At 39.3% G+C, this 126,310-nt stretch overlaps 2 protein-coding genes across 11 annotated transcripts; one reads left to right on the top strand and one right to left on the bottom strand.

Moving 5' to 3' along the window:
* Positions 1 to 47,148: 47,148 nt before the first annotated feature.
* On the bottom strand, positions 47,149 to 94,900 carry CCDC25 (coiled-coil domain containing 25). 9 transcript variants are annotated; one of them, XM_049865718.1, is made up of 10 exons: positions 94,740 to 94,782; positions 85,501 to 85,548; positions 82,803 to 82,842; positions 74,241 to 74,292; positions 72,024 to 72,078; positions 66,243 to 66,318; positions 61,934 to 62,037; positions 61,490 to 61,692; positions 55,848 to 55,893; positions 47,149 to 48,441 (listed from the first exon to the last, which is right to left on the bottom strand). In XM_049865718.1, the coding sequence occupies exons 3-10, from the start codon at positions 82,822 to 82,824 to the stop codon at positions 48,412 to 48,414; spliced, it is 588 nt and encodes a 195-aa protein (XP_049721675.1). In that variant the 5' UTR covers positions 82,825 to 82,842; positions 85,501 to 85,548; positions 94,740 to 94,782; the 3' UTR covers positions 47,149 to 48,411. The 9 variants fall into 9 exon arrangements, with proteins under 9 accessions (XP_049721675.1, XP_049721674.1, XP_049721677.1 ...); XM_049865717.1 differs by lacking the exon at positions 72,024 to 72,078 and having other exon boundaries at positions 94,740 to 94,895; XM_049865720.1 differs by lacking the exon at positions 85,501 to 85,548 and having other exon boundaries at positions 94,740 to 94,893.
* Positions 94,901 to 97,127: 2,227 nt separating this feature from the next.
* Positions 97,128 to 122,810, top strand: ESCO2 (establishment of sister chromatid cohesion N-acetyltransferase 2). 2 transcript variants are annotated; one of them, XM_049865689.1, is made up of 11 exons: positions 97,128 to 97,167; positions 98,074 to 98,142; positions 98,900 to 99,740; positions 101,221 to 101,314; positions 104,099 to 104,156; positions 107,161 to 107,281; positions 108,555 to 108,686; positions 110,170 to 110,259; positions 110,963 to 111,106; positions 119,500 to 119,675; positions 122,214 to 122,810. In XM_049865689.1, the coding sequence occupies exons 2-11, from the start codon at positions 98,090 to 98,092 to the stop codon at positions 122,344 to 122,346; spliced, it is 1,842 nt and encodes a 613-aa protein (XP_049721646.1). In that variant the 5' UTR covers positions 97,128 to 97,167; positions 98,074 to 98,089; the 3' UTR covers positions 122,347 to 122,810. The 2 variants fall into 2 exon arrangements, with proteins under 2 accessions (XP_049721646.1, XP_049721647.1); XM_049865690.1 differs by having other exon boundaries at positions 97,165 to 97,215.
* Positions 122,811 to 126,310: the final 3,500 nt, after the last annotated feature.

Raw genomic sequence — 126,310 nt, 5'->3', positions numbered from 1 at the left:
TGTACCTATGGCCTCATGGGGAGTTCCCTATGCTCAGTTGACTGAGGAAGAGAAAACTCGTGCCTGTTTTACAGATTGTTTGCATGATATGCAGGTACCACTCGAAAGTGGACAGTGGCAGCACTACAGGCCCTTGCCTGGACCTCCCTGAAAGGCAGCGGTGCAAGGAGATCCTCTCAAGGGCAGAACTTTGAGCAGTGTACCTGATTATTCACACTGCTTGAAAGGAGAAATGGCCAGATGTCTGATTGTATACTGATACCTGAGCTCTGGTCAATGATTTGGCTGGATGGTTAGGGACTTGGAAGGAACATGATTGGAAAACTGGTGACAAGGAGGTGTGCAGAAGAAGTACGTGGATAGATCTCTCTGAATAGGCCAAAGAAGTGAAGATATGTGTGTCTCATGTGACTACTCATCGAAGGGTGACCTCAGCACAGTAGGATTTTAACAATCAAATGGATAAGATGACGCATTCTGTCGAAACTAGTCATCATCTTTCCCCAGCCACTCCTATCGTTGTCTATGGGCTCATGAACAAAATGGCCATGGTGGCAGGGGTGGATGTTATGTATGGGCTCAGCAACATGGACTTCCACTCACTAAGGCCAACTTGGCTACAGCCACTGCTGAGTGCCCCATCTGCCAGTATCAGAGACTAACACTGAGTCTCTGATATGGCACCATTCCTCAAAGTAATCAGCCAGCAACCTGGTGACAGGTTGATTACATTGGACTACTTCCAGCATGGAAAGGGCAGTGTTTTGTTCTTACTGGCATAGACACTGACTCTGGATATGTATTTGCCTTCCCTGCACACAATGCTTCTGCCAAAACTACCAACCAAGGACTTACAGAATGCTTTATTCATCATCATGACATCCCACACAGCATCACCTCTGATCAAGGGACTCACTTCACAGCAAAAGAAGTGCATCAATGGGACCGTGCTCATGGAATTCATTGGTCTTACCATGTTTCCCATCATCCTGAAGCAGCTAACTTGATAGAAGGATGTAATGGCCTTCTAAAGACACAATTATGGCATCAGCTCAGTGACAATAGTTGCAGGGATGGGGCAATCTTCTCCAGGAGGCTGAATATGCTCTAAACCAGCATCCAATATATGGTACTGTTTCTCCTATAGCCAGAATTCAGGGGTCCAGGAATCAAGGGGGTGGAAATGGCAGTGGCACCACTATTACCCCTAGTGACCTACTTGAAAAATGTTTGCTTCCTGTGTCCGTGACCCTATGCTCTGCAAGTCTAGAGGTCTTAGCTCCAAAGGGATGAATGCTCCCACCAGGAGATGCAGCACTGATTGCATTGAACTGGAAGTTAAAAATGCCACCTTGCCCCTTTGGGCTCCTCATGCCTTTAGATCAACAGACAAAGAAAGGAGTTACTGTACTGGCTGGTGTGATTGATCCTGATTACCAAGAGGAAATCAGATTGGCATTACATAATGGAGATAAAGAACAGTATGTCTGGAATACAGGAGATCCCCCTTAGGGCGTCTTGTAGTATTACCATGCCCTGTGATTAAAGTCAGTGGAAAACTATAGCAACCCAATTCCAACATGACTACTAATGGCCCAGACCCTTCAGGAATTAAGGTTTGGGTCATACCACCAGGCAAAGAACCACGACCAGCTGAGGTGCTTCCTGAAGGTAAAAGGAATAAGTAATGGGTAGTGGAAGAAGGTAGTTCTAAATACCAGCTACGACCACATGACCATTTGCAGAAACAAGGACTGTACTTGCTATGAATATTTCTTCTTTGTGTGTATGCATCAAATATTTTTGTTTTCTTCACTTATAAAATATAAGATGTAAACAGGGCTAGTGCATTTTCAGTTGTATGCATGTTAATTATATCATGTTAGGTGCAAGTATGATTTTATAATTGTTTTTATTTAGAGATTGTGTATGGTTTAAGGAGATTGGCACAGGTGCCAAGTGAACAAGGGGTAGACTGTGATGGTTAACGCTGTGTGTCAACTTGGCTGGACCATGATTCTCAGTGGTTTGGCAGTTATGATGTAGCTTGACAGCTATATAATAATGTAATCACCTCCATGATGAGATCCGCTATGAGCAGCCAATCAGCTGAAAGGGTGTTTCCTTGGGGGTATGGCCTACATCCAATATATGTGAGCTTTCTAGCAAACCTAACTGGCTTTTGCTCACTCTGGATCCTGCAGCTGGCTCCTGTTCATTTGACCTCCAGTTCTTGGGACTTAAGCACCTTACCTACAGATCTTGGGATCTGTCAGCCTCTGCAGCCTGTGAGCCAGTGGCCTTCTGTCTGACCTGCTGATCCTGGGTTCACCAGCCCCTGCAGCTAAGTGAGTTAGGAGATGCCTGCAGCCTGATCCACCGACTTAGGACTCTCCAGCTTCTACAACCACGTGAGCCATTTCCTTGATATAAATATCTCTCTCTCTATATATAAGTACATACATATATATATAAATACATGCTTCTCTAGAGAACACAGCCTAAGATAGATAGATAGATTAGATAGATAGATAGACAGACAGATCGATAGATCAATAGATAGATAGATCAAGTTGAGCACATATAGATATGTATTCATCAGGCTCAAGAAATAAGAAATGAGATAAAACAGGAAAGAAACAAAAAGCATATTTAAAAAGAAGAAAGGAATAAGCAGATAGTTGAGTAAACTGACAGCCAAGAAGGAGAAAAGTGAGAGAGTAAGAAGTAAATTTCCTGAAACTTACCTCCATGAACTTTGATAAGCACAGGCTATTTATGACCTAATTTGTGAACCTGATGCATCCAAGATAACAGGGGACATGGAAGAAGAATAGAAGCTGGCCACAGAAAGATATGTGTGCCTATTTATGACCTGCTGGGAAGTGACACTGAGTCAAAGGAATTAAACACATCTGTGTGTCATCTCAGGTACCAGCAGGGCCAAATCACCAGAGGGCAGAAATGTACCTGGAAAAGAGGATACAGAAAAAGGAAAGAATGTAAGGGGTTGGAAAATGTGGTAGAGTTAGGTAAGGTAATCTGTCTTCATCCCAGAGTAGTTCAAGCATACCCTAAGTGGTCTTCTCGTCTCCAGCCTCAACACCTTACCATATGATACAGACTGAAGTGATTTTGAGACTTTCCTATCAGAAATCCACGAAGTGACTTCCACTTCTGATTATAATGGAGTAACTGGTACTGATTAGCCATCTCACCATAAAAAAAAAAAACCAAACCCGTTGCTGTCAAGTCAATTTCCACTTACAGTGACCCTATACGACAGAGTAGAACTGCCCCATAGAGTTTCCAGGGAGCACCTGGTGGATTACAACTGCTGACTTTTTGGTTAGTGGCTGTAGCACTTAACCACTATGCCACCAGGGTTTCCATCTCACCATAAACAACGATAAAACTGGAAAAAATATATGACACAACTGTTTTAAGACACTGGACATCAGGCAGTACAAGAATACAGTCCCTGAGAGAAAGAAAACTCACAAAGTGAACCCAATGGTCATCCTGGGTATAATTTCCTAATTGCAGTGCAGTTGGCCAAAGTCCAATATATGCACAGCAGTCCTACTGAGCTGAGGCATTAGACTTCAGAGTTTAGAGCAGCTGAAGCAACTGAAATTTGCATGGCATGGTATTTCAGAAGTGAGAATTGTGCAGACAAGGACCTCAAAAGTTTTTTTTAGGTCACCCATGAGGGAGAGGTACGCAGGGAAAAGGCCTAAAAGTTGTGTTTGGGTAATCCATGAGGCCTTGAATGAAGGGACTGGGCTGCACATGCATAGGACAAGACTACAGAAGATTACACAGAGCTGATGAGGGGTTGAGAATAGAACAAAGATATAAGAGGTAAAGATCCATTGCCATCGAGTCAATTCTGACCCATAGCGACCCTAGAGGACATGGTAGAACATAGGGTTTCCATGGAGCAGCTGATGGATTTGAACTGCCGACCTTTTGGTTACTAGCCATATTACTTAACCACTGCACCACCAGGGCTCAGAAGTAAAGAAGCGCTGGAGATATTGGAATTCCAGGCCAGCCAAAGTGAAGAGATATCATTAACACCTGTTACCACTTTGGGCATCAGGCTGAGACATCAGAAAAGCTCTGCTTTAGGAGTAAGGACTATGCCCCACTGTAAGGCCCATCATGAGCCCACATTAGAAAAAGAAGAAGCCTAAAACCAAGCACTGAAAAAAAAGTCTAAAAGGGAAATAGAGTTTGGAGGTTGAGTCCCACAAAGGTTATAAGCCAAAAAAAAAAAAAAAAACCCAGTGCCGTGGAGTTGATTCTAACTCATAGCGACCCTATAGGACAGAGTAGTACTGCCCCATAGAGTTTCCAAGGAGTGCCTGGTGGATTCAAACTGTCGACCCTTTTGTTAGCAGCTGTAGCACTTAACCACTATGCCACCAGGGTTTCCACAAAGGTTATAGGGACTGAAAGATTCTTTAGACTTTTCACTGACCTCACGTAAATAAGCACCAAATCAAGACAAGCTCAAGGAGGTAATTCGGTGATAGTAGTGTTTACTAGAATTCTTTTCAGAGGGAAGTAACAGATTCTAGAGTCTCTAAAATATATCATTGACAGTGCTCAGTAGAGAATAAAAAATCACTAGATGTACAAAAAAAAAACCCAAAAAGACAGAAAACTGATTGATTTATAGTCATGAAAAAAAATTGGCGTTAGAAACTGATGCAGAGGTGTCTCAAAGACTAAAAAAGACACACATGCACACACGCAAAAAAGATAATAAGCATGTTCAAAGAACTAAAGGAAAATATGGTCATAACAAGTGACAAAATGGAGAATCTCAGCAGAGAAATGAAAGTTATAAAAAAGAACAAATGGAAATTCCAAAACTGAAAATTATGATATTCATTGAATGGACTTAACAGCACACTGGATATGGAAAAAGAAAAATTTAGTAAACTTGAAGACAAAGCAATAGAAATTATCCAAACTGAAAAATAAAGAGAAGAATAGCAAAAGAAAAAGAAGAGACCTTCAGGGGCATATAGGGAACTCATGGTCTAACATACACGAAATTGAGACACAGAAGAAAAGGAGAGGATAGACACAAAGAAAACCACACCTTCACATGTACTAGTCAAACTTCCAAAAACTGGGGATAAAGAAAGAAACCTTGAAAGCAGCCAGAGAATAAAAAACTTATTACATACAGAGGAACAATGATATCAATGACAGCTGACTTTTCATCAGAAATAACGGAGACCTGTTTACAAGGAAGGGAAAGATTGGGGAGGGGAAATCATTAACTAGATAGTAGATAATTGTTAACTTTGGTGAAGGAAGAGACAGTGTACAATATAGGGGAAGTCAGCACAACTTGACCAAGGCAAAGTCATAGAAGCGTCATAAACACAACCAAACATCCTGAGGGACTAAGTTACTGGGGCTAAGGGCTGAGGACCATGGTCAAGTGGATCATCTATGTCAATTATCATAACAAAGTTCATGAAGCAAATGTTCTACATGCAACTTTGGTGAGCAGTGTCTGGGGTCTTAAAAGCTTGAGAGCAGCCTTCTGAGATACACATACTGGTCCCATCCTGTCCATAGCAAAGCAGAATGAAGAAAACCAAAGACATAAGGAAAAGGTTAACCCAAAGGACTACCACAAATACCACAGCCTCCGCCAGACTGAGCCCAGAAGAACTAGATGATACCCAGCTAATCACCACCAATTGTTCTGACAGGGATCACAATAGAGGGTCCCAAACACAGCAGGAGAAAAATGTAGAATAAAATTGAAATTCACACACACACACAACAGACTTACTGGTCTGACAGACTGGAAGAACCCCCGAGGCCGTGGCCCCAAGAAAACTTTTTAACTCAGGACTGAAGCTGTCCCAAAGTTCACCCTTCAGCCGAAGATTAGACAGTCTATAAAATGAATAATAACACACTGAGGAACATGCTTCTTAGTTCAATCATGTATATGAGACCAAATATACTTGTGTGTTTGTATACCTGCCCAAAAACAATGACGAGAAGGCAAGAAGGGACAGGAAAAATGGACCAATGGAAACAGGGAATTGGTGTGGGGAAGGGGAGAGTATTGACACATCACAGGAATTGCAACCAATGTCACAAAACAATTTGTGTATAAATAGTTGAATGAGAAACTAATTTGTTCTGTAAAGCTACACCTAAAGCACAATTTAAAAAAGTAAGAAAGAAATAATGGAGACCTGAAACAATAGAATGAAATCCTTGAAGTTCTAAAAAAAAAAAAAAAAATGCTGTCAACACAGAATTTTATATCTAGTGAAAATATCCTTCAAAAATGAGGGAAAAACAAAGACATTTGCAGAAGAATGAAAGCTCACAGGATTCTGATAGCCAACATATCTGCCAATATTTAGCATTTGCTAAAAGATATCCTTCATAGGGAAAGACAACACACAATACAGGAGAGGTCAGCACCACTGGACCAAACCTTAAAAGCAAAGAAGTTTTCCTGAATAAATTGAACACTTCAAAGGCCAGCATAGCAGGGGTGGGATTTGGAGACTATGGTCTCAGGGGACACCTAAGTCAACTGGCATAATAAAATCTATTAAGAAAACATTCTGCATCCCACTTTGGAGAGTGGCATCTGGGGTCTTAAATGCTAGCAAGCGGCTCTCTAAGATGCATCAATTGGCCTCAACCCACCTGGAGCAAAGGAGGATGAAGAACACCAAAGACACAAGGTAATTATGAGCCCAAGAGACAGAAAGAGCCACATAAACCAGAGACTACATCATTCTGAGTCCAGAAGAACTGGATGGTGCCTGGCTACAACCAATGACTGCCCTGTCAGGGAACACAGCAGAAAACCCCTCAGGGAGCAGGAGAGCAGTGGGATGCAGACCCCAAATTCTCATAAAAAGACCAGACTTAGTGGTCTGACTGAGACTAGAAAGACTCCAGTGGTCATGGTCCCAGATCTTCTGTTAGCCCAAGACAGGAAACATTCCCAAAGCCAACTCTCCAGACAGGGATTGGACTGGACAATGGGATAGAAAATGATACTGGTGAAGAATGAGCTTCTTGGATCAAGCAGACACATGAAACTAAGTTGGCATCTCCTGTCTGGAGGGGAGATGAGAGGGCAGAGGGGGTCAGAAGCTTGCCGAATAGACACGAAATAGAGAGTGGAGGGGAGGAGTGTGCTGTCTCATTAGGGGGAGAGCAATTAGGAGTATATAGCAAGGTGTATATAAATTTTTGTATGAGAGACTGACTTGATTTGTAAACTTTCACTTAAAGCACAATAAAATTTTTTCAAAAAAGATATTCTTCATGATAACAAGAAATCATATAAGATAAAAACTTGGATCTACAGGAAGGAATGAAGAGTATTCCTGGTAAATAAGTAAATAAGAGCATAACTGGTAAATAAGTAAATTTAGCAATGTCACAATATAGAAGGCCAATATCCAAAAATTTATTGCATTTCTATATTCTAGGGGCAAAAAGGGAAAATTAAATTCAAAAAAATTTTCCAGCAATATTATAAAAACAGAATACTTAGTAATACATTTAATAAGCATGTGAAAGGCCTCTATATTGAAAACTACAAAATGCTGCTAAGAGAAATTTTGAAAGATCTGTATAAATGGAGATAGACATCATGTTCATGTATAAGAAGACTCAATGTTATTAAAATGTCCTTTTGCACTATATTCCTCCATAAAAAAAAATTTTTTTTCATACATCCTACAAAATATCAATCAAAATTCCAATAGATTTTTTGGTAGAAATTTACACACTTATTCTAAAGATGCATGTGAAAATTCAAAGAACTGAGAAAAGTCAAAGTAATTTTGAAGGAGAGCTAAATTGGAGGGCTTACTCTACTTGATTTCAAGACTTACTCTAAAGCTACAGTAATGAAGACAGTGTGATATTAGCGTAAGGATAGAAATACAGATCAAAGGAACTAAATAGAGAAACCAGAGATAGGCGCACATATATGCTATCAATTGATTTTCCTCAAAGGTTCCAAAAGCCATATGTTTTTTTTTTCCCCTCAATATGGTAAATATTAATCTTGACTTCAGCTCACATCATACACAAAAATTTATTTGATATGGACCACAGACCTAAAGGTAAAAACTAAAGCTATAAACTTCTAGAAGGAAACATAAGAGATAATTTTCAAGATCTTGTGATAGGCAAAGATTTTTTAGTACATGAAAGTCATGAACCATAATTAATAAATTTGAGTTCATAAAAATTAAGACCTAGGGTCGCTATGAGTCGGAATCGACTTGATGGCACTGGGTTTGGTTTTTTTGGTTTGGTGCCACCATGGAATGAGGACCAAAATGTATTATAGTGGATCTTATATCCTTTAGTATCTCCCTAAGTTGAACACACACACCCTTCACACACACACACACACACACACACACACACACACACACACACACACACACACACACACACAAACACACGGGGACTGGTGTGAGACTCACCCTAGGCTAACTGAAGCCTCTTCCTGGGATCTGAAATTGGACTGAGGCTCTAGCACAGTCTTGTTGCTTTTGAACTCTGAGGACTTAAAAATTCGGAACTTGTTGGTGGCCATATTCTTTCAATGAACTTGAGGAACTCAAAAGCCTCTTTTCTGTTAGACAGAAAAATAAAGCTGATCATGAAGAGAAGAAAGACAAGAGATAGAGGCCTCACTGCATTCAATGCCCAAGTTCCAGCTTTTCTTCAGGACAAATTGTATTCCTGCCTTTGGCTTACAAATACTGCATGTATTTGTAAATGCAGTTCTGAAAAGATCCACCCTAAACTATGAACAAGGGTTATCTCTGGGTTAGTATAAACGTGGAAAGGAGGGAATTGGGACTTTGATTTTTACTTCATATACTTTTGACTGTGAATTTTTTCCTAAGCTGCATGAACTACAGTACTTTTGTAACAAAAAAGGACCAGTGCAATTTCTCAAAATTCTAAACTAAAAAAAAGAAAAATTAAGATCTTTGTTCTTCAAAACATATTTTAACAAAATAAAAAGGAAATCCACAGACTAGAAAATATTTGCAAAACATATATCAGACAAAGGACTTGCGTTCAGAATACATTAAAAAAAACTCTTAAAACTCAATGAGAAAAAGACACATAACCCAATTTGATAATGGGTAAAAGATTTGAACAGCTGCTTTTCAAAAAATATATATGGATAGCATGTAAGCATATGCAAAAAACGTTTGATTTCATTAATGACCAGAGAAACCCAACTTAAATTACAATGAGACACCACTACAATGGCTAAATGTGGAGTAACTGGAACTCTCATACATTGAGGTGAGACTATAAAATGTTATAAGCACTTTGGAAAAGTTAGGCAATATCTTAGAAAGTTGAATGTATACTCTATGACCCAGCAATTCCACTTCTAGATATTTACCCAAGAGAAATAAAAACATGTATTCACACAAAGACTTGTATGTAATGTTCATAACAGCACAAAATGAGAACAACTCAAATGTTTACCAACAGGTGAATGGATATATAAATTGTGGTTTATCCATGCTCAGCAGTAAAAAAGGAAACAAACTACTGACACACACAGCTCAGGTGAATCTCAAAAACATTATGCTGTACAAGGGAAATCAGACACAAAAGAGTACAAACTGTGATTCCATGTATTTGAAGTTCTAGATTAAGTAAAACTAATCTATAGTTACAGAAACTAGATAAACGGTTCCTTGGGGTGGGAGTTCAGATGGGATTGACTGCAAAGAATAGGGTAGTTTCTGGGGTGATGTAAATACTCTGACTGGTGTAACAGTTACATGGATGTATTGTTGCTGTTAGCTGTCATCAAGTTGATGAAAATGTTGCTGGGTCCTGTGTCATCCTCACAATTGCCAACATGTCCATCATTGCAGCTATTGTGCCAATCCAGCTAAACAAGGGTCTCCCTCACCTTCACTGGACCTCTACTTTACCAAACATGTTCTCCTCTAGTGACTGATACCTCCTGATGACGTGTTCGAAGCAAGAGAGTAGGACAATGTTCTGCTACGATCCCTAGGTTTTCATTGGCTAATTTTTGGAAGTAGTTCACCAGACCTTTCTTCCTAGTCTGGAAGCTCTGCTGAAACCTGTTCACCATGTGTGACCTGCTGGTATTTGAAATACCAGTGGCTTAGCTTCCAGCATCATAGCAACATGCAAGCCACCTCAGTGTGACAAACTGACAAACGAGTATATTTGTTAAAGTTCATGGAACTGTACATTAAAGTGTGTACATCGTTCCACTCTTAGCCCCGCATTGTCCACAGGTGTCAACCGTGCAACATTTCCCAACTCTCTTACAAAGAGCCAGTTTTTGCCTCTACCAAGCTCTCATGCCTTTGTACATTCTCCGTTAAACCACTCATCACATATTATAGTTGCTATTTGTACATTTTTCATTGTTTCCGGATCATGAGCTGCTTGTGGGCTGGGGTAAGGTGACCAACCATCCAGGTTTGGCTACTACTGAGCGGTTTCCTGGGTATCCTGGAACTTGACACATTCAAGTGCTAGAACTGGGAGACTCACAGGCAAACAGGGATGATTGGCCCTCTTGTCTGGGACCTTGTCCTGCTCATCTTTGAAACCACTCTGAGGCTTAGCATCATATCAGGCACTTGGCGTATGTTAACATTTTCCGAAAGCCTAGAATATTTGGGTTAAGTAGGGATCTCAAGGCTTTTCTACTTTGGTGCCTTCATGCAAACTGAGGCCTGGAGAAAGAGGCCTGGAGAAGTAAGGACAAAAGCAGCACTCCTGTCAGTGGCAGATCCAGCCCAGAAGCCAGGCTTACTTGTGCCTTGCCCAGTGCTGTGGCCTCTCCATCAAGCTATTAGGTGTTCTGGGAGGCAGATAAACAGCTTACTTCAAGCCCTATTTAAGTTTTATGGAGTAGAGTATGTCTTCCAGGGACCCATCTCCAGGAAGCTCCCCTCCCAGCCTCCTGGCCTGCCATTTCCCGCTCCAGTGAAGTCATCTGACCCTGAGCGGCCCACAGTTTCCTTTCTCCTCACACCTCCCAAACTCGCTCCCCAATCCCAGTGCTGCCTGGAATTAGTGCTGACCTTTCAGGGAGCAGTTTGCTCTGAAAGTGTCTTTAGTAAACAATAACAGCCTTCAGGTTTTCCAGCAGCCCAGCTTGTTTTCCTTCTCAGGTCCCAGATAGAAAAATAACAGTGGGCAGGGCGGGTGGCGGGGGGAGCAAGCTACTGTGGGAGGTACCCAGCCTCCCTAGACCTTGGGCCTCAGTCCTTTCAGCCCTGTCCCTCAGGGATGCCTTTGTCAGAACTTGGTCCTCAGTGGGGAGAGGATGGGGGTGCTGAGGGAAGGCAGTGAATTTAAACAATGCCACTGTGTCTGGCAGCAGGGAGCTGGATGTTTGACCTGATTACGGCTCAGTGAGCTGAAAATAAGGAGGCAGCAAAGGCAGGCTTGAGAAACACTGTTTTCCATCCCCACCCAATCAGCTTTTCTTCCTGTGTCTCTGCCAAGGCCTTCTTCTTGGGTGGAAAAGGCTGTACCTTATCATTGCCCACTCTCTCTTCTAAGCCTGGACAAACGCTTGGACCTGCCTGTCCTCCCGCCCTCTTGTTTCTCATTCCCACCAACCAGCTCCCAAACAGAGAGTGTTTTTCACACTTGCAGCTCTTCCTCCTCAGGCTCTACCAGGGAGCAAAGCTGGGGCCTGGAGTCCAGCTGGCACCCACATGAAAGCCCTTCCTGTTGAGAACCCACATAGAACTGAAAGCTGCCCACAGCCACAGTGCTGGCCCAAGATCCCTGGGCACAGGGCCACGGAAACTTGGCCATGATGCTCTAGGGGAAAAAACTGCCCTGAGCCACAAAGGCCTAGCATAGCAGGATAGAAGCCTCCCATACCCACCGCAATGCTGGGTGCATCACGGGAGCAAGGAGGCATGCCTAGGAAGCACCTTAGAACAATATTCTGCAGCACCCGTGCCTGGCTGAGGATATTTGGAGCTTGGGAAATAGTGCTTGGGGCAGCACTTTGTGTTTGTTAGTGCAGGTGGAGGGAACACAGGAGCTCTGCAATTTCTAACATGTTGGCAGAAAGAGCGAAAGCTGAGAAGTCAAGGGTGAGGCCACTTGTCTCTGGTCCAAGAGGATGTGTGGGGGTGGGCAGATGGATGGAGAATCGAGGTCTGAGTCTTGGAATGGTGTCTAAAGCCAACAAACTTGGGTTTCCATGAGAAAAAATCTGGTCTCTCAACCTCCAGTGGGCATAGTTATCAGCTGGCACAGACATGTCTGGTCCTAGGTTGCACGCAGGTACAGCCTGGGAAACTGGGATCCAGATAGGAGGTCACATAGCTCACTTATGGTAGAGCTTCAACTGCAACCCAGGTCTCTTGACTTCCAAAGAATCCCCTAGCAGATTTTGAAGGATTCATTCTTTGAGAGAAATCTAGAAGAATGGACAACAAAATGGCAACAATGTGATTACAGGTATTTTGCATATATATATATATATATATATAAAACTTGTACTTCCTAACTTTTCTACAATGAACAAGGATCCTTAAACTTGGAACAAGGATTACTTGGTAAAAAACATAATTTAAAGGAAATAGTTTTAATTAAATGACACAGTACACATAACATGTTTAGGAAAAAGAAGGGCTGGCATCTAAAAATGGATAAATAAGTGTTAGCTATTATTAGCTTCGGTCTTTGGTGGTTCAGTGGTAGAATTCTCGCCTTCCATAAGGAAGACCGAGTTTGATTCTTAGCCAATGCACCTCATGTCAGTGGAGTCTTGCATGTTGCTATGATGCTGAACAAGTTTCAGCAGAACTTCTAAATCAAGATGGACTAGGAAGAAAGGCCTGGCAGCCTACTTCTGAAAATCAGTCAGCAAAAACCCTGTGGATCACAATAGTCTGATACTGAAGTTGATCATGGGGATGGCAGGACTAGCCAGTGTTCTGTTTTGCATGGGGTCACCATGAGTTGGGAGCTGACTCGAAGGCAGCTAACAACAACAACATTACTAGATTAAGGTGAGAAGGAGAAGGAAAGAGGAAGCAGAAGGTAAGGCAAAAGGTGAAAGAGGAAAATCAGGAAGGAACTGAAGCAAAAGGAAAAGGAGTGAAAGAGGAAAGGGAGAGGGAAGTATGGACATGAAAAGGTAATGTTCTCTTCACAGATTCCGGGCTCAGTGCTGATCCCTCAGAGAGTGAGACATTATGGACAGCAAAATAAATATTGGTCCATGTCGCCCCTCACTCCCTTCTTACCTACCTTAGGGTCAATACTAAAGACCTAGGCTGGACCAGGCCGACTCCTTTCAGAAGCATCATTCCTGTCTTGAAATGAGCGTTCTTCTTGTCTCTTTTCTGAAGGAGGAAGCATTGGCAATGGAGAAAGGGGAGCCTTTGCAGCCAACACTCCACAGGGTAATCAAATCATCCTTGGTTACATCATGTTTTCGAGTAGATGTTTGCTTCAAAAGCTGCAAAATAAAATTTCAGCCATGACTTCTCCCCAGAGGGCAGCATCCTGTGAACTTGGCCAAAATGAAAGTCACACCTCATCTCATTAAGGAAGGGAGCACTTAGCAAAAGCACCAAAAACCTACGTTCCTCACACTTCCACCCTTGTAGACACACTCTGCATCCTCCACAGGAATCTCTACATTCTGTGTTTCTTGGGTGCTAGGGGCAGAGAAAAATGAGTGCTCTGCCGAGGATTAAGAAGGGCAAGGGGAAGGGAAGGAGGGGCTGATCTAAAGAGCTTGCTATGAAAGGAGATGACCCCTACCTGCCTCCTTCTAAGGCTGGGGTCTTTTATTACGAGCACTTGGCTGTCAGAAACCCACTGCAGGACCTTGGCAGACCCCAACAGGATCAGATGGAGATAAATGCTGACAGTAAAACTCCCTTGAGAGCCCTGGGAATTTAATCCCCACTGGGCCAGAGAGGCCAACATCAACATCTCTGAGCCAGAGGGTAGGGACTAGGAAAGCAAAAGCAGCTTGAAAGATGAGGCACCCCCATCATCAAACAAGGGCTTCTAGACTTTGGAGCCAGAGAGACTTCAGTTCAAATCCTGAATCAGCCACTTCCTAGCTGTGTGATCTTAAATAATTTGCTTGACCTCTCCAAACCTCACTTTCTTCATCTGAGCATGGGAATCCAATCATTTATTCATAGATTCAGTTGTTCAACAAATGTTGTATTGGCAAAGAATATTGAATATACATTGCCAGAACAAACAAAACAGGCTTAAAAGAAATACGACAAGAATACTGCTTAGAAATAAGGGTGGCAAGACTTCAGTTTGCTTACTTTGGATACATCACCAGAAAAGACCAATCACTAGAAAGAACATCACGTTTGGTAAAGTAGAGGACCAGCAAAAACAAGAGGAAACCCTCAGCGAGATGGATTGACACAATAGCCACAACAATGGACTCAAACATACCAACAATCACGAAGATGGCACAGAACCAGCCAATGTTTTGCTCTGTTATACAAAAGGTCACTATGAGTTAGGGTCGACTTGATGATAACTAACAACAAAAACAACACTGTGTGCCAGTCACTGTGTTAGGGCCTAGTGATACAATAGTGATCCAACTAGTGTTCATGCTCTGAAGGGGCTTATAATTTAACAAGGGCAAGTAAACAGGCAATTCTAAGATAGTGTTAGAAGTGCTAACTTAGGGATATACACTGAGGAGTTTGGGAACATAAACTAGCCTTGGGGGCCAGGGAAGTCTGTTCAGAGACAGTAACATGTAAGCTAAGGTTTGTAGGAAAGGCAGTTCTCAAAAAAAAAAAAAGAAGAAGAAGGAAAAGAAAAAACAACAGAATATGCAAAGGCCTGGCAGTAAGAGAGAACATGGCCTAATAAAGGAACAGAAATAGCTCAGCATGACTGGAAATGGATCATTGCAATGGGAGGAAAGCATGGGTGGGGGGCGGCGGGAGGAGGGAAGAGGCTGAAAAGGTAAGTGGAAGCCCGACTATGAAGGCCTGTATGCCAGCCTTGGGAGTTTAAATTTTGTCTGAAGTCCACACTTAAATGGAAGTTCTTGGCAGTGGAATGAGATCATCAGATTTTTCTGCCTGCAGGGTACAGAAGTGGATGAAGGAGAGAAATACACAAGAAGATGAAGAGACTGTCAGAAGGAGGCTGTTGGAGTGAACCAGCTAAGAGGCACAAGGGGTCTTAATTGTGGAAGTGAAAGAGAATAGCAGGTAAATGTGAGAGGTAATTAGGAGGAAAAATTATGGAACACGGTGGTTGAATACATGTTGCAGGGGAAGAAGAAGCTTTGATGATGGGAGGAGTTGTTAACTATTTTAGCACTGAGGAAGAGAAATGTTCTAGAGAATGATGCCTATATTCATTCCACAGAACACTGGAGAGGCTCAGAACTTGAAGGCACCAGGTAGTGTAGAGGGTGGTGTAAGGCATGGAGGAAAATGAAGACACAGGTTGATAATCTGTCTACCTTCAGAATTCCAGCAGTCAGATATCTACTCTTTAGACAGGAAACAGGGTTTATTCTTAGGAGAAAGTGAACAGGAGAGGTTATGAACTTGGGGCTCCAGGCACCAGATAATGAGGGTAAGATTTAGCACCAAAAAGGAGGTATCAATTAAAAATGTTACTACAGAGCACTTGGACCTCTAGCCCCTTTATCTTGCCTGACCTGCTGATGGGCATTTTTCCCTCAGGTAGGAAAACAGAAGATTCTTTAGAGAAACTGAATAGCCCCCAATGAAAAAAAAACCTTTACATACTAAAATTTTGGGAAGTCTCTCAAAGAAAGAGCAAGCTCCCATTGCAATCACCCAAAAGTGGAGAAACACAGAGCTTCCAATCAACTTTTACAGGTTCTCATTATAAAATATGAACAGACAACCACTCTCATATGCTCACAAATATGAGAGGCCGTAAACCAAGAACAAGCTGCTATGAAAAGGGAACAATTGTATAATAAAAGAGAGCTTTTGGAAATTTATAGCTTAAAATAAAATATTCAATAGAGGGTTTAGAAGACAATATTAAGGAACTCTCCCAGAAAGTAGAAAAAGAAGTGAGAAATAAGAGAAAAAAGAAAATAAAATGAGAGGATCAACCCAAGAGTTTCAACAAGTGACTAACAGAAATTCTAGAAAGAGAGAGAGGAAAAAATAATGGAAAAGAAAATTAGGCACAAGGAATAAAATCATATTGGACTTCTCAAGAGCATCTTAAAATTATGACAGAAATAATTTTCAGTTTACAATTTTATACCAAGTCAATCTATCAGCCAATGTGACAGTAGAGGAGAGATATTTTCCAGACATGCAAAGATTCAAATCATTTACTTTCCAGACACATTGTCTTAGGAAAGTACATGAAACTACACACTAGCAAAAAAAAAAAAAAAAGTAAACCCAGAAAGAAAAAGTCATGGATCCCAGGAAATGGAGTTGCAATTCAGAGGAATGGTGAAGAGAAAAAAGAATTACGGGACACTCTTCAGCAGACCTAGAGAGTACACAGTCCAGATTGGAGAAGAATGGAAGGCGCTGAAAGTGAGAGCTCTAGGAAGAATATGCACTCAAGCACATGATACTGCAGACGATACAATGGCGCTTCTGGAAATAAGAATATAAAATTATGCAAGTGAAAAATAGGCAATTAATAATTAAAGGTAAAATGAAAAGCTATACAGGAAAGAAAATATGATCATAATTGTCTTAGGTTGGGGTCTCTAGAGAAGCATAAACAGTAAAGCATATAGATATGTATATACATGTTGTTGTTAGGTACCGTAAAGTTGATTCCAACTCATAGAAAGCCTATAGGACAGAGTAGAACTGCACCATAGGGTTTCCAAGGAGTGGCTGGTGGACTTGAACTGCCAATCTTTTGGTTAGCAGCCGTAACTCTTAACCACTATGGAACCAGGGCTCCTTATATATATATATATATAGAAATTTATATCAAGGGAGTGGCTCATGTGGTTGTAGAGGCTGGAACGTCCCAAGTCAGTGGATCAGGATAGAGGTTTCTTCTGATTCACATAGCTGCAGGGGCTGGTAAACCCAAGATCGGCAGGTCAGACAGCAGGGCTCTTGCTCACAGGCTGGAAAGATCAATAAATCCCAAGATCAGCGGGCAAGAGTGCAGGTAAGCTGCTAGCCCAAGCTCCAAGAACTGGAGGGCAGATGAACAGGAGTCATCTGAAGGAATCAGAGCAAGCAAAACCCCACAAGTCTTGCCAGAAAGTCCACTTACATTCCATGCAGGCCACGCCCTCAAGGAAACTCCCCTTGAACTGATCGGCTACTCACAGCAGATCTCATCAAGGAGGTGATCACATTATATCAAATCTTATCATGGAAGTGATCATATCATCATACAGCTGCCAGACTATATCATAACTGCTAAATCATTGAGAATCATGGCCCAGCCAAGTTGACACACAACCTTAACAATCACAATACTACTTGAGTCTGCCACAAACAATGTTTACAAAGTCTTAATAATGTAAAATGGAGCCATGGTGGCACAGTAGTTAAAGCTATCAACTGCTAACCGAAAGGTTGGTGGTTCGAAACCACCATCGACTCAGCAGGAGAAAGATGTGGTAGTCTGCTTCCGTGGAGATTTACACTCTTGGAAACTCTATGGAATCTCTACGAGTTGGAATGGATTAGAGGGCAGTGGGTTTTGCTTCTGTTTTTTAAATAATGTAAAAATCCTGATTACTTATTTAAATTTAAAAAACAGTGATTCACCTATATTGAGGGGATGGGGAGATGATAGGTGGGAGAGGTAATAAAGCTAATATCTCATAAACTGTTATAACAGAAAAGTCAACAAATGTTAAATGCTAAAACTGGCATATCAGGAAAAATAAAACCCAGCATAAGCATATTACTTTTGTATTATGGAGATAACTACCAAAAGAAATGGGTGAAAGTGGTTGTCTAAGTGGTAGATGACAGATAGGATTGGAATATGGGTAGAGGTAAGGCAGATGATCATTATTTTTCACTATAGACTTTTAAAAAAATCTATGTTCCTTTTATAAAATATTTAATTAAAAAAATAAATGTAAACAAAATAGAAAAAAAAAAAAGAAATGAGTTCCCATTCCTATATTCTCCCATCAGAGTAAGAAGAGGCACACAGCAGAGTAGCCCTTCAGTTTCAGACAGGAAAAGTGAGAAAGGCAAGTTGCTGAAAGTACATCTATTGCTTCTGGGCAGGGAGCACCGACAAAAACTTGGTAAAGTATCCAGCACAGAATAAGTTCTCAAGAAATAGTCTTCCTTCCTTCCTTCCTTCCTTCCTTCCTTCCTTCCTTCCTTCCTTCCTTCCTTCCTTCCTTCCTTCCTTCCTTCCTTCCTTCCTTCCTTCCTTCCTTCCTTCCTTCCTTCCTTCCTTCCTTCCTTCCTTCCTTCCTTCCTTCCTTCCTTCCTTCCTTCCTTCCTCCCTCCCTCCCTCCCTCCCTCCCTCCCTCCCTCCCTCCCTCCCTCCCTCCCTCCCTCCCTCCCTTCCTTCCTCCCACAAGCACTTCCCAGGTTTGTTTATTTAATTATATGAACACAGCCTTCAGAGAAAGGCAAAGGAATGGACAGGAATAGACTCCAAAATCCAATGTTGGAAGGAGATTTAGTGACCATCTATCTGATTGAGTGCATGGTTTCTAACCTGTGTGATTTTCAGAACACCTGAAGAGCTTTTATAAGAAAAGATTTCTGGGCCCCACTCAGGATCTGGGGTAATGGGCCCAGGGAGGAAGAATAAGTGACCAGACCAGGGAGAGGCAGGACTGCACCTGAGGCCCCGGCCTCCTGCCAACAGTGCAATGGCCTCTACACTCTCACTTGGCCTCCCATGCCACCCTTGTTCTCTTCTTAATGGATCCCATTGGTGCCTAAAGGCTCCAACCTGTACTTCTTTGAATAGTGTCATTGAGATCCAGTGCTGGGGAGAAGAATGATGTGGGGGAGGAAGGCACCTCCAAGTCCTGTGGGAACCAGCTCAAACTCACCTGCTGTTTTAATTACCTAGTGCTACTCTAACAGAATTACCACAAGTGGGTGGCCTTAAGGAACAGAGATTTATTTTCTTGTGGTTTAAGAGGCTGGAAGTCTAAGTTCAGGGCTCTCTCTCTCTCTCTGTCATCTCTGGGGGAAGATCCTTGTCTCAGCTTCTATAACCCTAGCATTCCTTGGTTCTTTGGCGATCTTCACGTGTGTGTCTGTCTTCCCTAGTTTGTGCTTGCTTATTTCTGTGTCTATGCTGCTCTTTATATTACTCAGAAGTGATTAGGTTTAAGACACACTGTCATGGATTGAATTGCATCCCCCCAAAATATCAGTCAACTTGGCTAGGTCATGATTCCCTTGTATGATTGTATGATTGTCTACCATTTTATCTTCTGATGTGAGTTCCCTAGTTATTGTAAATCCTATCACTATGATTTAATAAGATGGATTAAAAAAAAAAAAAAAAAACCAGTGCTGTCGACCGTATAGGACAGAGTAGAACTGCCCCATAGAGTTTCCAAGGAGCACCTGGCAGATTCAAACTGCCGACCCTTTGGTCAGCAGCCATAGCACTTAACCATTACGCCACCAGGGTTTCCATGATGGATTAGCGGCAGTTATATTGATGAGGTCTACGAGATTAGGTAGTGTCTTAAGCCAATCTCTTTTGAGATATAAAAGAGAGAAGTGAACAGAGAGATGGAGGACCTCACACCACCAAGAAAGCAGCACCAGGAGCAGAGCACGTCCTTTGGACCTGAGGTTCCTGTGCTGAGAGACTCCCAGACCAAGGGAAGACTGATGACAAGGACCTTCCCCCAAAGCCAACAGAGAGAGAAAGCCTTCGCTTGGAGCTGGCACCCTGAATCCAGCCTTCTAGCCTACTGGACTGTGAGAGAATAAACTTCTCTTTGTTAAAGTCATCCACTTGTGGTATTTCTGTTATAGCAGCACTAGATAACTAAGACAAACACCTTACACTGATATAGCCTCATTAACACACAAAGAAAATCCAATTCCCAAACAGGATTACAGCCACAGATATAGGGGTCAGGATTCCAATACATATTTGGGGGGAACACAATTCAATTCATAATACCTGCTGTCTTAGTTATCTACCTTTTTTATAACAAGTGGATGGCTTTAACAAAGAGAAATTTATTTCCTCACAGTAAAGTAGGCTAGAAGTCCAAATTCAGGGCCTCAGCTCCAGGGGAAGGCTTTCTCTGTCGGCCTTCTTGTCAATCTTCCCCTGGACTAGGAGCTTCTCCACACAGGGACCCCTGGTCCAAAGGATGTGCTGTGCTCCCAGCACTACTTTCTTGGTGGTATAAGGTCCCCCTGTCTCTCTGCTCACTTCTCTCTTTTATATCTCAAAAGAGATTGCCTCAAGACACAATTCAATCTTGTAGATTGACCCCTGCCCCACTAACACAACTGCAGCCCATTCTCCCTCATTAACATCATAGAGGCAGGATTTAGAACATATAGGAAAATCACACAATACTGGGAATCATGGACCAGCAGAACTGATACACACATTTTTGGGGGACATAATTCAATCCATGACACCTGCCCTCCCCCGAATTCCTCTAGAACCAAAGGGACAGTGGTGCTTCTTGGCCAGGTGAGCCGCTGCCTGGCTTCCCGAGATACCACCCCATGCTTAGAAGTGTGGGATGCTGGCATAGGGCTGGAGCAGGAAATTCCAGCTGTGTGATTTGCTTGGCCCAGCCCAGGGCTAATGTCTGGCTCCAGCAAGTATGATTCCTATATTTCATCACTTGGTCAGAGTCCACCACCATCCCTCCTGCCTTACCTCCCTCCAGATCTCTGTCCCTGTTTGATGGTCTGGTCCAGGCAGCTCTGCCCTAAGACACAGGTGTCAGTATTCCCAGGTCAGCAAATTTAGTGTTATTTAGTTGCAAAAAATCAGAGAATGCTCTTATGCCAGATTAATTTCCCCATATTCCTTTTTCCTATATTCTTATAGCTTGGATCCAAGGAATAATCCTCTCCAAGAGAAGGAATTGAAAATAAAAAACAATGTAGCCTCTCATTTGCTTATCATTTTATACATACAGGCTCTTTTGCATACATTATCTCTGATGTTTGACCCTTACAAACCACTCTTTAAGTTTATTATTGAAGCCTTGAAGTCCAAGACCCTACACTGTCCTCCTCATCGAATTCATCTCTTTTTCTGCCCCCTCATTGATGGGTAGCAGGAAAAGGAAGGTTTTCTGTCAAAGAAGATAGTATTAACACAAATTCTTGCTCTCCTCAGAGCTGGTGGGAGTCCAGGATACCAGAACTGGAATAATCTAGGCAGAAACAAATGGTCCACATTGGTTTTGGTGACAGTTAAAATATCTATTATGGAACATGAAAGCAGAGAACGACGAACCACCATAGACATATCACCCAGGTTAAAAAACAAAAAACTCATTTCACTCTTACTTTGACTGTATCATTCCCCACTCCACTCACCAGCCCTACAATCGGATTTTTTTTGAAGCAAATGTATATGATCAATATTCAGTCAGTTGAAATTTCCCCAAAATCTACATATCACTTTTGCTTGATGCCATTTATGTCCTTTTCAAATCTATAAGTTCCTACTTCTTTTTCCTTTTCCTTTGTAAGTATTATTTGTTAAAGAAACCAGGTTGTTTTCCCTGTAGAATTTCCCATATTCTGTATTATGCTGATTGCATTATTCTGTCCCACATATTTCCTGTAAACCGATAGCTTTATAGACTTTAGGTGTCATTTTGAGCCAGAATACTTCAGGTGATATTGTACCATCGGAGGGTACGTAATGTCTACTGGTTGCTCTTTTTGTGATGTTAGTGGGCATTGATGATCATTGTCTAGCTGTAGTAGCTCATAAGAAGTTTGCAAAAATGGTGATTCTAGTATTGCATCTTCACTTACTAGCTGAAATACTTCCAGAGAGAAACTTTTTCTCCCCAGATAATAATTATCTTGAGGTACCATTCCTAAAGGAAAGGCAGATTGACTTACTGATTCCTTTCCTAATTTTTTTCACAGTTTTCAGAATGAGTTGGTTCCTTACAATCATTCAAAGATGATCTATGCATTATCTGTATTATTTTTATTATTATTATGAGCTCATGAGTTTTCACAGTTTTGATATGTTTTGATCCATTGCACTTATTATTCTTATTTGTGCTCAAATAGCCCCATCTTTGGCCACCTAACGTTGGCTCCTGAATTATTCTGATGCATCCTCAGTAGTCTCTGATAATTTTCATTTATTTATATTCATATGGACTCATGAATTCCTATTTTATTCAATGAGTTACAATCCATTGCTATCGTTATTTAATTTGATGCTCAAATTGTCTCAGATATGGCCAATGGTGTCCCTTCAAATTAGTTTCTGCATCTTTCTGATTTGTCCTCATCATTCTTTGAGCACTTGTTTATTGTCTGGCACAAAAAGATGTTCCAAGCTTGTCTTGTACTTTTCCATTTCTGGAATCAGCCATTTCTCCAAGGAAGCCAGTTCCTTTTGTGCAGTATTGTATTTAGAAACCAAGATCAGGATGCTTGATGGGCTTATTGCTCTGTGGGGTGTCTGTGTTCTCAGGTCCATTCAATGGACAGAGCTAGGGAAGGTGTATATGTACACACATACACACAAACATACAGACACACGCACATCTATATTTATTTCTATGTCTCTATCTATTTATGGGACACCATTAATTCAATCTCAACACCACAGGTTCATTCTGTTTTCTCTCTTTCTGTATTTGTAATATTCTTCTCCAGTGATTAGAAATATGGCTCCCATTATCTTTAATATGTTTACTTATCTGACCAATCCCCCCTCAACCTCCCTTGTTGTTGTTAGATACCATCGAGTCAGTTCTGACTCGTAGCGACCCTAAGTTCAACAGAATGAAACACTGCCCAGCCCTTTGCCATCCTCACAATCATTGTTATGCTTGAGTCCATTGTTGTAGACACTATGTCAATCCATCTCATTGAGGATCTTCCTCTTTTTCACCGATCCTATACCAGCATGACGTCCTTTTCCAGGGATTGGGCCCTCCTGATAACATGTCCAAAGTACATGAGATGAAATCTCACCATCCTTGCTTCTAAGGAACATTCTGGCTGTACTTCTTATAAGACAGATTTGTTCATTCTTCTGGCAGCCCATAATATATTCAATATTCTTTGCCAACACCATAATTCAAAGGCATCAATTCTTCTTCAGTCTTCCTTTTTCACATACTTTTGCATGTATATTAAAACCAAAAACCAAACCCATTGCTGTTGATTCTGACTCAAAGCAACCTTATAGGACAGAGTAGAGCTGCCCCATAGAGTTTCCAAGGAGCAGCTGGTGGATTCGAACTGCCGACCTTTTGGTTAGCAGCTGAACTCTTAATCACACCACCAGGGTTTCCCATGTGTATGTTAGGCGATTGAAAATATCATGGCTTGGGTCAGGAGCACCTTCATCCTCAAGGTGACATCTTTGTTTTTCAACACTTTAAAGAGGTCTTTTGCAGCACATTTGCCCAATGCAATGCGTCATTTGATTTCTTAACTGCAGCTTCCACGGGTGTTGATTGTGGATCCAAGTAAAATGAAATCCTTGACAACTCCAATCTTTTCTCCTTTTACCATGATGTTACTTATTGGTCCAGTTGTGAGGGGTTTTGTTTTCTTTATGTTGAGGTATAATTCATACTGAAAACTGTAGTCTTTGATCTTCATTGGTAAGTGCTTCAAATCCCCTTCACTTTCAGCAAGCAGGGTTGTGTCATCTGCACATAACAGCTTGTTAATGAGTCATCCTTCAATCCTGATACTGTTTTCTTCTTCATACAGTTCAGATTCTAGGACTATTTGCTCAGCATGTGGATTGAATAAGTATGGTGAAAGGATACAACCCTGACGCACACATTTCCTGACTTTAAAATACAGGAACGATTTCCATTTCCTCTCCCGTGAGCATCCCCCTCCTCACACTTTGGAGGCTCTGATACCTTACACTGAGATGCTACCACTGACTCTCCATAAGGATACTCTCTTCATCCAACTTATGTTCTAACACCAAATACCAGGCTGCTCCTCCACATAGGTGCTCTCCTTACCTTGCCCAGGCTCTGACCCCCTGCATGGGGCAGCCCCCCTCACCCTGCTTGGACTCTAACACCCCATACCAAGCCTCTCTTCCACAGGGACATCCTCTGCACCCCACTTGGGTTCCCCTGACCCTGCAACCCCAGCATGAACACATACCTTACTCAGCCCCACCTAATGCCTTTCGGGCTGAGTTGTTCAAGAAGAGAGAGACAGGAAGAGAAAAGGGAAGAAGAAGAGGAAGAATAGCCACATTTCTTTTAAAAGAGAAAAAATACTCTTTGCATATATATAATATTTTAAGTGTACATGTAGGTGAGGTACACAATTTTACTTCTTTCACTTTATATTTTTACCTCTTTTCTCTTAAGCTGAAAATCTTGATTCCTAATGACATCAAGATAATTACTTATTTGCTTCACCTTACTATATGTTTAATAATTTCAGAATAACAAAACCAATTTTATTTCTAACAATATCTTCAGTGAAAACAGCTTAAGATCTTCTGAAGTTCTTTTTATCCTTCAGGTATATCCCACTAAGGATGTACAGTCAAATTACTGTGTTTTGAAGTCATTTAAAATAATTACTCTCAACATGATTAAGCCACCAACTCAAAAATGCAGTTAAATTCGTTAGTTTCCTTTTGCTTTTGATTTTTAGGTATGATTGGCAGGAGAAAGAGAGGGGTATGGTAAGAAATTTTGAAGCAAAGGACACTCTGAAGAAGGCTAATTCAGGGTGGATGTTGTGAAAGTCCCTGGAGGATAGAGTGGAGGAATTCAAGGAAATAGGAGAGAGACAATGAAAAGCCACCAAAACATACAGCCCTTTTGGAGAGGAAGTTGGCAAGATTTTGCAAGTTACTTATAGGCGTACCCTTTGACCCAGCAACTCCACTTTTAAGGATCTACCCCAAAGAGACACTGGCAAAAATATAAAAAATGTGTGTTCAAGGTTATTCAATGCAGCAGTACTTGTAATAGTAAAAGATTAGAGATAATGCAAATGTCCATCAAGATGTAGAGAGAAGTTGTGAGGACATGGGGCCATGAGGAGTCATGGTAAACCAAAGTTCGAAGCAGGAACTATGAGGAAGCAGAACTTATGAGAAAGAAAATACAGAGAGAATGGAGAAGAACCAGACCGTAAGCTCCATGAGGCCAGGAATCTGTCAGCTTTAGTCACTAAAGTATCTCGAATACCTAGAATGGTGCTTGGCACAAAATAGGTGCTAAATAAATATTTATTAATAAATTTGCTAGTTGGGAAAAAAAGAATGGAGCTGACAGAGTGACATCATGAGAAAGAAACCATGTAGGCTACAAAAAAAAAAAGGACAAAGAGAAAGATCAGTACATCATATGTTGAAGACTACATGATTCAACATGAGATCCAAAGATTTAAATCTTTGAGTTAAATATCTGAGGTGCATAAATGTTGCCTACTTCTCTGCTGACAAAGGGTCATGAATCCTCCTGAACAGGGACAGTGACAGGGCTACCAAGTCCTCTAAATAATCCTTGGTATTTTTTGTTGTTTTGCTTGTTTGTTGTTTGTTTTTGCAAATTCTATTCCCTGTCTTCTGGAATTGTCACAGTCAGAGTGTATTCTCAAACTTCTAGATTTTTTCTAATAGACAGGAAATGATACCTCTGTGCAATTTAAATTCATGTTTTTTTATGAGCATGTTGATCATCTTTTTATGTTTAATGGCCATTTGTTTTGTTTTCTGTCTCTTTGCTGTCATTCTTGACTTCCCAATTTCTGGGAGCTCTATATTGTCTTTGGGAACAAGATAAGCTTGCCTTGTTTACTTTATAACATAATTTGTTCTTTCAATGGTACAAAAGTAAATAGTAGCCAGACAAGATAAGATAAATAATAAGTAAAAGAGCTTCCCAGAAAATTCTGTTCTAGGGTTCTGCTTCACTCCCTCACATTCCCAAGATCAGCCCAAGCCTCTGGAAACAATAAGGAGTCTTGTTACATTCTTAGCAGCACCACCTGGTCAGAAATCACAATTATTCTCACCTAGTTCCTCAACCTATCCCCTGTACCCACTCGTCACTAAGTCCTGCTAATTTACCTCCCAATAACTAAATATGCCCTTTTCTCTAGCCTCACCTAAGCAATCGTAACAACATCTTACTGGTATCCCTGCCTCCAGTCTAGCCCTGGTCTGATCCATTCTCTACAGCACAGCTGAAATTTTCTAAAACATAAAATGCTCTTACAGTGGGGAAATGGTTCTAGCAATGACTCAAAATCAAGACGTCATAAAAGACCAATAAATTCAACCACATAAAAATTAAAAATTTCTGCATGGAAACAAGTTACGTGCAATGTCCAAAGGCAAATAGCAAACTGGGGGAAATATTTTCAATTTACATCACAGACAAAAAGCTTATTTCCCTAGTATAGAGTTCCTAGAAACCAAGAAGTCAAGAAAGACATGAACAGAGACAGAAATACAAGTGGCCTAAAAAAGATGATCAACTTTACTTACAGTAAGAGAAATGTCTCAAAGAAGGACAATTTGGCAAATTTATTATAATTACAATGTAATTCCCCCTTTGACCCAGTAATCTCTCTCCTGGAAATTTATCCTACAGATTTATCGACACATGTATACAAAGTTATTTATTTCAGCATTCCAACAGCTTGGAATCAATCCAAGTGTCTACCTGCATGGAAATGGTTATTTAAACTATGGTACATCTATAAAATGGAATACTGTTCAGATGTTTACAAAAAAGAAGCGGAAGCTGGTTATGCACTAATAGGAAAGTTCTCCAGGACATATTAGTAAAAATCAAAGTACAGAACAGTGTCTATGTATGCAGAACAACTGGTTGGTTATTCTCCAGACTGCTTCCTGTTTTTCTCCTGGGCACAGTTAAACAATAATTCTTGCCTGACTTGCAGTGGAGGTGGCTACGTGACTGAGTTCTGGCCAACAGAATGTATGTGAAAGTGATAAAATGTCACTTCTAGGCCTGGCTCATATAACTCTGCCATGTACCATCCTCCATTCTCTCTCTTCTCATATCTGTTGCTTGTGTGGAGTCCAGTAGAGGACTCCAAGGCCTTAGAGAATGGCAGAGCTACTAATTGAAAGGAACTGAATTTCTGAAAGTCTATGTGCTCTGCCAATCAACACTGAACTACTGAGAGCAAGAAATAAATCTTCCTCTTTTTTTTTTTTTTTCTGAGATTTGGGAGCTATTTGTTGTAGCAGGTAGCCTACTTTGATTATTACCTTATGTTACATTTTATGTAAGATGAAAAAAAACAAAAACAAACAAACTTGCCATCAAGTTGATTCCAACTCATGGTGACCCATGTGTTACAGAGTAGAACTGCTTCATAGAGTTTTCTTGGCTGTAATCTTTATGGAAGTAGATCACTGGGCCTTTCTCCCATGGTGCCACTGGTTGGGTTCAAACTGGCAACCTTTAGGTTAGTAGTCAAGCACAAACTGTTTGTGTCACCCAGGGACCTTTTTGATATAAGAAGAGGGGCATAGAGCATCTTCTTTCTTTCCACTTTTCTTTCTTTCTTTTCTTCCTAATACAGTGATTGGACAGCCCCAAATGGAGTGATAAAGGCAATCCAGAGGTGGCCAGCAATGATGAGCCACACAAAAACGTCATCAGAGCCAATGGGAGAGGAGGCCCAGTGGTAGTCTGCATGCATGAGATTGAAAAAAATAAATTCAGGATGATGGAAGCCAGGTTTGTCACTGACAGAGAATAGAGGCACAGATATGAAAGGGGGAAAGCAAGAATGAACTTTATAGTGTGGAGTGGATTTGAAATTGTAAATATAAGTATGAACTCATGGTTTAATACATAGATGATAAATAGATAGATATAGATGTGCATACGAGGGTAAGTCAAAATGTATTGCTACAAAACCATAGAAACCTTTATTAAGCAAAAATATCAAAATGTGAAGCTACTATTTCTCGACATATCCTCCATCTAGGTCTATATACTTCCGAAGGCAGTATTTCCATCTCTCTAACACTTCCCTAAAAAATACTGTGTTCTTCAATTTACAGCATGTCAAAATGGCAGTTTTGGCATCCTCAAGGGACAAAAATTGTGTGCTTTCTAAGAATTTTTCGAGTTTTGGGAACAAAAAGAAGTCTAAGGGGGAAGATCAGGGCTGTAGGGTGGATGGTAGGGTGGAGGGCGTAAGGTTTCTCAACAAAATTCTTGTAGACAGTCCTTGCTACCCTCGAAGAATAAGCAGGTAGGTGCACTGTTATGATGGAAAAAAATTCCTTGACACAACTTTCCAGGCCTTTTTCAATGCAGTTTTCAATTTTCTTAAAACTTCTTCATAATAAACCCCAGTGATTGTCCTGTTTCCTTTGAGAAAATCTACCAAGATTACCCCTTTGGACATCTAGGTCAATTGGCATAACAAAATGTATTAAGAAAACGGTCTGCATTCCACTTTGGTGAGAGGTGTCTGGGGTCTTAAACACTAGCAAGTGGCCATTTAAGATGCATAAATTGGTCCCAACCCACCTGGAGCAAAGGAGAATGAAGAATACCAAAGACACAAGGTAAATATGAGCCTAAGAGACAGAAAGAGCCACATAAACCAGAGACTCCATCAGCCTGAGACCCAGAGAACTGGATGGTGCCCGGCTACCACCAACGACTGTCCTGATAGGGAACACAACAGAGAATCCCTGGTGGAGCAGGAGAACAGTGGGATGCAGATCTCAAATTCTCGTAAAAAGATCAGGCTTAATGGTCTGAGGCCAGAGAGACCCTTATGGTCATGGTCCCTGGACCCTTTGGTAGCCCAAGATTGGTGCCATTCCCCAAGCCAACTCTACAGACAGTTTGGCCTGGACTATAAGACAGACAATGATGCTGGTGAGGAGCGAAGTTCGTGGCTCAGGTAGACACATGAGATTACGTGGGTGGCTCCTGTCTGGTGGCGAGATGAGAAGGAAGAGGGGAACAGGAGCTGGCTGCATGGACACAGGGCATACAGGGTGGAGAGGAGGAATGTGCTGTCTCATTAAGGAGAGAGCAGCTGGGAATGCATGGTGGGGTGTGTATGGCTTTTTGTATGAGAGGTTGACTTGATTTGTAAACTTTCACCTAAATACACCTAAAAAAAAAAGAGCACAATAAATAAATTAAAAAAAAAAATACCCCTTTGGAATCCCAAAAAACAGTCGCCACGACCTTCTGAGTGGTCTTCCCTCTCTTGGCTCAATTTTAAGGCCTTCCCGACATTCCTTAAAATGCTTGGTCCATCCAAAAGCTGTTGTTTTATGTGGAGCAACATTCCCATAAACTTGTTGCAAAGATTCAATGATTTGGGAAGATGTCCACTTGCGTTTTGTTAAAAATTTGATATTAGCCCTGACCTCAAAATTGTCTTTTTCCATGGCACAAAAAGCACCCTTGTTTTTGACCACAGCAAAGTCACAGAAGCTTCACAGGCACATCCAAATGGCCTTAGAGACCGAGCTACTGGGCTGATGGCTGGGGACCATGGTCTCCGGGGACATCTAGCTCAACTGGCATAACATAGTCTATCTATAAAGAAAATGTTCTACATCTGACTATGGTGAATAGCAACTGGGGTCTTAAAAGGCTGCAAATGGCCATCTTAGATACATCTATTGGTCCCGCCCAGCTGGAGCAAAGTGAAGGAGACCAAAGATAAGAAGAAAAGATTTGTCCAAAGGACTAATGGACCTCAACTATCAACACCTCTACCAGACTGAGCCCAGAACAACTACGGGGTATACAGTTGCAACCACCAACTGCTCTGCCAGGGATCACAATAGAGGCTCCTGGACAGAGTGGGAGAAACATGTAGAACAAAATGCCAATTCACACACACACACACACACACACACACACAAAATCAGGCTTGCTGGTATGACAGAGACTGGAGAAACCCTGAGAGTATGGCCCCTTCACATACTTTTAACTCAGTACTGAAGTTGCTCCGGAGGTTCACCCTTCAGCCAAAGATTAGACAGGTCTATAGGGCCAACGATAACACATGTGAGGGTCATGCTTCACAGTTCAGTCATGTATATGAGAGCAATGGGCACATCAGCCCAAAAGCAAAGATAAGAAGGCAAGATGGGACAGGAAAACTGGACAAATGGAAACAGGGAAACTGGGGTGGAGAAGGGCAGAGTGTTGACACATCACAGTGTTGGCAACCAATGTCACAAGACAATTTGGATATTAACTTTTTAATGAGAAACTAATTTGCTCTGTAAACTTTCGCCTAAGTCACAGTAAAAAAAAAGATAAAATAAAAACTGGCCAAAAAAAAAAAGTATCCTTTTTTTTGAAGGCACATTAATGAGACTAAGACCAGTGTGTTACTGAGAGAACTTGTTTGTAGCCATCCACTGATTGCAGACATGTTTAAACATGTTTTGTTTGGGATAAACCAGTGCATATATGAACTGGAACACTAGTAAGAATACTTTTTGACTTACCCTCGTATGTCCATGGAGAGGGTCTGAGAGCTGCAACACCCCGGTAGAAATGAGCGTACTTATCCCTGAGATCTTGATCTCTAAATACCACTCTCTGCTAAAAGGAGCCGGGGGTCCATGGAGGGTTGAGGCAGGGAAAGTACCAGATGAGTGTGAACTTTTATGTGTTTGCCAGAAAGTAAGGAAGTGCTCCAAGATGGCTGAGGACATGTCAAAGGGACAAAGAAGCTAGCTTAAAGGGGCTCCTGCTTGTCAAATTTGGGGAAAAAAATGAGCATCAAAATAAATAATAGTAATAGATTTTAACCCATTCAATAAAATAAAAAGTCCACACTAATATAAGTAAACAAACAAACACATAAATGAAAAGAGAAAGCTCTTCCTTATAATAGAATACCAATTGATAAATGTGGAAGGAATGATGAAATTAGAAAGATCATCATATGGCTGCCATCATGGTAATAAAGTTATTCAGGCAAGAAATATCAGTGAATGCTAAAACTAGTAGGTGAGTGGGATGAGAAATAGAATAATTACATAATCTCAAAGTATCACCATAGCAAGTATCTTTTTGGTACAAAGAGGGAAATAAAATATAATAAATTTATTAACTATTAAAATAAATACAATAAATTTACAGTGGAGAAACCTGGCAGACACCATATTAATTAAGTTCGTTAAAACTAACACTGCCAGGAAGGAACAAATCAACATCACACGAGGCCCAGTAGGTTATACTTCTGTGATATTCCTGTCCCCAAAACACATAATCTAGGTCTAATCACACGGAAAGCCTTGCACAAATCCAAACTGCAGGACCTTCTGCAAAGCTTGAGTCAAGCGCATAAAATTCAAGGAAACACTGAGGATCTGTTTCAGATTTAAGGAGACTAGAGGAAAGGGACAGCTGGGTATAACATAAAATCTTGGGCTAGGTTGGATCTTTGCTAAATCCTACAACGCTCCAAGCAGCTTCAACTCCACTCCTTCAAAGTCTGACTCCCAGAGCTTCTGTCAGAAAACCCTGACATCCCCAGGTTTTTGTTACTGCACATTTCCATTCACTTCCAACCTTTTTCTCCTTTATCCTTCTCCATAAGCAAGCCTGGCTTTCTCCTGACCTATGGAGTCTTCCTTGCTATCTCCGACTTCCATCAAATTCTTTGACCATGTAGAAAACTGTGCCTTGCCCCTGCTGCTGCCTGACCACTAACCCACTGTCCCTTCTTCCTCCTTCTTTGAAGTGGCATGAAGCCCACAATGTTCCTGCTGCCCTGACCATCAGTGGCTATAACATACATGGCACTGGGCTTTTTTTTAAGTGACCCACCTCGCCCTGCTGTCCCTCCTGATGTCACTCTCTGCTCCCTCTTCAGAGCATTGATTCCCCTGGTCTCACACCTAGTGCTTCCCTTTGCTACCAAAACCCGCTCACCTCTCAGCAGGCCTCAATCATTTAAGCTTTCCCATTTTTCCTATCCACAACCTCCTTCTTTTGATATCTGATTCCTTCCCATGGATCCTGGAGCTCATCAGTCCCTTTGATGCTATCCTCCAAGTGCCCTAAACTCACTTAAGCTCACCCCACAGCTGGTGCAGGCTCAGTCTTAGATTACCCTTTCTGTCATCTTTCTCCTCTCCTGTTCCTTGGCTCAGAGTAGGCTGCTGGGGAAAGTTATCATTCCATGCTAAATGGACCAATTGCAAAATCATTCTCACTCTGCCACTTCCTTTTGGCAATCCTCTGACTCATTTCTTGTAAGAGCATGCTTTTCATCAGCCCAGTGGCTATCTCAGCCTTTCCTCTTCATCCTTAAATTCTTAATCCTACTCCTGCTCCTGATTTCTCACAAATTACTTCATCTACCACTTTCTTGAAGCCAGTCATTAAGAGCTACCTCCTCTTGCCTTCCCTGAACTAAAACTGCCTCCCTTCTAAACAAAGTGTGGGAGACACACACCACACACACACACTCACACGCACAAGTATTCAGCCATAAAGAGGAATGAAGTTCTAATATGTGGATGAACCTTGAAAACATGCTAGGTGAAATAAGTCAGACACAAAAGGACAAATGATGCATGATCCCACTTGTATGAAATATCTAGATAGAATAGGCAAATGCATAGAGACAAAAGTAGTTTTGTGGTTAACAGGAGCTGGGGGAAAGGGAAAATGGGAATTTGTTGTTTAAAAAAATGAAAAAAAAAGTAAAAAAAAAAAATTAAGTTAAAAATTCCACAAACCTAATCATCTACAATCATATTTTTTAGAAAAGATAGGAATCTAATAAAAACAGTATTTGTTTTATACATGTTACATGGTTAAGACATACAAAAAAATGGCTTTCTTTCTTAGTTCTCTCCAAATCCTAGCTTCCTGACTCAGATGAAGTATACCCCTGGGAAATCACTCAAGTGATTGGAAAGTGTAGTTCTGATTTTCCAAAGGTTGAGGGTGAATTGACAGAATTCCAGACTTCATGAGCTTGATATCAATCTTAGGCAAAATTATAGAACTGCTAACCAAGGGACTGCTTTGTGCTGTTTAGAAAAGAGCAGCAGTTACTAGAGCAAACAAGTTATCTAAGCCTCATTTCCTGTTGTTGGACAGGTAGATCAGGAAAATGCCATAAATACATTTTATCTGGATTTCAACAGGGTGTTTTTTGATAACCATGCGAGCACAGAGGACAATATAGGCTGGAATAAAGTTAAATTACAAGGATTAGTGACTGGTTGAGGGTGCCCAAAAAGTGCTGAATAATGGATTAATCTCAATCAGAAGGGATATTTCTCAAAGCTTGCTGAAGGCACTATCCTAAGACTATCCCATTCAACATTTTCACAATTTTTTGGATGACAATATAGAAGGAATGTTTACAAATCTGTAGGTAATAAAAAGCTTGAAAAAATGATTATATTTGAGGAAATAATTAGAACCAGAAATAACTCAATAGGTAGACTGTAACAAGGTGCCTTTAATAGAAAAAGGTGCATCAAAAACATGCTGAGTGAAAGAAGGAAGTCACAGAAGGAAACATTACAATAAGATTCCATTTATATAAAGTTTGAAAAGGCAAAACTAAGCAATGTATTGTTTAGAGAAATACGTGTAAGGAATAAAAGCTATGAAGAAAAGCAAGGGAATGATGGTAACAAAAGTCAGGAGAATTGGAGCTAAGGAAGGGATGTGATTAGGAAATGATACAAGAGGGCCCTCAGCGGGGTGTTGCTGATGTGGTTATTAGGTGCTCTGATTGTTAAGGCTGTGTTTCAACTTGGCTGAGCCATGATTCTCAGTGGCTTGGCAGCTAAGTAACGATGTAGTCATCCTCCATGATGTGATCTGATGTGATCAGCCAATCAGTTGTAAGAAAAGTTTCTTCAGGGGTGTGGCTTATATCCAATATTTATATGGGCGTTCTGGCAAAGCTTGTTCACTTGCTCTGGATCCTGCTTCCAGCTCATCATCATCTGACATTCAGTTCTTGGGACTTGAGCTAGCTGCCTCCCATATTGCTGCTGATCTTGGGATTCAGGAGCCTCGGCAGCCTGTGAGCCAGCGGCCTGCTATCTGATCTGCTGATCTTGAATTCATCAGCCCCTGCAGCTACATGGGTCAGGAGAAGGCTCCAGCCTGATGCCTGACCCATGAATTTGGGACTTGGCAGCCTCTACAACCATGTGAGCCGTTTCCATTCTCTCTCTCTATATATCTCTATATATACAGATATATATAGAGAGAGAACCCAGCCTAAGACAAGTGCCATCAAGTTGATTCCAACTCTTAGCAACCTCATGTGACAGAGTAGAACTGCTCCATATTGTTTCTAGGCTACAATCTTTATGTGAGCAGATTGCCAGGTCTTTCTCCCATAGAGCTGCTGGGTGGGTTCGAACTGCCAACTTTTTGGCTAGCAGTTGAGCACTTAACTATTGTTCCACCAGAGTTCCCTTTGGGGGGTAGGTGGTAGTAGTACTGTCCTATTTCTTAGCCTGAGTGATAGAATTCAGGTGTTCACATTATCATTCTTTAAAATAAACATATAATTTCATACACTCTTTTGTATGTTAGTTACATTTAATAGTTTAAGAAAATATAATTTTAAAAGAATAAATCCAAAGTCCTACACTAAAAAAAAAAAAAAACACTAGGGCTAAAAAAACCAAAGTCCAGAATAGTCTAATCAAATTGTTGTGTGGAAACAACTTAGGGGATTTTATCAACAATGTAAACCAGAGTCAAGTGATCCAGACTATATTTGGAGAAGAATGTACTCTACCCTTCTCTGTGCAGGCAGCTGGGGTCATGGCTGGAGACCTTATGCAGTCCTGGGAGCTGCTCTTTCCCTGAGAGTTGGGCAAACAGAGCAGAGCTGGGAAGACTTGACCGATGTGATGTGAGGTGCCGTCTTCTGTTCTCAGTTGCTTTTTCCCATGTGACACCAGACCCTAGGGAGTAGGATGTTTGGAGCAGTCACAGGTGACACTTGACAGCTGTGTTCAAACCTTTCAAGGCTGTTATATGGAAGAGGAATTCAATTTTCACTGCATGTCTCCAAAAGACAGAACTAGGTCCAATGAGTTACTCTGTGGCAAACTTAGGCTCCATAAAATAACTTCCTAATAAATGGGTGGCTTTACAAAGTAATGAGCTTCCTGTCTCTGAAGGCATTCATGCTGAGGATGGAGGGCTTCTCTTGAGGGATGTTATAAAGGGCACAGAAAAGTACGATTGGCTTAGATGACCTTTGAGGTCCCTTCTAACCTCCACAGACTATGATGCTAGTGCATTATGCCTGTGCAGGAAAGACAGGTCGTTCTGAAGCAAAAGAGATTCATTTTAAAGTAGAAGCATTATGATTTTGCAGCAATTTTATTTTAAAATCAATACATGCTATTAGTTTAGAAGTTTCAGGCAACTTCCCTCCCACATTTTTAAGATTTCAATGACAAAGAGCTTTAAGACCCTCCAGAAGCGTAATTTTTCCAGGTATCCTGCAAGATTCTTACTGCCAGGGGGTACCTGTAGCCCTATGTTCAACTTCCATCCAACTGGAAGAATACACTATGTACTCCACAAGGGCAGCCAGAAGCACGACAGGAAGGAAGCTGAGACCCGTTCTTGTGCTTATTCTCTGCTGCCATCTGCTGGCTTTTCCTTTCGTTTCTTCTTTCTCCAGGACAATGGTGGCGTTTACTCAGGATAATGCATTTCCGGGACACCTCTACAACCCAAAATTCCTGGCGGAGGGGTGGGGATAGATGGTGGAGCTTGCATAACTTCCAGTTGTTGTTGTTAGGTGCCATCAAGTGGGTTCCGATTCATAGAAACCGTATGTACAACAGAATGAAACATTACCTGGTCCTGCACCATCCTCACAATTGTTACTATGCCTGAGCCCATTGTTGCACCCACTGTGTCAATCCATTTCATCGAGGATCTTTCTTTTTCCTTACCCTCTATCTTACAAAGCATGATGTCCTTCTCCAGGGACTGGTCCCTCCTGATAATGTCCAAAGTATGTGAGATGAAATCTTGCCATTCTTGCATTCCAAGAAGCACTCTGGCTATACTTCTTCCAAGACAGACTTGTTCATCCTTCTGGCACTCCATGGTATATTTAATATTCTCTGCCAACACCATAATTCAAAGGCATCAATTCTTCTTCCATCTTCCTTATTCAGTGCCCAGTTTTCACATGCACTGAAACTATCATGGATTGGATCAGGCACACCATAGTCCTCAAAGCAACATCTTTGCTTTTCAACACTTTAAAAGAGGTCTTTTGTAGCAGACTTGCCCAATGCAATTCATCGTTTGATTTAACTGTTGCTTCCACGCGCACTGATTGTGGATCCAAGTGAAATGAAATCCTTGACAACTTCAATATTTTCTCCATTTATCATAATGTTGCTTATTGGTCCAGTTGTGAGGATTTTTTTTTTTCTTTATGTTGAGGTGTAATCCATCTGAAGGCTGTAGTCTTTGATCTTCAAAATAAGTGCTTCAAGTCCTCTTTGCTTTCAGCAGATTGTGTCATCTGCATATTGCAGGTTGTTAATGAGTCTTCCACCAATCCTGACGCCACATTTCTTACTAAATCTAGGAAAATGATAAATTCACAGACTATTAGAACTGGAGAGCTTAGAGCTCATTCTAACCCAGAATCTCAAACTGATAGTGCATGGGGAATATGCATCCAACAGAATATCTTGCATGGCCCATATACTGTTGAATAATTTTGAGCCAACATGTAAAATTTTGGAAATTTTACCTAAAGATCCAGGTTTGTAATGGAACACAATATTCACAAAGTCCCAAAGCTGAGAGCAATAAGTGGCAAGTAATTCCACATTCTCAATAAAGGTGCAAGACATGTCAATGTGGGACTTACTAAAGGACACCAAAACAAATCATCCCAGTAGCCTATATAAGGAATGACAAATCAAGAGGACAACAATGAAGGAATTTCATAGGCCCAGGGAGAATTAAAAAGACAGGCAAGAAAGAATAGACCAAAATTGATATCAGAAGAGATCTGAAACTTGCTCTTGAATGTAGAGTAGCTAAAGCAAAAGGAAGAAACGACGAAGTAAAAGAGTTGAACAGAAGATTTCAAAGGGAGGCTCAAGAAAACAAAGTAAAGCAGTATAATGAAATGTACAAAGACCTAGAGTTAGAAAACCAAAAGGAAAGAACATGCTCGGCATTTCTTAAGCTGAAAGAACTGAAGAGAAAACTCAAGCCTTGAGTTGCAATAGTGAAGGACTTCACTGGGGAAATATTAAACTATTCAGAAAGCATCAAAAGAAGATGGAAGGAATATACATTGTCCCAAAAAGTAGAACCAATGGTAGTGAAGGAAGAGGTCCAAGCTGCACTGAAGGCACTGGTGAAAAACAAGCCTCCAGGAATTGACAGAATACCTTTTGAGATGTTTCAACAAATGGATGCAAGCTGGAAGCACTCACTCCCCTATGCCAAGAAATTTGGAAGACAGCTAACTACCTGGCCAACCAACTGGAAGAGATCCACATTTGTGCCCATTCCCAAGAAAGGTGATCCAAGAGAATGCAGAAATTACTGAACAATATCACTAATACCACACACAAGTAAAACTTTGCTGAAGATCATTCAAAAGCAGTTGCAGCAGTACATCAACAGGGAACTGTCAGAAATTCAAGCTGGATTCAGAAGAGGGTGTGGAACCAGGGATATCATTGCTGATGTGAGATGGATCTTAGCTGAAAGCAGAGAATATCAGAAAGACGTTTACCTGTGTTTTATCGACTATGCAAAGGCAACCAAATGTGTGGATCATAACCAATTTCAGATAACCTTACAAAGAATGGGAATTTCAGAACACTTAATTGTATTCATGAGGAACCTGTATGTAGACGAAGAGGCAGTCATTTGAACAGAACAAGGGGTTAATGGGTGGTTTAATATCAGGGAAGGTGTGCATCAAGGTCGTATCCTTCACCATATTTACTCAATCTGTAGGCTGAGCTAATAATCCTAGAAGCTAGACTATATGAAGAAGAATGTGGCATCAGGATTGGAGGAAGACTCAATAACGACCTGTGATATGCAGAAGACACAACTTTGCTTGCTGGAAATGAAGAGGACTTGAAGCACTTACGAATGAAGATCAAAGACTACAGCCTTTAGTATCGATTACACCTTAACAGAAGGAAAACAAAAATCCTCACAACTGGACCAGTAAGTAACATCATGATAGATGGAGAAAAGATTGAAGTCGTAAAGGATTTCATTTTACTTGGATCCGCAATCAATGCCCATGGAAGCAGCAGTCAAGAAATCAAAGAAGACATTGCACTAGGCAAATCTGCAGCAAAAGACCTCTTTAAAGTGTGAAAAAGCAAAGATGTCACTTTAAGGACTAAGGTGCACCTGACCCAAGCCATGGTGTTTTCAATCGCCTCATAGGCAAAAGACATCGTGCTTGGTAAAGTATAGGGTCAGCAAAAAAGAGGAAGACCCTCAATGTGATGGACTGACACAGTGGCTACAACAATGCGCTCAAGCATAAAAAGGATTGTGAGGATGGCACAGGACCAGGCAGTGTTTTATTCTGTTGTACATAGGTTCACTATGAGTTGGAACCAACTCAGCGGCACCTAACCACAAAAACAACATGTGCATGCAAAAGCTGGACAATGAGTAAAGAAGACCAAAGAAGAATTGATGCCTTTGAATTATGGCGTTCATAAAGAATATTGAATATACCATGGACTGCCAGAAGAACAAACAAATCTGTCTTGGGAGAAGTACAGCCAGATGCTTCTTAGAAGCAAAGATGGCGAGACTTTGTCTCACATACTTTGGACATGTTATCAGGAGGGACCAGTCCCTGGAGAAGGACATCATACTTGGTAAAGCAGAGGGTCAGCAAAAAAGAGGAAGACCCTTGATGAGATGGACTGACACAATGGCTGCAACAATAGACTCAAGCATAACAACGATTGTGAGGATGGTGCAGGACAGGGCAGTGTTTTGTTCTGTTGTACATAGGGTCCCTGTGAGTCAGAACCATCTCAACGGTACCTAACAACAGCAGGAAGAGAGAGAGCTGACTCTTCCACTTCCACTACCCAAGACAAATGGGCAGACCTTCAAGAACTACTGGATGGGCCTGGGGTGAAAGTGGGGTACAAGCCATTAGGAGAAACTGGCATCTCATTTCCTTGCCAGGGGCTTGCTTGCTGGACCTGCGGGCCCATCTTTGGCATGCTTTAACATACAGACTGATCCTGACTCTCACCTGGATAATTCTAGAGCAGGAAGCTAGATAGAGCCACCCATAATGGTAGGTTGAGGAGAGAGTGGAAGCATTTGGGCAAACTGCAGTTGCCACATTTGGCTAGGGGAGGTTTCCCTCTGGTCAAGTGGAAGCCAAGGAAGATAGCTAGGTTCCAAGGTACAGCCATCTTGTTGAGACATCACTGATGAGGCTATTGCTAAGGAAGTGTACTCAAGTCTCAAGAAGAGGCTGTGGGGTATACCACTGGGGGCTGGGAGGTTTGCAAGAACTCTGCTTGAAAGTGCATTCTAGTATCAGAGACTATGGCAGTGAAAATCCTTTGGGTGAGCCTGAAAATTCATAAATGGGCCCCATGAGGAGCCAGCACTGGGCACCTCCTGCATCTTGTTGTTATTGTTGTTGTTAATTGCCATCAAGTCAGTTCTAACTCATGGCCACCCCATGTATAAAGGGCACCAATAACCAGATTACAACAGTACCTGTCACAAAAGACTTCCCCCCTTTTTCTCCAACTCCTCGCCTCTGCCCCTGTCCTGGAGATCAAGCAGCTAACCGTCTTATATACACCGTATCTGGCTTCTGCCCCAATTCTGGAGAAGCCAGCTGCTGGGGAAGAGGAAAAGAATGGGCAAAGAGGTGGAAGAGGCAGAGTGAAGAGTCAGACTGGAACTAGAAGGTGGGTTGAAGTTTTGAATGATATATGAGATTCAAGCGATTCAAGCTTTGATTTCAACCAACTGGAATTTTTAGTACCAGAAAAGGTGTCCAAATTTTAAAATGGAGTTGTTCTTATATTGGAAAGTGATCAGCAAGTCATGGAATCTCATCTGTCTGTCTGAGATGTCATCACAAGGTGGGGAAAAGAAATCAATGAATTGTTGAAGGGAGTGGTTGGAAGGGAAAAATCCATTTCCCTTTTATTGTCCCATCAAGTATGGCCCCTTCAGTGAGTCAGTTGTACAGGTTTCTCGTATACAACTTATTTCCCTATGTCAACACTTAGCCAGAGCTGAGTGGCAGTGGCCCTTAAGAAGTGCTTTGTGCTCCCCAGTGCATTGTAATGTGTGCCACGTGTTTACCCATCCTCCTCCCCTGCCCTCATTGCTGTTACCTGACCTTTGTAGGCACTGGAACCTATTCCTCATTTCAAATGGGTAAAAAGAGACCCAGAGAGGACAAGTGACTTGTCTCAAGTCACACAGAAAAGTAGCCGAGCTATATACCCCACTCCCGGTGCCAAATTCTGTCTTAGTCATCTAGTGCTGCCATAACAGAAATACCACAAGTGGATGCCTTTAACAAAGAGAAATTTATTTTCTCACAGTCTGGTAGGTTACAAGTCCAAATTCATGGCATCAGCTCTAGGGGAAGGCTTTCTCTCTCTGACGGCTCTTGAGGAAGGCCCTTGTCCTCAATCTTCCCCTGGCCGAGGAGTTCTCAGGCACAGGGACTCCGTGTCCAAAGGATGCATGCTGCTCCTGGTACTGCTTTCCTGGTGGTATGAGGTCCCTGACTTTCTGCTTGCTTCCCTTTCCTTTTATCTCTTGAGAGATAAAAGGTGATGCAGGCCACACCCCAGGGAAAATCCTTTTACACTGGATCAGGGATGTGGCCTGGACAATTGTGTTACATCCCACTCTAATACTCTTTAACCACAGGCAGAGACTGATTTATAACATACAGGAAAATCACAAAATGGAGGACAACCACATATGACCTAACCAAGCTGACACATATTTTGTGGGGACACAATTCAATCCATTACACTCCACCCTTTGGCCCCCCAAAATTCACATCCTTGCAACATGCAAAACATATTCACCCCATCGTGTCATAGCAAAAGACAACTCCCAAGTCCAAAATCCAAAAATTCCTCTTGATTTGTGAAATCTAGAATACAAATTATCTGCTTCCAAGGGTACAATGGCAGAACAGCCATAAAATAGACATTTCCATACCAATGGGAGAAACTGGAGGGAAAGAAGGCGTAACAGGCACCACGCAAGTCAGCAAAACACATTACATTAGCCCTCAAGGCTTTGAAAATAATCCTCTGTTCTCTGAGACAATTTACACAATGGCCCTACCCTCCAGACTCTAGGTATTGGCCACTCTCTCCAGATTCCAAGTGGAGGTCCCTCGGCCCCGGGCTTCAGCTCCGCCTTCCAGGCCCACTGGGACAGTAGTTTCGCTTCCTTGGCTTTAGGTGCACCATTCTCCTAGTCTGAGTGGCCACTCCACCCTTAGAAAAGTCTGTGTGGAGTGGTGAGTGGTGAATGGCCCCCTGTTCTGTGGTTATACTGTGTATACCAATCCTCACTGACACTAGATCTTTTCTCCCATCCTTTCTGGAGTATAATGAGGCAATAGGGTACTGGGTATTATAATTTTGGGGTGATAGAATGCCTAGTTGCCGTGGTGAAGGATTCTATGGGGGAAAATACTAAACAATGCAGGAAGCATAAAAAGATGGAAGGAATACACAGTCATTATACAAAAAGAATTAGTCGACACTCAACCATTTCAAGGGGCAGCATATGCTCAGGAACCGATGGTACTGAGGGGGGATGTCCAAGCTGTACTGAAGGAGAATCAAAGCAGAGTTGGAGCATTAATGTTTTGAGTTGCCTAGGGCCAGTCATGTTCCCACCTTCTCACACACACACATTTCTTCCCTAGGCCTAAGCACACCGATGGAAGTTAGCAGTTTCTTACTTACCTTGGTTCATTCTCCACTGAGCTCAGATTTTAATTGGAATGCAGAAGCTTATTCAGACAGTCCATCCTGTACCTCGGTGTCCAAGCAGAGGTTATTTGTGGGTGGGAAAGCCGAGGGACTCCTAATTCTCGTCGTTCCTCTCCATTTCTGAACTCATTACCTTCCCCTAAACCCCAGCTGCCAGTTGTCCTGTCTGGGAAACCTCAGGGTATTTTTTCTTTAAATATCCCAGGAGGGGAGAGAACCACTTTAGCTGAACCACTAACTCCTCGAGGCCAAGAGCAGACAGAATCCCAGAGCCGAACTGAGTCCAGATCAACAGCTTCTGAGAAATACATTAAAAAACTGGTAACAGTTTGACCCCAAAAAGGGGAACTGACAACATTTTTCACCCTATACCCTTGTATACCTTTTGAGTTTTGAACCATATCCGTTCATATAAATTAAAAAGAAAAAATCCTAATAACTCTGAACTCCAGGTCCTGTGTGGCCCATTCCTCCAGTGGAGTTTAGAGAGGGCTTGAAAGAGGAATTGGCATGCTGAGATGAGGGGCGGTTTGCATGTTTTTTTTAACCTTCTTTAATCCCTGACAGGAGCCCCTCGGTGGTGCTCTGCTGTTAATGAAAAGCTGGAAGTTCTAGTCCACCCAGAGGTGCCTTGGAAGAAAGACCTGGCGATCTACTTTCAAAAAAAGTAATTGAAAACCCTGTGGGGCACAGTTCTGACACACATGGGGTCACCATGAGTTGAAATCAATTCCATGGCAACTGGTTGCAATGGCGGTTCAGTGGTTGAATTCTTGCCTTCCATGTGGGAGGCAGGAGTTTGATTCCTGGCCAATGCACCTCATATGCAGCCATCACCCATCTGCCAATAGGTGTTACTATGATGCTGTTAACAGGTTTCAGCAGAGCTTTCAGACTGAGACAAAGAAGAAAGGCCTGGAAATCTACTTCTGAAAATCAGCCATTGAAAACCCCATGGATCATAATGGCCTGATCCCATTGTGTATGGAGTACCCATGAGTCAGGGGCCAATTCAATGGCAGCTAACAACCAACAGTCTCTAATACGGCAGCTTCTGTCTCAGTGGTTGTCTTGTTTTGATGAAAGTGAGGGGGAGAAAAATTCCAGGAAATTGATATCTGTTCACAAAGGTTTTACTGTTATAAACCCCTGATCAATAGCTGGTTTTAAATATGGCAGCATAACTTTCCATCATAGGAAAAACTGGAAGGAGCTACATTTTGGGAGTGGGGGTCAGGAACATAGACCCCCTTCTCCCTTCTTGTTGAAAACAGGAAACATTTTCTAACCACTGGCACCAATATTAAGCTTTTTTCTGTGACTAAATTTAAGCTTTGCCTATTTCAGACCTTCCATCTTTCCAAAGACTCTTCTAAAATCAATTTTAGTTTGGAAACAAGTTATGTAAGCCTATTGATGCTATGTACCTTAGGCATAAAACACAAATTTCAGAGTTTTGAGGGGGTGTAATATAATGAAGCTAAGGACTTCACAATTGAAGATAATTCTGACAAGGCTGAACTGGCTAAAAGGGCACTCTGCAGTGCTTATATGAATACTCTTTTCCTTTTTCAGTCTGTAATCCTAACCTGTTGATCCTGGACTGTCCTAGACTCAAGACTGACAGATCAGCCTTTACCACTAGAAAGATCCCAGTTTTCTCCTGAAATCATAAGCAAATCTTAGCCTTCTCTATGCCAGGCCAGCGACTGAGGCAGAAGCCAAAACACCAACAAGAGCCCGGGCAGCTAAGGCCTCATCTAGGCAGGATGGGGTTGATGTGGGAACAAAAAACAATACTGACTTTGGAGAATTCTTTTTTCCCCAACCGTCAATATTGACACCCACTCACCAGGCTTGAGAGCTAGCAAAGTTACACGGGATTTCCACAGAGTTGGCATTAACTTCCCCTGGCTTAGGCTCCTTTGCTGTGAACAAATGCAGCAATGCCGAGTCAGTGTCAGTAAGAGTTGCCCACAGCAGAGCCCTGTGTTTTGTTTCATCTGGCTGTGGTGCAGGCTCACAGTCAAAACCGCTAAGGTGGGAAGCTTGGCGTTCCCTTAATAATTAATACAACCAAACATCTGAACAGCAAAACCAGGTAATCAACATGAGACAGAAAAACAGAGGTATGCATATTCTAATGATAAACCATGGTTAATGGCTTTAGATGCTTTCAGTGCACAACAGCGCACCTAGTGTATACACATGGATCTCAAAGTTTTTCTGTATGAGAATTCTGGTTTCAACAGACATTCCCCATATACTTAATTTATGCAAAAACTTAAAACCCCAGAATTCAAGTAGTTAAGGCAGTTAAGCCGAAAGAACGCAGGTACGGCCCCCCGCTAGAAAGTAGTAGAAGACAAAGGTCTGCAAAAATGTAACAGCAACTTGCATGTGTTTGTGTGCCTCTCTCTACCCCTCCCTGCACACACTAACATTAGCATGAGCTCTATCACTGATGGGGTAAAAAACTATGAACAAAAAACTGGTCCAGAGCCACTGCAGATATCGATGATATCATTCCAGCAGATATGCATATCTGCAGCCTCATCCTGGTCAAAATCGCAGGCAGGTCCCTAGGAGTTTGGGGAAAAGTGTTAAGTTGTAAACTCCGAACTGTAGTACTCAAACATCACCACCCTTTAGGTCTAGGCTCTTCAATCCTCTTCCTGGAATTCTTGGGTGCTCTTCTCTCTACTCTCACTTGCTCCTGTCCTCCTGCTGCACAAATAACTGTTTATAAAAGCCATCACTGCATGTACTGCAAGGACTGCCTCCTCCTGTAAGTATGCACATTCCATCAGTTACGACTGAGCTTTGAAGGAGAAAAATTAAAAGTAAACCTCCTCCGCTCCCCCCCCCCACACTGTTCTACTCAAACTATTAACTTTTATTATATTTTACACAGCATTGACCCAGGACATTGTGGGCTTGCAGTTGGCATTTCATTTTTGAAATGACATAATATACAGTCTCCTGCCCTATGCTGGGCCCACACGTGCCTGGTGGACTAAGAGCTCACCAAGTATAACTTGAATGTGAATCTGTTTGGGCAATACAGCAATGCTGTCTTCATTTCTGAGCTGTCACATACTCACTGGAATTAGGTGGGGTCCAGACTAAAATTCAGTTTGAGAAGCTGGGGTTTCTTGAAGCCTCTTATTTTACACTTTTGATTATAGCTTGGTCGTTTTTACAGTTTAAAATCAAACAGTCACCCACTCGTTGCAATATAATAATTTTGACTATGTAATGTTATTCACAATGCCATACTTCAAATAAAACAAAGAAAAAGCAGACTTTATTATCAAAACTCAGGAAACTGGACAACTATTCCAATGGAGGCATTTTGCCACCCAGCTCAATTTTCCCTGTGACCTGCTCCAGCCTGGAAAGTAAGAGCTTCCCATCTCAAAGACAGATGCAGCTGAAGGAACAGCTTTTGTCTTAAACTGGAGGGTTGAGCTGCTCTCTCCCTCTCTCATCTTGCTGCATGTGTAGCTCACACCTTCTTTCCTCGGTGGGAAAACTATCGGCACTGAGCAGTTACAAGGGCTCGCTAAAATCTATGCCTTAGAATCCAAAACAGTAAAACCAACCAAACTAAAAGATAATAAAGGGGTTCAAACAAAGCCTGTCACCTACACTGCTAACGTCAAAATCTTGGGTATTTTGGAGAACCACCCAATGGATAAAAGGACTTGACACTGTTGTTCTTTTTTGTTCTAGCACAAGCTCTTTGACAAACCTCCCTTGCCCAGAGATAGTGACCCTAGACCAACCAAGGTGTGTAAGAAACATGAATTCTGCAGCCGTAAGGAACAGACAACAGAGCAGGGTTGGTGCAGTAAATTAGACGATGATGTGAACTGATGAACCCCACCTGCTGGTGAAACTCGGGATACAGTTGGAAAGATGACTCGAACCCAGAGAGGAAGCATCAGGATGTGCTGATGTGACTCAGGGCAAAACTCATACAAGTAGCAAAAATTTGGGACTTCCCTACAGAAAGCGGAGGAAACACACCAATTGCAAGAAATGAGGTAACTTCAGTACCAACAGTTTTGACCTGTCAGCACTGAAACTATGCAGGATCTCAAAAGAAAAGGTCTTTGGATTCCCTGACACGGAGCGGAAAAAACAGGCAGACGTAAGGGGAAACCAACAAGGCAGGGTTGAAAAGATTAAAGAACTAAGAATCAAAATAAGAATTCAGAAGACAGGCCTTGACATTTTAAACCAGCATAAGCTGAGAGTTATGAAATGTCTAAAACTCGGGCCTAAGGATCTCTCACGCTATACGAAAAATAATATACTCTTCAGAAGTTCCATCCATATATGCTATAATGTGGGTACAGGGTTAAAGGCAAAATCTCTCCATCTTTAAAAGCCTGTAGCAGAAAGTTAAAGAAGTACATAGAGTAAGAGGCAGAAGGGCTGTCTTACTGAAGAAACACAACTACAAGAGTGTGTCTGGGAAAGGTCACTCACTTTGTCCCCGTAAACATCTGGTCTGGATACATTTCTCAGCATGGGAAGATGATGATACCCCTGCAGAAGCTACCAGATTGATAAATGAGTTTGCAGCCAGATCACCCTCAAAACCAGCTTGTGGATGCAGGCTGCCCTTTTCGTAACAAGCAAATTCTAAAAATTCATACATCAATGTCCTTCAAAATAAAAAATGATACTTTATTATAATTTTTTAAACTGTAGAACTCCAGCCTGAATATCATTAGATACACACACACACACACACACACACACACACAAAATCACTAATCTCTGGAGTCACCTTCCATACCTTCTCAAAGGTTAGCATTTTTTGGAATGCCTCGAGGGAATTTTCCAGTTCAATCCAACATACCAACTTGAGATACACTGAAATACTAGTCTTTTAGTTTTATTCACAGTTCCAAAGTGCTGCTACAGGTAGAATATTTCTCTTAGGAGATCATTTTTGCTGGATTAGAATACAAGTAAGAATAACAATGCTGCATGTGGAGTGTGATTAAAACATGAACTGGAATCCCTCCTATCCTGCAGGCTTTGCTCTCTTTCCCTTTCAGTGTTTTGTTTCCTCTCTTTCTACAGGGTTTGCCTTACATGCTACAATAAAAATATATCTTCTATTCAGAGTCACATTGGACAGCAGTTCAAATAAGCAGTAATGTTATATCTTAAATCACTAAATCTGCAACTGAGCAATCTGAACTCTCAGGTTACAACTCAAAAGAAATCTTATTTCAAGGTAAATTACTTGGCTGGCTAGTGAAATACTTATTTCTAAAAAATCATAATTAGAATGTAGACTTTTGCTTCATGCTGCATCCCAAGACAAAAATCAGGTAACCTACATTTCTGAAATGATCCACAGAGAACCCTTTTGTAGTTCTTACCCTAGTTCTGAGGAATTACTCCAGAGCCTGGAAGCTGTAATATATGGCTTGGGTTACTTGGTGCTCAGGTAAAAACTTACAGAGGCCCAACCCTGATTAACACCAACTATTTACTATGATGGTTCAAAGATGGAGGCTCTCACTCAACAAAAGCAAGGCTACAGAGACTCGGACAAGCTGAGAGTCTGAGGATCACTGTGCTAACAGACTCAGATGACACAATGGATCGTGAGTATTGAAGCCAGCAGTCTTCTGAAGGTATGACTATCGTCTTCAAAATCCATATGCTTATGTGCTATTTTTTTTCTAATCAGGGGTGGGGGAATATTCACATATATTGCCCACCAACACATTCTTCTTAACGAGGGGAAGATATTTTAAGACTATGAAAAGCTTTTCTGGATATCGTCTTTCAGGGACAGACCAAATAAAAGAAATACTTTTCAGAGTTGGTTCTTTCTAAAGTCTATCTAAAATACAAGGGCAGCCAACTTTCAGGAGATACCAAGACATGTTCTGACAAAAATATTTTCACTTTCCTAAAGTTATATGCTGTCTTCAACTGTATTGTATGTATCTGATCCTTTTCTGTCAGCAAAAAAGAGAACTGTATTTTTTAAATCTCCCAAATAATATTTGTGTAGAATGAAGGCAGAATTTTGGTTGTTTGCTTTTTATAATTCAGAACATAGCTGAAATCAAAACGTCTGCAACTGTCTCTAAATTCACATCTTTCAAAGGTCCTCTCCATTCACATGAATTCATCTGAATCATTGCCGTCCTGTAGGAAACAAGAAAAGTAAAACCATAAAAGCCTTGAAAATAAATCCATTTTTAAAACTTACAATTAGCCTTAACAAACATTTCCTTCTCACCCCTAATTTCAAAATTCCGAGTGTAAAAAGTAAAATAATAAAACTCACACAACACTTCTTCTCCATCTTAAATTGTCAGTTGCTTGGGATAGCTGGACTAGCAACTATATTCTCTAAGGTGTCATTACATAGCTTGATTACACAGTTACAAGTGACCAATGATTTCCAAATGACTTAGTATAGGACTGTAACAAGTGTGACTGTAAGAAAATGTGATCAATCCTTCAACAAATATCCATATTATGCGAACAAACAGTGTACCAATACCCTTATGCCAACAATGCTAGCACAACACAAAATATTTCTGGTATTCTCCCTTTGGAACTACCTTACTACCACTACTACTGCCGCTACCCACTGCCGTCGAGCTGATTCCGACTCATAGAGACCCTATAGGACAGAGTAGAACTGCTCCATAGAGTTTCAAGGAACGCCTGGCGGATTCGAGCTGCCGACCTCTCGGTTAGCAGCCGCAGCACTTAACCACTACGCCACCAGGGTTTCCGGAACTACCTCACAAACCCAAATTCCATTATTTTGTGCCTCAAAGTTGTCACAGATCTGTCACTTTGAAGATAGTTTTTTGTTGTTGTTGTTGTTTGCAATATAGGAATAGTAGTTAGGAAGCTAAATATAGGCCAATTATCGAGTCAGCTGGCTTGCCAAGTTTTTGAGTTAAAAAAGCAAAAAAAAAAAGTTTTGTGACAGTATATAAAGGGACTGATGTCATGTGGCTTATAAACAAGTCCTGAAGACCAAGTACAAAAGTAGAGCTCCAGACTCCCTTCTGTGCTAGTGCACACCCTAAGCAAGCTACTCTGAACGCTACCATTCACTTAGTAGTGTGAGTTCTGGTACATTTGCTTTAAAAAGCCAACTTGACTGTGTCATTTGTCTCACCTTCTATCTCCTTCCCATTGCTTAATACCAGAGGAGATGCTATTAGAGAAGGAGATTACAAAAGCTTAGAGGTATATATGCTTTTCTCCTTATCAGCTTCTATTAAAAATGGATAGAGAAATACGAGATACAAGTAGAAAACAATGTTTCCGTGAGGTCTGGTTTGGTTTTATCTCCAGCTTCATTCAGTGGCTCTCTCCATGCTTCCTTTCAATTGGCACAACTAACTGAAGCTACAGTAAAAATGCTTTAGATAATTATACGAAGAGCAGACTAATGTTTATATTATACCCAGGCACATGGACTGTGACTTCACTAAGCTCCTAAGTGGAAATAATAACACTGGTGATGTATGAAAGAGTCATCATATCTTCGATGTATGCTTTAGATCCCAAACACAGAGGATGAAAAACTTGGTAAGATAATTAAGTAGGTGACAGTGGAAGTCCATTATTCCCTATAAAGGCCGTAAGATTTGCAATGAGTTCCTATGTGGTTTGAGGACCTATGTTACAGTAACTTTAAAAACATATCTGAGACCCAAAAGACTTTATTTGTACAATTTTTATATCTTAGAGCCTTTGTACTTTAAGAGTCAGTATACTCTTCAGTAAAAAAAAGAAAAAAGGTTTCTTGTCACCTATTTATAAAGTGTTAAGTAAATAAAGGAATGTTAAAATTGTTTATGGTTCCTGATATCAAATTTAGAAGGGTTAGAAAGTACAGATTGAAGAGAATTATTCTAAATAGGAGACCAAAAACTCAAAGCTAAAATCAGCTTCAGAATGAAAGACTAACATTGTTCCTGATGAACTTGTATAAGCTTAATTAAAAATCAAGTTCTCTCTTACATGAACAATAGTTTTTAAAAACCAACTGATTATACTGTCAAATTACATGATTAAAAGGTCCGCATCCTTCAACAGAAGATGGTTACAAGACAGAAATGAACCCTATTTTTTTGAACTATGACAAAAAAAAAAAGCTGTAACGGCCTTTCCACTGACAGACAGAATAAAAACAACTAGCACAGAACCTCCTCAGAAACTTGAACCTGATTCAAATGTGGCACACAGGAGTAAGGGCTGAAAGCAAAAGAGGGAGACAAAGGAATTTGCCCTAAAAATTCCATTTCCTAATTCTGGAGCTTTTTAACACTGGTCACTAATCAGATAGTATTTGTGTGTGTTATGTACATATCCAAACTTTTAAACTCCACAATGACGGGAACGAAAATGCCTATGTTCATAACACAATATAGGTGCCAGATTTCTGGTAGAAAATGACCTCAAAATAACAGAAAGCTTTACTAAGCAACCATATCTACAACAAAGGTATTAAATTTGGAATATGTCAAATACTTTTGTTTGGCTGTTAAACTGTTCCAATAGTTTCAAGAAATCTAAGAACACTGCTTCCAAAAAAGATTAAATACATCTCATCTTTTGATCCACCATGTGTCTGTCAGTTTGTTGTACTGTGGTGGCTTGTATGTTCCTGTGATACTGGAAGCTTTGCCACCGGAATTTCAAATACCGGCAGGGTCACCCCTGGTAGACAGCTTTCAGTGGAGCTTCCAGACTAAGACAGGCCAGGAAGAAGGACCTGGCAGTCTATTTCTGAAAAAAACTGGCCACTGAAAATCTTATGAATAGCAGCGGAACATTGCCTGATACAGTGTCCGAAGATGAGTCCCTCAGGTTGGAAGGCCGTCAAAATACAACTGGGGAAGAACAGCCTCCTCAAAGTACAGTCGCCTGTAATGACATGGATGGAGGCAAGCTTTCGGGATCTTCATCAGCTGATGTGACACAACTTAAAATGAAAAGAAACAGCCGCAAACATCCATTAATAATTGGAACATGGAATGTATGAAGTCTGAATCTAGGAAAATTGGAAGTTGTAGAAAATGAAAACGGAACACATAAAGATCAATACCCTAGACATTAGTGAGCTGAAATGGACTGGTATTGGCCATTTTGAATCAGACAATCATATATTCTACTATGCCAGGATTGACAAATTGAAGAGCAATGGTGTCACGTTCATCGTCAAAAAGAACATTGCAAGATCTATCCTGAGGTACAACGCTGTCAGTGATAGGATAATATCCATAAGTCTAGAAGGAAGAGCAGTTAATATGATTATTATTCAAATTTAAGCACCAACCGCTAAGGTGAAAGATGAAGAAACTGAAGATTTTTACCAACTTCTGCAGTCTGAAATTGGTCAAACATGCAATCTAGATGTGTGGATAATTACTGGCGGCTGGCATCTGAAAGTTGGAAACAAGGAAGAAGGCTTGGTAGTTGCAAAATATGGCCTTGGTGACAGAAATGATGCCAGAGATCACATGATAGAATTTTGCAAGACCAACGACTTCTTTATTGCAAATGCCTTCCTCCAACAACATAAACGATAGCTATACACATGGACCTGATCAGCTGGAATACATAGGAATCAAACTGACTACATCTGTGTACAGAGACTATGAAAAAGCTCAATATCATCAGTCAGAACAAGGCCAAGGGCCAACTGTGGAAAAGACCATCAATTGCTGATATGCAAGTCAAGCTGAATATAAAGCAAATTAGAACAAGTCCATGAGAGCCAAAGTACAACCTTTAGTATATCCCACCTGAATTTAGAAACCATGTCGAGAGCAGATTTGATGCATTAAACACTAATGACCAAACACCAGATGAGTGGTTGAATGACATCAAGGACATCATACATGAAGCAAGCGAGAGGTCATTAAAAAAAACTGGAAAGAAAAAAAGACCAAAATGGATATCAGAAAACACTGAAACTTGCTCTTGAGCACAGAGCAGCTAAGTGAAAGGAAGAAATGATGAAGTAAAAGAGCTGAACAGATTTCCAAGGGCAGTTTGAGAAGACAAAGTATAATGAAATGTGCAAAGACTCAGAGTTAGAAAACCAAATGGGAAGACGCTCGGCATTTCTCCAGCTGAAAGAACTGAAGAAAAAATTCAAGCCTCGATCTGTAATACTAAAGGACTTTATGGGGAAAATATTAAATGATGCAGGAGGCATCAAAGTAAGATGGAAGGAATACACAGAGTCACTGTACCAAAAAGAATTGGTCGACGTTCAGTCATTTCAGAAGTGACCATATGATCAAGAACCAATGATACTGAAGGAAGAGGTCCAAGCTGCACTGAAGGCATTAGCGAAAAACAAGCCTCCAGGAATTGACAGAATACCAATTGAGATGTTTCAACAAACAAATGCAGCACTGTAAGCACTCACTCATCTATGCCAAGAAATCTGGAAGACAGCTACCTGGCCAACCAACTGGAAGAGATCCACATTTGTGCCCACTGCAAAGAAAGGTGTTTCAATAAAACGTGGAAATTAGCAAGCGATATCACACGCAAGTAAAATTTTGCTGAACATCATTCAAAAGCAGTTGCAGCAGAACATTGACAGGGAACTGCCAGAAATTTAAGACAGATTCAGAAGAGGTTGTAGAACATGGGATATCACTGCTGATGTCAGATGGATCATGGCTGAAAGCAAAGAATACCAGAAAGATGTTTACCTGTGTTTTATTGACTATGCAAAGGCATTCGATGGTGTGGATCATAACAAATTATGGATAATATTGGGAAGAATGGGAATTCCAGAACAATTATGCTCAGGAGAAACCTATATAGACCAAGAGAAGTCGTCTGAGCAGAACGAGGGGATACTACATGGTTTAAAGTCAAGAAAGGTGTGCATCAAGGCTGTATCCCTTCACCATATTTATTCAATCTGTACGCTGAGCAAATAATCCAAGAAGCTGGACTATATGAAGAAGAACAGTGCGTCAGGATTGGAGGAAGACTAATTAACAACCTGCATTACGCAGATGAAACGAGCTTGCTGAAAGTGAAGAGGAGCACTTACTGATGAAGATCAAAGACCACAGACAGCCTTCACTATGGATTACGCCTCAACACAAAGAAAACAAAAACCCTCACAGCTGGACCAATAAGCAACATCAAGATAAACAGAGAAAAGACTGAAGTTGTAAAAGATTTCATTTTCCTTGTATCCACAATCAATGCCCATGGAAGCAGCAGTCAAAAAATCAAATGACACATTGCACTGGGCAGATCTGCAGCAAAAGACCTCTTTAAAGTGTTAAAAAGCCAAGACGTCACTATAAGGGCTAAAGGCGTGCCTGACCCAAACCATGGTGTTTTTAAATGCCTCATATGCATATGAAAGCTGGATAATGGAATAAGGAAAGTCAAGAAGAACTGATGCCTTTGGATCATGGTATTGGCAAAGAATACTGAATAATACCATAGACTGCCAGAAAAACCAGCAAATCCGTTTTGGAAGTATAGCTAGAATGCTCATTAGGAGCAAGGACAGTGAGACTTCATCTCACATACTTTGGACATGTTATCAGGAGAGACCAATCCCTGGAGGACATCATGCTTGGTAAAGTAGAGGGTCAGTGAAAAAAAGGAAGACCCTGGATGAGGTGGACTGACACAGCGGCTGCAACGATGGGCTAAAGTATAATAGCAGTTGTGAGAATGGCGCAGGACTGGGCAGTGTTTTGATCTGCTTTAAGTAGGTTCACTATGAGCTGAACAGACTTAACAGCACCTAACAACATCTTTTGATACAGATACGTTATGGGACAACAGTAACTAAAGACATAGGGATAAGGAATAATAATGACCACGTATATTCATACAAAGGAGCCCTGGTGGTGAAGCGGTTAAATGCTCAGCTGCTACCATAATGTCAGCAGTTCAAATTGACCAGCTGTTGGTCTGAGGGAGAAAGATGTGACAGTCTGCTTCTGCAGAGATTACAGCCTTGGAAGCCCTATGAGGCACTAATACTCTCTCCTATACTGTTGCTATGAGAAACAAAAATGAGTTTTGTTTTTTTAATATTCGTACAGTGACAGAGTTGAGGAAGAACTTTAACACGTATACCCTTGTTTAAACCTTAGAACAGTCCTGTGAAGTAGTATGTCACCACTGCATTGATGATGAGTACTCCCTCAGAAAGGTTAAGTAACTTTACTAGGTTTACCCAATTACTAAATGACCGTTTACATTTGAACTCAGGACCTAAGTCTATAAACTTCAAATTCAAGGCTCTATTTAATTACATGATGCTACTCTAGAATTTTTCAGGAATAAATTACAAAGATGTTTCTCTGATTCATGAAAAAGCCTCATAAATTTAGTTCTTCATAGAGATGAGAATAAGAATGCACTTATTCATTTTTAGAAGGATATATAAACAAGACCTAAATCCTATTAACAATTTCAATTCACTAAATACGAAGCTTGATTGGATGATCTTTAACGGATCGTAAATACTGTTAATTATTTCCACATATCTAGCACTGTTAACAGCACTTTCCGCAATGATGGAAATGCTCTATATTTGTGCTGTTCAATATGGTATCTACTAGTCATAGATGGCTAGTATAACTGAACTTTTAATTTAAATTTAAATATAAATTACCACATGTAATTAAATTTTTTTTTTTTTTTATACTGAACAACACAAATACAAAGCATACATACTTGTCAACTAAACTAACACATGCAATATCCCCAATACAACCACCCAGTTTCCATTTTCTGCAAAGAATATTCAATTGCATTATCTCCAGACACTTAGAAGTAAGTTTTAGAAAAGGTAGTCTTCATGGGCTCTAAATCTCTAACACAATTCCAATAAAATAACTGGGTGTAAGAAGATCCTTTCAGTCCTATGTTATGAATCACCATTTCTATTTAGCCTAGGTCCTCAGGAACACAAAAACAAAGAACTAATTTTGTTATTTAGGCTACAGATTAAGATCTTAGGGTTAATACTTTTTGCATTGTAAGTGACAATTTTGTCCTTGCCTCTATTACAATAGAGCCTACTCTCACATGAATATAAAATCAAAAGCCAAACCCATTGCTGTCGAGTCGATTCCAACTGATAGTGACCCTACAGGACAGTAGAACTGCCCCATAGGGTTTCCAAGGAATGGCTGGTGGATTCAAGCTACCAACCTTTTGGTTAGCAGCTGAGCTCTTAAGCACCATGCCACCAGGACTCCATAGTAAGTAAGGGCACTTTTTCATGCCTTCAATAGAAAAGAGGGAAAAAAGGAATGGAAGAAAGTCCTGTAAACATCAATAGAACAACACTTCACAGTAGACAAGGTATGGCGATCTCTTTCCATGAAGTGATCTACTTAATCAGAGACACATGATAAGATCTCACAGGGAAGGAGGGGCAGTATCTAATAGACCTAATAGCCCTACAGGACTACAGTTGCCAAATCATGTCAAGTTATGTGTAACATGCTTAATTATTACAAACGCTTAGTGAGTTATTTAAAGGCACAACATTACAGCAAATAACTTGAATATACCTGATTTGAAGACATATTCTCAACTTTCATTAGTGATGAATAGCTCCTAGAAGAAAGAACACATTTAAGATTAGGTTATCCAGTCAATGAACATTTACCATGTATCTAGCACTGCCCAGGGTCTTTAGAAAAAACACAAAAGCTATTAGATATAATTTCTATCCTGAAGGAGACTGCAACATAAAAAAAAAAATCTATAAAGAACAAATAAGATGTGCATAGTACTTTATAGTTTACAAAGTGCTTTCTCATAGTCTCTTTCATGTCACCTGCATATAACTTTGAGGTAGGTGGTATTGTTCCTATTTTTCAGATGAGAAAATTTATCTATCACCAAGATCAGATATAATAGCTGAATTATACAGCACAGAGTGCAAATGCTACAGGAATTCAAAGAAGGGAAATCATCAGTGTAGGCAGGGTTGCTGGGACACCCCTCACAAAAGAGGCGGCAACTCGAACTGAGCTAACAAATGGGTAGGAAGAGTGATGAGGGCATTTCAGATCCAGAGAACAGTATGAGCAAAGCATAGAGATGATACTTATAATGACACTTCAAAGATCAAACTAAGTGGAATCTAAAGCAAAGTAGTGGGAAATCAGGCTGGATGTGTAGGGCTGGATATGTTGTTCTAATTATGTGAGTTAACACAATGTGACTGTTAAGAACCCATAATACATTCCTGAGTCAAGGAAAGACATACTGAAAAGCAACAAACGTGTATTAAACACCTACGATATATAAGACCCCATGCTAAGCCTGGGTGGAGATTGGAAAGGGGGAGAAAACAAAATTATAAAGCCCTAGGCCTAAAAATGCTTATGAGAAGGGGAAATAAGACCTATTCAACAACTGCTACAATGAGGGTTCTCTTAAAAAATACACAAAATTGTATTAGCAGAGAATGGCAGTGATACAAATAATTTTTGTAAAATCATTGATGTTGGACCTTGCCATGTTTTTATGGATTCCAGAAACCACAGTGTCTCTAAATTATGAAACTACTTGTCAAACCCGATTGTTCAGCTAAGCAGATCTTGGCAGAATATTTTATTTACCTATTCCCTACCTTGTTGCTAAAATGATTTAAGAAATTTATAAAGATGCATACAGTAAAGAAACATTTGAACAAAAAAAAAAAAACCCCACAAAGAAACAAAAGGAAAGTGAGACTATATATGTAATACCAGTGTTCTAAAAAAAAAGTAATCTGTAGCAAACAGAATAGGAGGAGAGGGGAAGTTAAAGGCAAGGAGATCAGATAATAAAAACAAAATTTATCATTCACTGAATATCCTTTACTTCCTACACACTGTGCTAAATCCTTTAGAAATTATTGCTACTTCTACAACAACCTTAAAAAGCAGGGAATACTATCCCCATCTTATAAATAAGGAAGCAGTCAGAAAAGTTAAGTTGTCACAACATTTTACAGCTAACAAGAAGAGAAGCCAGGTTTTGAAGCCTAGTCTGACTCCGAAACTCACACTCTTTACATCATGCCCAGCCCACTGCAACATCTCAATCTGAGAACATGAATTCATGGTGTTAACTACTGTAAGACATTAAGGTTTCTAAAATGGGTGATTTGAAAAAAAAAATGATACGAAGGAGAGAAATGGGAAAAAGCTGCAAAGACAATGTGCTTGGTTTGGGACATGCTGCATTTGAAGTAATGATGAGATATCCAAATAGATGTGAACTGTAAAAATTGAAAATTGAAGACTAGAGAGAAGAAGAACTGTCATGGTCAGAGATAAAGGGGTAGGAGGCATCTAGATACAGATATGAGTTCAATTCTGTAGGGGTAAATGGTATCTATAAAAAATGAATACAAACAGACAACAGCAATAAACCTCATGAGCAAGAAAAGAAAGACATGTTGATTAAAAAAAGTGGTGAGGGCAGAGAATCTCAATCCTGGCTGCATTTTAAAGTCAACTGTGAAGATGAAAATATATCAAGATGCCCAATTGTGGGGATCTACCACTCAGGTTCAAGAACCACTGAATCTGAATTCCCACCTATATGAAGGTGACACCCAAATTTACCTTTCTCTAGGCCAGACCTTTCTTCTGAGTTCCAACCCATCTAATCAACTGCCTACTGGACATCTTTTTGGATGTCTCAAAGGTATTTTCAAGTTCATATATCCAAACCAAACTGATCTTTCATGATATTCCCTCCTAACAAAAAAACAGTCTGGTTCTTTTCCAGTGTTTCCTATCTGAAAGAATGGCTTCCCTATCCATTCAGGTTCACAAACCAGAAACCTAGGAGTCATTCTTAGCCTGTTCTTTTCCCTACCCCTCCCCTTAATCCAGTCTATCATCATATCTTATTTTACCTATAAAATTACCTCTCACTGGTCCACTTCTCTCTAGCTCCACTATCACCACTGCAATCCAAGCTACCATTACCTATCATGTGGACAACTACAGTAGCTTCCTAATTGGCCTGTCTACACCCACTCTGGTTCCCCTTATAATCAGGTCAGCAGTGCAGCCAGGGACCTTTCCAAAACACAAACTTTATCACGCCACCCCTTGCTTAAAACCATTCCATGAATCCACCATGCTCTCAGAATGAAACTATACATGGTATGTGCACCAGAATCTTTTCCATCCCTCTAGCCTCATCCTGACCCACGCGCTCACTCACTCTTGCTGCTCCAGGCTTTCTCTGTTGTATGCTTTGTCCAGCTAAAAGTTGATGGATATGATCCTGACTAGAGCTCAAAGGACTTGAACTATACAACAACAATTCCATCTATTTTTATCCCTGTAGAAATTAGAAATAAAAAGCTTACTACCCAAATACTTAAACATACACATTAGTCTATCTCATGTTAGGAGATTATAACCCAGGTGTTTTGTCTGAATTGTGTCCTGTCAAAATATGCGTTGGGATACTAACCCCTATACCTGTGTATATAATTCTATTTGGAAAAAGAGTTTTGCCTTTTTATGTTAATGAGGTAATAATAGTTTAGGATGTGTCTTAAGCCAATCACTTTTGAGATATAAGAGAGTAGATCAGGCACAGAAGCAAGCAAACACAGATGGTGGAAGATAGATGCCATGGAACATGAAGATCGCCAAGGAACCAAGGAGCAGAAACTTAAAAGAGACAAGAACATTCTCTTAGAGCCAATAGAGAGAAAGCCTTCTCTTAGTGTCAGTGCCCTGAATGCAGACTTCCAGCCTCCTAACATAAAGAAAACAAAAATCCTCACAACTGCACCAATATGCAATAATTATGATAAACTGAGAAAAGACTGAAGTAGTCAAGGATCTCATTTCACTTGGATCCACAATCGACACCCATGGAGGCAGCAGTCAAGAAATCAAGTGACGTATTGCACTGGACAAATCTGCTGTAGAAGATCACCTTAAAGTGTTGAAAAGTAAAGATGTCACTTTGAGAACTAAGGTGCACCTGACCCAAGCCATGATCTTTTCAATTGCCTCATATGCATGTGAAAGCTGGACAATGACTAAGGAAGACTGAAGAAGAATTGAGACCTCTGGATTAGGGTGTTAGCAAAAAATACCAGAAGAATGAACAAGTCTGTCTTGGAAAAAGTACAGCCAGAGTGCTCCCTGGAAGCAAGGATAGCAAGGCTTCGTCTTACACACTTTGGACATGTTATCAGGAGGGACCAGTCCCTGGATAAGGGCATCATGGTTGGTAAGGTAGAGAGTCACTGAAAACTAAGAAGACCCTTGATGAGATGGATTGACACAGTGGCTGCAACAATGGGCTCAAACATAGCAATGACTGTGAGGATGGCACAGGACCAGGCAGTGTTCCATTCTGTTGTACGAGGGGTTGCTATGAGTCAGAACAGACTTGACAGCACATTTCTGTTTGTTAAAGCCACCCAATTGTGGCATTTCTGTTACAGCAGCACCAAGACAGCAGGATAATATTTCTGGAGTTCTCTATTCGAGTACTGTATTTTAAATGAAACTATTCACCTTCTTTTGGTAGAACACATACATGTGAATAACTAATAAATAACAGTAACTGCTGATATTACATACACTGACCCAACAATCTTTCTTAGGATTTAGGGAATTCCAAGGTAACTGGGTCAAGACACAGCAAGAGTTTGTCTTTGATACTATATCATTCCCAAAGGCAATAACACTAACACCATTTTTTTTTTTTTTTAAATATTGGTACACTTTCACAAATGATATCGATGGACAATCCTGGAAAAATCTAGGAGCTCTGTGACCAGAAGTCACAGCATTAATTTCTTTCTTTAGCAAAGAAAAACTACGGCCATCTTAGGGTACAGTGCTACATATTTACACAGTGTAGTAGGTAGAATGGTGACACTCCCGAAGATGTCCATGTCCCCATCTTCAAATCTGTGAATACATTCCCATATGGCAAACAGACTGCAGATGTGATTAAGTTAAAAACCAAACCAAACCACACCTGTTGCCATAGAGCCAATTCCGACTCATAGAGACCCTATGGCCACCCTGAAATGGGGAGATGATCATGGATTATCCAAGTGGGCCCGATATAACCACACTGGTCCTTAAAGGCAGAAAAGGAGGGGGTCAAAGAGGGGGATATGACAATGCTGCTGGCTTTGAAGATGAGAGAAGGGGGCCATGACATATGGAATGCAGGCAGCTTCTAGAGGCTGGAAAAGGCAAGGAAACAGATTATCCCCTAGAACCTCCAGGAAGGAACACAGCCCTGCCGACATAGTGATTTTAGCTCAATCAGAGTTTCGTCAAACTTCTAACCTGAAGAAATGTACAATAATAAATTTGTGCTCTTTTAAGTCATTAAGTTTGTGGTAATTTGTTACAGCAGCAATAAAGAACCAACAAAGTCAGTATTCTCATGACCTTATATATAAGAATTTCAGGATCCAAATTGCATTCTAACTACTATTTACTGTTTAAAAATGTTGTGCTTTGGAGCAGGCCTTATTACATTACTTACTTTAAACTGCCAAAATGTAGAAAAGGGATTTTTAAAATGGCTTTTAAGAGTTACTAGCACTGGCCTTTAGAGCCAAGATGATGGTGCTGCTGGGTGCCACCAAGTCGATTCTGACTCATGGTGACCCTACGTGACAGAGTAAAACTGCCCCACAGGTTTTCTTGGCTATAGTCTTTACAGAAACAGATCGCCAGGTCTTTCTCCTACAGAATCGCTGGTTAAGTTTGAACCGCCAACCTTTTGGTTAGCAGCTGAGGACTCAACTATTGTACCAATACCTTCACTCAAATAGTGTATGTAGTAAATATTAAACACTTATAGTATCTTTTCCTTCCTGAGGAAGTTTACAAACCAAACTCCAAAGATAACTTATGATAGGTTACATTTACACTCATTTATTTTAATAAATTAGTTATAAATTATATTTATTTTTAGTTATAAATTATGGCTAATTTTATTAAATTAGTTATTTTACACACTCTCCTATACTGAAGAGGGCAATTAAAAACCATTTAACTAACACAATACAAAATGCCTTTTTCTAACTCATTTAAGGCTTTGAGCTTCTTTCATGTCTCTCTCTGCACCAATACATCATTCTTAAGAGTTAACACATGGTTAAAATTAGCAGTGACCAATCATCAAGGTCAATACTGTATCTCCAACATACCTAAGCTCATCCATTTCCTTCTTCTTCTTCATTTCTTCCTTTTCTCTCCTTTTCATTTCCTGAATTTGGGCTTTTTTTTCATTTCTCTCTTCACGGTCTCTGCATTCTTTCTCTGCTGCTAGGTCTGGGAACCGCTCCATTTTGGTCTTTTCTAATCGGTTCAGTATCTCATTCATTTTCTTCTCCACTGTCACAATTTTCACCTTTGAGGGAGATTAAAAAAAAAAAAAAAAAAGAGGAGAGAAATATTCAATCTTTATTAGGTGTTTTTTCCCCTAGAACAGGAGAGAACCTTTCCAGGGGCTCAGTAGCCAGTAACCCAGTTTCATTCCCTTTAGAAAACATACATCATGCTCAGCCCTCAACAGCAATGGTGTTAGACAGAAAAGATGGATACTGCACTCAGCATCAGGAATCCATCTCCTTCAGTGGTGTAAAACTTACATCCTTTTGCCTGTGAAAGCCTATCTGTCCCACATCCATGTCAGCTGTTTTCTTCAGGTTAGACCACGGTGTATATACCACATTAACGTTGTTCATCTTGCAGCCTGCCAAGAGAGACTGTCTTCAACATGGAGGCAGGGTGAGACTGAGCAATGCCTTCCCTTACCCACTGGCAAATTACCATAATCCAACAAATGAGAAAGCTTAGCGTGAACAAGCAAAAAATTGTTTCAAACCACAAAATACTTTTTTAAAAGCAACCCACAAAAGGCGAATCATAAACCTGACACATTAAACAAAATTCAAACAAAGTATTTTAATGGACAGCAGGAGTCCGTGGGTTATCGTCGAGGGTTTCTGAAAGATCCCTAAAACTGAATGCAAATTTTGTTATAAGGTACATTTTTAAAGGGGAAAAGGACCTAACAAGTACCCTCAGATTCTCAAAGGAGCCCTTGAGCCAATAAAGGTTAACCAGCAGTAGAAAGCAAAAAGCCATGGCCTAGGATTCAAGAGACCTGGACTTTATCCTGGCACTACTACAAACTAGCTGTATCACATTGGAAAAGTCCCTATGGTTCTCTGACTCTCATCTGAAACATGAGGAAACTGACTAGTTTGGTAGGGTTTTTGTTTATTGTTTCTTTTAGCAGTGGAATCCTTTTACCAAAGAAAACACAGAAACCTAATTAAACTGAGATGCTCTGGATGAAAGGAGGCACCAGGTACCCTGTCCACTCCTTCTCCTATCCCCTCATCAGCACCACCCGTTTCCCCTCATACCCAGCAACCTCCCAGGCAGCTCCAAGGATCGCAGTTTAGCCACTGGTTCAATGCTCTCTAAAGTCCTTTCCTATTAGATGACAATGTATTTGCCATCTATAAACGTTTATGAAATCACCATATACACTGGAAAAACTGGTAAATAGCACTTCATCTAAGTGATCAAAGTTAGTATCACCAAAAATGGGGCAAAATGATATGTGCCTCCTGACTGCAAAGAGCAAACTTCACTTATGCAGTACTCCTTCCAAAAAGCACATAATAGAATTCTAAGCAAGTGGAAGCACCACACGAACCAAAACTGAGCAACATTCCACAACTGGTGTGTTATTTTTAGAAGTGTCAATGTCTTGAAAGACAAGTATCTCCACATTGAAGGAGTCGAAAGAGCCCTGGTGATGCAATGGTTAAAGTGCTCAGCTGCTAACTGAAAGGTCAGCGGTTCCAACCCACCAGCTGCTCTGCAAGAGAAAGATGTGGTAGTCAGCTTCCGTAAAGAGAAATAAAAAAGCTTCATGGAAGAGGTTAATAATATAGCTTAGTAACTTAAACTGAAGATTTCACAGTTCTGAGACCTTGGGCAAGCTGCTTAAACCTCTCTAATCTCAGTTTCCCCATCTATGAAACGAAACTATTGAATAACATCTAATTAACAACCTTGGAAATCCTGTGGGGCAGTTCTACTCTGTCCCATGGGAAATCGCTTCTACGGTAACAGATTTAGATAGGTTTTTTTTAGAGATGTGACAAGTAAATACAACACATCATCCTGGATCAAAACAATAATGCTAATGGGACAGTACTGGGACAACTGGCAAAGCTTAAATATGGACTGCCCCATCAGATATCCATGTTAAATCAGAATGTCATAATTTTAAAAAAGATACTTGAGAAAATGTCCTTTACCTGAGGGTAAAGAGTCATGTCTATAATTTTCTTTCAAATGGTTCAGCTAAAAAAGTTAATGAGTATGTCAGATATACAAGGAACAGAAAGATGGGAAAAATTTAAAAACTGGTGAATCTAAGTGAAAGGTACATTGCAGTTCACTGTATTTTTCTTGCAACTTTTCTGTAAGTTTGAACATTGTTCTTTAAAAAAAAAGTTTTTAAAATCTACATGTGCAAGACAATGTGGGAGATACAAACAGGGATCTCTTAAGAAGAGGAAAAAAATACATAAGTAACTTCAAGTAAAAGCAGAACTAGTCAAATGAAACACACAGGTAAAAAGTATTAAGGTAGTACAGAGAAGGCAGCAGTCATTCAAAGCTGGAGAAAGAAAAAGGCTTCACGGAAGAGGTTAATAATACTGCCTAGTAACTACGACTGAAGACTGTGGAGTCAGACTGACTTCAAATCCAGGCTCTACTATACTTCAGAGCTCTGACACCTTGGACAAGTTACTTAAATCTCTCTAATTTCAGTTTCCCCATCTATGAAATGAAAGTAATGAATAATGTCTAATAGGGCTGGTAAAGTCATTTGTAAACTTTTTAGCGTAGTGCCAGGCATGTAATTAACACCTAGTCAATGTTAGCTATGTGGACCTTGAGCCTTAGCTTGGATCTGGACATGTGGTGACTGAGGAGGAGGACAAAAATGAGAGCAGAGGGAAGAATATAAGCAAAGGATCTGTGTACTCAGATCACAGAGATGCTTAAATGCCAGTTTAAGAAGTTTGGACTTAATTGTATACGCAAAGGAGAGTCACTTAAAAGTTTCTAAGCTTTCAGAAAATTTAATCTGGCAAGAGATTTTAGGATGAATATAGAACAGGCTAATCAGATACTATGACAATGAACAAGTTTAACTTGAAACTTCCTTGGTTCTGAGTGCTAAAGGTGTTCAACCAGGGAGGAAAATTCTTTAACTACACAGCAATGCAAATGGAGTGTATTTTACAAATCTCATAGCTAGAGTCAATTTTCTTTCTCAGCAGCATCTTCTGCAATTAATGTCTGCGAGTGAGACTCCTGGGCTTAGCTCCTCATTTTGCTAGAAGAGCTATCACTGTGCAACGTTCAAGAGGAGAGAAAGGGGTAATTCAATGTCATGATTCTTACCTTCTATTTGCTGTTTTCTCTAGAACTAATAAACTATTAAGAAATTAAAAAGAAGGGCTGGGCCAAAAATAAAGAGTCCACAGCTCTTTTAACAAAGCCACATCTGCTATATATTTACGGGCATGCGTGAAAGATGTTACAACACAGAAGGTAAGTGGGTAAAGATTGTTTTTATTTTAATTATTTCAATTTTAATAACTAAAGATGTCAATGGGAAATATTAGAAAATTATATTCTTACTCATAAAAATGGAATTTCCCTAATTACAATTTATTGATTTATGGAGTTGAAAATCAATGGCTGTACAAGACTTCTATCTTCTTTGGCCAGGTACCTAACCTGTTACTAAAGCTAGCCACGTAAGAGCCAAGAAATGCAATCTAAGTGATAGTGAAGGGAATACAATGCCCAGATTCTGTCCTATAATCGTCAACACCTGGTACCTGTTATTGGCTATGTTTGCTCCATCCTTAACTTCCACCCAATCCATTTTTCTTTCTAACTCTGTGGATTACACAACTTTGTATCAAACCGACTTACCTCTACCCTATCTATGTCAATGTCCTACACCTAAAATCTGGTCTATCATTAGCTCAATCGTTCTTGGCAGAACACCATCTTCTTACCACTACCCCACCCTAATAATCCTCCTTCTTGACCTTTACTGACTGATTACTGATAGATTAAATCTGGTACAGTAGAAATAAATAAGCACCAAGCAGGCCCCACCTAAAACACTTAGGCCAATTGTTCTCAACCCACTCAACACATTAAACTGTCCTGGAGTTTGTTGTTGTTGTTAAATACTGACACTCAGATAATTCTAGACCAATTAAATAAAGATTCAAGGGGGGAGGGGGTTTACTGTTTTTTTTGTTTTTTCAATACTCTCAGTTGAAAATCATGAACTTCAACAAAGGTACTCTTGATTGGAATAGGAAGTGGAGATAAAAAGATGACGAGATCAGCTGACCTGATACCTTCTCAACTTAAAAGAAAAAATATGTAAGGAAAGGAGAGGAAAAAAGGAGCAAAGAGTGGCTTGGAGACTTGAGTACTACAATATAATGACAAATTATGGAAATAAAGATATCAAACAATTAAAAATAAAGCCACAAAGACAAACGTCTCTTCCTTATCCATTAACGCAACCTAATTTCCAAAAGTCTTTGTACATATAACCTTATTTAGGGAGATCCAGACAACCTATTCAAGATAAGGAAATGAGTAAAGAGTTGAGGCTCAGATAGGGCTATGAAAATTGGCGGTGGAGGGGTGGATGTTAGTTTTTAGTTCTGTGATAGTTACCAAAACTGCCATCTTAAAGGACAAAACGGGAAAGACACACGATATGTTACTCCTTTGACTTATGACAAAGTCAACTTATACTCTAAAATGTAATCCATTTCAAACGCAGACAAAGTCAGGCCTAATTCTGAAAACATCTCTAGGAAAACTGACCTTGAATGCTATTGGCCTTCACAAGGTGTGCACAGTCCATCAGCACTTCCTTTGGAATGTCTTCTATCTTCTCCCCCTGAAAGAAATAATAAACCAAATGGTTCAATACTTGGTGACTGATTGATATGGGAGCACTCGTAGGGCATTTGCTGGCTAAATAGGCACTATCTTATTAAAATCAAGAGTTTTCTACATTGATGTACAGCACACTAAAAACTAAAGTAAGTTTACCATGTTCATCAGAATGCACAAATTATCGAACAATATCATATCACAGGCAGGTAAAATTTTGCTAAAGATAATTCAAGAACAGTTACAGCAGTACATCAACAGGGAACTGCCAGAAATTCAAGCTGTATTCAGAAGAGGACATGGAATGAGGGGTGCCCCTGCTGATGTCAGATGGATCCTAGCTGAAAGCAGAGAATACCAGGAAGATGTTTATCTGTGTTTTATTGACTATACAAAAAGGTATTCTTCTGTGTAGATCATAACACATATGAAGAACATTGTGAAGAATGGGAATTCCAGAACACTTAATTGTGCTCATGTGGAACCTGTACATAGACCGAGAGGCAGTGTTTCAAAGAGAACAAAGGGATATTAAGTGGTTTAAAATCAGAAAAGGTGTTTGGGCTGTATCCTTTCGTCATACTTATTCAATCTGTATACTGAGCAAATAATCCAAGAAGCTGAACTATGTGAAGAAGAATGCAGCATCAGGAATAGACGATGACTCATAAAGACCTCCAATATGCAGATGACATGACCTTGCTTGCTGAGAGTGAAGAGGACTTGAAGCATTTACTGATGAAGATCGAACACTACAGCCTTCAGTATGGATTACACCTCAACCTAAAGAAAACAAAAATCCTCACAACTGGACCAATAAGCAACATCATGATAAATGGAGAAAATACTGAAGTTGTCAAGGATTTCATTTTACTTGAATCCACAAACAACACCCATGAAAGCAGCAGTCAAGAAATCAAACAACATATTGCATGAGGCAAATCTGCAGCAAGAGACCTCTTCAAAGTGTTAAAAAGCAAAGATGTCACCTTGAGGATTAAGGTGCACCTTACCCAAACCATGACATTTTCAATCACCTCATATGCATGCAAAAGCTGGACAATGAATGGATGAGGAAGACCAAAGAATTGATGTCTTTGAATTATGGTGTTGGCGAAGAATACCAAATATACCATGGACTGCCAGAAGAAAAAAAAAATCTGTCTTGGAAGAAGTACAGCCAGAATACTCTTTAAAGGGAGGATAGCAAGACTCTGTCTCATGTACTTTGGACATGTTATCAGGAAGGACCAGCACATGGAGAAGGACATCATGATTAAGAAAGTAGAGTGTCAACTAAAAAGAGAAAGACTCTCAATGAGATGGACTGACACAGTGGCTGCAACAATGGGCTCAAGCATAGCAATGATTGTGAGGATGGCACCGGACCAGGCAGTGTTTCGTGCTATTGTACACGCAGGGTTGCTATGAGTTGGAACAGACTTGACAGCACCTAACAACAACTATGTCCGTTATGAGAATGTTTATTTAAACTAAGTGAAGGCAGCAATACAGAAAATACTTAACACTTAATAAATGGGGAAAAGAGCAGGGTATGAAATAAAATGGCAACATATTAATAATAATGTCTGAGGAATTTTCGTTCCCTTTTTTCTGCAATCTTATTTCTAGAAACTTCGTGGGGAAAGGTTTTTTGACAACTATTTTGGGCAATGTGAAGTCTTCTCCGCTAAGGTCCCTACAAACAACATTCCTTCCAAAGAAACACCTTGTAGTTCTGATTTTCAAACATCTGGTAGGTCATCCTTCCTCAGCCTTAATCAGGAAGAAAGCATTTTGTGTGTTAGATCTCAAACCTTCTCCATAAGGGCTTCTGTGTCTCTCAAGTAAATCCCCTAGACTCTAGTTTACATTTCTGAAGTACTTCCATAGAACTCTTGTAGAGCTCCCTTGGGGAAGGATGAAGGTCCTTCCACTCCTACCAGGGAAAACCCATGACCATTTTTATAATGGTTAACTGCCACATGAGCAAAGGTTATACTATACATTATACAGAAAGAGAAATTAAAGGAAAGAAAGCAAAGGACATTCCATCAGGTTCTCTCTGCAGAAACTTACTGCCTGGCTAGGCTACCTTTGAATCCTCTTCTTTTTAAAACTTTTGAGAACTCCCTGAATTGTCTTTAATGGGCATGATTTAATGCTATAAGAAAAAATAAACATACTTTTAAAAAGGAAAACAAAGTAGGCAATAGGGATTAAAACATTTCCAAGTCAAGCTTTTAAATAACGTATAGATAAAAATCAGAACAAATCTGAACACGCAAATGGCAATAATTCTCCTCGATATATACTGTATAGAAGTTGAAACTAAATAAGCTGAGCCATTTCAAAAGAACAAAAAAAATTTTTTTTTTTTTTTTCCTGAGGCAAGAGCAAGTGGAAATTCAGTTCTGGCTCCCACTAGGAGTGGGAATACAGAAACATTTCTAGTTCAGGGATAAGATGTTCCATCAAACTAAATATTTGACATAAATTTATTCCATATATTTCTAATTTTATTTTAAATGTTTTAAGTGGAAATCTCTCAAATACAGATTCTGACCAAAAAAATATGTGATCTGAGTTTGTCAATACTTTAAAGACATTATCTTATCCTCTACATTTCCCTGACCACTTAGAGGATCCTGAATTTAACATCTTCTTGATAATTCGGTATCACCATTATAAATACTATCGATTACATTGGGCTGTAGAATATAATGATGCCTTGACGGGCTTCTAAAATACGTAGAAGCTTGTTGATCCTATACTAAATAAATCAAAATGAATAAACCAAAAAAAAAAAAAAAAAAAAGCTACTACTTTTGCATACCCACTATGTATCATGTACTAAGCAAACAGCCACATGAAAAGGATATTATTATCCTCACTTTACCAATGAAGAAACTGAAATTTAGTGAGGTTATATAACTAGGCCAAGGTCCCTGTCATAAATTGAATTATGTCCCACCCAAAAATGTGTGTATTAACTTGGTTAGGCCATGATTCCCAGTAGTCTGTGATTGTTCTCCATTTTGTGATTGTAATTTTACTGTAAAGAGGATTAGGGTGGGATTCTAACACCCTTAGCAGGTCAAATCCCTGATCCAATGTAAAGGGAGTTTCCCTGGGGTGTAGCCTGCACCATGTTTTACCTCTCAAGAAATAAAATGAAAGGGAAGCTAGTAGAGAGATGGGGACCTCATACCACCAAAAAAGTAGTGCCAGGAGCAGAGCGTGTCCTTTGAACTTGAGGTTCCTGCGCTGGGATGCTCCCAGACCAAGGGAAGACTGATGACAAGGACCTTCCTCCAGAGCCGATAGAGAGAGAAAGCCTTACCCCAGGCTGGTACCCTGAATTCGGACTTTTAGCTTACTGGACTGCGAGAGAAAAAACTTCTCTTTGTTAAAGCCATCCACTTGCGGTATTTCTGTTATAGCAGCACTAGATGATTAATACAGTTCCCCATACCTTTTAAGTGAAAGAGATGAGAAACACGCCCAGGTCTAAAAGCTATGCTCTAAAAAGTGGCCCAAGACTATGGTGCTCACGGAGTTCGTGTAGAAACATTTAGTTTCTTGGTCCCTGATGTCAACGTATGTTGTGATATTCCTTTTTATTACCTGTGGCTGACACTACACCTAAAGCATTTTCCTCTTCCTCTTCTGCTGCTTCTAATATGAGGAGTACTGGTGACACAATGGTTAAGCACTTGGCTGCTAACTGAAAGGTCAGTGGTTTGCACCCACCAGCTGCTCTGTGAGAGAAAAGACCTGGTGATATGCTCCCGTAAAGATTACAGCCTAGGAACCCTCGTAGCATAGTGGTTAAGAGCTATGGCTGCTAACCAAAAAGGTCTGCAGTTTGAATCCACCAAGTGCCCCTTGGAAACTCTACGGGGAAGTTCTACTCTGTCCTATAGGGTCGCTATGAGTTGGAATCAACTTGATGGCAACAGGTTTGGTTTTTTTTTTTTTTTTGGTTTACAGGGTTGCTATGAGTTAGAATTAACTCAACAGCACATAACAATATAATATGAGCAGGCAAAAAAAAAAAAATCATCCAGCTTAGCACTCTGTATAAAGTCAGAATAAATGAGTTCTGAGCAAAAGGTCTAAGGAGACTCTCAATATATAAAGGCCAGGGTTCCGACTGAGGACTTTGTGCCATTTATGTTATGGATAAGAAACCACTAAGTGAGATTTTTCTATGAGTTTTCAAAATCAAAGAAGCCTAGGAAAGAACACCTGAATATCTATCATATTCAAGTTTTGGGTTACGTTCAACTGAATTTAACAAAAACAACACTTACACAGCACTTAGCATGTGCCAGAAATTCTTCTAAGTGTTTAAAATATGCTAACTCATTGAATCTTTGTAACAACACAATAAGATAGAGACTGTTAGCTCCCTTTTATAGATGAAGAAAAAGGCACAGCAATTAAGTAACTTGCTCAAAGTCACAAAGCTAGTAAGAGGGAAGGCCAGGGTTCAAATCCAGCAGTCTAGCTCCAGTCTGTGTTCTTAACCACTTAAGTCTTACTGGCTCTCCAATACTTAACTGGTGTCTACTTGCTACTTAGTTATTACTATGCTACTTAGTTATTACAGTTCAACCATGTGTAACATCCTCAAGGAGCACATATTTTCAAATTGAGCACATTATGTGCTTCCAAAAAAAAGGTGCAATTAAACTTCTATTCAAACAAGTAATAATTGGTGGTAATGTTAACTTACTTAGGCTCAAAAAGACTACCACCATTATTTCAATTTTTTGACACCACAGAACCCAAGGAAAAAATTTAATCTGTGCCAAAAGGAAACTTAGTAACATCATACTCTATTTTCTTCTAAATTAAAACAGTTTCAAAATGGCAAGAGGTTGCTAGAATTCAGAATTGTATTCCAGCAGCGTTCACAGCCCTCTTCTTCTCCACATCATGGGCTAAGTAAATACTGGGCACAAATGTTTATTCTTGCTCATAAATTCAGATGTGAAAATCGTAAACATAATGAAGGAGCATCTTGTATTTATTAAAATGGTCAAAAGGTTTTTTTTTTTTAAAGTTAAAAAATCCAAAAGGATTTTGGAAAACCTTTGTACAGCAGATAGCATTGAAAATTAGCACAATACCTTCAGAGGTCAATGTGGCAAAAAAGTTACCAAAATGTTTATACCTTTTGATCCAGTAATTCCATTCCTGAAAATTAATAATTCAAAAGAAAAAAAAAAAGTGGTACATTAAAAAGATATTTGTTAGGGATTCATAATGCTAAGAAATTGTAAATACCCTACATTCTAACAAGGGAGCTTTCATATAATTATGGTATACTATCAACTCAATATAAAAAAAAAAAAATTTTTTTTTTTATCAACTCAATATAGCTGATCAAAATAATAAATACGAAAATAATACAGTAACATAAAAAAGGTTTATAAACTATCCTTTTAAAAAATAATACAATCAACCAGGGGAGTCCCAGAATGGAACTGAGTTAAAAGAATTTAACTGAATTCAAATGTATGACAACCTCACTGCAGGGGTGGAGGAAAGAAAGAAACTTACAAGTAACTTTGGAAAACAGTGTTTTGACTGGAAACTGTAAAGGCAAAAAGACAAAAAGAGCTGTACATAAACACTGTATTCTAGTTGATAAAGTTGTTTCTCATGAGGTTATGGGTTAATAATTCTAAAACTACTTACATGTATACTGGAGTCAAATAAATAAGTAAATGGATGGTGGGAGCCAGGTTTCTCACTGTTGGAGAAGGAAGTTACAGATAAGCAAGAGGGAAAGGCCAGAATGAACCATGTAACGAAGACATCAGTATGAACTCCTGTTTAGCTTAATTTGGATACAGAAACAATTGTTGATACATATACACTCATAATTTAGCTCTGTCTACTGAGAAGACCTAGACCCAGTGGAACTCTGGTAACAACAAGCACATCTACAGCCCAGACCTTGTTTTCCAAATACCTTTCACCAGTAAAAGGAACTAGGCTTCCTTGGAGACAGGGCTGGGCAGGGAAAATATAAAATGAGCCTGGAGTAGCCTATAGAGCCAGAAAGTAAGGAAGTGCTCAAAAAAACAAAAAGATGGAGACATGTCAAAGAAACACGAAGTCAAACCGAAAGAGCATCCAACGGCAAAAACTAGAACAAAATAACATAGTACTAGTTATTAGTTATAATCTGGAAACCCTGGTAGTGTAGTGGTTAAGCGCTTTGGATGCTATCCAAAATGTCAGCAGTTTGAATCCACCAGGCGCTCCCTGGAAACTCTATGGGGCAGTGTTACTCTGTCCTATGGGGTCGCTATGAGTTGGAATCGACTCGACAGCAATGGGTTTTTTGTTTTTTTCTTTTTTTGGCTTAGTTATAATCCACAGTATAGAATAAATATATGAGCCCATACTGACACAAATGACTTACTCACTGAATGATTATGTACTGATAAAAGGTATTATGGGGGTGGTTTGGAGTCAAAGTACAAGGTTTTCTTAAAAAATGAATTGGAGAGAAGAGACAAATCTTCCTAACATAAGAATTCCAAATAATGTATACAGATACACTCCTTCCTCCAGAAAGTGAAGCTTAACTCCATCACCCTTCCCTTTGAGTATGGGCTGCACTTAGGGACTTGCTTCCAAATAACAGATTGTGGAAAAGGGGGGGAAAGAAACTTCACTGTGGAGCAATCTGGCATACACTACCTTGGCCAGGCAGTCAAGATTAATACCACCAGTGATGTCATACTGATCCGTGTGCCCCTGCTATGACGAGAAGGGCACTTCACCTCTATGGTGTTCATTCCAAAAGCCCAGAACCCGTCTAATCATGAGAAAAATATCAGACAGACTCAAATTGAGAGACATTCTACAAAACACCTGACCAATACTTCTCAAAACTGTCAGGGTCACAAAAAACAAGGAAAGACTGAGAAACTGTCAGATACCAGAGTTGACTAAAGAGACACAATTACAGAATGCAATGTGGTACCCTGGATGGGATCCTCAAACAGAAAGAGGACATTAATGGAAATGAAAGCCAAATAAAATATGGAGTTTAGTTAATAGTAATGTACCAATGTTAGTTTCTTAGTTCCATAGCAACGGATGATATTGCAATAGGGGAAACAGGGTGAAGGGTATATGGAGACACTCTGTATTATCTCTGCAACTTTTCTGTAAATCTAAAATTATTCCAAAATAAAAACTTCGTTAAAAAAAAAGTAACACACATAACTATATATGCTCTGTAATTCAACTACATAAAATATATACATATGAATAAAGACAGATTAGAAAAATACTGGTATTATATTACAAGAGAACATTAAATCTTTTTTCCTTTATTACTATAAAAAAAAACCCCACTGTCATCAAGTTGACTCCGACCCCTAGCGACCTTACAAGACAGAGCAGAACTGCCCCTAGGGTTTCCAAGGAGCAGCTGGTAGATTTGAACTTCCAACCTTTTGGTTAGCAAGTTTTAAATCTCCCCAAAAAAGCCCCTGATAACTGGGAACATCTGCCCTCAGCAAGGCAGGAGAATCACATGAGCCTAAGAAAAAGGAATCACAACACAATCTCCAATGGAAAGACAGAAAGTTCAGTAGCATGAACTGAAATGAAAGGGAGAACCATGGGCAACAGACAATACACCTAAATTACTGGTAGGACAAGGCAGTGCCTCTAAGCTGGGAAATGGTACCACGTTCCCTTTCAAGTCTCAGAAATCACCCAGAATTTCCCTTACTGATTTTCTAAGTCTAAAGGGGACATCTTTTCATTTGCTCAAATTTAAGACTTATTCACATATTTATTACTTTAAGCAATTTAACTACAGAAAAGGGATAAAGAATAAGATATGATGCTCATCACTGAAGTTATGAATCCATGTTTAAATTCAGTTACCTTATGTAATCGAAGGTACACATGAGCCGAAGAGAGTTTGTCCACATGAAACCTACAAAGAATGAAAACCACTTTTAGCAAGAGGTACAAGATAACCATTTCCTTAGGCCATGTGCATTTAAAGAAATCCAATCCAAAAAGTATTCCTTCAATGCCTACCATGTACTAAGCACCACAGGGAGTACAAAACATAGTCTCTGCCTCCACAGTGCTCACTTTCAATTTGTTTAAACACTTAATGTTATGTAGCTGTTTATGATTAAGTGAGAGTAGTAGAGAACATTACATGTTAAATGCCCTGAGAAGGGAGATTTTAAGGGATAAAGGACTATCAGTAACCAAAGTCTTCATGGAAGAATTGAGATTTGGTTGGTCCCTGAGTAAGCATAGGGATTAAGAGATTTAAAAAAAGGAAAAGAATTTCGGATGATAAGAAAAGGGAATGAAAGAAGTCAGAGAGGCTCCAATGTTGCAAGCCTGGGAGATCTGCAGGACCGCTGACAGAATTACATCAAAGCTTGAGAAGACAGATAAGGGGTTCAGTTTGGGACATCCTGAGTTTCAAGCCATGGCAAAACAATATCAAGCTTTAGAAGAACCTGAAGAATGTCAACATTAGAAGAATTTGAAAAGTTAAGTCAGGACTAAAGACACTAAGCAGGACACATCATAAAATGGGTCAGATCAACAATTCATCTAGCCCCGTATTCTGACAATGACACCAACATATGTCTCTGGGAGAACATGGTAATTGCCCTTCGACACTGCCCTAAAAACACTCAGAATGCCCCCTGCCAAATAACCGAAATCTACCTTTCATTAAGGCTCTTCATCAACCAATTTAACTAAATCTTACGTCTTTACATTCTTTTTCATCTTATCAAACATTTCACTACAGTAAGATTTTCATGTTTGTAATTCATTAAATGAAGTTGGCTTTCTTTCTAACATCCAAAAGATGTCCCCCAGAGTCCTAGCATCAAGCAACAAATAAGGTTACCACAGGGTTGTCACTTTGTGAGTGTCATATCCCTTTTTCTTAGTCCTTACCATTACAGACTGAAGAATTTTCAAGAACAACCCTAAGGAGGCACCATTGCATTCCATTATATAGTTCCCTAGACATTTTCTTACTGTTAATGTATTTCTTTAGAAGTGAAAATGGTCACACCTCCATGTATAAATAAAAAACATCCATATATAGTACAAAATAAATGCATTATGATTCTATGTAAAGGTTGAGACTATGATATTTCTAATACCCTTTTTAAAGAGGTTCTTGTTAGCTGCAGTCAGTCGATTCCATCTCATGGCATTAGCACCTGGGTATTAACTTTTTTTTTTTTTTAAACTTTTGTTTTAATTTTTATTGTGCTTTAAGTGAAGTTTACAAATCAAGTCAGTCTCTCATACAAAAATTTATATACACCTTGCTATATACCCCTATGAGTTGGAATCAACTCAAAGGCACTGGGTTTTTTTTTTTTTTTTTTATATACTCCTAGTTGCTCTCCCACTAATGAGACAGCACACTTCTTCCCTCCACTCTCTCTTTTCACGTCCATTCAGCCAGCTTCTGACCCCCTCTGCCCTATCATCTCCCCTCCAGACAGGAGATGCCTACATAGTCTCATATGTCTACTTGATCCAAGAAGCTCACTCTTCACCGGTATCATTTTCTATCCCATAGTCCAGTCCAGTCTGAAGAGTTGGCTTTGCGAATGGTTCCTGTCTTGGGCTAACAGAAGGTCTAGGGACCATGACCTCTGGGGTCCTTCTAGTCTCAGACCATTAAGTCTGGTCTTTTTACAAGAATTTGGGGTCTGCATCCCGCTGCTCTTCTGCTCCCTCAGGGATTCTCTGTTGCGTTCCATCAGGGCAGTCATTGGTTGTAGCCGGGCACCATCTAGTTGTTCTGGTCTCAGGCTAATGTAGTCTCTGGTTTATGTGGCCTCTTCTGTCTCTTGGGCTCATAATTACCTTGTGTCTTTGGTGTTCTTCATTCTTTGCTCTAGGTGGGTTGAGACTGATTGGCTATTCATTTTTGATTTAGCAAAATACTAGGCATTTTTGGAAAAGTATACAACTCTGGGCTTCTACTCTTAATCAGTATCAATAGCCAAGAAAAAAAGGACATAACATCTTAGTTTATTTTTCTCTAAGTGGTTCATTTACTCATTTGCATTTCTGTATGAAAGATTTCAGCTGATTATCATCTTCAGTTTGGCATTTTCTACCCAGAAAACCTCAATGTTTTTTGGAAATCTACAAATTATCTATCTCATTACTGCCTTTGAGGATCTCAGGAAAAAAAATGAAAAACCCCACTACTAATCAAATTCATTTCCAACTTTTGATTTACTTGTTCTAAGCGAGTACTCTATTTATAACAACTCTTTCCTACATACTTAAGGTAGATGTATCATATTCTGATTTTTCTAAAAGGTCTCTTATGTGGAATTTGTCAAAAGAAATACCCGTATAGAAATATTGCATTAAGGGTAGGGCTGCACAGCCGATTACTGTAATTGCTGTCAATAAGTTGTACACCTGTAAAATGTTGAACTGGCAAAAGTTGTGTGATGGATATATTTACAACAACAACAGAAGAGTAGCTGCAATGGCTGCTTATGTACCACCAAAAACCTCAAGGGATGTGGTTCCTAGGTTTGGAGGTTTAGGGTCATATTTTTATGGGACATCCCAGTTAATTGGCCTAATAACATTTTTAGTGCTTCTGTTCTACCTACTTCTATGCATAGTGTGTGGGGTATTAAAAGCTTGCAAGTGGCCATCCAAGGCACAATTGGTCTCTATTTGCCTGGGACAACAGAGGAATAAGGAGAGTCAATAATAGGAGGAAGATATGGAAGGTGTGCCTAATTGCCTCCATGACCAACTGCCTCCTTTGCCATGAGGCCAGAAGACCTGGATGATGCCTGGCTACCATTACTGAACACTTTGATCAAAGATTCCACACAAGAATCCTCATCAAAGGGAGGACAATGCAGAACAGAATTTCCAATTCTCATGGACTCCAGACTTCCTGGAACCACGAAGGTTGGATGAACCCCAGAAACTACTGTCCTGAGATAATCTTTAAACCTTAAACCACAAATATCCCCTGAAGTCTTCTTAAAAAACAAATAATAGTTTAGCTTTACTAGTAAACAACGTTTGCCTTGAGCATTATGCTCGTAATATCTATCTATACGGGATCAAATTGACAATAGCAGCTCAAAAGATCAGACAGGAACCTTAGGGGGCAGTGAATTTATATTAACTGGAGAGGAACAAAAAAGGAGGATGAGAATGATTTCACAACTCAAAGAATGTAATCAATGTCACTAAACAGTACATGTAGAAACTGCCGAATTGGTGTATGTTTTAATGTATACAGTCTAAACAACAACAATAAAATTAAATATATAAAAAAGAAAACCGAAGGGCTGACTCATTAGGGGGAGAGCAAGTGGGAGTAAGGAGTAAGATGTATATTAACTTATATGTGACAGACTGACTTGATTTGTAAATGTTCACTTGAAGCTCAATAAAAGTTAATAATAATAATAAAAAAAAAAACCACAACCAAACCCATTGCCAATGAGTCGATTCTGACTCATAGCAACCCCATACAACAGAGTAGAACTGCTCCATAGGGTTTCCAAGGAGTAGCTGGTGGATTCGAACTGCTGACCTTTTGGTTAGCAGCTGAGCTCTTAATCACTACACTACCAGGGCTCCATATAAAAAAGAAATACCCAAGTAATTCAATGTATCTTTAAAGAATACATACATAAGTAGTCAAAGTACCAAAACTCAAACCAGAATATCATTCCTGATATATGCCAGCCCCGGGCTGATAAGTACACCTCTACAAAGGCCAGGGAGAATGAACAGAAGTGTAGGACTTGGGCTAAATGCAAGAGAAGGAAAAGATCCATCTCCGTAAACAAACTATCTCAAGCAAGTCTCCTTAGAAAATCTCCAAAAATGCTTACTGAAAGCGTTTCCTAGTTCTCTTTTGTCCTCATCCCTTATTATCATCCTCTCCCTACTAATCACAGTGTCTTGCTTATCTAGTGCTGGCATAACAGAAATACCACAAGTGGATGACTTTAACAAAGAAAAATTTATTCTCTCACAGTCTAGGAGTTCAAGTCCGAATTCAGGGTGCCAGCTCCAGGGGAAGGCTTTCTCTCTGTCAGCTCTGGCGGAAGGTCCTTGTCATCAATCTTCCCCTGGTCTAGGAGCTTCTCAGTACAGGGAACCCAGGTCCAAAGGATGCACGTCACTCCTGGCTCTTCATGCTTGGTAGTAATGAAGTCCCTCTCCTCTCTGCTCACCTGTCTCTTTTATATCTCAAAAGAAACTAACTCAAAATACAACCTAATCCTGTAGATTGTGTCCTGCCTCATTAACATCATAAAACCCAACCAAACCTGCTGCTGTTGAGTTCATTTCCACTCATAATGACCCTATAGGACATAGGAAAACTGCCCCAGAGTTTCCAAGTAGTGCCTGGTGGAGTCGAAGGGCCGACCTTTTGGTTAGCAGCCATAGCTCTTGACCACTACACCACCAGGGTTTCCATTAACATCAGAGAGGTCAGAATTTACAACACACAGGATAATTATATCGGATAATTGTATCAGATCACAAAATTGGGAACAACCACACAACACTGGGAATCATGGCCTAGCCAAGCTGACACGTATTTTTTTTGGGGGGGGGGGCGGTCCACAATTCAATCCATAACACATGGGTCCCTTTTACTGAATGAAGAGACTAGAAACTTCAGTAAATGAGCATCAATTATCTGAGAAGGTAGAGATATAGGCCTCAAGAAGCTGGGTCATTTCACTCCTTAAAATGGGGTCTGTGGAAATACTACTCATTAGGGAGCTTTGCTGGAGCCCTGGTGGTATAGTGGTTAAGCATTTGGCTGCTAACCAAAAGGTCGGCAGTTCAAATCCACCAACCGCTCCTTGGAAACCCTATGGGACAGTTCTACTCTGTCTAATAGGGTTGCTATGAGTTGGAATCAACTCGACAATGACAAGTTTTTCTTTTTTTTTTTTTTGGTAGGGAGCTTTAAGGCAGTACATACACACTACTTCCATATTCCTTCATTTAATGATGACTTTTTTTTTTTTTTGGTTCCAGTCTCATTTAATCCTAGGAACATGCCTGGCTTCAAGGAGCCGCAGGTTTTCACAGGTACCTGAGGTACCTCTGAAATCTCACAGAGATAAAGTTCCAAAGTCTGCATCAGAGTGAACCAGGTTAAAAGTATGCCCTGGAAATAGGTAAGCTCCTGAATCATCCTTAGCACTCCCAGAAACGCTCCCCAGGATTGACAGTATATGAAGTGGAAACGGTTTTGATGATTTGGGGCTATTCCTAACTACTGTGGCTCTTCTGGCTTACAACAAATACAGAATTGCTTCTGAAAGTAAAATTCAATTACTTTTGACCATATTCATTAACCTCAAGACTTTATATTTAAAAAGCCAAATTCATTGTTGTCAAGTCAATTCCAACTCATAGCGACTCTAAAGGACAGAGCAGAACTGCCCCATAGGGTTTCCAAGGTTGTTAATCTTTATGGAAGCAGACTGCCACGTCTTTCTCATGCAGAGCAGCTAGTGGTTCGAACTGCTGACCTTTTGGTTAGCAGCCAAACACTTAACCACTGCGCCACCAAAGCCCCTTGACTTTATATAAAAGAGTATCAAAATGCATGTCTAGGAATCTGTAGGTACAAATTTGGTGAATACCATTCTGGGAGTCTGGAGAGCTTTGGGTTTTCAGGACAACTAAAAATAATTGAGCTGGCGGGGGGTTACAGACACTTAAAATGGAAATAATGAGAATGCAGTTACAGTGAGGAAATGTTCAGTGAGGAACATTTCCAGGCAGGCAGAGACCTAGTTACTTAGTAGTCGACAAATATTTATTGAACATCTACGTGCCAGGTCCTATGCTAGGTAATAAGAATAAAAATAAGAAAAAAAACCATAAAACAAGCCAGTTGCTATCGAGTCAATTCTGACTCACGGTGACTCCACGTGTCAAAGAGTAGAACCGCTCCATAGGTTTTCAAGACTTGACCTTTTGGATCACTAGGCCTTTCTCTGAGGCACCCTGAGTGAGTTCAAAGTGCCAACCTTTCGGTTAGTGGCTGAGTGCTTAACCATTTCTACCACCCAGAGACTAGATACCGAGAACATACAGTGAAAACTGTGAGGGACAGAACTCAGTGGGACTGCCTTGTTTTTCCAGGTCTTGCAGGTTTTCCATCTTTGACAGGGGCAATCACCATTTTTCTATCTCTGTTTAGTGGGAAATATTTTCGTTTTCCTTCTCTGACAGGTCCAAATGGGTGGATCATTGTCCTCATAGAGCTTTATAGTCAAGGGCCTCAGGGAGATAGGATCTCCTACCATAGAAGTTCTCAGTATTGCAAGCCTTAGAAAATCTCCAAAAATGCTTACTGAAAGCGTTTCCTAGTTCCCTCTTGTCCTCATCCCTTATTATCATCCTCTCCCTACTAATCACAGTGTCTTGCTTATCTAGTGCTGGCATAACAGAAATACCACAAGTGGATGACTTTAACAAAGAAAAATTTATTCTCTCACAGTCTAGGAGTTAGAAGTCCGAATTCAGGGTGCCAGCTCCAGGGGAAGGCTTTCTCTCTGTCAGCTCTGGCGGAAGGTCCTTGTCATCAATCAAGGACATCGAACAGCGTCTACCTTGATGACATATGGGGGCATCGAACAGCGTCTACCTTGATGACATATCTGAGTTCAAAAGATAGACCACTGTGCCAGAATGGTGGCAGATTAAGAAAAAAGCCTTTAAAATTCTTCAGGTTTCTGAGGCCTCTCGGTTACTAAGGCACACAGATAGTGGGGTAAATGAACTAGCCCTTTAATAATGGGACAAGCTGCAACAAGAGGAAGCACCCTTTAGGGAGGCCCTACTGACAGGCCTGAGGGTTCTAAGCATAATTGCAACTAGTTGTTATTTTCTATGTAATACTTTCTGTGTAATATTTCCCCTCAATGCTATATACCTTACTGAAAATTCAATAAACAGTTCTGTAAAGTGGAAGCCTAAACTGTGCTATCACTAAACCAAACCAAACCAAACCCTCTGTTGTTGAGTTGATTCTGAGTCATAGCAAGCCTATAGGGCAGAGTAGAACTAAGGAGCAGCTGATAGGTTCGAACTGCCAATTATCATTAAAAAAAAAAAAAATTTTTTTTTTTTTTACAGGGTTAAATAAAGGGTCTGGGCCCACATTTGGAGAAAAGAGGTCCAGAGAGAGTAGCAACAATGGCCTGAGGAAAGCAAGAGGTGACCTGCAGCCAAGCAAGTAGCAGCCTGGGGAAAGAGAGAAGCCAGGATTTAGAACTACAGCTGCTTAGGGTACCAGTAACAACCGGAGAATGCCTGCTCAGTTTCTCTTAGCCTTAATTTCTTCATTTGAAAAATGGGCATAATATCAGTACCTATTTCATAGGGCTGTTGTGAAGATTAAACGGATCAGTATAGGTAAACACTTAACAGTATTTTGCTTATACTTAAAAAATTAAGTACTCAATAAATGCTTACTATTACTATCATTAAAGCAAACAGGATCTGTATGCTTAACTTCAGGGATGGCATTTGGTAGGGAGTGTTATGAGCTGGGGAAATGATATCTCATTTTATAGGCAGGATCAGGCTTCAGGAGAGAAACATCGCAAGGGTCAGAGTGAGTGGTGGAAGCTGAGAAAGAAAAAGAAAGCAAACTGAAACTGAGAGTATTATAAGGAAGAAAAAGAAAGTACCAGGAGCCCATGCACCTGGAACTAAGCGGTGGAAAAGCCCACATGACGTTCTAAGGCGGGGTTTTTTATCGTTTGTCCTGTTACTGGTGGTGTCTTTTGGACTGAATTTTGTGAGCAGCTAAATCACCTGTCTCCAAAAGAGACTAAAAAAGTATATACTATTATTTTTTTAATTTCTATTAATTATTTTAGAAGTGGAGGTAGGGCTGGGACAAGACCGAGCTAAACTCGTTAGGGAGTTCAGAAGGTAACAAAGGGAAACCAGTAGACGTTTCCTTTTAAGCTGGATATGATCAGATGCTGCACCTACTCCATTTACATCTGCTCCAATACTCCGTTTACTCCATTTACATGGATGCTTGTGTCTATTCGCCACCGCTTCTCGTACTCACCTGTTCACTCAAGAAGTAGCTCTAATATGTAAGTGGGGTGGGCTCAATAACTTACTATAAGGAGACAGAAAGGAGGTAAAACAAAGCCTATGTTCCAGAGGCCTTTGCTCTCAGACTTGAGGTCTAACCCTAAGACGTTATTCCCGATTTACACTACGGTAATTATAAAGGAAGAGAGCTGGGAGTCAGCTATTAACCACTGACCACCCATAAACAAAAATACAAAGCACGAGTTCTAGTCTTGATCATAAGAGTCAGGTAGTTGGCTAAGTCCCCCAGTCTCAGAAAGTAAAAGACCACCCAGAAAAAGTAGAACCAAAACTGTTACTTACCAAATATCTTCAGGCCAGCCATACTTTATTAGATCTTCATCTATAGTCAGATAAAACAGAACAATGAAAAGAAAAAATGTCAAATGAAGATATACTAGGGTTTATAGAAAGTTGGGAAGGGAAGGATTATCAATCCCTTCCACAACTTTTTCCTCATCGGCTTAACAGAGAAAAGGGTGTTTCAGAGAGGCTTTAATGCTTGAAAATGCTGAAAAATTAAAATTTTGTAATTGGATAATATGAACTTTATAATTTTTATAACAGTTTCAATCTAAGACTCAAAGATATTTATATTTGAAGATAAGAAAACACAAATCAGAGGAGGTGAAAAATCAGATGATGTATTAGAAAACTGATTCACTGTAATAAATGACAGAAAATTAGGGAACAAACACCAGCAATATAAAAAAAAAAACAAAAATTCTGTCACATATGGAAATAAAACACCAGATGAAATAGCTAGAAGAGTCAAAGTAGTTATCTCTGAAGAGTTGAATGTGGGTGCCTGGGAAGGACGGGGTAGAGAACTGGTGTTTTTTTTTTTAATAAGCCTTCTATTGCTATTTGACTTCTTAAACCATGTACTTGTAGATTATTAAAATAAAGATTTAAAAAGTTCTTTGGAAATAATGACCACCTAATTCACATGGATAAAGTTCTTTACTGTTCACACTTGGATTGTTTCTGATTATATATATTTCAGTAATTTTTTTTTAATGAGGAGTCCATATTCCTGATTATTTCCTTTACGTATATTCCTAAAAGCCGAAGTATGAGTTCAAAGTGCATGTACATTTTTAAAGCTAATAATATGTATCACTTCAGAATGGAACATCAATACATACTTCTAATACCTATATTAATAATTAATTGTGTCTAATACAGAAGTTTTATTTAAAGTACTATTTAAATACTAATTTAAAAATAGTAGGGTAAACAAATAGTGGTTCTAAATGTACCCAAGACAGTAAAATCTACCTAACTTAAATGTGGTAGTTATTGTCCAGAAAAGTAAAAGATGATAAATCTTGAACAAGGACACTCCTAGCAATTGCAGACCGACGGAGTTTTCTGAAGGGCTTTCTACTACTTCAGTGGAAAGCAGAGCAAATAACTAAAGGATAAACAGAAAAAGCCAAGGGAAATATAAAAACCTTTTTTCGTTATTCAGACAACATTTGGTTCCCTGATGACACCTTCTAGCTAATAAAAAGAACAGGCCTGAAAGATTTTTCATGAAAGTGAATCATGAAATTTAAAATTCATGTACTTTCTATCCAGTCCTTAGGCTGAAATCATCAAGCCTATTAGAAATAGTGCGCTAGGAGTGCTAGAGAGCAGGGTTGCTTTAAAAGATGGAATGCCTAGGCAAGGGACAACTCAGAAAAGAACGGTGAAAATGGTTGTACAACTCGAAGAATGTAATCAATGCCACTAAACTGTACATGTAGAAACTGTTGAATTGCTGTTACGTTCTGCTGTGTATTCTCGACAACAAAAATAAAATAAATTAAAAAAAACTTAAATTTGAGAAAAAAGCCATAATGTCCTTTCTAAAAGGTAAAACAGAAGAAGTTGACAGCTCCAAATGACTCCAAGAGTTCCTGGGGGGAAAAAAGGGCGTTCTATGCATACATATTTTTTTCTATATCTATTTATATACTTTAATGACAGCAAAACTCTATTCCACAGGGCTCTAGATATACCTGTAGATGTAAATTCTATATGTAGATTTATATCTGTAGATATAAATTCCTACAACAGACATTTAAAAGAGGCTAAAATGTAGCCACATACTAACCCACTTCACAAAGCCTTCTCAGTTCTCCCTGATCACACTGACTCTCTGCCCCCTCTACTTCTACAGCACTTGCTATCAATGTTATTACTTCGTTGTGCCATGCTTATCTGTGTGTGTGCCTCCGCCTGTATCCTTTTGAAAGCACAGGCTAAATCTTTCTTTTGGATACATCACAGGATCTGTATTTTTAGCTTTAGGGAGGGCATTTGGTAGGGAGTGTTATGAGCTGGGGAAATGATATCCCACTTTATAGGCAGGATTAGGCTTCAGGAGAGAAATATCAAAAGGGTCAGAGCAGGTGGTGGAAGCCGAAGAAAGAAAAAGTAGGTTGAAAAATTAATTCAACAGGTTGAGGCTAGCTTTTTAATAAAACAATAGAAAGTAAAGGGCATAGCATGTAATGCAGGTATTTTTTGTAAATTTTTTTAGTTATTTGAGTATGTACATCAAGATGTAACTTATTTCATACTGAGGACTGCAGTCAACAAAGTCTGAAAAAACACTGCACTAAACTAATATTTCATGACTCAGAAAGAGCCATTATCAGCCTCAAAAAAAAAAAAGATATGTACAGAAAATGAACCAAACCACAGAGAATTTTTATTTGATCTGAATTAGCACAGGTTAACCTTTGATTCATATCACCTTAAATCAAATGATACCACAAAATTCTTTGTAAGGTTTCTAATCAGCAACAGGTGGTTCAATTAGATCAAACATTACCTGGTTTAACTAGATGCTAGGAAAGTTAAGGCTTTTGCCCATCTCACAGAGTTCCTGTAATGGGTTGTGACCTGTTTCTCAAAGTAGTTAGCTGAAAACTCATATCCATGGAGGAAAAAGGCAGTAACACTTACCTGCTGGAAATTTCAAAATCGAATGCTTTTGACAACTTACTTTCATATTTATCCTTTCCCATGTAAATAGTGTAAGCGGATGAATTAACTAAGGAAAAAAAAAATTAGATAAATTCATCACCAACAAAACTATTTCGTAAGAAAAACAAGAGACAAATGCTTAGATCAGGGGTTAGCAAACTACGGCCCATGGGCCAAATCCAGCCTGCTACCTGTTTCTGTCCAGTCATTGAGCTGTTTTTACATTTTTAAAGGGCTGGAGGGGAGGGGAACAAGGAATAAGGTACAGAGGCTGTATGTGGCTTACAAAGCCTAAAATGTTTACTATCTGGCCCTTTACAGACAAAGTTTGCTGACCCTTATAAATGGCTACTTTCCCACTTTCTCAGGGGTATATAGCTCAAGGCAATTTCCAGTTCAGTCCTTCCTCAAGAGAGTCAAGAGAACAAACAAAACACCTAGAAACCTCAACCACTTAAAAATAGGTTCCTATAGTTAGCCAAGTTTTATTTTGCCTAATTTTATTTAGCCTAGATTAGTTAGTTATGGAACCCTGGTGACACGATGGTTAAGAGCTCAGCTACTAATCAAAAGGTCGGCAGTTCAAATTCACCAGGTGCTCCTTGGAAACGCTATGGGCAGCTCTACTCTGTCCTACAGGGTCCCTATGAGTTGGAATCAACTGGACAGCAACAGGTTTGATTTGGTTTTGTATATTAGCTACATTCCAGGTCTGCTGCAAATTATAACAGGGTCCCTATCACTTTCAGAGGAACCATGGCTCTCAAATTTCTTCTAAGTCATTGAGTCTGAACCCTGATTATACATTATTTTTGCTGCTGCATTGATTCTGACTTACAGTGAACCTATAGGAAAGAGTAGAACTGCCCCATAGGGTTTCCAAGGCTGTAATCTCTATGGAAGCAGATCACCAGGCCTTTTCTCCTGGGGAGTAGCTGGTGAATTCAAAACCACTGATCTTTCAGTTAGCAGTCAAGCCATTTAACCACTATGCCACTAGGGCTCCTTGATTATACTGTAGATGACCTAATTGTGCCCCAGCTCCACCTCAGACGAACTAAATCCAAATCTCTGAAGAACTGGGGAGTGGGGGTGGTGGTGCTGGTGAGCATTTATGTTTTTTAAAAGTTTCCCAAGTGATTCTAATCTGAAGTCAGGTCTAGGAACCACTATACTAAATCAAACTGAGTTTTAATCTGTGTATGGCTTATCCTAGGGATGGCATTTGCTTTACTGAGGTAGTGTGTGTTTTAATATGAGCATCTTAAACCTGGAATCAAACAAAAAGTTTCATTTCCTAGCTGGTTACTAGGATTTCAAGCTAGACTCCCAAGCTTGTTTGACCCCAGTTGCATCTAAACTACTGAATTAACAGTTGCTGGGCCCTCAGTCTGCAAAGCCTGATAGACATGTGCAGGGCTGGGCTGGGCAGTCTGTCAGCTGCAGCTCCAGAGCACAGAACTAGCAGACGTGAGTGGAGCTCTGAAGGCCAAGGAGCAGCACTCGTTCACGCACAAAGCTCAGCATTCTCACCTTGGGGATGCCTGCACGTTCAGTAACGCCTTAACTCGCCAGTCCTAGTTGCTTCTCTTAAACAGGAAAAATGCCCAATCCTTCAGTGACTTCAGTTACGGTGACTACGTCATTAATTCCTTAGGAGTAGTTAAGTGAAACAACTTGACAGAATGTTCGCTCAACTAGTTGGCAGGAATACTTCTTGGTAATTGAACATTAGCTTGATAAGAGGGAGTCCTGGCGATGTAGTGGTTAAGTGCTCAGCTGCTAACAGTAAGGTCGGGGGGTCAAACGCACCAGCAGCTCCATGGGGAAAAAGATGTGGCAGTCTGCTTCTGTGAAGATGACAGCCATGGAAATCCTATGGGGCAGTTCTACTCTGCTCTGTAGGCTGGGTATGGGAGCTTGATAAGGCCTTAGCACAACATGTAACACACACCAGGAAAGTAGGAACAAAACTAAAAAGTATTTCAGATTCTCTCTACATAATCTGACAATATTTTATGTGCACAACATTTTGATCCTACAATGTCACCACTAGGAGTATAAAAAAAAAAAAAAAAAAAGAGTATAGTCTACTGAAAAGACTGTAACGGTTTTGTTCTTTTCTAATCTAAACGCCCATTAACAAGAGACGGTTAAGTACACTATGCCATACCAGTTGCTGTCCAGTCAACTCTAACTCACGGCAACCCCACATGTGTCAGAACAGAACTGTGCTCCTCCACAGGCTTTTCAGTGGCTGATCTTCTGGAAACAGATCACCAAGCCTTTCTTCTGAGGCATCTCTAGGTGGACTCGAACCTCTTTTTGGTGCATAAATCGTTTACACCACCCATCCATAAACAAAATACCACACACCCATTAAAAAGAAAGTAGTGTACATAAAAAAATTAAGTAGCAGAACAGTATTCTCATGTATCTATGTACAGTAACATTCAATTTATAAAAAAACAAATGAATATATAACTATATTTACATATATTTTACACACACATTTTCTTTATATGCATGGAAGGATACACAACTAACTGTTAGCAACAGTTACCTTGGGTAACTTGGTTACGAAGTGTAATCAAAACAAAAATACTTCTAAAAATTGAAAAAAATATAAAGGCTCTATGAATGCCAAGCTATCTCAAGTTACAGCCAAGTAATTCTTCAAAAATAACATTATCATGAAATACAAAGACCGAGCAACTGTTCAATATTAAAGGAGGCTAAAGGGTCGTGATGAGTTGGAATCAACTCGGTGGCAATTTTTTTTTTTTTAAGAGTCATGACAACTGAATGCAACAAATGGTTCGTAATTTTCTTTCCCTTTAAATACATTATTAGGACACTGAACTGATGAAATCTGAATATAGCCTGTTGATTAGCAACGATTATTTCCTAATTTTGATAATTTCCAAATTTTGTTAATTCAAAGTCTTTTGATAAGAGAATATCTTTGATTGTAGGAGATGCATAATGAAGTATTTAGGGATAAACTGCAACTTACTATCAAGTGGTTCAGGAAAAAAAATATGTGTGTGTGTGTGTGTAGAGAAGGGGGAAGAAAGAGGAGAGAATGGGAGAGAAAGAGTTAAGGCAAACATGGTAACATGTTAACATTTGGGAATCTGGGAGAAGGATAGACAAGAAATCTTTTACTATCACCACTTTATTCAGTATTGTACAAGAAGGCCTAGCCAGGGCAATAAGACATGAAGGGAAATAATGGGAATCCACATTGGAAAGGAAGAAGTAAAATGATCTCTATTCACAGATGACATGACTCTTTGGATAGAAAATCACAAAGACTCCACAAGAAATCTACTGGATCTAATAGAAGGATTTAGCAAAGTGGCTGGGTACAAGATCAACACATAAAAATCAGCTGAGTTCCTGTACACTAACAAGGAGGCCTCTGAAAAGGAAATCAAGAAAACAATACCATTTACAACAGCCCCCAAAGGATAAAATACCTTTGTTAAAGCCATCCACTGGTGGTACTTCTGCTAAGCAGTAATAGATAACTAAGACAAGACCAATACAATGAAAACTAAAAAACATTATTGCAAAAAACTACAAGTGACCTTCATAAATGGAAAAAATTCCATGCTCATGGAATAGAACACTAAACATTGTGAAAATGTCAATACTACCCAAAGTGATCTACAGATACTGTCGTGGACAGAACTGTGTCCCCCAAAAATGTCTGTCAGCTTGGCTAGTCCATGACTCCCAGTGCTGTGCGACTGTCCACCATTTTGTCACCTGGTGTGATTTTCCTGTGTGTTGTAAATCCTATCTCTGTGATGCTGGTGACATTGGATTGGCAGCAGTGGTGTTGATGGGGCAGTACTGAATCTGCAGGATTAGGCTGCATCTTGAGCCAATCTCTTTTGAGATGTGGGGAAGAGAAGCGAGCAAAGAAACAGAAGGACCTCATATCACCAAAAAAGCAGCGCCAGGAGCAGAGTGCACCCTTTGGACCTGAGGTTCCTGCGTGGAGAGCTCCTAGACCAAGGGAAGATTGATGACAAGGACCTTCCTCTAGAGCCCACAGAGACAGAAAGCCTTTCCCTGGAGCTGGCACACTGAACTTGAACTTCTAGCCTACTAGAGTGTGAGAGAATAAATTTGTTTGTTAAAGCCATCCTCTTGTATTTCTGTCATAGCAGCACTAGATAACTAAGACAGATAAAATGCAATCCAAATTTCAACAACATTCTTTACCAAAATGGAAAAACGTATCACCAACTTTATAAAAGGAAAGAGAGCTTGAATAGCCAAAGCAATATTGAATTAGAGCAAAATAGGAGGCCTCACACCCCTGATCTCAAAACATACTATACAGCCACAGTAACCAAGACAGCCTGGTACTTGTTCAATGACAGACACAGAACAACGGAATAGAACTGAGAACCCAGAAATAAACCCATTCATCTATGGGCAGCTGATTTTCAACAAGAGTCAAAGTTCATTCAATGGAGAAGGCACAGTCTCTTTAATAAATGGTGCTGGCAAAACCAGGTATTTAATTGTGGAAAAATAAACAGGATCTATGCCTCATGGCATGCACAAAAACTAACTCAAAATAGATTAAAGACCTAAATGTTAAAGCCAGAACTATATAGCTCCTGGAAAATAATACAGGGACAAAAATATGGGACTTAATTTTTTTCAGTAAGAGATTACCAAACGCAACTACAAATGCATGAGCAATAGTAGATAAGTTAGATAACTAGGACCTCCTAAAAATTAAATACTTACGCTCATCAAAAAACTTTATCAAAAGAGAATCTACAGATTGGGAAAAAATCTTCATGAATGATATACTCAATAAGGGTCTAAGCTCTAAAAAATATAGAAAACTTCAACAACGCAATGACAAAAAGACAACCCAATTAAAAAAAATGGGCAAAGGACATGAACAAACACTTCACCAAAGAGAACACTCGATCAGCCAACAAAAGATGTTCATAGTCATTAGCCATCAGAGAGATACAAATCAAAACTACAGGGAGATACCATCTCACCCCTGCAAAAATGGCACTGAGCAAAAAACAGAAAACAACACATGCTGGCAAGGTTGTGGGGAGAGTGGAACCCTCTTCCACTGCTGGTGGGATTGTAAACTAGTTCAACCACTGTGGAAAATGGCTTGGCACTTCGTCAAAAAGCTAGAAACAAATACTCTATGATGCAGCAATCCCACTCCTATGTATACACCCTAGAGAACTAAAACTGACACAAACAGATACATGCACACCTATGTTCACTGCAGCATAATTCACAATAGCAAAACGATAGAAACAACCCAACTGCCCATCAGCAGATGAATGGACAAACTGTACTACATACAATGGAATACCATGCAGCTATAAAAAACAATGAGGTCTCAAAATACACTGTAACATGGATGAATCTGGAGAACGTTATGCTGAGTGAAACAATTACAAAAGGCCAAATACTGTGTGACTGCACTATTATAAAAAGACAAGAATAGGTATGCATACAGAAAGCAACATTCTTTGGTGGCTACCAGAGATGGGAAGAAGAAAGGGGAATCATTTTCCAGACAGTAGACACTTGCTAGTTTTGGTGATGGGTAAGGCAATACCAAATAAGGGTGAAGTCAGCACAATTTGACCAAGGTACAAGATGATATTAAGAAGTACACAAGAGTAAGGGACAATTTTGGTAAAAGCCACAACATATACAATTTTCCAATAACTGTAATAACCAAAAATGTGTGTGGTTACATAAGTAGATACGTATGCTTATATACATATAAGTAAGCACATATGAATACATGGATGTGCACGTATAGGTGTTTCTGTAGGCAAATGTATATACTTGTTTGGATGTGCTACACATATAATCACACATAAAACAAAGCACACAGGGAGCACAGTTATAGATACTTCCTGGGCAAACCAAATACCTTGCGGGATTGGGTTACTGGGTTTGAGGGCTTAGGGCCATAGTCTTGGGGGCAACTCGGTCAACTGGTACAACATTGCTCAGAAACTCATGTTCTACATCCTAGTTTGGTGAGTAGCGTCTGGGGTCTTAAAAGCTTCTGAGCAGCCATCTAAGATACAATTATTGGTCTCTATGCATCTGGAGCAAAAGAGAAAGAAGGAAACCAAAGACTCAAAGAAGAAACTAGTCCACAGAACTAACAGTCTACATGAACCATGTCCTCATCTACCTTGAGACCGGAAGAACTAGATGGTGCCCAGCTACCACTATCAACTGGTCTGACCAGGGATGCAACAGATGGTCCAGGACAGAATGGGAGAAAAATGTAGACCAAAACCTCAAATTTCTAAAAAAGGCCAGACTTACCGGACTGGTAGAGACTAGAGGAACCCCTGAGACTATTGCCCTGGGATGCCCTTTAAACTTGGAACTCAAACCACTCCCAGTGGTCACCTATCAGTCAAAAGACAGAGTGGTTCATAAAATACATAATATCACCTGTGAGTACTATGCTCCTCTAAACAATCATCTAAATGAGACCTTACGGTCAACATTTACCCTAGACCAAAGACAAGAAGGTAAGGGGAACAAGGAAACTAGATTAATGGAAACAGAACCACCAGAATGGAAACAATGAGAATACCGACATATTGTGAAAAGTGTAACCAATGTTACTGAATAATATGTACAGAAATCGTTAAATGAGAACCATGTAAATTTTCTCCAGAAACACAATAAAATCTTTTAAAATAAAAAAAACTCTTACTATTCTTGCAACTTTTTGAAAGCAGAAATGTCAAAATAAGAAGTTAAAAACAGAAAAGGAACGTGATTGCTGTTCAATAAGTCTGAATTAGCTCCTTTCCTGATTAAATGGATGAAGGAAAAGTAATTCTGTACAGTAAAGTTAATTTAAAAAACTTGGCTATTCGTACGAACTAATTTCATGAAGATTCCATATGTTTGAGTTTTTACTGTAATGCTAATATATAAAGTTTTATTTATTTTTCTGAAAAAAGTTCTAATTTTGTGATTTTAAAAGATTTGCTGCACACTTAAAGGCCAAATATTATTCTAAGAGGGTGCAATTCTGACATTATAATGGAAATCCATGAAAACAGGATCCACAACTCTGCTGAAACACAACAAAGTTTTTGTTTTGTTTTGTTTTATTACAAATATATTTGATTACATATATAAGTAAAAAAGGACTCTGAACATAAAGCAATCACACAGAATTTTTTAAAAACTCAAACACACGAGAACTTGCTGCCCTTCCATACTGGTTCCTTCAAAACACTGTGCACTTTAATAAGGCGGCTGTGCTCACAACTATAGTTAAATTTACAGTTAACTTACAAACATAAAATGACTAAGCTTTGACCATAGCTTCTTATTTGTTTATATACTATTCACATCAAATGAAAAAGCCAGTTTTTTTTTTTTAAAATGCAACAACTGAAAAGTGAAAACCCTGTGAAGGTGCCTAAGAAAAAATACGGCAGCACAGTGCTTATGTTAAGATGAAGGAAACCTGTGTATGTACTAAAGTCCCTGGGTGGCACAAATGGCTGAGCATTCAGTCCAAAAACTTGGTAATTCAAATCTACTCACAGGTGCTTCAGAAGAAAGGCCTAGTGATGATCAACTTCCAAAAGGTCACAGCCACTGAAAACCCTACGGAGCACAGTTCTACTCTAAAACACATGGGGCTTCCAGGAGTAGGAATCGACTCCACAGCAACCGGTTTGGTTTTGTCTAAGTGTGTATGACTAGCAACTAAAGAACTTAGAATAGCTTTAAGTGGAATAAACAGCTAACATAAAATACACCGAGTATCTGTGTGCCCTTCCTGTACTTATTATTCCATTGTTGGGTTTGTATGGACATATATGTTGCTGGAGAGCGCCATGAGTGGAGAAGTTACAAAGATGCTTGAGTTATCTCATGACAAGGAGAATAGAAAAGAGTGAAATCACACACTGTTAAAGGTGTACAATTTTTCAGGTTGGTATAAGTTTTGCTTCTAGTAATCTGAATAACATGGGTAAGGCAAACCAAATTCACAGAGGTAGAGAAAGCACCTATGGCAGACTGCTGAAGTGTAACTAATGAGAAAAACAATGAGATATGGCAGTGCGATGAGGTAGGAGGAGAAGGGGTTTGTGAAGTCCGCCTCTAAATAACTAAGTCACAACTTCCCTGGGCCTCAATTTTCTCATAGCTATTCAAACCCACACGAACAACAGTCACTTAAGTCTCATCTTTAACAAACAGAACAATAGACAGTGCTATGAATAAGCCAAAAATTACCATTCATTTTTTCCAACAAAGGTTTATTGAGTCTCCATTATGAACCAAGCACTATGCTAGGGAAATAAGATAAAGAGATCCCATCCCTGCCCTCAAGGGCCTTACGCTCAAGCTCAAGGAGACAGTATTTAATATCATATGATACGTGCAAGGCTAAACGCATACATGGAATGTTAAGGGAGTCCCAGAAAAGGTACACCTAACCAATCTGGGGGTAGCATTAGGTTAGGAAAAGCACCTTGGAAAAAAAATCAGCCAGGGCTGTGATAACGGCGTAGCAGTTAACTGGGAGTTGAGTCTAAGCGATTCTAACCGTGAGTAGTGAAAGGAAGGCGAGAAACAGCTTTTCCGTGGAACTAAAAGTACCCAATCTTTGTCTCCCTAAGACAAAATCAGAAACGTTAGCATATGTCACTTTGTAAGATGTAGGACATTGACTCTGCCCAGTGAGCGGCTATATGGCCATTTCAACGTCTTTTTATTGCTTTCTGTTGAACCCCAGGCCCTAAAACCCCTTCTTAGAAAGGTAAGGCGCACTCCCTGTAACGTAAGAGTTGTTGTCAAGTATCTCTATTCTTCAAGTGTACAATTACCAGGGTGCAGCCAAAATAAAGACCGCAAAAAAGTAAATAAATAAAGACTCGGGCGAGTAAGAGCCCGCAAACTGTCCAATTTCGGAGAGCGGCAGGAGATCTTTCCGAGTCTGGGAAAGAGAACATCCTGCAGATACAAAGACAGCAGGGAAGGATCTCCCTCCGCGTCCCCAGAGCCCAGATGAGGGTACGCCGGGGGACGAGAATGGCAGTGAGGGACCGATGCTGCGGAGGAACCGAGAAGGCGGGGAAAGACGCACCCAACGTTTTAGGAAGAGGTCTAGGCTTAGCGGAGGCCTGAGGGGGTCTCCGTTTCGGAGCCCCGCTGTAAAGTAGGAACCCGGAAGGTCACGGCGCCACTCACCGCTGCTGCTGGTGAAGTAGAACACCATAGTCCCGACGGCGCGGCAGTCACTCCTACGCAGAGCAGCAGCGCTCAACTTGGCAAGTTCGGGATACCAGAAACGCGGCGCCTACCTGCTCCCCGGAACTCCTCCGCGCACTCCCGGAAGTCGTCAGGATGCGTCATAACGCCGGCCCGTCGGCGCCATCTTTAATCCTGGCAGTGCGAAGTGGATTGGCGTGCTGTGGTACTAAATAACTAAGGGAAATGGATGGATCCAGGGTCCGTGGTGGTTGGAGAACATCTTTTTCTTTGACGTCGTAAAGGAAAAATGCCACTGGCGGACTTTAAGAATCTCTACCCTGTGGACGCTGAAGTTCTAGGGGATACCGGTTTTATCTGTCCCCTCTCACCCGAGATAGACTTCCTGAGAGCAGAAAGTGCCTCCTTCACAGCTACTTGTTTACTGTACCTACCACAATGCTTGGGCACTTAATAGGACTGCATTAAATTTTAAATGAACCCAAATTTCTCCACTGTTTCATTCTAGCGCCACGATTTGTTAAGGTGCATCTTGGGCGCATTAATTAACCTTTGTTTTTTACTTTCCAAATCTGCAAAATGATTATATAGCATATGATGCTAGGGTTGTTGGAGGGGAAAATTAGTAAGAGACATCTTACTTTGGTTTTTGAGGGGTTTCTTATCCATGAAATCAAATATTAACCATAAGAAGCCTGACCTAAACTGCAAAAGCCTGCCAGAAGCTGCTCTATAGCAATGTAAATTTGTCTCATCCTGCTAGAAAAGGATAGTTGTCAAACCTTTGAGCTAGTTTAAGTCTCAAAAAGCCTCACAGCTGCTGATCTGTGAAGGGCCAAATTATTAGCAGCCAAGCCAGAAGTGAACTTATCAGTTGATCTCAGTAAAGGAGGGAGGCAGGATTCAATCAACTCATGTTAAGATTAGCAAATGGTTGATTGGCTATATTTCTCCCTCCTCCTTATAAGCCCCATTGTACCTTGCTTCTTCCAGCCATTTGCTTTTTTTTGGAATCAAAATGGCCTCACTATAAGCATACAGAATCCTGGTGGTACAGTGGTTAAGAGCTTGGCTGCTAACCAAAAGATCAGCTGTTTGAATCCACCACCTGCTCCTTGGAAACCTTATGGGGCAGTTCTACTGTGTCCTATACAGTTGCTAAGAGTTGGAATCAACTCGATGGCAATGGTTTTTTTTTTAATTTATATGCATAAAGAATAACAGCTCAGGATAGACCAAATGTACAAATTTCGATGAATTTTGATTATTTTTAATGGGATAAAGAAGTTAATAGGTGTAAACAGTTTAGAACGTGATAAGCTCTCAACTGAGTTGTTAGTTAATATTTGCTAGAGGTAGTATGCCTCTTGGATTTGGGAATCAGGGCCTTCTGGATTTGAAATCTAAGATCTGCTACCTATTACCTAGTAAAAAAAAAAATAGACTGGGCAAATTCCAAACCTCTGAACCTTATGGATTCTTCTGCTGTAAAGTGGGGATAATACTCACGTGGTCACCATGAATCTGAATCAACTCAACCACAGCTGTTGACTGGTTAATGCTCCCAAAGCACTTAGTGTTGACCTGATTATTCCTCTTCATTCTGTAGCTCAGGAAGTTGAATGCATCACTTAACTAAATTTACTTAGAACTAAAAGTAGGGCAGAGACTGTACCAGGCTTTAGTGACACAAAGATAATAACAATAGCTAACAACCAATGGATGCTTTAGGAATCTTTTGGTTTTACAAAGCAAGAACCTATGCCCTGTAAAAAAAAAAAAAAAACAAACTAATTGTATTTCAGGCCCTCAGTTTATACGCTGTAAAATGGAAATAATACCTCATAGATTGTGGTGAGACGTGAAATAAAACATATAAAGTGTCTAAGAATACCTGGCATTAGTTTAACTTTAAAAATAAAAAATGAACTAGGAACCAAAGGATTGTTAATAAGAAAAAAATTAATGATCGAGTTCCAAATGTGGAAAACAAGTGCATCGACAATCTTGGAGAAACTACAAAAACTTCCCACAGCAAACGACGCGAAAAAGGAACATCGAGTTTAGGTGGGCGCCTGTATTCTGCCAAGAACTACGGTTCCCAAAATGCACCGAAACAAGCCCCTTGGAATGGAGCCCTGAGCGGCCGCAAGGGATTGAGGGAGGCGTGGTTTCCCTGTGAATGGGGCGTTTCGCCTCTCAAGGGCGGGAGAATTTTGGAGACGGCCTCCTGGGTTGGCGGGGCAAGGGCTAGGGAGCGGCCAATCAACGAGCCAGTCCCTGGCAGCGCCGAGACGCGGCGAATAGGAACGCAGCGGCTTCAGGCACAACTGGCGCGCAATAATTTGAATACATTCACGGAGCGACTGGCTCGGCTGAGGAGAGGTCGCGCGACTGTGAGAACCAGGTAACCACTGCGGAGGGCCAAGGCTGGGGTTGGACGACCGAGGAGAACGTAAGATTCTGTGGGACGAAGGAGGTGAATGTTAAGGAAACAGAGCTCTTGCTCTAGCTTTGGCGGGCAGTTGGCTCGAAGCCGCCGACCCATTCTCCACACTGCCGAGTCACTAAATTTTCCTTTTTTTGACGCCGCATTTTTCTTGTTTTTTTTTTGCTCTGACAAGGTTCAGGGAGAGGGGCGATTTTCTCTTACACCTTCCCTCATTCAGTCCTAGAAGGAACCTCCCTTAAGCCTCAGCTCTATATTAGCAAGTAAGAAAACAAACCGCTTCCTCAAAGCTCTTCAGCTAGTAAGATGGAAGAACGTTAAGGTTTCGCCCCCGTTTTTTTTTTAATTTTGCTGGTCGCTGGTGAAAAAATTAGAAACGTCTTTTAACTTCATTGAACATACAGGCTGTTGAGGAACACACACTTTAAACACTAAGAAAATGTATTAAATGGAATATTAACGAAGTGTAAGGTGCAATGGAAACATACAAGAGCATCTAACAGTGGGAGGGGTGTTGAAGCGTGGTGTGAGTTAATCAGGCTAATTACAAGGGGAAAGTGTGCCCTGAATAAGGGTAAGAAGAGTTCCTCCTCGGTAGGATCATTTTTCAGCTTGAAACATGTATTGTCCCTGCTTTTACTTTCTGTTCTTATTTGCTACTGTTGTGTATTACTGTTGTTGTTTTTTAACTCCATGCTATAAATCTTTACTGAAGTAATTTACTTTTTAAAAAACCTTTTTCTTGGGCCTTTATGGACCATCACCCATCTGGAAACTTTTAGACTTTTAAAGTATAGTCTTGATACCGTGATTTTTATATTCATTTGATGAATTTGGTTATTATACTTGCCCTATTGCTTTTAGGAATTCTATTAAGAATATGGCATCTTTTACCCCAAGGAAAAGAAAGCAACATTCTTTCAACTATGACAGGTGAGTCTCGTCCTTGAAAAAGAAAAATCCACCATCTCTTAAAGTTTTCATTCTTCCACTCGCATCCTCCTTGCGGCTATATGATATTCTATGTTCTAATTCTAGCCTGAAAATACTGTAAGTTTTCATAATGAAGTTTTAGTCCTTTTGGAGGGAATCAAAGAAAAAACTGTTTTCTAAGTCTAGGAAATATGTCATATCTTTTGTTACCCTGCTCTTTTCAACTCTCCTGTAATACTTAGTGTAGTGTTTTGCATACAGTGTATGCTTCTCTGTAGGCAATCCTAGAAAGTCTGTGTGCTCAGTACTTTCTACATATCACGCCAGAAATATAAATTACTCCTAACAGAGCAGGCCCCAGGGAATCAATTTATTCCAAAAAATTAATCATTATAGAGGACTTCTTATAACCACTTGAACAAAGTATGTGAACTATAATTTGCATATGGCCAAAACTTACAGATTTTAGAACACACACATATACATACATGTGTATATCAAAGCTTCTTTGTAAACAATGTTTGTTTCCGTGAACGTTATTGGGATCTTCCTTTTGAAAGATATTTGAATGCTTTGTTTGGTAAAGACAATTTGAGTTGGTTTATTGTTAAACTAATAGGTAATGTGTGTGTGTATGTTTTGCAGAGAGAGTGTATTTTTAATATGACATAGGTAGAGTTATTATTTAGCTGTAGATTGAAGTAAATATTGAAGTAAAATAGTGATACTTATCAATGGACTTGATTTCTTGTCATAGCCTCTTATCAGACATTCCATCAAAGAAATTAATATTGGACTTTACTGAAAATATATTTCTACCATCTAATAAAAAGCACGTTCTTCAAAACAGTGATAAAAATGAAGAAAAGATGCACTGCTTTCAACAAGACCATTTCATTTCAAGTTCGCTTAATACATCATTTCCTACAGCTAAAAAGAATAGATCACCATCTGTAAATCAAGGTTCACCATTTAAATCTGCTGTATCCACTGTATCTTTTTACAACAAAGATAAGTGGTACCTCAATCCGTTGGAGAGAAAGCTGATAAAAGAAAGTAAAGCCACTTGTCTAAAAACTAATAATGAAGATAAATCTTTTCCCAGTGTGCTGGAAAAAATGCAAGGAAAACCAGTCTGCTCCAAGAAGACGAACAAAAAACCACAGAAGAGTTTAACTGCTAAATGTCAACCAAGTTATAAGTGCATCAAACCTGTATCAAGGAATTCTAGAAATTCCAAGCAAAATAGAGTAGCTTATAAGCCAATTGTGGGGAAAGAGAATAAATGTTATTCAGTTGAAAATAATTTGAATGCTCCTCGAGTACTAAGCCAAAAAATAAAACCACAAGTTACACTCCAGGGTGGAGCAGCATTTTTTGTTAGTAGAAAAAAATCTTCCCTTAGAAAATTGTCTCTGGAGAATAAGTCATTACTGGGACCTACTGGAAAGAATAAATCAGAAGTGATTGAAGATTCTGATGTAGCGACTACCCATGAAAGAAGAACTTTTGAGACGAGGCAAGTGCCTAAGTGCTTGTTAAAGGAACTGAACATGGAGCTACTGGGTGCAAGAAGTAAAAACGAGAAATTAATGAAGGTAAGGAAAGCTGCATATATCACTTTGAAAACTAAGTTGGCTGAATAACAAAGCAAATATAAATAATATATAACATAGTTGGATAAAATTTGATTTTTTTTCTGTTTTACAGTCTAGAGGACTGCTTTTATGAAGCCAAGTAATTTAGAGGTTAGTCACTGTAAAGAATTTAGGAATACAGGTTGGAAATAAGAAATTTTTCTCCCTTTTTTTTTTGGCTTAACGAAACCTACTGATATTTTGTTGACATAAGGTGTAGATTTTATTAAATTCTTTCATGGGTAAGCTAACATCCAGAGAAGCTTAATAACCTTTTTTTGGTCGTGAGTGGTTTTAGAAACTAGAAATAAGAAAATTCAGGGGGTGAGTTTCCAGAGTGGAAGCATATTCATTTGTTAGTTTTAGCTTAACCAAAAAAAAAAAAAATACTCAAACCCATTGCTGTCAAGTCAATTCCGACTCATAGTGACCCTACAGGACAGTAGAACTGCCCCATAGGGTTTCCAAGGAGTTGCTGGTGGATTCAAACTGCCGACCTTTTGGTTAGCAGCCGAGCTCTTATCCACTGCACCACCAAGGCTTCTCATTACTTAAAGTAGTGGGTTATTCTGGAAAATTTAGAGAATATGGAAAGTATGTGTCTGTGTATGTATATATATCTTCTGGGATCCCAGTACTTGAAGATGATCACTGTTAACATATAGTTTGGTTTTTGTTTACTTTATGTAGTATGCTTTCATGCTTGCCATACTATGCCTTTTCTTTTTTGCTCATATTTAACATAGCTTTAGTCTAGACTAGAGCTGTCTGATGGAAATATAATATGAGCCACATGTAATCTTTAAATTTTCTAGTGGCCATGTTAAGAAAAGCTTAAAAGTGAAAAGTATTTAACTCAACATATCTAACATATTATCATTTCAAATGTAATCAATAGAAAAAGTTATTAATGAGATAATTTACCTTTTTTGTTTTGTCCTAAGTCCTCAAAGTCTGAGTTTATTGTACACTTCAATCATCTCAATTTGGACTAGCCACATTTCAAGAATGTTCTTTTTCCATTTCTTGGCTGGCAGCTCTTAAAGTTTATGACCAAAGGCTGTCCCTTTCCAGTTTGGTGGCTTCTGGGAAAATTTTTGCCATTTTTACCATTTATTATTGTTGTTCATTTCATTATCTTGAAAGAGAGGTTCTATAATCTTCATTCTGCCATCTTTATCAGGAAGTTCAATATGTTTTTGACAGGATGACAAATTATAACCCAGATAATAAGTAATACGACTTCTCTTTTAAAATGTACATTTAGCATATACAAAGCTACTTTTTCTAAAGAAGAGACTGAAAATAGAGGGTTTAAAATTATGTGAAATATAATTTGTAATAAATTAGTTATTTTCTTTTAGAAACAGATCTATTGGGATTCATTCACTAAATAAACAACAAGGATTATAGGTTTCTTTAACCCATTCATTATTTTCAGGATTCATCAGGTGGAGTAGTATCTTCGAGAGGATATAAACTTGATGAAAATAAGCATTTCCGCTTAGAGGATACCCTCAGTGAGAACAAGGCAGGTAAATAAGGGAAAACTGTTTTCAAAACGAGCTTTGAAATGTTTGGAAATGGATAGTGGTGATGGTGAGGGTGAATTGTCTGTGGATTATACACTTAAAAATAGTTAAAATGACAATTTTTTTGTTATATATATTTTACCACAATCTATTTTTTTAATCAAGATGAATTTAGTTACTTATAATAATGCTTCATGGCATGTGTTAATGTGAGAGTCCTATACAATAGTAATATTTTCTAGGTCTTTTTTTTTTTCCCCCAGTATCTTTGTGTTTATCTCTGTGACATTGTTTTCTGTGGTAGGTGATGCAGTGCATTTAGAAAAACAGTAGACAAGGAGACCTTAGAGTGGAATTTGAGACAGAATGCTGACACTTAATTGTTCTATGGTTGTGGCCATGTTGAAGAACATACTGGCTACTTCCAGTTTTTAGCAATTATGAATAAAGCTGCTAGAAACATTTGTGTATGTACAAGTTTTTTTGTGGATGTAAGTTTTCAAATCACTTGGGTAAATACTTAGGAGCATGATTTCTGAGTTCTGTGGTAAGTTCATCTTTATAAAAAATTTTCCAAAGTGACTGTGCTGTTTTGCGTTCCAGCTATTATTGCAAATTCTTGTCAACCTTTGTTTTGTCAGTTTTTTTGGATTTTTTTTTAACAGGTATATGGAACAGGTATATAGTGGTATCTCATTATGATTTTTTAATTTGCATTTCCCTAAGGGCAGATAACGCTGAGTATCTTTTCATGTGTTTATTTTTTTTGCCATATGTGTGTCTTTAGGTGAAATGTCTGTTCAAATCTTGGGCCCATTTATAATTGGATTGCTTGTTTTCTCATTATTGAGTTTTAAGGGTTCTTGATAAAAGATGAAAGATATATAATTGTAAATATTTTCTCCAGCCTGTGAGTTGACTTTTCATTCTCGTAACAGTGTTTTTCACAAAGCAAAAATTTTACATTTGATGAAGTCCAACTTATTTAGTTTTTTCTTCCATGTATCATGCGTTGGGTTTTATCTAAAAACTTATCACCAAACCCAAGCTCATACAGATTTTTCATTTGTATTTTCTTGTAGAAGTTTTATAGCTTTATATTTAGTTCTGTGATCCATTTTAAGTTTTTGTACAAGGTGTGAGGTATGTGTCTAAGTTCATTCTTTTGCATATGGACCTCCAATTCCAGCACCATTTTGTTGGAGAGACTATCCTTTCTCCATTGAATTACCTTTGCCTCTTTGTCAAAAATCAGTTGACTGTATTTGTTTGGATTTATTTCTAATCTATTTGTCTACCCTTTTGCCAATACCATTACTGTACTTTTTCTGTTTTTTTGTTTTTGTGGTGAAAATATTCACAAAAAACATACACCAATTCAACAACTTCTACATGTATAATTCAGTGACATTGATTACATTCTTCAAGTTATACAGCCATTCGCACTATGTTCCAAATTATTTCCACTTTATTTTCCAAATTGTTCCACTACCGCTAACAAATTATTCCGCTACCCATTAACTACCGGCTAAGCAAAAACTCCCTCTTTCCTCTTCCCTACCACCCCTGGTAACCACTGATAATTTTTGGTTGTTATGTATTTGCTTATTTCATATAATTGAGATCACACAGTATTTGCCCTTTTGCAACTAATTTTATTCAGTGTTATGTTTTCAAAGTTCATGCATGTTGTGGCAAGCATCGGGACTTCATTTCTCTTTATAACTGAATAATATTCCATTGAATATATGTACCACATTTTGTTTATCCATTATCTGTTGATGGACATTTTGATTGTTTCCACCTTTTGGCTGTTACGAAAATGCTGCAATGACCATCGGTATACAGGTTTCTGTTTGTGTTGGTGCTTTTACTTCGGGGTATATACCTGGGATCAGGGTTGCTGATGTTCAACTTTTTGAGGAACTGCCACTGTTTTCCACAGTGGCTGCAGCATTTTACATTCTCACTAGCAATAAATGAGAGTTCCAGTTTTCCACAACTTCGCCAGCACCTATTGTTGTTGCGTTGTGCTGTGTTTTGTTTTTTTAATCATTACCAATCTAATAGGGGTAAGATGGTATCTCATTGTGGTTTTGATTTGCATCTCCCTAATGGCTAATGACGGAGCCCTGGTGGCACAGTGGTTGAGCGCTCGGTTGCCAACCAAAAGGTCAGCTATTCAAACCCCCTAGGTACTCGACCAGCTACTCAATGGACAAAGATGTTGCTATCTGCTTGCATAAAGATTATAGCCTTGGAAACCCTATGGGGCAGTTCTACTCTGTCCTACAGGGTTGCTATGCATCGGAATTGACTAGACGGCAGTGGGTTGGATTGAGTTTGGTTTGGTAGTGGGTAATGACATTGAGCATCCTCTCATGTGCTTGTTGGTCATTTGGATATCCTCTTTGGTGAAATGTCTGTTCAAGTCCTTTGCTCATTTTTGGTTAGCTTGTTTGTCTTCTTTTTAAGTTGTGTAAGTATTTTATGTGATTTTTTTTTAAGTATTTTATGTGATTTGGATATTAGACTCTTATTAGATAATATGGTTCCCAGATGTTTTCTCCCAGTCTGTAGGTTTTTTTACTTTTTTGGTAAAGTCCTTTGAAGAGCAGAAGTATTTGATTTTTATGAGGTCCCATTTATCTATTTTGTCTTTGCTGTAGTTTTATAATAAGTCTTGAAATTGAAGAATGTTAGTATTTTGGTAATATTAACCTTTAAAATCTTATGATTTAAAGCTTTGATTTTATTTTATGATGTTGTCATTTTTTCCCCTACCAGCTGCCCCAGAGTCCATTGTCTACCCCATTTTCACTGTGTCTTCAGTCAATACAAAAAGGTAGGGATTGTTCTTATTTTAATGTCTATGTGTCATTTTAAATAATTTTGACATGTTTTTGGCCCTAAAACTTAAATGTTATTGCACTGTCAACCTTAAATGATTCAAGAGCTTTTTAAGTTTATTAATTGTATGGGTCTTCTGGGTCTCTCTTTCTTTCTTATACTGCTTCATTTGGATAGTGTTTTTTTCTTCTCCACCAAGGAGATGTTAAGAATAGAAGAAAAAAACAGACCGTTTCAAAGAAATTTCATAAAAACTTAGAGTTGAGAGAGGGGAACAATCTTTATAGGCTTAGGTAATAATAATTGCTCACATTATTATATAGTATACGGCACATAATAAGTAGTTTATGTCCATTATCTCATTTAATCCTCACAACAACCTTTTATTAATTCCATTTTCAGCTGAAGAAACTTAGTAATTTAGTCGAGGTTGCACAGCTAGTAAGTGGCAGGGCTAGGACTAGAGTCCATATATGATTCGGTAGCCTATAGTGGCTTCCCTAGAGTGATAATATAGTAATAGCTAATATTTAATGAGTTCTTACAACTCCGTGATATAGGTACCATTATTATACCACTTTATCAGTAAGGAAACTCTGACCAGAGAAATAACTAGCAGCAGCTTAATGCTATTACAAATCACAGCTGAAACTACCACTATTCTATTCAAAGCTAAGCCTGGGATGGGAGGAGATGTTGGTAGGAGAAAACATGATATGTGAAAAAGGAGTTTTTTATAGTTTAAACATCCTCTTCCTAAGTAGCTTTGGTTCTTCTCTCCCTCTTGGATGATAAATAACTTTAGGTATTAAGCAAGGAACTTTCTGGCTAAATTTTTCCTACTTTTAGGGTACCTCCTCTTCAATCACCTAGGGGATTGGGTTGGGTGGGCAACTTTTCCCCTTCAAAGGCTATGTTCCTAGTTTTTCTTACCTTTCCCTTTTCTCACCTGTGTTGTCTTCTCTCATGACTGTTTATTAAGAATGGAAGCATATCACAATTAGCTGATAAAAATGTATAATTTAATATAAGGAGATACTGGGATCTTTCCTAACGGGAAAATATTGCCCATATGAAATTGTTCTTTGTAGTTCAAAAAAGGCCAAATACCAGCAGTTTCATTTCAGGTATATTACAGAATCTCCAGGTCCATAGTGTCACATTTGTTTTTATTTACTTATCCACTTGACAAATATTTATAGAGCATACTATTCAATACAATTGGTATTGAGCTATATTGACTTCTAGGGATGTGAATATAGTAACACATGGTCCTGCTATCAAGGAAGTTATGGCTAGAGGAGGACAAGCATTTAAACAATAAATTGTTATAATTGTTAAAGCAGAAATAAAGAGATTATGGGTCAAGCAGAAGTGGACATGAATTATTTAGCAAAGGTTGCCTAAGCCAGAGGGGGTCAGTGACCTAGACAAATGTTTTTCATACTACAAGTCGCAACCTATTAGTAGTTCGTCAAATCAGTTTAAGGGCATGGCATCTAGCTTTTTTTCTTTTTTTTTCATGGAATAGTGCATCTCTCACATAGTGTATTTAATGAAACTTTTTTTTAGTTATGTACGTGTGTTTGTCTTTACAGGTTATGATGTAAGATGTGTTTCTTACCATAAGTTTGTCAAATCTGTATGAAAGCTACTCTTCTAGACAAATGATAAGAGCTTGACTTAGTTTAAAGCATTGACTAGTTTTTTTTCTAGTTTTTTGGTCCCTGGAAAAGATCTTTTCATTATAAGGCAAAGGTTACAAACTCAAATGCCCCGTTTAAAAGAGAGCATATACTGTTTATTTCCAATTAGTAAATTCCTGGAAGGAATGTGGGGCTACTGATATTATGGTGTCTCTTTGGAAACCCTGGTGGCGTAGTGGTTAAGTGCTACGGCTGTTAACCAAAGGGTCGGCAGTTTGAATCCACCAGGCGTTCCTTGGAAACTCTGTGGGGCAGTTCTGCTCTGTCCTATAGGCTTGCTATGAGTTGGAATCGACTCAACGGCACTGGTTTTGGTTTTTTTTGTTTGTTTGTTTTCTTGAAATATTGGAAATACACATTTTTAAGTGAGATCCAGGGATTTGAAAATATTGGTAGCTAATCTGACGTTTAAAGGAGCAATGTTAAGCTCTTGGCTGCTAACTAACAGGTTGGTGGTTCGAACCTACTCGGCTGCACCACAGGAGAAAAGACCTTATCTTTACAGGAGCAGTTCTGCTCTGTCCTGTAGGGTCACTGTGAGTCGGAATTGACTCCATGGCTCATAACGACAGCAACCCAAAATTTGAAACATGTGTGGACCAACAGAGCATACCGGCTAGCTGGATTTGGACTATGGGGCTCCAGTTTACAACCTCTTTAAGCTATTCCCAGCATTTTCTTCTAAAGGGAAATTGTTGCCTCAAATATACCTATTCAGACAAAGCATGTATTTTTCCCTAAGAATTTCAGAATAGGGAGGTGCTGTTGTAGGTATGAGGTAAAGAGAATCTATTATCCTTACTCACTCACTGCCCAACTAAAAAGCTTTTGGATCATAATGTACTGGTGACTCTGACTTTCTGTGGACCTGAGATTCAGTCCACTTCTTTGCTGTGGTACCCCAGGAATTTCTGTATCCCTAGATGGGTAAATATTTTTTTAGGATTTGATAAAGCAAAAAGCAATCATTTTTTAAGGGTCAAGTCTACCTACAAGGAGATCATCTACATGTGCATTTGCCACTCTTGGACTTAGGGTCAGAAGACCCAGGTTTTGAGTCTTAGCATTGCCATTCACTAGTTACTTGACTTTGAGTCAATTGTAGATCTCTCTGAGCGGGCCTCAGGTTCCTCATTGTTCCCACCTCCACGACGTCATCAAATTATTATCAGAAAGCACTAAAAATTGCAAGGTGCTCTGTAAAGGTTATTACAGATCTCTCTTTTCTTTTCATTTTAATTCTTTAAACATTCTTAAATTATTAAATGATATTTATTAACTTTCTATTTCAAGATCTCTAGCTGAAGAACAATCTTCTATGGGCTCCATTGTATCTACTAACTTCTTGAAACAGACCAGCATGCAGAAAAATGCCAGAGATACAAATAAAGAAATAAAAGACCAGTTCATCATTGTGAGTAAATTCAAAATAATGTTTCTCCTGTATGTGGCTCTCACATATAAAACATGAATTCAGAAGTGTTTTCTAGGCATTGTTAGCATGAGCTATAGGCATTCTAAGTTTTGTGAGCTTGTTGCAATTAAAGCTAGCTAGGAGACTTTTAACTGTTAGTGTTGGGCTGGTATTTTAGTAGAATGCTAATTAATGAGTTGTCTCCATGTAAGGAGAATTATTTTTGATCAACAAAAGATTTTGACAATACCTATATTGAGTTGGCAAATTACAGCTCTGGCCCATAACCTGTGAGCCTTAAATGTTTTTTACTTTTTCAAGGATTAAAAAGAGGAAGAAGAATATGCAGCAAAGAGTATGTGGCCCACAAACCCTTTAATATTACTATCTGGCCCTTTTTACAGAAAAATTTTGCCAACCCCTATATTAGACAATTCAGAATCTGGTATTTTCAGTGGCAATGAGCAGTGACTTACGAGAGGAATGGAGTTGTTGGCCATGACATTGAATATCCCTAACTTTGCTACAAGCACCTGTTGTTCATGAATTTATCTGTACTTCCCTGGACTTTTATTATATTTATTCTTTACCATCTGTTGGGGCGAGGAATTTTAATATTTCTAGCCACTTAACAAAAGAATACTATGTAACGAGCTGTTGTGGTTAGTCACCGTTGGAGCCAGTTTTGACTCATGTTGACTGTATGTGTACCAAGTAGAACTGCTCCACAGAGTATTCAAAGCTGTGACCCTGTGAAAGCAGATCACCAGACCTGTCTTCTGAGTTGCCTCTGAGTGGGTTAGAACTGCCAACTGCTAGTTGTCGAGTGCTTAACCATTTTACCACACCCAGGAACTCCTTGTAATGAGTATAGAACTCCTAATTTTTACCCTGCCTCTTTGAAATAAGGCTTTTTTAGGTCTTATTTCAGAGCTTTAGAGAGAAGTTCCATTGTTCATCTTAGGTAAAATCATTAGAATTTTATCTTATTCCTTATTAGAACTATGGTTCTAACTAAAAAATCTTGCTTCTATGCCATCCATTCAAAGAGACGATTCCATTTCTTTCATCAATTCATTGCTTATTTAGGCCTCTTCCCATTCCATTCCATTTTGGGGGAGGGTAGCAGACTTTCATTTAGTATTTTACTTGAGCCAGCATAAAAGAAAAGTAAGGAGAAACTTGAAATTTGAATAAGTGGTTTACATGGCCTTAACGTAGAGTTAATTGTGATGTATTCAGATGGGTTTTTTTCCTCCACCCCCAACTACAGGATGCAGGTCAGAAGCATTTTGGGGCCACTACGTGTAAGTCTTGTGGCATGATCTACAGTGCTTCTAACCCCGAAGATGAACTGCAGCATGCTCAGTATCACCAGAGATTTCTGGAGGGAATCAAATATGCAGTAAGTCAAAGAAAGTCTTTCAGTTTGTTCTAAAAGTAAAACTGCTTTTAAAGATAAGTTTCTTTTGATTAAGTGCTGACGGGTCTATAGATCTAAAAATATTTCATCATCTGCAGTTTTATTGTCCTTAATATTTAAAGATGATAGTAAGAAAAATTTAACTTTTAATAATGCTGCTTCAAACTTCATATCCTGGTTTAAGAAAAGTATTGGCCTAGGTTGAGTAAATGCCTTGCATTCTTACCTCCTTTTCTAGCTTTCTGAGCAAAACTGAATAGTCAAGTTATAAGTTTCAAAGACTTTCTCAAACAGCCTTTCTATCACTTTTAGTCTCTTAGGGAAGAGGTCCCACTTCTTTATCAAGCGCCTTTCTAATCCAAACACATTGCGTCATTGGCCTTATCATGATTGTACTTGCTACTCAAATGCATTTTCCCCCCTATTTTTATTGCCATTGTTCATGCCTTCGTAATATTTTTTGCCTGATTTATTAAATCAGTTTCCTTACTGGTCTCCCGTGGAATAACTTCTTAAAACAAGGTCCAGTATGATTCTACATACTTACAGAAAAAACGTTCCCACCAGCAATTAGGTGCTTCTTAATCTGGCCTTAACCACCGTGTGTGTGTGTGCACGCGCATGTGCGTGTGTGCATGTGTCCAGAGAATTCTAAGATACAAATAAAATTCTACCATTCATTGCTTCAAATTTAACAGCTTCCCATTGCATTTAAAATAAAACCCAAAGTGCTTACCATGGCCAACAAAGCCCCAGCCCACCTCATCTCATGGTGCATTCCTGCTTGAGCTCTAAGCTCTGGCCCTTGGAACAAGCCAAATTCTTTTGATTAGCCCTGGGTACTATGTATATTGGGTTGCTTTCTTTAATTTATGTGAACAGGATTAATTTATGTTAACCCTTATATATTTTGTATACTAATCCTTTATTACAGATGTATTCTCCCAGTCCCTTTTTTTTAAGGTTTGAATTTACTTGCTTTTGATAAAGTAATACTTTCACCTGGTTCAGAATTCCCAAGGTACAAATGTGGATCCAGTAAAAAGTGTTTCTCCCACTATGTCACCCCCCTTTTCCTCTCCTCCAGGCATCCCTAGGGTGAAACAATTTAACTCTTCCAAATAAACTTATTAAGCTTTCCCTTGGAATTCTGCTTATCCTACCCTCCTCCCTACTCCTAATAATTCATCATTTTCTCTTCTGCACTCCTATGAAGTGTTCTTCTTTGACTTTTCCCTTGTTTTGTAATAGATCAGGTACATGTTTCCCAATAAAATGTCAGTCCCATGAGAGCAGGCACCTTCTTTTAGGCATCTTTTATTTCCCTTCTCACCTTCCTTTAGTTGGATTTCATTCTTTTTGTATCATTCACTCAGTCTTTTATTCTTGCCAGGCCAAATTATTTAATGTTCTTTTTTCTTCTTTCCAAATTAAACTGTGACTTTTTTTTTTTGGCCTTTGGCAGGGTTGGAAGAAAGAACGTGTAGTTGCAGAGTTTTGGGATGGAAAAATCGTGTTGGTCCTGCCACATGATCCAAATTATGCTATCAGAAAGGTGTGGAACATGCCCTTTTTAATCCTTGTTCTCTTTCCTCTAAGACCCTAAGAAGTCAACCTTTGCTGAAGTATAAAATGCTTTTGCTAATTGATAACCTACTTTGGTCATGTAAGGATGACTCTCATAGCAATTCATACGAAACTCAACTTAGACAGATAAAGCAGTGTTCACTTGGAGAGTAAAGACAATAAGACAAATAAAGCAGTGTTCACTTGGAGAGTAAAGAGAGCAGTTAAGGTTCTACAGTATAGCTTTTACTTTCATGTTCCATTTGTGAATGATAAACTAAACTTTTCAGTGTTGAGAATTTAATGATCCCAGAGCCTGTTTCTTACGTTGGTATTGTTTGTATTTCTTGGATTGGGTGTTTAGTCACCCTAAAAAATGAATGAAATTATAGCAAATCTGTTTTGGTACTTCCTACTCCTTATCTCTCCCAGGAGTCTGCATTTCTTTTTGCTGAAAATGATTTTGCTTAAAATAGATCTTTAAACCCTATTTCTAAAATGGCAGATACATGCATCAGTAGTGTAATAATTTGGGGCATATACAAATTTAGGAAATAGAGATAAAAGAGGCAAAATTTATAATAATCATAAATTTTGTGTACATGCTTGTGTGTGTGTATATACATATAGTTTTATATAGTTCCTGCTGTGCTTTTAAAACAATTTTACCTCTTTGTTTTTAACATGATTAGGTAGAAGATGTCCAAGAACTTGTCGATGATGAACTGGGATTCCATCAAGTTATTCCTAGATGTCCAAACAAAACCAAAACTTTTCTCTTTATATCTGATGAAAAGAAAGTAGTTGGGTGTTTAATTGCAGAGCCCATCAAACAGGTATAGTATTTGTGTTTTAAATTATAGGCATAATTTTTGATCAAAATAAAGTAGTTGGGGAAACCCTGGTGGTATAGTGGTTAAGAGCTATGGCTGCTAACCAAACATAGGCAGTTTGAATCCACCAGGTGCTCTTTGGAGACCCTATGGGGCAGTTCTATGAGTGAGACTTTACTCAGCGGCAACGGGTTTATAACAGAAATACCAAAAGTGGATAGGTTTAACAAAGAGAAATTTATTCTCTCACAGTTCAGAAGGCTAGAAGTCCTAATTCAGGGTGCTAGCTCCAGGGGAAGGCTTTCTCTCTCTCTTGGCTCAGGGGAAGGTCCTTGTCATCAATCTTCCCCTGGTCTAGGAGCTTCTCTGTGCAGGAACCCTAGGTCCAAAGATGCGCTCTGCTCCTGGCACTGCTTTCTTGGTGGTATGAGGTCACCCTGTTTCTCTGCTCGCTTCTCTTTTATATCTCGAGATTGACTTAAGATACAACCTCATCTTGTAGATTGCATCATGCCTTATTACGATAACTACCACTAATCCCACCTCATTAACGTCATAAACCATTGCTGTCAAGTTGGTTCCCACTCGGCAGCCCTGTAGGACAGAGTAGAACTGCCCCATAGGGTTACCAAGGAGCAGCTGGTAAATTGGAACTGCTGACCTTTTGGTTAGCAGCTGAGCTCTATAATCAGTATGCCACCTAGAGGTAGGATTTATAACACATAGGAAAATCACATCAGATGACAAAATGGTGGACAATCGCACAATATCGGGAATCATGGCCTAGCCAAGTTGACACATATTTTGGGGGGACACAATTCAGTCCATGACAGTCATTGATCACACACATAACTGAAGTCATCTATTTCTGTTATGTTAGATATGTTGCCTTATATAAGTAGTTTAAGTAAGTCAGAGAGTCTAATGCTTATTTACTCATTTCTTTGGACTATAAAATATAGTGATTTTAAGTAAATCATTAGAGCTAAATTATTGACCATGTGGCCTAGTGGGAATTAATATTGGCAAAAAAGTCATTACCTGTACCTTAATTGAAACCTGATGGCACAGTGTTTAAGACATGGGCTGTTAATCAAAAGGCCGGCCATTCCAATTCACCAGCTGCTCCTTGGAAACTCTATGGGGCAGTTCTACTCTGCCCTATAGAGTCACTATGAGTCAGAATCGACACCACAGCAGTGGGTTTGGTTTGTTTTTTTGGTACCTTAATTAGACCCTGCTGTAGATACTCAATGGCACTGGGTTTTTGGGTAGATACTAAGGAAACCCTGGTGGTGTAATGGTTAAGTACTATGGCCGGCAGTTTAAGTCCACCAGGCGCTCTTTGGAAACTCTACAGGGCAGTTCTACTCTGACCTGTAGGGTCACTGTGAGGCGAAATCGACTCGATGGCAACGAGTTTTTTTTTTTTGTTGTTGTTGGTAGGTATTAAATGGCAGTGTCCTAGAACAGGGGTCAATAAACTACGTGGGCTAAGTGCGGCCTATCACCTGTTTTTGTAAATTTTTATTAAAACACAGCCATGCTCATTCATATGGTCAGTGGTGGCTTTTATGCTACAGTGGCCGCATGCCTCACAAAACCTAAACATAGACCTCATGCCTCACAAAACCTAAAATACTCTCTGGCCCTCTACAAAAAAAATTTGCCAACCCCTGTTTAGAATAAAGAGATGTGGTTTTTTCCCTCAAGCATCTTACAATGTATTCTTTAGCTAGAAATAATTATAGTGCAAATGTGCTCTTTTTCATGTCAGCCTGTAGTATCCTATACTTAATGTCTCCTTCCTTTTAAAAAATACTATCTCAATACCTTTTTGCTTTTTAACACTTTAAAGAGATCTTTTGTAGCAGATTTGCCTGATGCAATGAGTCTTTTGATCATTTGACTGCTACTTCCATGAGTGTTGATTGTGCATCCAAGTAAAATGAAAACCCTGACAACTTCACTCTTTTCTCCGTTCATCATGATATTGCTTATTGGTCCAGGGTTGTGGGGATTTTTGTTTTCTTTATGTTGAGGTGTAATCCATACTGAAGGCTGCGGTCTTTGATCTTATATTTCAAATGATATTTAAAAAAAAAACCCAGTGTTTATTAGCATAAATTTAGTTTACTTTTTTTTTAATTTTTATTGTGCTTTAAGTGAAAGTTTACAAATCAAGTCAGTCTCTCATACAAAAATTTATATACACCTTGCTATATATTCCTAATTGCTCTCCCCCTAAAGAGACCGCCCGCTTCTTCCCTCCACTCTCTTTTCGTGTCCATTCCGCCAGCTTCTGACCCCCTCTGCCCTTTCATCTCCCCTCCAGATAGGAGATGCCAACATAGTCTCAAGTGTCTACTTGACCCAAGAAGCTCATTCTTCACCAGCATCTTTTTCTTTCCAATTGTCCAGTCCACTCCCTGTCTGAAGAGTTGGCTTTGGGAATGGTTCCTGTCCTGGCTAACATAACAGAAGGTCTGGGGGTCACGACCACTGGGGTCCTTCTAGTCTTAGTCAGACCATGAGATCTGGTCTTTTTATGAGAATCTGGGGTCTGCATCCCACTGTTCTCCTACTCCCTTAGGGGTTCTCTGTTGTGCTCCCTGTCAGGGCAGTCATCGGTTGTAGCCATCTCCTTCTTCTGGTCTCAGGATGATGTAGCCCTGATACATGTGGCTCTTTCTGTCTCTTGGGCTCATAATTACCTTGTGTCCTTGGTGTTCTTCATTCTCCCTTGCTCCAGGTGGGTTGAGACCAATTGATGCATCTTAGATGGCCCCTTGCCAGTGTTTAAGACCCCAGACGCCACTCTCCAAAGTGGGATGCAGAATGTTTTCTTAATGGATTTTATTATGCCAATTGACTTAGATATCCCCTGAAACCATGGTCCCCAAGCCCCCACCCCTGCTACTCTGGCCTTCAAAGCATTCAGTTTATTCAGGAAAGTTCTTTGCTTTTGGTTTAGTCCCATTGTGCTGACCTCTCCTGTATTGTGTGTTGTCTTTCCCTTCACCTAAAGTAGTTCTTACCTAATTAGTGAAAACCCTTCTCCCTCCCTCCCTCCCTCCCCCCCTCATAACCATCAAAACGTATTTTCTTCTCTGTTTAAACTATTTCTCAAGTTCTTATAATAGCGGGCTTATACAATATTTGTCCTTTTGCAGCTGACTAATTTCACTCAGCATAATGCCTTCCAGATTCTTCCATGTTATGAAATGTTTCACAGATTCCTCACTGTTCTTTATCGATGCATAGTATTCCATTGTGTGAATATACCATAATTTATTTATCCATTCATCCCTGGATGGGCACCTTGGTTGCTTCCGTCTTTTTGCTATTGTAAATAGTGCCGCAGTGAACGTGGGTGTGCATATATCTGTTCGTGTGAAGGCTCCTATTTCTCTAGGATATATTTCAAGGAGTGGGATTGCTGGATCGTATGGTAGTTCTAGTTCTAGCTTTTTAAAGAAGCACCAAATTGATTTGCAAAGTAGTTGTACCATTTGACATTCCCACCGGCAGTGTGTAAGTGTTCCAGACTCTCCATAGCCTCTCCAACATTTATTATTTTGTGTTTTTTGGATTAATGCCAGCCTTGTTGGAGTGAGGTGGAATCTCATTGTAGCTTTGATTTGCATTTCTCTAATGGCTAATGATCATGAGCATTTCCTCATGTATCTGTTAGCTACCTGAATGTCTTCTTTAGTGAAGTGTCTTTTCATATCTTTTGCCTATTTTTTAATTGGGTTGTCTTTTTGTAGTTGAGTTTTTGCAGTATCATGTAGATTTTAGAGATCAGGTGCTGATCAGAAATGTCATAGCTAAAAACTTTTCCCCAGTCCGTAGGTAATCTTTTTACACTTTCGGGGAAGTCTTTGGATGAGCATATGTGTTTGGTTTTTAGGAGCTCCCAGTTATCTAGTTTTTCTTCTGCATTGTTAGTAATGTTAGTAATGTTCATGCCATGTATTAGGGCTCCTAATGTTGTCCCTATTTTTTCTTCCCTGATCTTTATCATTTTAGATTTTATATTTAGGTCTTTGACCCATTTTGAGTTAGTTTTTGTGCATGGTGTGGGGTATGGGTCTCATTTCATTTTTTTGGAGATGGATATCCAGTTATGCCAGAACCGTTTGTTAAAAAGACTCTCTTTTCCCCTTTTAACTGATTTGGGGCCTTTGTTAAATATCAATTGCTCATATGTGGATGGATTTATGTCTGGATTCTCAATTCTGTTCCATTGGTCTATGTATCTGTTGTTGTACCAGTACTAGGCTGTTTTGACTACTGTGGCAGTATAATAGGTTCTAAAATCAGGTAGAGTGAGGCCTCAATCTTTCTTCTTCTTTTTCTGCAATGCTTTACTTATCCAGGGCCTCTTTCCCTTCCATATGAAGTTGGTGATTTGTTTCTCAATCTCATTAAAGAATGTTGTTGGAATTTGGATCAGAATTGCATTAAATCTATAGATAACTATTGGTAGAATAGACATTTTTACAATGTTAAATCTTCCTATCCATGAGCAAGGTATGTTTTTCCACTTATGTAGGTCTCTTTTAGTTTCTTGCAGAGGTGTTTTGTAGTTTTCTTTGTATAAATCTTTTACAACTCTGGTAAGATTTATTCTGAAGTATTTTATTTTCTTGAGGGCTGCTGTAAATGGTGTTGATTTGGTGATTTCCTCTCCGGTGTTCTTTTTGTTGGTGTAGAGGAATCCAACTGATTTTTGTATGTTTTTCTTGTATTGTGATTCTCTGCTGACCTCTTCTATTAGTTTCAGTAGTTTTCTTGAGGATTCCTTAGGGTTTTCTGTGTATTAGATCATGTCATCTGCAAACAGAGATACTTTTACTTCTTCCTTGCTGATCTGGATGCCCTTTATTTCTTTATCTAGGCTAATTGCTCTAGCACAATGTTGAATAAGAGTAGTGATAAAGAGCACCCTTGTCTGATTCCCCATCTCAGGTGGAATGGTTTCAGACTCTCCATTTAGGATGTTGTTGGCTATTGGCTTTGTATAAATGCCCTTTATTATGTTGAGGAATTTTTCTTCTATTCCTATTTTGCTGAGAGTTTTTATTCTGAATGGGTGTTGAACTTTGTCAAATGCCTTTTCTGCATCAATTGATAAAATCATGCGATTCTTGTCCTTTGTTTTATTTATGTGATGGATTACATTAATTGCTTTTCTAATGTTGAACCATCCCTGCATACCTGGTATAAATCCCACTTGGTCACGGTGAATTATTTTTATGATATGTTGTTGAATTCAGCATAAATTTTATACCTGTTTTAAAGTGCCTTCCTTTCCCATCCACTCATTTCTATCAACTTTATTTCTCCTTATTTTCCTTTGTTTTTTATGCTTTCTCCCTCTCTCGTGTATACAGTCTCTGTGTTATCAGAAATTGGAAACAGAAGCAGCTGGCTTGTATGATTGGCAGTAAAAGTGATCAATTTGGGCCTTTTTTTTTTCCTTTGGTCTTATAGAAGTAAACTGTTTATGGAGTAATAATAGGCAAATGTAGCCTGCTAACACATACATATTATCTTCTACCCATTCTCAGTTCAGAAACAAAGTTTTCTTGATAGAAGTTGTAACTTAATGAAATGCATACCTATAAGAACAGCTAAAATGAAAAATAATGACAACACCATATGCTGGTGAGGATGCAAGGAACCTAGATCTCTCATTCATTGCTGATGGGAATATGAAATGTTATAGCCACTCTGGAAAAAGTTGGGCAGTTCCTTAAAAAATGAAACATACATTTACTGTATGATCCAAGAATCATATTCCTGGGCGTTTATTCCAGAGAAATGAAAACTTATGTCCACACAAAACCTGAACATGAATATTTATAGCAGGTTTATTTGTAATAGTTAAAGCCTGAAACAATCAAAATGCTCTTTGGTAGGTAAATGGTTAAACAAATAGTGGTATATTTATACCATGGACTATTACTCAGCAATATAGAGGAACAACCTGTTGATACATACAACAACTTGGAATGGATTTTAAGTGCATTATGCTTAGTAAAAAGAGCCAGTTTCATGTGTGATTTCATTTATATAACATTTTGAAATGACAAAATTATAGAGATGGAGAACAGATTAATGGTTGCTAGAGATTAGAGATGGTGGAAGGATGGGAGTAGATGTGACTGCAAAGGAGTAGTATGAGAGAGCTTTGTGGTGATATTAGTTCTGTGTCTTGATTGTGATGGTGGGCACACAATTCTATACATGTGCTGAAATGATGTAGAACTATATATACACATTATACCAACGTTAATTTTTTGGTTTTGTTGTACTGTAGCTCTGTAAGATCTAACAACTGGGGGATACTAATTGAAGGTACATGAGTCCTCACTAATATTTTTACAACTTCCTTGACTCTAATTATTTTAAGATAATTTCATTAATTAATTAAAAATGAGGATATATCAATCAAATGTCAGATAATATGTGAAAAATTTCTTTAGTGTTATCAGATTTTTTAGGTTATCACAAAAACATTTTGGGATGGAGAGGAGAAGTTTATGTACTTTACCAAAAGTAAGAGTTTCATTTAAATGCTCAAGATCATTAGCCATTAGAGAAATGCAGATCGAAACTACAGTGAGATTCCATCTCACTCCAACAAAGCTGGCATTAATCCAAAAAACACAAAATAATAAATGTTGGAGAGGCTGTGGAGAGATTGGAACACTTAAACACTGCTGGTGGGAATGTCAAATGGTACAACCACTTTGGAAATCGATTTGGCGCTTCCTTAAAAAACTAGAACTAGAACTACCATACGATCCAGCAATCCCACTCCTTGGAATATATCCTAGAGAAATAAGAGCCTTTACACGAATAGATATATCCACATCCATGTTTATTCCAGCACCGTTTACAATAGCAAAAAGATGGGAGCAACCAAGGTGCCCATCCAGGGATGAATGGATAAATAAATTATGATATATTCACACAATGGAATACTACACATCGATAAAGAACAGTGAGGAATCTGTGAAACATTTCATAACATGGAGGAACCTACAAGGCATTATGCTGAGTGAAATTAGTTGCAAAAGGACAAATATTGTATAAGACCACTATTTTAAGAACTTGAGAAATAGTTTAAACAGAGAAGAAAATATTCTTTGATGGTTATGAGAGGGGGGAGGGAGGGAGGGAGAAGGGTTTTCACTAATTAGATAGTAGATAAGAACTATTTTAGGTGAAGGGAAAGACAATACACACTACAGGAGAGGTCAGCACAACTGGACTAAACCAAAACCAAAGCAGTTTCCTGAATAAACTGAATGCTTCAAAGGCCAGTGTAGCAGGGGTGGGGGCTTGGGGACCATGGTTTCAGGGGACATCTAAGTCAATTGGCATAATAAAGTCTATTAACAAATCATTCTGCATCCCACTTTGGAGAGTGGTGTATGGGGTCTAAAACGGTAGCATGAGGCCATCTAAGATGTATGAATTGGTTTCAACCCACCTGGAGCAAAGGAGAATGAAGAACACCAAAGAAAGAAGGTAATTATGAGCTTAGGAGACAGAAAGGGCCACATAAACCAGACACTACATCAGCCTGAGGCCAGAAGAAGTAGATGGTGCCCACCTACAACCGAAGACTGCCCTGACAGGGAACACAGCAGAAAACCCCTGAGGGAGCAGGAAAGCAGTGGGATGCAGACCCCAGATTTTCATAAAAAGACCAGACTTAACGGTCTGACTAAGACTAGAGGGACGCCGGTGGTCATGGTCCCCAGACCTTCTGTTAGCCCAAGACAGCAACCATTCCCAAAGCCAACTCTCCAGATAGAGATTGGACTGGACAGTGGGATAGAAAATGATCTGGTGAAGAATGAGCTTCTTGGATCAAGTAGCCACATGAGACTATGTTGGCATCTCCTATCTGGAGGGGAGATGAGAGGGCAGAGGAGGACAGAAGCTGGCCAAATGGACGTGAAAAGAGAGTGGAGGGAAGACGTGTGCTGTCTCATTAGGGGGAGAGCAATTAGGAGTATATAGCAAGGTGTATATAAATTTTTGTATGAGAGACTGACTTGATTTGTAAACTTTCACTTAAAGCACAATAAAATTTTTTTTTAAAGTTTAATAAAATTTTTTTAATTGATGAAAGAGGGAAGTTTTACAGTGGTATGGAATGAACAAGAATGTGGTCATACCTGAACACCACTACTATTCTTTAAAGACTGTGCCTATAAATGGACAAGAATTTTAAAACATCAACAGATTTTAACATTTTTGGTGAAGATGTAAGATTAATTTTAGAGACTTAAGTTTTGTTTAAGGAATTATTCTTAAAAAGAAATGTGAATTCATTTGTGCTGTCACCTATAAATGCTTCTATATTATTGTAGGCTTTCCGTGTCCTGTCTGAACCAACTGGTCCAGAATCCCCAAGCTCTAAAGAATGTCACAGGGCTTGGCAATGTTCAAATGTACCACAGCCTGCAGTCTGTGGGATAAGTAGAATCTGGGTCTTCAGACTGAAAAGAAGAAAGCGCATTGCAAGACGACTAGTAGATACTCTCAGGTAAAAAATAAAATAAAATGGATCTAGACCCCGGTTAGCTTTCCCAGAACCTCTCCCGGCTCATGAGCCATGGGAAATGATGTTGGTCAGATACATCCGTATAAATACTGTCAAAGTCAAACTAATCAAGTGTTTGCACTGGAAAAAAATACTAGATATATTCAGTCTAGGATGCAACGTTCTAAGTCTTAAACATTCTACCCCCGTATTTTTCAAACTATCAGTAGTGGAGGACTAGTTAAATGCCACGGACCAATGTTTTATAAAATAAAAATGAATTGCTGGAAAAAGAAAATAGAAAATACAAGTCTAAAATTTTTATTACATTCAACAGAGGTGTGATTACATTTCAATTAGTATGATCAACACAAAATAGGTTAAAAAAAAGAAATTCCAGAAATTGTTCAGGATCACTGACAGTATATAACTAGATAATTAACAAAAACTTGTTATAATGTCATAACTTTTCTCAATTGTAATTAACATAAAAGTAAGTAAGCAAGACAACTCACAGAATGGAAGAAAATATTTGCAAATCATTTATCTAATAAGGATCTAGTGTCTGGCATGTATAAAGAACTCTTATAACACAATAATAAATAGACGAATAACCCAATTTAAAAATGGGCAAAGGATTTGAATAGACATTTCTCCAAGGAAGATATATAATTGGTCAATAAGCATGTGAAAAGATGCTCAACATCATTAGCTTCAACATAATTAGCTATCAGGGAAAGGCAAATCAAAACCACAATGCTATAGCATATCACACACACTAACCAAAAGACCAAACCCATGAATCGTAGTGACCCTACAGGACAGAGCAGAGCTGCCCCATAAGGCTTCCAAGGCTGGTATCTTTACAGAAACAGACTGCCACATCTTTCTCCCATGGGGCGGCTGGTGGGCTCAAACTGCTGACTTTGCAGTTAGCAGGACAACCACTTAGCTACTATACCACCAGGGCTCTTTTTCACACACACAAGGATGTCTATATTCAAAAAAGGGAAAACAAGTGTTGGCAAGGATGTAAAGAAATCGGAACCCTCATACTCTGCTGGTGGAAATATAAAATGGTGCAGCCACTGTGCAAAACTGGCAGCTTCTTAAAAAGTTAAGCAGTTACCAGATGACCCACTGGTTTTTACTCCTAGGTTTATACTCAAGAGAAATGAAAGCATATGTCCACACAAAAACTTGTATACAAATGTTCACAGCATTTTTATAACCAAGAAGTGGAAACAACCCAATTCATGATGAATGGATAAAAAGGGGGGTGGGGGGAGTGTCTATCTATACAATAATACAATGGAATACTCATCAGTAAAAAAGAATGAAATACTGATTCATGCTACAACATGGATGAACCCTAAGTGACGGAAGCCAGTCACAAAAGACCACCTATTGTTTAATAAAAATATCATTTATTTGAAATGTCCAGAATAGGCACATCAGTAGACAGAAAGTAGATCAGTGGTTTCCAGGGACTGATGGAAAAGTGAATAGGAAGTGACTGCTAATGGGTTTCTTTTTGGAGGTAATGAGAACACTCTGGAATTACATACTGGTGATGGTTGCATATTTTTGTGGATTTGCTAAAAATCACTGAATTATACATTTTTAAGGATGAATTTTATGGTTTATGAATTGTATCTCAATTCAAACAGCAAATTAATGATTTCCCATTTTAAAATCCTATGTGTGCACATTTTGAACTAACACTGTTTATATTGATACTTAGTTTCTAATGTGACAAATGAATTTGTACCTTGTTAATTTACCTTGTCTAGATTGGATGGATGAGTTTCAAAACACTTGTTCTCAATATCTTATCATAGACAGGTAACAAACATTGCAAACCAACACCAGTCCAAGAGCCATACTCCAAGTATTTTAGCCTTTTGGTTTCTGTGCCACTTTAAAGAATGAACACCAAGACCACTAGGGGAGTCCAGTCCTGGGCCATAATTCTCGTCACCCACGCATACCTTAAAAAGGGGATCAGTGAGGAAAATGTGGTATATAAAGATTTTTATTTGACAGTTATGAAGTACCTCTATTTTCTCATTAGTTTTCACCTTTTTAAAACTCTTGACTATACATTGTAGTTGAGAAGAATATACTTACTGATTTAAATTGGTGATGGTTATTTTTCAGGTTTTAATTGTCTATGGTTTTTAATGGAAACCCTGGTGGTGTTTTTAATTAATTAATTAATCATTTTTAATTGGCTGTATTATCTCATACTAACTGCTCATTACCATGGATTGCATAGAGTCAGATGTATGGTTAGTATAGTTAGTTGCCTTTGCCTCAGCAAATTTTTTTCTGATCCTCAGTTTTCTCATCTGTGAAATATCATTAGACTTCATCTCTAATAAGGCATTTAAATCACTTTATCACTTATTAAAAATAATGAGTATTAGATTACTTAAAGAGATTAAAATTTTACATTTGGATTGCTTTCAAATTTTGCTAATCTTTAATCGGAATTTTAAGTTGGTTACATTGTTAAATCATCTTTTCCTCTTATTTTAGGAATTGCTTCATGTTTGGCTGTTTTCTCAGCACTGATGAAATTGCATTTTCTGACCCAACTCCAGATGGCAAATTATTTGCAACCAAGTACTGCAACACCCCTAATTTCCTTGTGTACAATTTTAATAGTTAAAGCCAGTTGCACTTATGAAACAGTTACTGTATGGATAAGTACAGATAATAGTCCTTTATCACACAGTAAGAACCATTTAAACATATTAAAACAAAAAACATACCTCCCTCCCTTACAGTTTTGTTCCTTATAAATTGAGAAGTCATGGATACATTTGTCAAAAATTACCTGGGGATTCAAAGAAAGGAAAAATCTTTGGATGCTGTATAGTGAGTAATAACCTGAGTCCTAATTATGAAACTTCGTAGCTATAACTGTGGAAAATTACTTGCCTGTTGACAGAGCAAGGTGGTGTTCTACAGAACTGTGACCATTTATTTTTATAAAGTACACTTTTGGACCAGGAATATCTCATGCCCCATCACAAGCAAAAAGACACATTTAAACCCAGACAAATAATTTTCATGCCCAATTTTTAAAATTCCTGAATTCTATATACAAAGCTCTTAACTTTATAGACACTTGGCTGTAGGAACTCAATTTGAACATATTGAGAAAGCTTTTAATTCTAATTTGTAACAAGAAAAGATAAAGAGTAAGATATCCATATCCTTTTGTGTAGAATAGAATTCTATGGCTTATGTTTGAATCTCCTTAAAAGTAAAATGAGTCAGATGCACACCAGTTGTCAGTTTTAATTAAAATTAAACTGAGTAATGCACTGTTGTCATTTCATTAAATTTTACTATGTGAATATGGTAGTTGTGCTACTTATTTTTAGTGAACTTGTTACTAGTAATTGATGTCATTAACAAAATGAATGTCCGGTGGATTAGATGATTCATCTGGTTTCATTTTAATTTTTCGCTTGTTTAAAATACATGTTACTTGTTCTCAGACCATCTGGCAAAAGTTCTGACGAAATGTATAGTTAACAGAACCAAGGTTAATATGTCTACACCAGTGGACCAGAGAATATGATGGTATTATGTAAATAAATATGCACATATTTTCGTAGTATAATTCTTAGATATTTACTTTGAAAAGAATTATTTAGATTGTTTTCATTCTAAAATATCACTTAACTGCTGCCTGACATTAAGACTCCAAAGAAATAGTCCAGTTCTGTTCTCAAGGTTGTAACTCTATTCTATTAATCCGCAGTCTTATTTGCTTTTTTTTTTTTTTGAGTTAACATGGTTTCAAAATGTAAAAGCCTGTGTTCCAGAAAGTATATCAAAATGTTAAAATGTATGTTCCTGTATACACATTTTAATGGTATTTTCTGTGCTGCTGTTTTTAATTGTTTAAAATATTTTATTTAAAAAATTTTATTAACATTATTTTGTTCAGTGCTTTTGTGATTAAGCAATTAAACTTCAATATTCCTGATACTGTATTCCCTTCCAGGATATTGGTTTTCTTTTTGAATTAATTTTTGTGATTATAAGAACGGTACGTGCTCTTTGTGAAGTATCCAGATAATATAGAAGTAGAGAATGCCAAAAGAGGAGGCTTCCCCATAATCCTCTCTTGGGTGTGGTGTATATTACTTTAGATTAATTTAACACATATAATTATTTTCCAGCTTATGTCTTAGACATTTTGCATTTCAAGTACCTTAATTTTTTTAAATGTTGTCAGGTGCTATCAAGTCAGTTCCTACTCATAGTGACCCTGTGTATAACAACAAAATGCTGCCTGGTCCTGCACCATCCTCAAAATCGCTGCCATGTTTTAAGCCCATTGTTGCAGCCACTATGTCAGTCCATCTCGTTGAGGGTCTTCCTCTTTTTTTTCCTGACCCTGTTTTACAAAGCATGATGTCCTTCTTCAGGAATTGGTCCCTCCTGTTAACATGTCCAAAATACTTGAGACAAAGTCTTGCCATCCTCGCCTCTAAGGAGCATCCTGGCTGTACTTTTCCAAGACAGATTTATTTGATCTTCTGGTAGTCCATAGTATATTCAGTATTCTTTGCCAGCACCACAATTCAGAGGCATCAATTCTTTGATCTTATTCATCGTCCAGCTTTTGCATGCATGTGAGATGATTGAAAACACCATGGCTTGGGTCAGGTGCACCTTAGTCTTCAAGGTGACATTTTTGCTTTTCAATACTTTAAAGAGGTTTTTTGCAGCACATTTGCCCAATGCAATACGTTGTTTGATTTCTTGACTGCTGCTTCCGTGGGTGTTGACTGGATCCAAGTAAAATGAAATCCTTTACAACTTCAATGCTTTCTCTGTTTATCATGATGTTGCTTAATGGTCCAGTTGTGAGAATTTTTGTTTTATGTTAAGGTGTAATCCATTCTGAAGGCTGTAGCCTTTGATTTTCATCAGTAAGTGCTTCAAGTCTTCACTCTCAGCAAGCAAGGTTGTGTCCTCTGCATATTGCAGTTGTTAATGAGTCTTCCTCACAATTCTGATGCCCCATTCTTCTTCACATAGTCCAGCTTCTCAGATTATTTGCTCAGCATACAGACTGAATAAGTATGGTGAAAGGATACAACTCTGACACACACCTTTTCCTGATTTTAAACCGTGCAGTATTCCCTTGTTCTGTTCAAATGACTGCTTCTTGGTCTGTGTACAGGTTCTGCATGAGCACAATTAAGTGTTCTGGAATTCCTGTTCTTGGCAGTGTTATCCATAACTTGTTATGATCCACACAGCTGAATGCCTTTGTGTAGTACTTCTAGAGATATGATGGGGTGTACAGAATAGTGCCTCAGTGGCCTCATAGTAACATTTGTAGTTTCTAAACTGTTCCTTCAAGCCCTAAGGACTCTACAGGACTTTCTCAAAGGTCTTCATAAAAGGAGAGGGACACCAACTACATGGGGCTGGAGAAGAGTTCCCTCTAGGCTTCTTCCACCAGAGGAACATAAAAATTTAAAGATAAAAATAAAACCCACTACCCATCAAAACACATTGTGAAGGGTCACTTCAAAACTGTTAGTAAGATGTCCACACAAAAACTTACACATAAATGTTCATAGCAACGTTATTCATAATAGCCAAAAAGTAGAAACAGCCCAAATGTCTATAGATGCCTTTCAGTTAGCAATCAAGTTGCATTAAGTTTGCACCACCTGGGAAGTCCTGGGACTAGGGATATAGCAGTGAACAAAATTAAGTTGCTGGCCTCATAAAGCTTACATTCTAAAGAAAAGATACGCTTAAGTAATTTGCTAAATGAATATAGAGATGTTTCCTTTGTTTCAGCAAGTCTTTTACCCTCTTATGGATTCAAATTGCTCCCCCCCCCAATATGTGTTGGAATCCTAACCGGTGGGGTACAGGACCTAGTTTTACTCTAAATAAGGTGGACTTTGTCATTGGCTCCAGGGAAATAACCTGTGGTGTAATTGCAATGCCTTGGTCCGGGACTTCCAGGCCACACCTGAGGATTTGTGCAGGTGAGTGGGGGCTGACCAGATCAGAAAGTACTCACCAAGGAGACTGATTTCAACTAGCCTCAGGAGGCATGATTCAAAGAGCTTCCTAGTTGGAGGAAGGTAACATGACCTCATCCTTGCATCTCTTCCTTATGATTCTGATCCATATCCTTTTGCTATATGACAAGGATCCCTGGTGGTACAGCAGTTAAGGGCTTGGCTGCTAACCAAAAGGTGGGGGATTTGAACTCACCAGCCACTCCAGGGGAGAAAGATGTGGCATCTGCTTCCGTAAAGATTTACAGCCTTGGAAACCCTATGCAGCAGTTCTACTCTGTCTTACACAGTCATTATGAGTTCAAATTGATATCATAGCAACAGGTTTGGTTTTTCACTATAATAAAACCAGTAGTCATTAGTACTCCATGAGTTTTGTGAGTCATTGCAACAAATTAACAAACAAACTCAAGGACACCGTCCTCTTATTTCATAAGGTCTGACCCAGCCTCAGATGGCTAGGGAAAGAGAGTGCCCTGTAGGTTGCTGGTGTCAGAAATGATGGAGAAGTGGGAAAGCAGGGATATGATTAATCTCCTGGGAATGCTACGGTAGTATAATCCT

The sequence above is a fragment of the Elephas maximus genome, chromosome 22 (genome assembly GCF_024166365.1).
Source record: "Elephas maximus indicus isolate mEleMax1 chromosome 22, mEleMax1 primary haplotype, whole genome shotgun sequence".
NCBI lineage: Eukaryota > Metazoa > Chordata > Mammalia > Proboscidea > Elephantidae > Elephas > Elephas maximus.
This window is presented reverse-complemented; position numbering and strand designations above follow the sequence as displayed.

What these genes read in the sequence shown, in the direction of transcription:
- ESCO2 (XM_049865689.1), top strand. Translation starts at nt 98,090, where the DNA reads ATGGCATCTTTTACCCCAAGGAAAAGAAAGCAACATTCTTTCAACTAT. An exon ending in TAAAAGACCAGTTCATCATT is followed by an intron (nt 107,282 to 108,554) that starts GTGAGTAAATTC and finishes CCCCAACTACAG; the next exon opens with GATGCAGGTCAGAAGCATTT. An exon ending in CGACTAGTAGATACTCTCAG is followed by an intron (nt 119,676 to 122,213) that starts GTAAAAAATAAA and finishes CTCTTATTTTAG; the next exon opens with GAATTGCTTCATGTTTGGCT.
- CCDC25 (XM_049865717.1), bottom strand. Translation starts at nt 94,767, where the DNA reads ATGGTGTTCTACTTCACCAGCAGCAGCG. An exon ending in CTACTTCACCAGCAGCAGCG is followed by an intron (nt 85,549 to 94,739) that starts GTGAGTGGCGCC and finishes TTTTTTCCTTAG; the next exon opens with TTAATTCATCCGCTTACACT. An exon ending in GCTTTCACAGGCAAAAGGAT is followed by an intron (nt 61,693 to 61,933) that starts GTAAGTTTTACA and finishes TCTCCCTCAAAG; the next exon opens with GTGAAAATTGTGACAGTGGA.